At 41.4% G+C, this 144,179-nt stretch overlaps 4 protein-coding genes across 10 annotated transcripts in view; 1 reads left to right on the forward strand and 3 right to left on the reverse strand.

Annotated features, from left to right (window-relative positions):
• The window catches only part of LOC141748522 (transmembrane protein 182-like), a 17,196-nt gene extending 15,123 nt beyond the window's left edge, over positions 1-2,073 (reverse strand). For 3 of the 5 annotated variants that reach the window (XR_012589011.1, XM_074600748.1, XM_074600745.1), the window contains exon 1: positions 1,750-2,030. Coding sequence is in view for 4 of the 5 variants with exons in the window: in XM_074600748.1 (XP_074456849.1) it covers positions 1,750-1,902 (153 nt within the window). In the remaining variant the exon portion in view is untranslated. Of the gene's footprint in view, positions 1-1,749 lie in introns of all 5 variants that reach the window. The other 2 variants (XM_074600747.1, XM_074600746.1) reach the window with 2 other exon arrangements.
• Positions 2,074-9,961: 7,888 nt separating this feature from the next.
• On the reverse strand, positions 9,962-38,808 carry LOC141749075 (sodium/hydrogen exchanger 2-like). The gene is made up of 12 exons (XM_074602148.1): positions 38,532-38,808; positions 36,584-37,047; positions 35,971-36,221; positions 30,893-31,110; positions 28,142-28,338; positions 23,433-23,522; positions 21,985-22,055; positions 20,650-20,814; positions 19,841-19,955; positions 18,392-18,526; positions 13,941-14,007; positions 9,962-11,871 (listed from the first exon to the last, which is right to left on the reverse strand). The coding sequence occupies exons 1-12, from the start codon at positions 38,806-38,808 to the stop codon at positions 11,705-11,707; spliced, it is 2,217 nt and encodes a 738-aa protein (XP_074458249.1). The 3' UTR covers positions 9,962-11,704.
• Positions 38,809-50,606: 11,798 nt separating this feature from the next.
• Positions 50,607-64,400, forward strand: UPRT (uracil phosphoribosyltransferase homolog). 2 transcript variants are annotated; one of them, XM_074599696.1, is made up of 7 exons: positions 50,607-51,248; positions 57,733-57,775; positions 60,484-60,553; positions 61,249-61,311; positions 62,053-62,214; positions 62,988-63,086; positions 63,984-64,400. In XM_074599696.1, the coding sequence occupies exons 1-7, from the start codon at positions 50,965-50,967 to the stop codon at positions 64,088-64,090; spliced, it is 828 nt and encodes a 275-aa protein (XP_074455797.1). In that variant the 5' UTR covers positions 50,607-50,964; the 3' UTR covers positions 64,091-64,400. The 2 variants fall into 2 exon arrangements, with proteins under 2 accessions (XP_074455797.1, XP_074455798.1); XM_074599697.1 differs by having other exon boundaries at positions 50,859-51,248; positions 64,351-64,400.
• Positions 64,401-73,193: 8,793 nt separating this feature from the next.
• ZDHHC15 (zDHHC palmitoyltransferase 15) lies at positions 73,194-93,593 on the reverse strand. 2 transcript variants are annotated; one of them, XM_074599695.1, is made up of 13 exons: positions 93,440-93,454; positions 88,846-88,872; positions 88,181-88,282; positions 86,350-86,444; positions 84,300-84,420; positions 83,385-83,454; positions 82,704-82,736; positions 81,484-81,604; positions 80,059-80,191; positions 78,786-78,912; positions 77,123-77,232; positions 74,630-74,712; positions 73,275-73,412 (listed from the first exon to the last, which is right to left on the reverse strand). In XM_074599695.1, exons 3-12 carry the CDS (start codon positions 88,251-88,253, stop codon positions 74,669-74,671), a joined length of 927 nt encoding a protein of 308 aa, XP_074455796.1. In that variant the 5' UTR covers positions 88,254-88,282; positions 88,846-88,872; positions 93,440-93,454; the 3' UTR covers positions 73,275-73,412; positions 74,630-74,668. The 2 variants fall into 2 exon arrangements, with proteins under 2 accessions (XP_074455795.1, XP_074455796.1); XM_074599694.1 differs by lacking the exon at positions 88,181-88,282 and having other exon boundaries at positions 73,194-73,412; positions 93,440-93,593.
• Positions 93,594-144,179: the final 50,586 nt, after the last annotated feature.

Raw genomic sequence — 144,179 nt, forward strand, 5'->3', positions numbered from 1 at the left:
ACATGACTGTTATACAATTACATTTTGTGGAGGATGGAGAAACTCCATACAGGGCTGGACCCTGTGAAGTGGAGAAAGGAGACGGGACTCAACAGGGAGGTGCTAGAAGATACTTCTCTCACCTCGAGGTTTGTACGCATCAAGTTATGACCACTTCCAGAGCTCTGACCTGAACCTCCTTTTACTTTCAGGATAAAATACTAACTATGACAATGGTAACATGCAGCCCTCAAACTTCATCAGTTGGATGGCTGCTGACTTGAGTGCATCTACAGCACATTTAATTGCTGTTTGGCAGATACTCGAGACTATCCTTATCTGTAAGGGACAGGATTTGCCAGTTTAAGAAAAGGCAGAGAAGGTAAAACCAGCCTGTTGTACACAACTGGTAACTGAAATAGAAATAATAGAAACAGTGTCTGAAATAGAAATAAAATAGCTCAGAGGAAAGAGTAAGAGCAGTTCCTATTTCTGCCTGGTGCTTTTGAAGTCGTTTTGCTTAGGTGACAGGCACACTAACACTTGGCCAAGAGCGTATCTGACATGTTTGAGATGCTTATTCATGTCGTGCAGTGCAACGTTTCTAGTCTCTCCACTTTAAAAGACAACAGCACAAACAAAAATCTGAAACAATTAACATTGTCATTTCCCAAGTGCATAAAAACTGAGCAGCACTCCTCTGTCCATGACTCTCTGCCATCTCCGGGGCTTCACTGTGCTGCTTTAAACAGTAAAGACAGTGTCCTCTGCCAGGCAGTTTTTCTATCACAATTTTTTTTTTCAACAAAGTAATTTGGAAACATCACTCAAGCGAACAGTGTCCTACATTTGATTATGGGATTCTGAAATGAAAGAAAGTATTTCTTGCTGGCATCATGATGCTTACCCAGTGTGACTCACCACACCGGAAAAAAAAAATCAAACATAATTGGATTGAACTTTGAAGTAACAAAAAGTCTGCACACAACAAGGATCTTCCTGTCATTTTGTAATTGAAACCATACATTGATCGGCACAAAAACATTTTTGAAGAGTGGGTGGCTCAGGGAACTGATCTGGTTGTTATTTCATTGAAGAGTTAGACAACAGCAAGGGCAGCTAAAATCAAACTTTCGAAAGGATCTATAAACAAGTGATAGCAGCAGTTAGCACTAAAATACCAAATTGTCCTTTGAAAATTACATTTCCTGCTAACTAAAATCCTATATAAATCTTAATTTAAAAATATATAGGCCGCCTCTTGTTAGACGAGCAGGAATTCTTGTCTACTCTGTTCTGCGTCTGATGTTCGCTTTTGTTTTCTGTCTGTGCTGTAGTCATATCACTTCAGATGTAAATGATTGCCAAGTCCTACACTTTAAAATATGAACTATTTTTAAATGAAGAAACTACAGAGGAAGAAATCTTTTAATGGCAAATATCAGGAGATATCTTTTGTCTTTAGAGGCAAATGCTGTCAACAAGTAAAGCTCTTACATTTTTGCCTTTCATTCCCTAATGTTCGTATCTGCCAGATTACAGAGGTGCTGTCTTAATGTTGCCTAGATGCACTTTACTTCAGTCAAAATGCTAGATACTGTGGAAACGCTGGTTTGGATTTTAAAGTTACCTCAGACTGGTACTTTACGTTAGCAGGTCACTTTCAATGAGCATAAATATTATCACAGATTTAAAAATTTTAAAATATAAAATTTTAAATTATTTAAATGAGTCCTTTCTTCCAAAGTGAGACAAGATTTCAGAGTTTACCTCCCCAGCCTGCAGAGTGCTATTCCCACGCTCGAAGATGCCACAGGTCTCCGTAGCCAGAAGCCAGTAATCCGTCCCAAACGCGATGAGGAAGAGCAACACGCCGGTGCCGCCGAGGATCCCGGCTGCGAGAGCCGCTACTCCGGCCTTCATGGGGCAGCAGGTAGGCAGCAGAACTGGAAATCGGAAAAGAAGAAAAACACTGAAATTTCCAGTGTCACTGGAAAAGGGGGACGAGAGAAGTGCTATTTTCAGACACAGATAAGAATCTTCTCCTGGCTGGTGTGAGTTTCAGTGGGTGGTGGGAACAGAACTAATAAAAGCAGATGACCTGGCGTAACCAAACAGCTGTGGCATTAAGGAACATGACAAATAGCTATTGAGACAGAGCGGGAAGATTTCCAAATAAACACATGGCTGTTTATTTCAGAAGAGCACTGCAGAGAGCCCTTAACCTTGGCTGGTCAGGCAGCGTCCGTAGGTCATGAGTGGTTACAACACAGAACTGCCCAGGACACTGGAGAGTTTTTAAAACCCCATTTGGGCATGAGATAAGCAGAAAGGCTGTGCACGGCTTGAGCAGATCTGAACTCAAAGATTTTTACCACATCATGGCGTCCGCAGCCATTGCTGTGAGATACCTTCAGCCATGTCCTCGCAAGAGCAGTATAGAAGCGGCACTTCTGGAATATGTGTCTCCTTCAGCTCCTGCTTGCTCTGAACAAAACACTAAAGCAGCTTTCACACAAAGTAGCCCCAGAGATGTGATGCAATCAACCCCTGCAAACACATTTAAATTGGGTCGATCCACGTCTAGCTAGACAAGGAGCGTTAAAATTGGGCGTACATACCAATATACCTTGAGCGTCTTGCTATGCAGTTGTAGAAGGATGTTCCCTCTCCTGCCACAGAAGAGCAGACTATATAGCGTCCATGCCTCTCCCACTGCCCAAGTCTGCTGTGGAAGAAGTGTCTTATGGGGACAAGGACACTCCTGCATGGAATTTTGCTGCTATTTAGTTCCTAATGTTTTATTTTTCTGCTGGAGCATCTGCTGTAGATGACTGCCAGGAATGGGATGCCAGACTAGGAAAATTATAATTTATGTAGGGCAATAACTGCATTTCTGTGACATGCCAGTAGTCTGGAGGAAGAAATATAAATTACAGTGAAAATTCCAGTTCTGGTTTTCTAACCTTAGCCTAAGTCATGACCTGTTCTAACAAGCGGGATAGATGAAGACATCGACTTCCTTATCCTACAGGATTGTGGGTGGCCAAATTAATTTCCAAATTAATTTAATAGGTAAAGTTAACTGCGAACATATGGGCATCCCAGAGAAATTCACACTAGTTAGGGAAACTGGAGAGGGCTGGGTAAAATTTTGACTACACTTCTAGCCAACTGTTGAGGCATATCGGCTGATGAATGTGCTCGTTCTTCTTCTATGAGCACAATAGACTTTAAATTACAATAATTTATTCTATCCTCTGCATTGTTCTTTCTTAAATATTGCAGGCTAGGATAGCTTTTAAATAATACATTAGACCTCTCATCCTCACTGTCACAGCGGCAGAGCTGCTGTTTGCTTAACCCGACCACGAGCACGTGAGGCATCGGATAGGATCCAGGAAAAAGGTCCCTGCACAGAGGAGTCCCTGCACTGACACATGGAGAAAGGAAAGGAAGGACAGGTTGCAGACTTACTGTCATGCAAGGTCGAAACTCAGCCACAGTCCCCACAGCCCATTAGTCAGAGCTAGAGTGGGGCTGCAAGGGGCCAGAGCCCAAGGAGGGCAGAAGATGTTGTTGCATCTGGCATGGTGGGGCAGGTGGTGGGTGAGCAAGACAGCAGGGAGCTGCAGGACATGACCTGTGGGTTGTCTCAAAGGTTTACACCTTGGTTCGTCGCTAAAATGCAAGAATGCCTTCTGATGTTTGTATAATGGGATGAAAGTCCTAACGGCAGGGCTGAAAGCTGCACTTGGCAGGTAGAAACATCATTGCGTAGCCTTCAGACAGGGAGCAGTAGATGTGCTCATGGGAGAGCTGCAATACAAAGGCCATTTTCAGGGAAGTGAAAATATACATCATGTTTCTGGCCTGCTTAACCATCCCTTTTTTTCCAAGCAAACTATTTAGTCAGCTAAGGGAGAGATCATTCTGAATGATACAGCCTCCCACCAAAGCCCTTGGCGAGCCTGTGGGGGACAGCAAGCAGCTCCGCTCCTCCTGTGCTCTCGTGGCAGTGCCGCCTGGGAAACGAGCCCTCCTCAGCCCTGTAATTTGGCATGGATAAACACACACCGTCCCTCCACGGCTACTTACTCGCCCTCCCGCGTGTAGCTGCCATCTCTGCTGGAAGCAATCCCTGCTACTGCGATGGGTTTGCACATAGGTGCTTCTGGCCAATCCTCCCCACCTTCTCTCGTCCCATACCTACACATATTAGCCCTCTCCCAGCCCATCCCTGGGCATCCCAATATATCCACTCTTTTTCCATAGTTTTGAACGGCAATAACATACCCATCTCACAGTCATCTGGTTACTTCACAGGCAACGATTGCTGCAATAAGATGACCTCTTTATATTGAACATAATATGGTTGATTAAATAAAAAGTGCAATATATCTATCACCTAATTAATCTTCAATAAGCATAATTTCAATCAGTTGCCATTTAACTAATATGTAATACTGGTTAAACCTGTCTGAAGTGACAATGAAAATTGGTTGCCATCTATTCTTGTGATCTATATCTCAAAGCTGAACACAACTGGTGGGGGAGCTTTGGCAATGCTTGAAGGAGCTTGGTGAAGACAAGGGTTTGCACACTAGAAGTGAGGACTTTTTTTTTTTTTTGCAGATTGCATTGCAACTGCATAAAATTAAAATGCAAAGTGGGCACTCATGTATTTTTAAAAAAAGGGATTAATGCACACTTCCACATTTATGTGTATGGTTTTTAGTCAGCCGTATTTGGCATTGCTGTATTTATGCTAATGCGCATTCACAAGTTAGCGCTGTTTGCCATTTGGAAGGTGTCCTTAGCAATTCTCGGTCCCATTGGCAGAAAAACCCCTGGGCGGCTGCAGCAGAGCAGTGCTGGTGCCCAGCCTTGGCTGCTCACGGGCTGTTATGTCTCCAGCCAAACATTTTCCAAATTCTTAGGCTGTGGAGTAGGAATTGAGTTTGCAAGGTCAAAACAACTCTCCATGCAATGAGCTTTCCCTTCTTCTTGGCACACCCCCATGCACGTGCTTGCAACCATTAGGATCTGAAAAATTCCTGTACATGATGGACAATGAGACCGTGCCTGGGGCACTGGCAGCTGCAGCGTGGGGACAGGGACAGGGCAGCTGCTCCAGCAGCACCTGGTGGGAGCGCCCAGGCTTGCCGGGCATGGGTAACGCACGCGAGGGGCTACAGCCCTCTTATGTTTCCTTCCGTTCACCTTGATTATTTTTTTTAATTAGGCATCAACCCCATTGCATCCAGCCAGCCCAGAAGGTGAAGCACCTCATGCCAGCAGGCTGTAGGAGCTACCAGAGGAGCAAATTCCTTCAGCCCCACTTAGTCCTCTGTAACCCCCATGCTTCTCTATTTCCCCATTGCTCGGGGAAAGAATTGGATAAAATTAAAGTTCTTATAATAGGAATGCTTTTTCATAAGACTTTTTAGTCTTACAAACCAGACTAATAGGAAAATAGTTCCTTTACTCTTCAGAAATAACATCTTTATTAAATATAAGATTCTGACCCATTCTGGTTTCAAAGTGTAAATTAGCTATCTGGTTTCCTTCTGTGCAAGCATTTTGTTCATATAGATTTTATACAATACCATAGACAGCCTTGTTAATAGACTGGACTCACACATACTAGAAGAAAAAAGGGGGAAAAAGAAAGAAGAAATGGCAAGAAAGCCACCAATAAATCATTCCAGCCCCTTCCTCTGCAGTTAGAAAGTGATGGGAATTTTCTGATGAACTAATCAGAAAATGCAGGGTTTAAAAAACAAATCATTTTTGAGGAAGGGCTAGGGTGAGTGAGTGCCTCTGGAAAAATTTTAAGAATGGTGTTTCTTAATTTTGAATGTTTCATTTCTACATTTTCAAAGAAAAAGTTTTATTCTGGAGATCAAAACGCCTTTTGATATCCATCAAAGAAATGAAAACATTTATTAAATATCAAAATTGATGTAAAATTTTTAATACAGGATTTTTTAAAATCATGATCAACTAATCCATATGTTTTCATCTTATTGTTCCCTGGGCTGGCTTATGACATTGCCTTTGCATCTGAACTCTGTGTGGAAACCTTGCCCCTGTGTAAGATGCTGTAGAGCGTGCTGGGGCGCAGACTGCAGAGCTGGGGCCACACTACTGACATCCAACATCCAGCACTTGCTATTGGGAGGCCCATAAAGAACACACATTGGGGCCATAAGGATGAAAACCATATGGGGACAAAACAGCAATAAAAGTCCTTTAATTATGCAAAAATACTGTGGGATAAATCCTGAAACTGATAGTAGATTTGCAATTTCCCTAACATAATGGGATTTCACCCTCCAGCTCTCAGCCTCACCAAGGGCTCAAGGAGCCCTGATTTTACTTTTCCAGCAGAGGTGGAATTTAGAGAAGGAAAGAAACAATTTCCCAGCCAGGAACAGCAAGTCCTGGTACCAATGCTCACCCCACTGGCCCCAGGTCCCACAGATGCTCTGCCCAGTCCCTCCCACCCCTCAGCACGAGGTCCAAGAGGCACCTCCAGAAGGCGATGCAGCTCTTGGCTGGCCTGAATGACCGTTAGGACCACACATTTTTCCTCCTACAAAGCAAGTCTCCGCATATCGAATAGGCTACCTTACACACGGGTGCTGGACAGACCAGGAGCTCCTCTGCCTGCTACACCAGCCTGAAGGCAGGTGTTTGAGTGGGGGAGCCCTGGATGGGAGGGGAGCCGTCATCCCTAACTAGTCTACAGCATCCTCTCATGACTAGCTGGTGCCTCAGTTAATGTAACACCCCTGGAGCACTATAGCGACATGCTTAGGACCCCCATCCTAAAAAAAAAAAAAAAAAATCACAAAAAAGTAACATCCTGCCACACTTTCTAAACCTATAGAAACTTGTAATGACATTGATTGTCCTTTGGGGCTTGCATTAGGATCTCTGGAGTGCTACACCAAAGACAGGCAGGTGTATTAAGTGAGCATCACCATGATCTGTGCAATAGTCAGACACACATACCATTTAATTACCAAGGAAAACAATCCTCCCTTACCTTTTCTGGCGCCAGCGGGAAGCTGCCTTCAGGTTCCTCTTAACCAGAGAGGCTGAACGAGGGTGCCACCACTTACAGCACTAGGACCTAGGTGTAAGGAAAGGGAGGTCGTATCCTGGGTGTTTTAGTGACCTTTAATTACTAATTGACCCTGATGATTTTTTGCCCTTAAGCTTTTAAACTGAAATTGTGAATCTCCAAAATAGACATAATCTAGCAAGGAGCTGGGGCTAATCAGCTCAGATTTTTCCCAGAATCAGGGTTTTACCTTTTGCTTGATCAAAGACCCCATCAGCATAGTCTGAGATACCATTATTTTTTGAGTTTTGATCCACGCTTGCTGAAAAATTACATATTATATAGCCAGATCAACATATTTTCACTCTCTCATGCTGAAAGCAGAGGGGTTTTTTCCTATTTTATAAACAGATGTGATTTCAGGTCTGCTTTCAGTGACTTCCCCAAGTCCCTTTGGAGATCTGCATACCTTTCTGCAGTAGAGCTTACCCTGATGATCTGTCATGCTCCAAAAGATGTTCCACGTAGTGTTTCCTTAGGTAGATGGGGTGAATACCTCTCATGGCTCTCTTGTGTCCACAAACCTCAGAATAAGAAGAAACCAAGGCCAGCAAAGCCATCCGGATCACGACAAGCACTACCAACTTTGCCTTGGAAATGCCACCAACATCCCTAGACCGTTTTGCAAAGAGCAACCGCCCAGTATGAGCTGCACGGGAAGGGAGAGGAATAGATATCCATATTGACATTTGCCCCTCTAATTCTGCATTAAAATTATAATCACTCACTCATCTCCATCACATGCTCCTTTTTCATCTCTACCATCTACATGACTCTTGAAAGAAGCACATAAGCCTGGATGTTGAAAGATGCTTAATGTTTCTTATGAGTTTGAATACCCCCAGCACTTGATGTCGGGAGAGAAAAAAGCTCAATTTGCCTCACCTGCTTCTTAAGTGTTGCCAGTACTTTCCAGTATTAAGCCATTATAATCTCCTTAAGCAGTCATGAAATGAAATAAACAGAAGCATGATTCTCCAGTCAAAATAAAAATAGTCCATGTGCTGAACACAAATGCTTTTTGGAGTTGCAAGTGCAAGGGAGATTTAGAGCCTGTGTTGTAAATGCTGCTGCTTGATCTACGTGCCCAGATTTTTCTGATGTAGTTTTTGGGCTCTCACTTTGCCATTGAGCAACTCACCATCACTAGCAACTTTTGCCCATTTTAACCTTAACTTTCAAAAGACTCCTGTAAACTTCCAGAGTAAGCACAGAGCAATAATTCTCTGAACTGCTAAAGGAATCAAACTGATGCAATTTATTTCCACAGAACCATGCAATATTCAATGACACACTGAATCCATGTTTTTAACACTTTTTAAAGGACTAAAACCCTGCAAAGAATTAATTAGGCATGCTCTGAAGCCTGAGCATTTAGCAGTTTTCCACTCAGTTGTAGAATCTGAAGACCAGCAACACTGGATACTGGCAAAGATTATCAAAGGTATTCTGGCCTGAAATACATAGTAGTCAGAGAGCTTGGCCACTAAGTAACTGGAAAATACTTCATGAAAGGTTTAGCTGTGCTTTTGTATTTTGTGAAGAAACTTTAAAAAAAAAAAAACATAGTACCTAGAAGGTTAAATTTAGGGCAGAGTGACTCATTGGGAAAGTATGTACTGCACAGAATATTGTCTTCTCTGCAGATCAAGCAAATTGTTAATAGAGCAGAGAGGTATTTATGGTCCTGGCACTGCAAAGCAGGGTTGAAAGGGATTACCGGGCTGGGATCTGTGCAGGATCAGGCCAGTGCATGTGCACAGGCAGGCAGGGCTGGCTGGAGCAGCCTCTGCAGCCACGAGCCACTGGACGCACACCTGGAGCCGAGCAACATCTGGAATTGCTAGAAGCTGGGAGATCCTGATATCGAAACGTCTCTTCTTGTGCTAAAGTGAGATGAAACTGTACATTTTCAAAAAAAAAAATGCAAGAAAAAAATATTTTTTCTTTTTTTCCACATCAGATAAGATTTCAGTTCCATTTTCTGGAAGTGTCCTGATTTTTCCAACCATTTCTGTTGTCTATTACAGTATTACAAAGAAATCTACTCATGCCAAAACAGCCACCATTTGATAAGGTCCTTGGCAGCCCACAAAAATATTGCAGAGAACTCACTTTACACGATGGGAAACTCAAACAGAAAATTACCATTATTTAAGTACCCAAAGCCCAGAAGTACGATGGATGCTGTACAAGCCAAAGATGGTAGAGACATGCAGATATTTCGGACAAAACCAAGACAGTGCAGAAGCCCAAAAAAAAAAAAATCCCACAAAAAAAAAAAAAAACAAACCAAACCAACCAACCAAACAAAAAAACAAGCAAGAATTGGCCAAGGGATTCACAAAGTTTCTATCCTTGATTAAAAAAAAAAATAAAATTAAAAACTCCCTAGCAAGCCACTGGATTTTTTTTCCTTTTTGCTCTCCAGCTACAGAATACAAAGGACCCATCTTAGTAAATCTTTCTATAGCTATTTACTTGCAGAACTTAAGGAGAAATTTTAAACACTGTGGATGTTAAACTGCAGGTAAACAGCGGACATTCCAACCCCAGATAGCCAAGGACCTTCAGATTCGGTATTTTTTTTCCTCTCGCTTGTATGCAATTGCTTACGCCAATAAACAGACGATTTTCTCTCGCCTTACAATCACTTGCCTTGCTTGTGATCTTGTGATCACTGACCAAGGGTTGCACGGGGCAGAGCTGAATGCATCGCTGTTCAAAGTGGATCTGCCGGGCTTGCTGTGCCGGACCGATGACACCCAGAGAGGCACCCCGCGTGTCACCACCTACCGCTGACATCATCGCGAGCGTGTTGCAGATGCAAGGAGGTAATAACCCTTAGATGATCTCACGACACAGCATATTTAATTGAGATAGAAACGCAGTACATGTATATTACATCTTCAAAGACAGGCAGTTCTCTACACAAAGTGCAGACAAATCCACATGACTCCCGTGCAAAGTGCATTAAACTAAGAAACAAACCAAAATTTCAATAAAGCAACTGAAGACAACAATGGATCTATACTAAAATCAGTAAATATGTACATATATGTATATAAACACACAAATTACACATATAAGGATACAAAGTCTAATTTTCATTTGCAGTGTGGCAAACTTCCAGTGATGGGGCAGTGAAGAGTGGCCTTCAAGTCAAAATGAAATACATCAGCTTGTGTCAGAATGTTGTAAAGGAGTTTTTTCAAATGAAAATGAGACCTCCATGTCATTGTAAAGCAAATATACACCATTTTGTGTCTTTAATTTAAAACCAAATTCCTGGTGTACCAGGCAGTGGTCTTCTAATGCAGTATTTCTGCACACAGGAGAGTGGCTCTGGAAGTCCAAAAATATCATGAAGGGGAGTGTGCAAATTCTTACAGTGCCTTTTATTTTCAATTCAGAAAATTCAGTCTGGCTACTTGTTTAGATTAAACGTTCTTGGATCTTTCAATGCAGAGGAGGGGGAAAAGAAAGAAAAGTGTTGCTGTTTGCAATGCTGAAACAGCCTATTGGGTTCAGCTAAGGACAAAAATTCGAAGGCTTGAACACTTACCTGGAGTTCCAAAGAAAATTACCCAAATGTGGAGATATCTGTCTTCTTCAGGCACTCTCCCTGGAGTTTATCTGCATCTGCTCTGCAAAGGGGATTGCACCTTTCCTGGCAGAAATGCTCCACAGCAGCAAGGTTTTGGGTCCCTCTCTCTGCTGCATCTTCTAAGGAAAAGCATTCAAATCTCTGACCCTGCAGCTCTCGGCTACGGCAGCAGAGATCTTTTTGGGGAGCCTTTGCAGGCTTGCTGCAAACAACCAGCAACAGCACAAGACCTGCCCATCTGTTTAACGGCTGGTACACTCTTCTCCTGGTATCACCACTGGATTTGGAGCTTCCCCATTTCATTTTTTGAGGTGAACCACTTCTTAAATAAATTTTAAAAAATCAGTAAAAATATATTTTCCCCTTCTAACGCAGCTGTAATAAGTTTTCATTAAAAGAACTGTGTCTAGGTGTGGGACAGTCCCTCTGGTAAGACACAACACCTTATTTAACTGAAGTCCAAAGATTTAACTTTGGATTTCATGTGATTAATGTTCATAGCCAGGACTCACCAGCTCTTGAGGAGTAGAGGAGATCTTTCACTGTTTCTGCCGTCTTTCCTGGTGGCATGCTCCATCACCTAACAAAACTCCTTGAGGTTATAAAGTTTTTCCTAACATATAACCTAAATGCTCCCTGCTGTTTAGTCTGTCCCTGATGACTAATGAGAAGACCTGATATCTCCCCTTATTAAAACATCATTTCTTGCAGTTTCAGACATTTTCAGCAATTTTCACGTACTGAACAGACTAATTTTTCCTAGACATTCCTTAGAAATTCTCTCAGACATCACCTTGCATTGCTAGTACCCAGCTGTGCATCTTTTCCCTTGGTTCCCGGTAAAAAGCCATCACTGAGCAATAAGAGCACGTTTCGATGCAAACCACTCGGGATATTTTGGCCTGTCCATGCTGTCCTTTTCAATATGCATTTTATTTACATTATCTATATGTATAGTAGCCATCCATGAAACAGAGTCAGATCCCTCACGGGAAGGTAGCAGCAGCACTTGTGCTTTTCATCTCCAAAGTCGGCTCTTTCTCCATTTCTTTCTTCTTACCACAGGCCGTACCGCTGCCCTGCAGCGGTGGGATGACACACACCGACTTCGACCGGTTCTGTTTCGCTTCCTGAACCTTTTCTGCATTCCTCACTGCAGGAAGAGAAAAACACCAACTTGTATGAGAAATGTTCTCCTTTGTGGGTCAACAGGAATGAAGAAATACCAAGAGCTACTGAGGTGGCTATTTGCTCACTGGGGATGAGCTATTCCACTGCAAGGATTACTTTTTAATTATAAAACAGAAGACAAAGATTAGTGTTTAGATCGGGGGGGGGGGGAGGGGGAAGGGGGGCAATTTAAACCCTATTTTGTAGTTTGAAATATGTTACATATCTGGATCAATATAATCATTCTTTTGTCAGTCCCCACCAGCAACTTTGCAGAACAACAATTCCTATCAGTCACTACCTCAAAATAGCTTTTCAAGGTGCAGGTGTCCTGCCAGAGCACCTAAAATTTCACATAGACAGATTAAGTGATTGTTTTTTGCAATCACAATGGAAGGGTTACAGCCTCCTTCAGCCCTGTCACCAGGGTATGTTGGGGGATGCTGCACTCATATTTTCCCCGGGGCAAAAAAAAGCCCACCCAGAAACACTGCTTTTCATGACTTTGCTCCGCTTATACTCATAGTTTTCTTCACGAAGAACATAGTTTAACAAAAACATTTATAATAAACTGCAGAATAAAATAGCTACCTCCCCAGCAGATGTCCATATTATGAACACACAAATGCCACGCAATTGTGTTTCTTCCATCTACTCTTGCAAACCTGTACGTTTGTGCAGATAAAGTGCCAGCTATTCTGCTGCTCTTTATTTAGCAAGTTTGTAGTTAATTGTTTAAAGAAAATTACAAAGGAAGAAAACATTAGAAATAGGACACAAAAAGATTGAAAGGAAACTATGACACTTACTTGCTTCTTAAATATTTTTCCAGTACGTATGTAATGAAGAAATATTCTGTATGTTAATGTTATACCCAGCCTGCTAATGTAACTCAGACCATACTTGGAGGCAATAGTACTTTCAGGATGAACAAACACTGAGTCTTTTCAATCATTACTTTTACAGACATGATTGTGCTAAAAGGTGTTGTGCCAAGTATCGTAAAAATTCAGTGCTTGGTTTCCCACTGAACATCTCATTGTGGTTCAGAGGCTAAAAGGACTCTGTCCTCTGCATTTTGAAAGTTTTTACAGTTTTGATGAGCTATATGTTGTGTGAGGCTTCATTGATATTAAACCACTTTTTTAAAGTATGAAAACTGAGCTTTCAGTTACCTAAAAACTGAGCTTGGTCTTACAAATACATGAGGTCTTGAGCCACTGATCTTTTTGTAACAGATATTCAAAATAGACAGTGCTGCTAATGGGACACTCAAAATGCATTTTAATAATACTTAGCAAGCAAAAAAAAATAGATCTCAATTTTTTGAAAGCATTTGGGCATGAACTTCATGTCTCAAAGTATCATTCATTTTTATAAGGTTTTAGTTTATGCATTAGCTTCACCATAGGCAGAACGATCTGCAATTACTGTCAAACATCTTAGTGGTCTGGTGGAATATGAAGAACAGTACCAGTTTCTAATGCTTGCCTGGCTGGACATGGGAGACAACAAAATTCTGCCTAAATTCACGCACCCCCTTGCGGCACACAAGTAACAAGGAGGACAAACACCTGGGCTGGGACACAGTTCTCACTGCTGTGGTTCCCAGCACCTCTGCCTGCCCCCGAGCAGGTGCCTGGAGCACCTTCACAGCCAGCTGTGCATCGCAGCACACGCTGAATCTTGTCTCAGGTGGGGCTGAGATGGAGCACTGGGTCTGAGAAGGCTCTCAGCTCTGCTTGCTCACTGATGATGCTCATGTAAGGAGCCCCACTTTATCCCCCAGGCTGGAGTGATGCCCTGCCGCCCTGCCTGCAGCCACCAGCCTGCAACGTACAGTCCAGGTCTTCCTGCTGCTGCCTGCAGCGAGGTAGGGAGGGGACAGGAGGCTTTGCCTTGGCTGTATCCCAAATACCAGCCCTGCAACAGACACGCCATGGACCTCAGCACGTCCTCCCTGTCACCTGCTGGACGATCCCATGGGGATGGGGCAGGGTGAGCAGGGGAGGCAGGAAATCACCGCCAGCACCCACCAGCCCCCCAGCTTACCAGTAAAGGAGCGGCACAGCTTGGGCTGCGTGCTGGAGTCGCCCTGCGCTGAATAGGAGTCATCCTTCTGTGATTAAGGAAGAAAAGTACTTTAATGCATTTATGAAGATTGCTAGCAAGTCTGTTAATGACACTCCTGCTTCATAAACAAGCCATTTGCAATCCCCAAGGACTCTGTTTCCATTTGTTTTACTTTTGCCAAGAAAAACAAAAAGAACTATTGCTAAAAATAGACCAAATAGATGGCAGGAAATATTTACAGACACTGATTTGTTTCAAGTTGGTGGAAGAGGTCTGAGCTCTCCAGGATTGAATCATCAGACAGGATGGGAAGGAGCAGCCCTGGGGCAGGGAGGATGGGGCCGGCGAGTGCGGGAGGCAAAGCACATCCCCAGGACATGGTTTCTCACCTTGGCTGCTCCCCACCTTGGCTGCAGGCCAAAGAGGCAGGTAATGAGCTTGCCCTAATGAGTTCCCTGTCCTTTCACTCCAGTGCTAATCTCCACCCTTCAGGAAAAAAAAAATATAAATCAGGTAGCACAATTCTGCCTGAATTGTTCAGTGCTTCTGTAAACTGGGAATAAGTCTCTTACGCAGCTGTGATTTGGCATCTCGGTCCAGAAACCCAGACTGCCAAAATAACTCTGGACACCTCCCAGACTGGTTTTCTGTTTTGTTTCGGTTCATTCTCCTCCCTCCCCTAACGAGGACCGATGCCCTCCATCCCTTGTTCGCACTTTTTTGACCATTTTAATAACAATGCCTTCCCAGCTCCAGCAGCAGCGCCTGGTTCCCTGGAAAGCCATTCCCAGGGGCATTTAACGATTCTCAGAGCATGCTCCATGAAAGGGCTCCGACATAATTACCAAAGGCAGTATGTCATTTACGCACATGGCTTACAGGCAGCTCCAAATAAGCTCCTTCTGGGGGAGTGTACTCGTGTTTTGGCAGAAGAAAAGAGGACGAAGTTGCCTGGCTACAGGTGCAAGGATTTTCTGGGTGCTCAGTGGTAAATAAAAGCTATCCAGGGTCTCAGAAACCACCCTGCCAGCGTACTCTGCGTTGGATCCTTGCCTAAAATAAGGCAAGCCCAAAATCCAGACAGCGTTCCGAGCCAGCGTGATGCACAGCTTCAGGAAGCAGCAGCCTTCGGAAGGAATTTTGTCCTTAGGCGGAGGAAGGTGAACTTTCTGCTGGAAATAGATAGTCTTGGAATTAATCCTCTGGGCTACGATTCAGATCTGAAGTCACCTCGTAGTCCTGCCAAGGGTTTTGTGCCTCGTGTAAATCATTTAACCTGCGCCGTTGGCTCGAGAGGGATGAAGGTTGTTCTTTTCTTACTTCTTTTCTCTACCTTCCCTGTTCACTCTGCAACCCCTCCTTGGCACGGGATTCTAACGCAGCACTACTCTAAAAGCGAAGGCAGACACCTAAAGTGCAATAGACCCCCCAGGCACCCAAAGCACCCAGGTTAGAGAGAAGAGGTGATTTGCCCTGGCTGAAGCCAGGTGTTGGCCATGGACCAGTGCCTGTCCTGGTGAAGGCATTGGTTTCTCTGCACCAACTGAAGATTGTCCATCAGGTGAGATGAACCCCACTCTTGGCTCCTCCCCAACCTGGTGGTGCCACACACCTACAGAAAGATGTTCTTCCTTACATACCTTATTTTGTGGCAACTGATAGAGCGGGAAAAGACCAACCAGCACCTAATAAATTATGAGATGAATCTAACTGAGCTACAACAGCTTCATATTTTCATAGCAAAGGACTAACCAACTTCACTAAAAAAGAAAAATATATATACGCAGACAGACAGCAAGCAGAAAAAGCTGTGTTTCTACTGAACAAAAGGGATTTTTTAATTATTCACTCAGCTAATAACACCTAACTGATTGAATGTATTGGCAAAGATTTTTTCAAATAGACCGGCAATAGAAGACGTGAGGCATTTCACCAGCACCACAGGGTTTTCAGTGGCCCTTTGCTTGAAGTTTGTTTCGCAGTTCCTTGATTTCCAGTTGGGTTTGCAAACACAGTTGTAATGCTTCCATCTCGTGGTGAAACGCAGAATAGAAAAATGTGTGGCATGAGAGCATCTAGTTTTTTCTTGCTGACTCAAAACCTAGGCGGCCAAACCCTTCCCTTTGGGACTACAGAAGATGGAGTATCTGACAATTAGAAAAATCTCAAACACTAACTAGCTGTATTTTTCATTCATCTCTCTTTTAAACAGGAAAATGCCACTTGCTTGTCAACTTGGCATGAAACTAAATCTGAGTGGCTTAATTTATTCCCAGAAAGTTAAAATATTGAGCTGCTTTTAATGGGCTGAAATCTACTTTTTAGCACAGTGTTTCTTCTTTTTGCTGACAAATTCTGCAATCTGTCCTCCTACAGCGTGTAACAGCGTTCACCCACCCTCCCACCTCGTGTTAATATTCCAGGGCTCTTTTAGAACATTATATCATCACTTTTGGGTATTGTCTTATTTCTATCCACAGTAAAATGAGGCAGCTATTCTAGAACATCAGTAGATAAGCTGCTGATCACATAAAACATGCCTGACTTTTCCTTCTGGGTGCAGAGGGATACTTCTTGGACTTAGAATCACCTTTACAGATGTCACTGGAATCAGCTCTCAGTATTTATATCTGCTTCACTTAGACTGGCACAAAGCAAAGGTAGCTGCCGTAGAGGTGTAATGAGCACCAACAAATTACTCCTGTGAGACAGCAGTATTCAGCATCAAATTGGCATTTTGCATAATCCATAGGAGCACTCGCCACCATCCATGAATCAGTATAGAGACAGAGCAAATTCAATTGCTTTTGCAATTCCTCTCAAAATATTCTGTCCTCTAAAAGGCCAGCCATAAGCATTCAATGTAAGAAGAGAATCGGTCTTCCCAAAGGTGCTGAATTTCCTACCAAATGCACCGCAGTACCTCGTGGGAGCAGCAGAGAAGAGGAAAGCAGGAGCGCAAGGGTTAACAATCAAATGTCCTTAAAGCATGTAACGTTGTGCTCAAAATCAGCCCTAGTTTGATGTTGTTCTTTTGAAGTTTAATTATACCAAATGTTCTACAGGAACATGCCATGTTCTTGCCTATCTATTTTGAATTGTAAGTACCAATCAGCATGTAAATGATCAAATTAAATCTTTTAAGTTGTTTGCAAGAGCTGGAACACCTTTCTGTGAATGGAGGGCTGAGAAGCAGCAGCATTTGGTGTGTTACTGCCGTTCTCGGTGAGCTCTTCAATGACTGGCATTTGAACAAAGAAATCAGAGTGGAAGAAAGCCTGCGGCAGTCCCAAGTCCTCGTGCTGTCGTGGAAAATTACTATCTAAATAAAGAAAGATAAAATATTTCTTTTTAAAAGGTCATTCTGTTTCTCCTTAGTGATGGAGCCTTGCTGCCCAGGTTATAGAGCACAGTTTGCACTTGGACAGTGCTCTAGCTCAAGCCATCAAAACCTAAGATTTGGAGAAGCAGGGGAAATTTAAGGAAGGCTCAGCAATTACTGCTGCTGACCTGGGGGTTTGAGAGCAAAATATGATGGGGGTTAACTGCTTTTCCGCTTGAGCAAGAGTTACAAAGGATGGGAGGAACTGAAAAGACCAAGCCCGCTCCTTGTGCACCATTCCTGGACCATTTCATCTTTCCACGGGGAAATGTTGGCTCAGCTTCTCTCCCTGATTTCCAAAGAAGTCAGCAAAAGTCTTCACCAGCCACAGACACTGTATTTACCTTGTTTCTCCTCTAATTCAGAACATGAACCAATATGGAGCTGTGCCAGCAGTAAATTTGGATTCAAAGTGGTTCTCCCAGGAATCTGGTATGCAACACTTCCCTCTGTTTTACTTTCTTCAAGTCTGCCCAGAACCATAGCTGCTTTTAAAAACAAAAAACTCACTTCCAGAATAAATAAGAAAGCTCACAATAATGCTTCTGTCTTTCAAAAGAGTTGGGGGGGAAAAAACACCAAATATTTTCAAATATTTACAATCCATCTGGACCACTGACAATGGGTGAAGCAAATTCCCGCCTTTGAAGAAATCTCCCAGAAAAGAAAACATGGGAAAAACTGACTTCTGAATCTACAGACTGAAGTCCAATTAATAACATTTGCTCGGTAAATAACCTTCCTAGCATGGATGGAAGGCTATGTTCACAAAGCACTGAATGGTGATGCACCCAAGATGGCTCGTTTGTTTGCCAGGACTTGGGTTGATTTTTTTTTTCCTTTGTATTTCCTACTCACTGGAATGCAATTTAGGATTGAGAGACACTTTTTTGTTTTTTTTTTTTAAATTTAAGGCAGCAGGATTTGTCTTTAAAAGGAAACACCACTAGCAATAAACTGCACTGTTCCTAGTGCTTGTTACACCTGCACAGGGAAAGCAGCCTGTGCGTGGTCTCTGCAGGTCCAAGCCTTCCCCACTCCCTCTTACCTCCTTGCTGGAACTGGATGTGTTGCCTCCACTCACTTTCACCCGCAGGCTTTTGTGCCGGAGGATCAGGATCTCCTTGGCATGCTCCACAGGCTCCGTCTCTCCAGGAAGGGTGTGCCTGTTGTATGCTGGCCCCTGCATGTGGCACCACATAGACCGCTGTTGGAGGTGGGACCATCCATCCCTCTCTCCACAGCAGCATCCCTTCACTAGTGCCTGCATCTCCCAAGGTCCTTTGCTCCCCGTAACCATCCTGCCTAGTTATGGGGATAAACTGGTCAATGCAAGTATGAGAGGTGGGGATGGAGGGAAAAAGCCAAAGAAGGAAGATGGGACTCCAAACTCTGCTTCTTTATGCAAAATTGCCCAAGCAATCATGGCACGAGAAGACTGAGATGCGTCTCTATTGGTCCAGGTGACACACCAACCTAGTGCAGCTACTCTGTCCAAGATGTCTTCAGCCTCAGTGCCTTTGCCAGCCCTCCAATATTTTACATCAGCCCCATCTTCATACATAAATCACGCAATCAACAGGAACCACAAACCCTGCTCCAAAAGCCATAAACCAACCAAAGTTAAATCTCCTACTAACATCAGTGGGAGTTGGGATAATTCTGTCACTACAAGGGGTGAGGCTGGATTTAGGCAGGAGTAAGTGCCAACAGGAGGTATGCCTTCATCTTCATCCCATTCCCCATTTCTATAGGTTTGCTCCCAGCCTTATCTAGTTGCTTCTCTCAGCTCAGCAAAGAGACAGGAGGGGGTGGTTGATCCCTCTGTGCTGAGCTGCCCACACCAGCCGCATCCCCAAGGACTCAGTATTTCATGCATAATCCATAAAACAAAGGCTTAGGTGGATTTTAAGGATAAGGCTCCATGTATCACTATGTGAACAGCAATTACAACGCACAGTCCTAGGTGCTGTGTAAAACCTCAGGCAGATTATTCATGAGTTTTTCTGTAAATAGCAAGTGTTTTCTATGCTATTTACCAGTTGTACCAGTTTCATGGCAAAACTGCCAAGCAGTTTTAAAACCTCTGCAGATTAGTTCTCACTCACAGCTCACTGACTGTGCTCTCTTCTATGGGAAAAATGCAATGAGAGGATAACCCCAGGAGTTGTTGCAACTGCTGGATCTGCTAACCTGATGCCTGAAGATCCATGTGCTCCTCCTTCTTCCTTTCTGGTTCTGAGTACTGATGCCTAAAATACTTCATGAAATTATAGGCTGACTGGGTGAACCTTTCAAAAGCTGTCATGCTGCAAACAGAAATGTGCCACTGACTTGGAAACTGGATCTGGCTTCACACAGCCAACTATTCTCTGCTCACAAAGAGACATCATCAGTAATTATGTAAATATTCATAACATCTGCTCAGGCTGTTAGGATAACTGAGATAACTTTTGTTATTGGACATCTAAAATACAGATCGAGGGAAGAGTTATACCGTTCTCCTTATTCGGTACAGGTTCCTTGCCAATATTTCCTGTATATTCTCCAGGACGTCCGGATTCAGAGTATCTTCCAATTTTTTGTCCATTATGACAGTCCTGTCGTTGTTGCTGCAAAGAAAAACAGAACACCTTAATTTGGAAGGTGCACAACAGCACAACCTGTGCATCCCCGAAGCCCAGTGTTCACAGCAGCCCCTTCGGAGCCCACCACCAGTGGACATGACCAACAGCTAATCCTTGCAGATGGAGCTCACTGCGGAAAGGGACATTTGGTATTTGCATCAGAGCTGTGCCATCCATGTGCTCCCTGGTAGATAAAAGAGCTGCGGGGAGCTGTGGCAGAGCAGAACCATCTGTGAGAGATGAGATGGCCATTCTGACATGCAAATATTTGACCCTGCTGTCTCAGCCAATGCTAATTCTCGCTGTTGGTTCCTTCAGTACATGTAATAGTGCAAAGCCATCAAAAAATGGTGCAAGAGCCTCTTCCTCAGAGCACCATTTCTGTGTAACTCGGGAGGCGGGGGGGATACAGGTGAGCCTCCATGTACAAGATCAGAAACTGTGTTAATCAATGCCAGTAGATTGCTCATCCACCTGACCATTTTTAATACCCACCCACTAATTTTTAAATAGTGTTTACTTGCATTTGCCCAAGCTATGTTGGTCCTTCCCATGGGAGAGCCCAGCAGGGAAGAGCAGAGGAGGCAGAGAAGTTTGCAAAAGCTTTTCATAACTGTTCCCTCCGGTGGGAGGGTTGTGAGGAGCAACAGACAGGGGATGACTGCAGGGGAGCACTTACAGCAAGGACGGGTGAGACGGCGCATGACCCAGCTGCCCGGCTTCTGCCAGCTCGATGGCATGTTTCCGCTCCAGCTTTTCGTAGAGAAGCACAATACTTGATTTTGGCTGATCGTATTCTCGAAGCAGGATCTTCTGCAGGTATTTGCTATTGAAATATTCTAATCTGTTTGAGAACAAAAAAAGATGTTCTTAGCCTCCTCCCATGACGCCCCAGCAGCTAAATGGACCTGAGCAAGCCAGCATAGTCCATACTGCCCCATATTCCATTACATTCCATTACCTTCTTTCCAGAAACCAATAGTCCTAGAGGCCAGTTCCGAATTATTTTTGCACTACAGTATATGAGCTAAGATATTAAAACTTTGCCAAATACCATAAAAACTCCCCAAAGGGACAGATTTATCATGAACTTTGCTATAAGTGCTACAAGTACATGCAGTAGCCCCAAGGGATGCAACAGATTTAAATGCTTCCAGATTCCCTCTTGAGCCATTTCCTCTCACTTTCTGCCCAAACGCAGCACAACCTTTGGGAAAGATTTAGCCAGTATCAAATACTGGCACTCAAGTTTGGCTGTTGTTAGCTGCTCACAAACCTGCTCGCAGGGAGCCTGGACATTCCTCAGCAGCAACGATTCCCATACCCTCTAGCGGCACTTCCAAACACTGGCATTCCTAAGAAAATCCCTGCCAGCTGCATTAATCAGACCTTACCATGAAGTTAGCTGCATCTGTGTCTGCAAAGCCAAGGAATTAAATCTGGTAGACTGCTATTAGTATATTTTATGTTGTCTTTTTTTTTAAAAAGCAAACTCTCATGTGTAAAATCTATATAATTTTTCTTAATGAAAATTGATCACTTTGCTAGAGAAATCTGTAGATATCCTCTACAGATAGCCCCTCAAAGTGCTGCAGGCTCATATTTGTACTGTTAATTGTGCACACACTGGGTTGGGCTCCTCAGTCCCTGCATGGCCAGACAGACAGGTCACAGGCAACGCCACTGCAGGCAGGGACAGGCTGAAGCCACACAAGCTGTGTGTTGTGCTGGCATGGCGCTCTCATTTCCATCAGATTTCTTTGGACAAGAAGGGACAAACACAATAGGAGAGGAGAAAGGAGTCTTTTTAGGGTGAAGTATAATAAGTGACCTGCAAGCAGGGAAGCACCCCGACGACCTGTTCTCACCTTGGACAAGCTAAAACTGCCCCTCTGTCACCTGGGTTGTGACACAAGGATGAACAAGGCTCAGCTGCCCACAGTGGAAACAGGGAATAGAAACCAGCCTCATTTTTTCTACACGTGTACACAGTTATATATTGGCAAATCCTTACTTGTCTTTCCAGTAATACTGTCCCCAGTGTCCAGATATATCTTCAATGCCAGCCAGCAAATGATCCAAGAACTAAACAGAAGAGAGGATTTTGCTATACACCGGTTGCATGTATTGCATACTTGATGAACTCAGACAGCAAATATCAAAAGCCAGCAGACAAAACAGGAGTTGCTTTTAGCTTGGTACACAGCGCTGGTAAACAAGAAGAGGGGATGCTGGGCTAATTTCCCACCCAGACATCCACGTGTAGCCCTCAGTTCTGGAGTACAGTAAGTGGTTTGGCTGCTTGCTTTCAGGTCTGTGTGAGCAAAGAACAATCGCAGCGAGGCATGGATCTGCTCCTTATGGTATGTACAGGATGGCTGATGGCTTGCACATCCTGCATATTGGGCCTTGATAAGCAGGAAATGCTCATATTGAGGTTTTTGAGGACAATTTGTCTCAGGAGATCAGTATCTTCAGGATACAGATGTAGATAACATACAAATGACGCTTTGACTTGAATAAGAAATACTGCCTTCCCCCAGACACTCACACTAAATTAAATCATTGGCCATATCATGCCTTATACAAAAACATTATTATTGTTTAAAATTATATTAAAAATACCAGACAGGTTGATTTTTCCACCTAGAAGTTAAGTATCTCTAATTTCACAACTTGTTTTCCCTCCTACAGGCATCTCTAAATTGGGAGAGGGCTCTGCTCTACTGCGGGTCAATGCCCCTCCACACCCAGGTACTGATGTCCCTAGAGCTTCTTCCAGGTCTAATTTAAAAATAAAAAAATATTTTTTGTGGGGTCAGAGACAGAAAATCTTCAAAGCAGTTCACTCAGCCCTGCAGCATGGTACAGGTTAGAGTCCTCACAGAGTCCTAATAGCAGCCGTATGATCTGAGGACTGACAAATCACACCTACACCCCCTCCCCGCCCTCCACTGACCATCGCTCTTGAGAGCAAGAATTTTACATTGGATGCAGATGCAAATGCAAAGCCTCAGCTGGGCGTGCAGAATACCCTGCTTTCTTATGAAGTTGACCCGCTCTCTGAAGAAGTCCTCTATAACTAGAAAGGCCAACATTTGGATGACAAGAGCAAGGTGAACTTTCACTCTTTTACTCCTTCCAGAGAAGCAAAACAGATAGAGTTAGGTTCAAGTATAAACTTTCGGGTGAGTGATTATCTTTTTCTGTCATGTTTGTGCACCACTAATGCAACTCCAGCCTGACTGAGTAGGTGGCTGCTATTCCAATGCAAATAATAACCCATAGTTAGGAAGCTGCATAGGACTTCAAACCCAGAAAGGGACTGACCTTCAGAGGATTCGGGTAAAATTGCAGACCTGTAGAGTCCCTGGAGGCACACCACATTACAGAAGGACCATATTGCTATCAGCAAAGGATATTGGAAAGCTCTGGCCATGTGTTGATGGATGCATCACTTACCCGAATATGGATCTGCTCTCCCACTGTGGGAGCACTCTCTCTTTTCCTCTTGACAGCCAACAAGTCAACGAGAGGACGGATGGTCATTCCCTGCAGCATAACCACAAACACAAAAACCATCCTTTCTTCACATCAAGTGTTCTTAGTGTCAACAGGAGCTCACATACAGGCAGAGAGGAGAAATGCTCCACTCTCCATATCTGGCATCTCAAGACCACAAAAAGTCAACCAATAACTTCAGGGTCAAGCCTGTGGTTTGCTATTGCTTGTAGCCTAGCAGATGGAAAGGGGCTGGGAACGTTCTAAGTTCAAATGCCTGAAACTATGGTAGTCCTTGAGACTTCACAGCACGCAGCCTCCACCAGCATTTTTCTGCTAACTTTTTGAGTATTTATGTGTCACAGATCATTACTCCAACAATCTCGGATGGCTAGCCAGTGGCAAAGTTTACTAATCAAAGTATCCACCTGATGGGAAGGGTCAAGGGAAGAGTTTTAATGTCCTTTAAGCCTCATGAGAGAATTCCTAAAATGCTGCTGTGGTGTGTTTCTTAGTCTGGCTTCAGTATGAAATGACTTTTCTAGGACATGTTTACAGCAAAAATGATGGAGTAGTTGATGTTTATGACTTCTGAATGTCACAATTGCTGGCACGGAGGAGAGTTGAACACATTTTTAATTGCAGAAACAATTAATGTGTCATTTTAATAGCTAATAGCAATAAAAAATGCATAGCTATTCAGAGTAAATAAAATAAAACTCACAAATTTAGAAATAACAGATACTACAAAAAATAAGTAGAGACTATGTAATTTGCTCTCTTGCCTTCACTGGATAATCAGCTGCATTTGTTTTCATTTTAAAGTGACATTTTGGAGTTTTGTGACCAGGACTCCCAAATGTATAAACACCTGAATTCCTTTGGCCTTTCCTGACCTTGAGAGCATTATGGGAATCCCACTTGTCATTTTCAGGCCACATGTCATTTCACAACACACCTGTAGGTCCCCTGTGGTGCTCCTCCACCCAGCAGAAACAACTCATCTGAAGTGCATCACCTGATGCTGATGGCTCTATCACAGCTCACAAAGTTTTTCTACTCCTTGCAAACCAGTAGCTAGTGGGTCTGTGTAGGCGGCAAATGAAAGAAAACCCCAACTCTTCACCATTATATTTGCTAACAGTTTCATGGAAGAGGTCAGAGGCCAATAGGCTGAGAGAGTGAACTTCAAATGGAGAACGTGGTATTTCTTTTCTAAACCGCACTGAAAGGCAGAACAATAAAGGCTTTTTGTGACATTCCAGACAAGCCCACAGCTCCTTGGAGGACTTTCTGGTCTGTGTGGCACATATCCAGGCCAGCTTGGAAGCACTGAGGACTTGACAATTGCTCAATCAACCTTCTCAAAATTATTAAGCAGGCTTGTTGTGGGAAGAGCCTTATGCAACTAAGGCCAAAATAGATGAGTTTCCTGGGTTGTGTAATGCACAGACCCGTGTACGGACAATCCCAACTGCTTACATGTTGGTCATTAGTCTGTGTAGCACAAAGCTTTTCAGACAGTGTGGTCAGGATTTTCAAGAAAACTAAAAGGATTTGTGCTCCAACAAGATGACTTGCTGGCCTTCTCCAGCTTGAAAGGGCCAAAATCATCTCTCCCCTAGTTTCTTTCCTATCTCAACACAGACACCTCTGCCAAGATTATATTGATATCACTGAGAATATAAAGAAAACATATTGCACAAAATAACAAAAATAAACAAAAAAGTCCACTAGCCACAGAAGTTGTTTTGTAGCCAATACTTCACTTGTCCTTTCCACCCAAAGTGACATGCACCCTGAAAGATGCTGGGATATTAAAGATATTCACTCTTCAATCCTGCATCCATCGATGTGGCTGGCAGCAGTGCCATGGACTTCAGAAGCTGTAGGACTCATTGGCATACCGAGGTTTCAGAAGGTTCATCTTAATACCTGCTTCTTTTATATTTACCTATGTTTTCTGTGCTGAGCTACAGCAATATCTTTCTGGTTCAGCTTTTAAGCAAGTTTACTTCCCAGCCCCACTGCCACCCCCCCCATTCTCGTGGTGGCCCCAGCTACACAATACTGCAGGTATCTGGAGCCTGAGCAAAGTCTGTCTTTATAGATGCTATGTTCCTGCTGAAAGGCTGAAGGTCAAGGGGTCACCCCGCTGACACATACCCACGGGGGACCCTGTTTAACTCTCACCCTTTAGCATAAAGATGACATCACCAGTTGAGCTTTGAGGTTACACAAAAGCCCTTTTCCTGGTCCTGGGAAGGATTTTCCGAAGCCTCAGCAGAATGGAGCTGCTGCCTTAGAACAACCTTTGTCTGAGACTCAAGAGCGTCTCTGCATGAGCGGACGTGCCTAGTGACCGTATCTTTTCAATTTCTGACCCACATTTGCATCTTAAAACTTGTCAACCTCCACCTAACTATGGTCCCCCCACCCCTGGCCCCTGCTCTCTCCTTTCAGTCTGAAATGTGTGCCTGGTCCAGCTGCCCTGCAGGACTCAGCTCCCAGCCCATCAGCATGTCAGACTTGACCACTTTTTCAGCTCATGGTGTGAATTAGGTGGATGTGGGGAAGTACAGTCAACCCCAATTCTCCGCATTGCCCAAGACCCACGCTTAAGGGGTTCAGGGAGGCCAAACGGAAGGAATTTGCTCTCATGGGGTGATGCTCAGCTGTGGGGCTGCTGTTGTCGTGACCCACCATCTCCCAAAGCCCCAGCAGCTGCTCTGCTCCTTCCATCCGAGGGCAGGAGGAGGGCAGCCCTGGGTCAGCAGCTCTGCATGAACCTCGTGCACTTAAGCAGAGGAGCTCCCAGGGAGCTTTTCTGCACAGCATTGTTCCCAGACGCCCACCCCACTTGCTTCAGGCCTATGGAGACACACTCTTAACTTTTTGTGACAGAGCACACCAGGTAGACATCAACCTTCCTCACTTCAGGACCACACGACCCCAGTTTTTCCACCACATCCTCCTTCAAACATGACAGCCTTTGCCAGGTGAATGAAAAGGTGAAATCCCCAAAAGGAACCTCGCCCTTGCAGACTTGCTGCTGGGCAGAGAAGAGCAGGGAGACACATCCAAAATCCTCATCCCACAGAAGGCTGCAGAAATGCTGTTACCACTAGATGTCACAGCAATGCCGAGAGCGGCTGATCGTCCCGAGCAGGGCTTCACCCCGCCCTGAAGCACAGGAACTCCTTACAACTTCCTAAGGGAGAGAAAACCTTTCTCCACCGTACACCTGGAGGGGTATTAATTAAGAATCCGTGAAAAATAAAAGTATATTAGTAAGGAGAGCAATACCAGCACCAAGTTCTGCCCCTGCCCCAGCTACAGGCTGACCAGCCCGGGTCCTTGCCCACTATACAACTGCAGGCAGGGGGCAGATGTGACACCTCCCACATGCTCCCCAAGAGCAGGCCAACCTGCAGGTGCCCCTTCAGCCTTTCTACAGAATTGGGCTTTGCAAAAACACCCACAGCAGAAATCAATCTTTAAAAAGAAGAAAAAAAAATAGTACATTTGTGCATCAAACAATAAACCCAATACCTCAGAGCAACCAGTGCTGTGAGGATCCACCTCCCTCTCCTACCATAGCAGTGGGGAGGTGACGTGTCCACGGCCACCCCGTGATGTGGGCAGGCTGCACACACTTGCAGAAGCTTTACCACTGGGTAGGAAACAACCCAAGAATCACTAGGGCAGAAAGAGAAAGCAAAAAGCAACAGGGCTTAGGGATCAGTTATAAAAGAAAAATTAGAGGCAAATAAATCAAAAGTCCTGTGACTTTTTTTAGTTGCTTCTGATTTTCCTTGCTTTTATCACAAGTAACATACACAACATTTTTTTTCCAGTGGAAGAGTTAATGACTGCAGCTGCTTTGCTGCATGAATGTGAAAATGTCTCAGACACCCATACAAAATATTTTGATAAAGAACTAATGACTGTTGTTGCTTTAGCTGTTGGATGCCCCAATAAAATGGAATTCATTGTCAGAAAATGTTAAGAAGCCACTCCTTCAAAATTTGGTCCTTTAAATTGTCCTCCTTGTGAACTACCAAAACTGAGACAACCAAATCATAAACCTCTTTTTAAATTCTTGCTGTCCATGTTCAGAGGGTTTGGAGTATCCCCAGTATCCTCCTGATCCTTTGGGATCAAGAAAACCAAACTTCGTTACTGCATGGCTCAGGCAGCATTTCATTTCATGACAAGGCCTACAATAATAAGTGGTTCTTACCTTGCTCAAACAGCAAATTATTTGTAGACTTTGATTCAGGTTGGTTTTGCTCTCACAAGAAACGTGTATAAGCACTGCTTTAGAGAGGAAAACTATGCCAGTATCATTCTTCCCAATTTTCACCACAGCTACCCCAATAAGGATGGACCAGATCAAAGATGGGACAAGTTATCATTAAAAATGCTACAGCACATGTTGTAAATCAACAACTGCTAGTGAACCTCATGGACGTGTGACACATTCTCACACCTTCTGCCTCTTTCGGTAATAATTTTAAATTTTTAAATGCCTAATGGCTTGATGGAGGGAAACTTTTAATGACTGGTAAATCATTGTGTTCATCCAATGTTTTAGTACTTGTTATTTGTCTGAGGAAAAAATCATGCTCATTCTTTACATCTGCTGGTGACATCGAGATTGTTTTTACCTGTATGAACACGGTGAAGAGGATGACAACAGTTGTTGCTGCAATGAAAAGCTTCTTTCTGTGAAAGTCAGGAAGCAGGAAAACCAAAGAGAAACAAATGGCTCCTCGGAGACCCCCGTATGCTATAATGAATTGGTCTTTGCTGGTGATGGTGTTCACGTGAAATCTGTTCACAAAGAAAGTCAGCACAAGAACCCCTGAAAAGCAGGAAAGAAGATGGGAGTGGGTCAAACAAAAAGAGCAATCAGATAAAACTCACAATCTTATTTTACAGTAAAACATTACTGAACTCGTAAACACCAATCAAGAGGAACTGGCCAGGGCCCAAGGTTGTGTATTCCTGATACGCCATTTTTCTTCCAGCCTGATGTAACAGGTTTGCATTAGATTCGGCCAGAAAAAAATTAATCCCCAACACATTTCTGATTTGGGAGATTACAAATGCCATTGACCCGCCACAGTTTTGGGGACTTGATACAACTATCCAATTTTAGATAACTCATCTTGTAGCAAATCTTCTTGGTTTTTAACTCAGCCTTGTGCATATCACAGTCCAGCTGGGAAACCAAAGGTCGCTGAACTCTGCAGGAAATTTCAGTGCTATCCCACTCCCATGACTGCGGATCGCCAGAACATACCAATTACCTGGTGACTTGGTGTTAAGCATCAGCTAAATACTGAACAAACAGTAATTACTGGCAACACATGATGTATTAGCACATTCATTTTGATTTTAGTTAATTAACGTTTTGAGTGCTATTCTATGGTCATGTGCCATCTGAAACTTTACTTGTATCGTGATATAGAGCCAGATGCCGAGAACTGAATTGAAATATTAATTGATTTTGCTAATTGGTGATAACAGGTGATTGAATTGCTTGGATTATAAATGCTCTCAAGGCAAACCATCAGCAACAATTTAGCCACAAGTTACCTTCCAATTTCCAAAAGTTTCAAAGCAGTAGCTTGGATAAGTAGCTATATCCTGCCTATGTTAATGTTGTTTCTTCACAAATCTTTCACTCAAAGATTTATACTGTATGAATTTAAGGCAGCAATTGATGTAATTTATAGTCATTTGCAAATACATACACAGATGCAGAAAAGTACAAAGAGTCAGGCCTTAAATCAGTAAGCTATGATCTTGATACCAACAGATATGATAAACATCTTATTTTCTGAAGATTAATGGCCATTTTGAGAACTGATGACACAGACTGTCACTGGCTTTTGCTAGGAATTAGCTGGATCCACATCACTATTGCTTTTCTAAGAGGTGCTTGTAAAAGAAAAAAAATTCAAAAATAGTGCACTTGTAATGTACATATCAGACATCTTCCCACACACGTACAACTAAAAATATCCGAAGTTTGATTGCATATCAGACTGGTTTGAAGAAAATAAAAAAGCTGGGATGTTCAAGAACAGGGAACTCCATTAACTGAACCTTACAACACCTTCCCCGTCTCTGGAGCTCCGTGGAGCTGGTGCCTTCAGTTTCAAGGTTCTTTGTAACGTAAAAATAAATAAATAAATAAATAAATAAATAAATAAAAGGGATACCTCAGATCACATCTGCAGCTACTGTAAAGCCCAGGCAGTGCCAATGATTTAAAGGAACAAAGTTTACTTGAGCCCTTTGCTTAATTTAATCCTTCCTCTTAAATTATTATTAGAATTCCTTAAACTAATTGAAGGCCATTTTGCCCCAACAGATGACAATCAATCACTTTGAGCAGAATATATTTTCTTCTGGAGATATACCTTGAGAAAGAGCAGAAGGAAATCTCCCTACTGCTTGGGTAACAGTAGAGTACTAGTGCTGTCATGCAATAAATATATTTTGCTTTTTCGATTCTCTCTCTCATATCAAAGTAATTCCAGTCCCCAGGCTTCAGCAGAATCATTTCTCATTTAAGAGCACTGGGAAGGTCCAATAAAGGCCTAGAACACAGCTTGCACACTAATGCCAGCACTGTCAGCCCAAAAGTCCCCAGTTCCTGCAAGGAAACTCCGTGGGCGCCTCCCATTTCTGCATCAGTGCCTTGAGCATGTCCAGAGCTGCTGGACGGGTCTGAGCAGGTCTGGGGCTAATCTCCACCACCGCCTCCGCAGCAGGGGTTCCCCAGCCCAGCTTCGTGCACCACCCTGCCCAGCTCACGTCCTCCCAGCACACCTACGGCTCTCCGGCAAGGTGCTGCAGAAAAGGGACACCCTATTCAGCATCAGATGTGTGAGATGATTTTCTGGTTTGCATGTTCTCATTTAATGCAAAGGGGATTTTGAATGGAAAGAGGGGTTTCTTTCCTGGCTGCAGTGCTGAGCCCTTCTTTAATAACATGCTGCATAATATGAGAATGCAATCAGAAGAGCTGTGTTTAGAGAGACAGGATTTTTGGTGTGCAATGAAGAATTTTTGAACTAAAAAAAGTCAAACTCACTCAGAGCTTCTTTTCATTTGAGCAAATGATTTATGAGAAAACCACTTAATTGTAATAAAACATAGGAAACATTAGGAAATTGCAGTAAAATGCAAGGCTTGCTATTGAGCAAGTGATGGAGAAGGAGGGAAGCATCGGCTGGGGTGTCCCACTTCAGTCCTGGCATTCGCATCTGGGATAATCACATACAGTGCGAGCAGGAAAGGATGATGGTGCGGGCAGAAGCATTCTCCCATTTAACGGAATCACATTTTTCACTCCCATAAATAATAATACATATAAAAAAATAAAATGTATAATTTCACCATACCTAGTGCTCTCCAAACGAGACAGAAAATGACAGTGAAGCAAATGTATGGCCAGTTCCACTCATGATTTTCTCCAATGGTGGAAACTCCAAGAAAGATGAAGATGAGGGTGTCACTCACACTGCTCCACATCTTCATGAAGTATTTGACTGTGGTGTGAGACTTCAGAGAGATGTTGGCCTCCACGTAACGTTTCATGCCCATGGCACAAGCGATGATACTGAGAAAATGAAACAACAAATTTTTCTACTTAAGCACACAAAATTGACACATTGTCATTTATAAAAAATAAACATCAAGTCTTAGATGTTTGCAAACATCTCACTGGGTAGTGATTCACTTCCTGAATCAGTCCAATAACATCGGTAGGACAAACAGGACAATAAGATACTATATAGGTTGACCAGACTGTCTGAATCTGGTTTTTTAACAGATTAACAACTCACCATCTATTGCACTTATCACAGATACACAGCAATACCTACAATTAACTACACCCAAATCTTCCCGTCACAATACACTGTTTTCAGTTCTTTAACTTTGCCAAACTCTAACTGTCTTGGCTGAAGAATTTCATGCTTAGGAGCCCACATTACCTATTTTGCCTGAATGAGAAAAAGACATTTGAGGGAACGGGAGACTTGTTTCTCAGCATGAGAAATGTGTAAATAGGACTCCTGTGAGTTTGTCTGATATCTGGTTACTACAGCAGATTCCTGTAGGACTCAGAATTGGTGCAGTTTAAGAGCAGCCCGAATGCTGTACTCCTTCATCCAAGGGACCAAAGCTAATCTAAGTTGGAGAAACTCAAGCATACGATGTACCTCACACTGTATATTTCTAAGCCTGACTGGACTTGCACTGTATATTATTTGGGCACAGCTAGGAAGCCATTGACTCCGTGCAACCAAGAGACAATAAAATGCTGAAGCACACTCACAAGGCTGCACGAAGAGCCAAGAAATGCTGTTGCTATAGTCGGAACATCTGACCTCAGGTACTGCATATCCAAGGGCACTTCAGAAGTGGGCAGCACCAATTAAAATTTCTGCCTTGCAGTTTTTCATGGATAACTGGTTCTTCAAGTTACAGGGTACATATGGTTAGCCTAATTCATCAGCTTTTCAAATCAACACATTTTCAGGCCAGCAATCTTAGAAGGTCAAAACAATTGAGTGCTCAAAGATTCGAAGCTCCATTTTTTATAATTTAACCTGCACAGAAGCATTTTATTCTAAATATTGTACCAGCAATAACAAAACGGCTTTACGTTTCTGAGATCTGATTTCCATTGGTGTCTGGTAAGGCCAGCCACATGGAGTTTTATTGCATTAAAAATTCCTTTCACAGGGGACATCATGGTGACTCTCTTTACATTATATCACATGCAGACAAGCCCACCAAGAAGTAGATCCTCAGCTTGCAGAAGTGTGCCTGGGTCTGGCAGACTGACTTTAAACACCAGCTGTGACCAGGACAGGTAAGTGACCCATATATATGCAAACAGGTGTTAAGATAGTTGGTGGCCTCCACAGCACATTATCCATAAAGCATCCTCTCAGCTAAGAATTATTCAGAAAACAGCCATGCAAGTACTGCTTTGCAGTGAAAACATCACATTTAACCCCAGAATTTCACAAAGGAGATTCTTTGCATTATTTGGGCATTGATGGAAAAAAACAGGGTTGCCACCTGGCACCAATAAACAGGACAGTTTGCAAATGGGTGGAGCTGACTGTGCTGTGGTTGAGGTTTTACAACCTGTGTGAAACCAACGACAACAATTTTCTCCTCCACAGCTATTTATTTATTTCAGGAAGACACTGTGGGCCACTGCATTGCTGCTCCTAATCTGCACTGCTGCTAACAAAAGCAGACTAAGGATCACTTTCCTTCTGGCTCATCAGTGAATCATCACTGACCTTCACTGCCACAACTCAGCCTCTATTGTTGGACCAAGACCAAGGAAAGGACAACAACTATATTCATTTCTGCTCTACTTAAAGCACTACGAAAATCAGCAATGTTATTATGGGAAAATACTTATCAGATATTTGGCTGGAACAACAAATAACAAATTAGAAGAAAAAAATTTTTTTTTCAAATGAAGATGTACTTTCACCCACTGTGAGCTACTGATTACCGGAATTTGCATTCAAACAAAAAAAACCCAACTCACACACATACGCTTCTATTTCTTTAATTTAAAAATAGTTTTTACTGGTTTTCCTCTTTGCCATGAAAAAAAAACATACTTTTTTTGAAGGAGAAAGAAACAATTGGGTTTGTCTGAAATTAAAACAGGTCTTCAGGGAGAGGACTTGTAGTAAAAGTACAGGATACGAAAGGTCACACTCAGAAAAGCCACGATACTCTTACTGGGGAAAGAGATCCCATTTTATCCAGCAGCATGAGACCAATTCAAATCCCTTTTTTCATCTAGTGCTGTTTGAGTTCACACCTTTCATCTCCTAAGGAAATGTACCAATACTTTAAAATATTCTGAAATAACTCTTTTTTGATTTATCCTTTTTAGATTGACCCACTTTGCATAAAGCATTGAGCCAGAAAAAGTAACAGGGACTGCATCACAGGCTAAAAAGAAAATAATAAATTCTTCTGCTTCTGTATCTGCCTTAATAAATAGTGGATAAAATAGTTGCAGCTAGGAATTAAGAAATCAAACAAGTATTTATGGGCAAGTGACTTCCAGAGCCATGGTCTGGGAATACTTCTTGGGAAAAAGATATGGGTTCACATCAGATTCACAAGGAATAAACCTGACCTGTTCCGTCAACTTCAAAGAAGGGCACTGCCACCAGGGCAAGGGTAAAAAAAAAAGAAAAAAAGAAACTGAAACTAAAAAGCATTTGTAGAACTGGTTAGCAGATTGGGTTGCATTCACAGACTACTTTTTTTTTGGACTATGTAGAATTGACTGTTTTGGCAATCAAGTTATTTTTCAAAGAAACAAACTGCCAAGATCTGCTTCTTATAATACAGTATTCCCTGATCACAAACGAATGAATTGTGTGAAATCAAGATATATAAAAGAGGCATTTATAATTTGGCAATTATAAGACCAGCAGTGCAGGAATCAGCTGCCTTTGCAATTGTTTTGCTTTAGAAACAATGCATTATTCAAAAGAATAGAAAATGGGTTCCATAATGGGTACAGCAGATTGTGATTGATAGAAGGAGACACCATTAGGATTGAACGTTTTCTGCTCCATGATGATTATGCAGCGTATTTGTTTCACTGTTCTGTCTTACACTCCTATAAATAGGCTTTCTCTTAACCTATTCCCAAAGCTAGGATTGTTTTCAGAATGCTAGAATGTTGCTCCTATTAACCATTCAAGGAAACAAAATCTGCAAGATATAGGAATGGTTTCTATCCAAAAAGTACCACTAGTTTTAAAATAGATCTCCCTGATACTCCTGTTTCTAGCTGGTACCTGACTTAACTTTTTTAGTTTCTTTTTATCTTCATTATTATCAGATTTACAGTTGCTTACACTGTAGCTATCAATGCAGCAGAAGTGCACTTTATAGTCTTCAGGGAAATATGAAAGTTGGTTGTGATCCTCGGCACCAGCTGACTGAGTTTAGGCAGGAAAACCAAATGCAACAGATACCAGCCCACAGAAACCAGAAAGACTGACTCACTCTGTTTTTCATCTGTCTCTGCTTTGACTATTAGGATTATTATATCTACTTTTTTCTCAGCACCTGCTCTGCAAGAGAAAAGCATGAGATAAGCCAAAGCTCAGCTACCTGTTTAAAACTGAAGGATCTGGCCCAAAATTATTATTTTATTGAAACACCTACCCAGTAGAAAGAAAAAAAAATTAACTGTATTATCTATAAATTACAGTTTGTGAAATGCTGAATTTACAGAAGCAAATTGTTTTGCTTCACCGATCCAAAAAGTTGCATTGAAATACATGAGGTAGTATCTGATACAGCGTGGGACTCAGCTGTAGGACACCAGCAGTCCTTGTTTGCCCCACGTTGCTGTAACCTGGTTGTACAAAAGCTTCAGAGTGAAGTGCTCTAAAGCGTTTTTTAGATTGAAGACTGTATAGGACTGACTGTGCTGTAGTAAACTGCAAGCAGTTTGGGTTTAGTACCTTTGAAACCTTGTTCTCTGACAACTTTGGCTGAAATTGGTCAGCAGGTTTCAAACATTACTGGAGATAGAGATGATAGATGACACCCTCACACTCAGGAGACCAGAAAAACTCATGAGCTGTGTCTGAACTTCTTCTGGCAGTAAGTCTGAATCTCCAGAGATTTCCATCAGAGCCCTCAACTCCCCAACAGTAGGAATATTTCCAGGCTTCAGCTCTGTAGAGGATACACAATGCCTGCCCCATCACTCACTTTGCTCTGTCACCATAAGGTCTGCCTCAGCACGCCTCTGGGTCCATCACCCAAAGGTAGCTGGTAGGCAGGGCAGCAGATCAGGACGAGGGTGCTAGAAGAGATGTCTGTAAACTCAGACCAAACCTTTATGAGGATTTGATTAAATATTCCTTGCAGCTCTTCAAATCATAGAATCATTTAGGTTGGAAAAGACCCTTGGGATCATCGAGTCCAACCATCAACTCCACTCTACAAAGTTCTCCCTTACACCATATCACTGAACACCACATCTAAGTGTTAGTTTTGACTGGGCCATGCATGGAAAATAACAAAATATGCCAAGAAGGCCCCTTCTGGCTCTGCCAAACCCACTAAACATCTCACTGCTTGAACATTCAGGGTTTCCAAACAAGAAACATGGAGCTCGAATAAATATTCCTCAATCACCTGCACAAACCAATCAGCTGTCTGAAGCCTGCCCTGCAGTAGTCATCTGGATTGCTCGTGACTTGCAGCTATTACCATTGATGTGTAATTGTGTAATGTGTGAAATGGGGTTACAACTCTCAGCTCTTCCACAGGCTTTTATATACATTGCTGCCATACCCAGATTTCCAACTACGCAAATTTATGTTAAAACATTTTATGATACTTCTCAGTAAATATAGCCAAAAAGCTTTCCTGGACAGATCAGATGCTGGAATATACTTACGCCACAATCCCCGAAAGGTGAAACATTTCAGCGGTGAGGTACGAAAGATAGCTGTACAGGAAGACAAAGAGCGGTTCAATGACACGGATATCCTTGGTGAATCGCGTGGTAAAGGCGGCGGTCATCCCAAAAGTTAGACCTACTAAAACTCCTCCTAGCCCAACCACAAAGAATTTTCCAACTCCAGCAAAAATATCCACGGTTTTGATGGTTGGCATTTCACAGAAAGATCGAAATAGCTTGTAGAGCACCTGGATGAAAAATTAAAGAGGAAAAACACCCATTAACAAGATATTCATCAGACATGGCCATATGTAGCAATGACATTAAAATACATTGCTGGGATTTCTGCCAGTGCAGGGTCAGCATCCTTCTCTGGAGGTCAGGCTCCTACCAGGGGAGCGCTGTGGCACTCACATGCATTTCTGTCTCCAGACATACAATAGAAGAGATGTTCACCTGAAAGCTTCTGAGGGCCTCAGGTCAGAGAAGAGGACCAGGAGTCCTGTGCTAGAAGAGGCTGTTGATGCCTTTTTCCTCTGCAGGGAAACTCTCAGCACCAGAGCATCCTTCCTCTGAACATTAAAAACTCAAAATAAAGGCTAGTCCTTACCACCGTCACTGCATCGTTCAGGAGCGATTCACCGAAGACCAAAATGTGTAGCTTTTCATTGACGTGTATCTCTTCAAAGACTGCCAGCACTGCCACGGGATCCACGGCGGCGATCAGGCTGCCAAACAGTAGGTTGTGGAGCAACGACACGTCCTGCAGGCGAAAGGCTTTCACCTGGCAGATCCCATACAGGGAAAAGCCGATCCCAAACACATTCCATATTGTCCCCACAACTGCGTAGAGGAGGATAGTGCCGATGTTCTCAAAAAAGGGACGGCTGGGCATGAAGTACCCTGCATCAAGGACAATGGGTGGCAGCAGGTAGAGGAAAAAGATGTCACTGTCCATAACAGGTGGTGACTTGTCGTTCAAGCCGTAGATGATTCCCCCCATGATGAGTCCTACAAATATCAGTAAACAGCTTTCGGGAACAACAGAAGGCAGCTTGTTATATAGATGAAACCCTGTAATGGGATAAATAGAAAAAAAAAAAAGTATTATCTCATCAGCCCAAACTGGCTGAAGAGCACCAACCAGGTCCTTGTTAGGGCGAGGAAGCTCCCCCTGCTCAGTCCTTCAGCAGGCTTTGGAGTAGTAGTAATAAATGCACACAATGAAGATGAAGTTGCTCAATCAGAAATTGGCTAGAAAATCTGAAAGATTACTGGAAATACCAAACTTTCTAATATTACTGTTGGTTCTACTGCTTGTTGAGACTGCTTTTCATCATAGCATAAGGTTAAAGATACATTTTTAGGTAATACAAAAATAGAAAAACTAAATAATCTGCATAAATAAAAAAGCGTTTAGATGTAATGCAGTGAACAGGCCATCTTCAACACTAATGTAAATAGCAATTGCTAATTTTAAAAACAATACAGATTCTATGCATCAAAAAAAATGTCAGAAAGTATTGTCTTTAATTATAAATGGTGCCACTTTTAATATTATTTAATAATTAACAACTAAAGCTAAAGGCAACATTGAAAAAAGTTCAATCAAGCCAGCCTTGTGCAATGCCCAACATTAGAAATGCTGACAACCACCACAAGTACTCAAGGTGGGTTATTAAAAGAAAGAAATTGAAACAGACCCAACTGGAATAGGAATAATAAGAAAAAAAAATCTGTGATCATTATTATTTCTTCATGCATGTTAATAGAGTTGAGATCTCATCATATAATATGCAGAATAGCCAAACGAAAAGACCATTTCCATCTGAAAGAAATTCTGATCTAAATGAATCTCAGAGACTTCTCCCTTCTGAGGAAAAAAATAAAAGAAAAAATGCTATAAAATAACTTTTATTGCAGTAATTTAACAGAAGTGATCACAATTCCTGGAGAATAAAAACAAAAGAATATATAATTTCCACTTTTCTATGCCCAGTTTTGCAGGGGAAAAAAAAAGATAGGTCCAAGTTATACAAAATGTAATTTCTTAGGCGTCATTACACAGATAATCTCCTTGAATGCAGAGAGATTTTATTTTAGGCTGTATAACACCCCACACATGGACTGAATTATTCCTTGTAGCTGGCCAGATGCAGCACCCTTTTTTAAGTCCAAGGAGTCTTCATTTTAAGATGAAGATGTCAGTGGACAACCTGCACGTAGTTTAGCTGGCAAGCTAATCAAGATGAATACACACCTTGGTGTATACTGCAGTTAAATAAAATTCCTGGAAACCCCGGCAGTTTTCCTACTAATAGCAACACCATGCACAGGTGTAAACTTCTAGATGGAAAACCATAATTTCCAAACTAAAATGCAACTGGGTAGTTATTTTCCGTACGTGCAGTATGTCTGGCACACAATACGTGCATCCTTAGGACTTGGCATCTTATCTCAGGCTCCAAGATTGGAAAAGAGGTGAAGCAAAGGCCACCCCTCTCCACACCATCACCAAGACGACTCCCATCCTTCCTCACCCTCTCAAGATGCCTTACCTATTTTGGCCAAGGATGCAAGCATGATCCAGAGTGTGATTTCAAAGGGGACTTGAACATGCTGATAATCCGGAGAGAAAAACGCGTGCTCTGAGGATTCATTGCCCTGGGCTTCCTCAGCAGCCCAGCTGATGTTCTCCGGGATCACGTCTCCCAGCAGCGGCATCACTGGGGAGCCCTGCAGGGCTCTCACCCTGGTGGCTTGGAGGATGGAGGAGAGCAAGGACCCAGCTAGGACAGCAGCTGCAGCTTTGGATCCTGGTTTCTGCCCCTCCATTTGCCCTGGAAGCCGTCTGCCACGGGGATTTGGTTGCTCCCACTCTCACTGCTGAAGGCGAGTGGTTGGTAGCACTGCTGGAGACAGCGGAGCTCAGCTCACCCTCATTGCTGCAAAGAGAGGAGCAACCGCTCCACCTCACTCTGACTCTCCTCCCTGGTCCATTAGTTTCCAGCTGGGAGACTCTGCTGAAGAATCGCACCCTTTGGCACCATGTGCCCAAACAGGCAGAGGCTCCTCCTGCAGATGCTTCCCTGAAGAAATGTTATTTGCACCAGTATCAGATGTATTAATAATATAGGAAAAAAAACATATTGGGCCAAATTCCTCCACTGTGGAGTTTCGTTTAAGTTGATGATGTTTCAACAGGGATGAATTTGGTCCAAAGAACACATGTAATTAAAATATGGAGGCCCCAGGCTGTTGCTAGACTGATCGATGGCCTACTTGTTTCTCTTCAGCTGCCTAAACGACACCAAAATTAAGCTGCCAATAACAAGCTGTCGACCCACTTTGCTGCTGCAAAGTCAGAATTCAACATCATGCAGACACAGATCCTGGGTTTCTGTTGCGTGAAAAGGGGCCAAGCAGTTTTGGCAGAAGATAAACCCCCTTGCTTTCTAACACTCCTCACCGAGGTGGGAGGCTAGGTGCGGCTGGGTTTAAATTCTGAGTGATGCCCAATTCAGCACTATCAGTCCAATCGCGTTTAACATGTATTAAACTATTACGATTTGGATACACTAATAGTGGACTGCACCTTCAGTCTAGTCGTGCTCCTGAACTAGCACGGTCGCTCTCAAGTCTTTGGTCGCGTTCAGTGAGAAACCAAAATGACTAGCTACTTAAAAACAAAGTGCAGTTTATTTAAACAACAGATATACAGGTTCTTCGGATTGCTGGTGATAAATACACTGTCCACAAAGCACATGCAAATAAAGATATTGTTAAGTATACAAAATGCACGACAAAGTTATAAACAATACAGCCTGGCTATAAATATAGGATAGAGATTCTCTAGAGAAATTTCTAAGTTCCCCGAGGAAACACTTGGTATCATCTAAGTCTTACCCAAAGGCGCCCCTATGGGGGGGAAGAAAGGCTCAGCCCCTCGACTGATCCCAGAAATCAGTGATGTAATTCTTTGCGATGGTGTCTTCCCTGGGTATCCCCCATCTCTCGGGCTATTTTTATACTATTTATTTGTAATCTTCAAGGTGAAGTTTGAGTGACTTTAGTCATACATACTTTTATTACGATTGGTGTAAAATTCTCTCATTTCACAATTAAAGGTATAGTTTACGAGAAATTCAGGGCGCAGACTCAAGAAGGACTGGTCACACCTTGGAGGCGGGTAGCTTTCGGGATGGAGGTGTGTTTTGGTATTATAATGACATTATAATGAGCAAAGTTTGCACAAAGGACAGCATTTCATCAAAATGTGATGAAATGTTGGCTCAGGTAGCGTGTAGGCTGCTTATCTGTTCTGTGGTACCATCTCGTTCCCATATCTGCTATTCGTCACAAGGGAAGGCCACGGAACGAGCGTGTTCCGTTCCATCCCTTGTGTAGTTTCCCAAACAACCTTATACAGGGAATCGCAGACGTTGCATTCTTCGTGTGCCAGCTGCAGCTGTATTCTACCTCAGAAGCCTCTTGATTTTATGACTTTCCTTAATGTGTGAACAATGCTGTACTTTTGTATTCTTGGCCAATTTAGTAATTATTCCACAGTTTCTCGCTACCACATGAGCAGAAGGAGGATAAACTTCAGTAGACAGGAGAGACGCAGTGATACACTCTAGGAGTGACTTCTTTGTATTTTACCATGGTTAATTTGAATTTACACTGTGCCTTTACCACGCTTGCTGACTTTAAAGCAAAGCAATGCTCCTTTCATTAGAGTGGTCTTCTAGCAAACTAAGCTTTTTAAACTTGGTGACACTTTTCCCTTTGTATATTTAAAAAATAAACAAAACAGCAGGACAGATACTTGGAAGACAGATATCCCACAAGGGTTTCTCCATCTTTATTCCATAGTTCAATTCTACAGGGTCTGGGATGGGGAGGACAGGAAGAGGTGAGGAGGTAGGATCCCTTGTTACTGTGAAGAAGGGAGAATACAGTGCTCTTAACTGCAATTAAGTAGTAATTAAGAAACCACTCAGCCATAACTAAGTGCAGTGGAAGCAGTTCTGAGCCTGTGCTTGCATGACAAACCATCACATTCACTCTTTCTGCTGAAATATTTGGGGCTGAACTTGGGAGTTTGAAGACTTGTTCCATGTGGTGACATAGAAAAGGAGGTTTTTGCCAACCTCCCATTCCCCTCCACCACCATACATTTTGATTTTTGCTATTTTCAGGAGACAGGTGAGAAAGTTAGTATTCATTTGCATTTACCTTAAGCCAAAAATGAAACATTTGTCTTGGACGGAAAAAAAGACCTGCAACATTGAGCTCAATAGCACTGTCTGGAAAATGTTTTTGTGTGTAGAATCAATATCTATTTGATAATGGAACCAGAAATAAACAGCAGAGTTGGGACAGCATCTGAGGAAGGTCAACGGAGAGGATAACATTAAAATATGCTCCATTTTTTGAAGAAAGTTAACTTATAAAATCAAGACCTTAAGGACTAAGCAACAGCTAAAAGGTGAAGTGAAAAGACAATGCATCATACTTATTTACCTTAACTGCTCACCAAACCTCTGTCTGAACAGAGCATAACTGCGGTTCTTAAGGAAAACAAATGTTAACAGAGGGGAAAAGAGCCTGATCCAGTACCTTGCGCAGAGTTTTTAATGACCATGCTTCACTTGCTTCTCTGCTCCTTTCCATATTGATGGTTGCAACCCTTCAACAAGCTCTGTGCAGACGGATCAGTGCAGCCTCTCTCTGCAAAGTGCCTTTGATCCTGCAAAGCTTCGAGCATCTCCTTAAAAGCTGGATTGCCCTTCTTGGCCCAATTATCAGCTCGCTGTACCTAGACTTGTGCAAGGATAACAAAAGGCTCTTTGCAAATACTTTGGACATCATATTTCATCACAGTGAGAACCTCGAGGTTGCTTTTAGGATTTTGAAACTCCTCATTTTTCTGTTTTGCATAGTTTTACCCTAAAGTTCTATGTAAATAAGCTTGCTCCTCCCCTTAAATTCTTACATGTATCATTATATATTAGTTATGAGTTATATATTAGATATATATATTAGTTATAAATAAATGAAAAGCCAAAGACAAAATGTTTTCCCAAAGTTCTATGACAACACAACACATGTTGTTCCTCTTGTAATGGCTATTGATGTTATCGAGCCACTTTTTAATGTGAGTTCCATTTGATCGTACATTTATTGACATGCTTTCATTTTTTTCTAATGTAATGTGCTTTCCCACATTTTTAGGTTTCCAGGCTAGAATCTGATCCCTATAACTGTATTAACGGGTACCTTGGTCCTGCTGGAATGAAAAGGACTACGAGAAGAACAAAGTATTGTGTGATACAATAACAGTGACCACAATTCAGGCTCCTGCAATGAAAACGTTATATTAAATTAATTGCTTTAACTCCTTATACTCCTTAGTCAATGGCAACAAATTATTTTTCTTTACTTACTTTGAGAGGGAAAGATGTGAAATCTTTCTTCTTACCTTCCTGACATGTAATTACTTCTAAGTATACTCCTCCTTTTCACTATGAATATATGTATCATTTAAAAAACATAAATATTGTAAATTAAATCTCAGTTTCCATCACCTCCTGAAATTCATAGATCAACCACTGAAATTTATGAAAGAAACTCTGAACAAGCTCATGCCTTATATGAGGGGAAAGAAAAATAATTTGCAGTGCACCTTTTAGCTACAGTACCGCAAAAACTTTCCAAATTATCTGGGCCTCATATCAAGAAATCATTTAAGAATTTACTCAATTATAATCACTCAAGGTTTCATAGCTTACAGTTAATAACACATGAAAATCCTGTGTTGGATTGGGGCCTCCCAAAAATACCCAGCCCAGAGAACCACATAATATAATCCTCCCAAAAAAATTTGCCAAGCTCAAAACTCATCGGAGGTTTTCCTCTCACTGCAAAGGGATTGCAAGATTTCCCACCACTGGGACTCCCACCAATTTCCACTCCTCAGTGTAATTCAGGTAATCCTAGCAGAATTCTTTCTTTCATAGAAGAAAACGCCAGATGCGTGGCATCCGAAGAAAGCACAAACCCCAGGGCCAGCAGCCCCCGCAGGGACAGGGCTACCTTTGGCCACAGCAGTTCTACCTGTGGTTTCCTGATCTGTGTCAAGAATAAAGAGATTTTCAAATAAATACTTGTCTTGTTTACTGACCTCAGAAAGGCTAAAGCTTCTTTCTCTATTTCTATACTATGAAAGCTTAATATTTCCTGAAACTATTTAGATGCAGAGACATCGTGTCCATTCTCAGCATGTTTTTGTTTTCTCTTAAAGGAGAGGATGCCTTTTGATTGTGCATAGTGCCCTAAATAGGTAATTTGATTTTGGAAAATAGCCCATTCTTGTCTCTGTTAACTTTCAAACTTTGCCTCTGTAGGCACCGTGAATGCTCCTCTGCATTCCTCCTAGCTATTCACCCATCACCCAAACACGAGCAGCACTGCTCACCCCGCAGCAACAGAGCCACGGCTGCCGGCAGCACAGCAGGGATGCTCTCCCCTACACTAGTAATCCTTCAAACATAAACTGCCCTTCTGTGCCTTCTTTCCAAAAATTATTTTGGCTCTCACTGCGTTACCACTTCTGGCCGACCTAGAACAAGTCTAGTTCTGTAAATCCCCACTCTTCAAAAACCATGAGTAGATCTAATCCCTTACCAACATCCATTTCCAAGACTTTTTGACTTTGATACTATAGGCAGGATATAGCAATCAGTTTTTCACCTCATGTAGTTCTCAGAAGACAAATGATTTCTGCATCTTTCCCCCGGGGGAACACTTACCTTCTGACCACAGGGAGTCCCAGAAGTAATACAGTGGATTACTTCTGCAGGAGCTCTTGACTTCCTCTGAGGAAACTCTTTGGTGTGCCATGCTGAACCCCAGGAATTTTGTTTAGAGATAATCCAGATGATTTTTGGGATCACCCAGATGACGTTTTAGTGTTATCACCTTTTTTTTACCCCCTCTTTTCCAAGTTTACCCTTCTTCTGCTTACCCTAAAAAAATCTTCCTTTTTGCACAAAGCAGCCAACGGAGTTCATTAAAAGCATCCTGCTCCACAAGCAAATTAATATCCAGGAGCCTCTCCAAAAAAGATAAACCAGAATGGCAGTTTGGTTCCCTCTCCACCCCTCACGCCAAAAAAATTCAGATATACGTCCTCATTTGAGCTGGTTCTACACTGTAACTGATACAGCTCTCCAACAAAAGCTGTGGGACACACATAGAAAAGCTCCTAAAAAGTTACCAGTACACTGCATGTAATCAGCTTGTTGTGAAAAGATAAAATATTAAGTGTTAATGATATCTACCTTTGGTATGTAAATATGATATTGCCCACTAACATCAGAACAGCCATTTATTTACATGCATTATCTAAAATTTGAAGGAGAAAGCCATTCTCATTTACAAATGTGCAAAATCTCTTTTCCCCCATCAGAATGGAAAGTGCTTATATTTTCACATATAATCACCTTATTTTTCAGTTTCTCCTCCTCACTGCCTGCATTTTCCATTACATTTTAATAGGCCAAGTGAAGTCTGTGCATAAAACACTGATCTTCTTTCTGAAGAAGCCAGGACAGAAGAGTACGTATTTCCATGCATATGCAATCCTGCAAGCAAACACAGAAAACACGTAAAGCAGACAGGCAGCTTAGCAAGAAGATTTAATTGGAACTGAAATTAAGACCAGGCCCCTCATCACACTTCCCTTGGTGGGAAGGACTGCACTCACAGCTATTCTGAACAGCAGGAATGGAAAAGCCCCTAAAATTCAAAGCCATGGTGTGAGTTTTTCCTCAGTATATCACAGGCCACGAATATATTGAGAAACTAACTTTGTGTTGCACTGAGCTGGATGAATTTTGTGCTGCTTAACTCATAGGCACCCCACAGAGCCCAGGTAAGAATGGATTTTTAATTTAACATCAGGGACTTCATTCAAAAATCTAGTTTTAACAAGAATTTGAACAAAATTACAGTAAGGAAATTCAATATTAATAAGAAAAATTCAATATTGATAAGAAATGAGTAAAGAAGAATAAATCAAAATAAGACATTCTCTGTACCCACACTCTCATCATCAGGAAGTTGCAGAGAATGTATACAAGCTATATTTTGTGCTTCATTGCTTAACATTTCACCAACTTGAAAATCACAGATTTATCGCTAATACCTTGCCTAAATGGAGACAGTTTGGCAAATACTCCCTCCCACATCAATATTAGGAACATCCAAAAGATCCACATTGTCCTTGCCTTGCACCTACACTTTTTCCATACAGCTTCCATATAGTTTCCATACTGCTCTCATTGCAAACACAGCAACCTGGTTACGCTCCCCCGCAACGCAGGATTCAGGCAGCAGAGTTGCACCAGACTGCACTATAGCTTTACATTTAAAAACTGCCTAATACTCATGGTCTTAAAGAATTCCTATAGGGCAATTCCAGGCTGAGTACCACTTTAAGCATTTTGGCACCAACTTCTGTTTGGATACTGCTTTTGTCAGTAACAGCTTGAACACTTTGAGCAATTGCTTAAATGACTTGTAAACTAAACGGCCTTTAATATTTTTCTTCATCGTTATAACTGGAGAAGCCTGTAACTGTGGCTTCAATAAAACAATTAATACTTGTCCTTCTTGGTAATCTAAAAACTATTTTTCTGATTTAAACTCCAAATTTTTAATTCCCAGAGACACATCCAGAACTCCCACAATTGCAAATCAGATTCACACTCATGACGAGATTTCTTCCATGAAATAATACTCTTAATACTCATTACTTTTTAGGTGATCAAATTAGAGTGAAATCCTTAAATCTGTGCAGAAAATCTCCAGGTTATGGTGCTGTACAGTGGGGTCAGTCTAAGAAATTCAGAGGCTAAGTCCAACCAGAGGAAGTCTCCTTGAATCAACCATGACATGGAAGTTGTTTCTCATTAATTAGGAGCCCAAACCAATAGGACTTCCAAGGAGCTTTCAAACCTTCCTCGTGAGACCACAGCTGAAGATTTTTCCTGCTCTAAGCATTACATATAACAATACTGGAAGGTACTTCACAGTGGGAGGAACAAACTCCTGCAGAGACCTGCCCTAGAAGGATGAGCATGGTCACGCCCATGGGTCACCTCAACATTTTTGCAAACCTCCATCCTTTCCTCAGCTGTGGTCTGACTGCTGGGAAGGTTGAGTGGTATCAGCTGCCTCCTCTCCTTTGCTGCTCTTGGTGCTTGCCTTCATGCTCACACACAGCCTCAGCTGTGCGGGAGGATGGAAGAAACTAATTTCATTCACCATTTTCTGCTTGTTTACTCAACTCTCCCAGTCCCCTGACCAAACGGCTACCCACCCACTGGGAAATTACACAAGCCTGGACAAACCAAATGCTGAATATTACTGTTGTCATGATAGTTCTGTAATCCCCAAATAAAGCAAAAGACAAAGAGGAAAGTGAATCAGTGTGATTACAGCAAGCAAACTGCAGTGCCACCTGCATTAAAACTTAGGACTGTAAATGTCTTGTAATAAAGCTGTAGCAGACCCAATACACACAAGCACAATAATTCTTCACCTCAGACAGAGGTGTGAGCACATCCTGTCTCCTGAAGATTGTATAATTTCTAGTGATATCAGGGATATTTTAATTCAGGGATTTCAACACAGTGTGGCGATCAGTCCTCATATATTGGCTTACAGAGAACCACACTGCGCTCTCTGGACGCCCACATGCTAGTCCCATGCACTGCGATGTGCTCCAAGGGAGGCTGGAGGTGCCCCATTAAATATCTACTTTCTCTGAAGTCCTTTATCTGCCGAATACAGGCTTTGGTTTCTTCTTGTGGAATAAACATAAGCAGGTGGATACTTCCTAGGTTGCATTTGTTATATAAAAATATTCAATAAATCTGTCCAAAAGCCATTTTAATGCAATGGCATTGCCTGTGATCAGTGACCTGTACTATATGTTTAATAGCTGGGCTCGCGCGGTGAATGGTTAGCAAAGGGAAGCAGAATTTTGTTGGCTTCCCTTCTGAACATTCAAACACCACCAGTGCAAATAGCCAGGCATAACATTTTAAGTTTAACTTGCACAATTTTTGTATATGCAACATTAAAACTTCCATTTTCTGTTCCAGGAAAGGTTTTTTGTAACTCAACTCACACGAAAGAAGAATAAGAATAAACAGAATCTGTTAATTTATTTACTTCAAGATGAGACTTTTTGGATATTAGTTTGCAGTTATGTTCCCTGTTCCATTAAGTTCACAAATACTATTCATTTGAAACAAAGCAGTAATAAAGTTTATGTACACAAAAAGAATGAGAGCAGGTGTGAGTCTGAGCTTTCTCCCACTCTTCTTTGTTAACTTTTGTTACATCTCAGAGTAGTAATTAATTATTGAAACACCAGCTTTATATGGTTGAGCAATGGACAGAGCAAGTAAATGGTCAGAGCAAGTAAATGGTCAGCATGTCTTTCGAATTTGGCACTGGAAAGCAGAAGCGTGTAGTCACTACAGATGGGAAATGAGAACAAAAAATAGCAACACAGAGTATTAACAAGTTATATCATTGCACAAAACAAGAAATTTATTGAGGATGGTCAAGGAACCCTAAACAGTAAGTCAGAGCTTACACATCAGCAATATTCTGTGGGTGCATTTCCATCACAGGAAACTCTAAGCATATGCTTTGCCTTACAACTCCTGAAACCTGAATGGGGCTTCCTACAGCTGGGTATAGTAAGGCCTGAGAGTTTGCAGAACAGCCTAATACATGAAAAGCATGAAAAGTCAATTAGAGCTATACCACTTGCCTTAATATAAAGTGAAGAACTTCAGCTTTGATGAATAAAACTCCACATTCATAGCAAAACAAGGGTTTCCAGTCTCACATAAACAGCAGAGGGAAATTAAAGCTTGCAGCCCTCTTTGGGGTTAATTCAGCTGCAGTGATGCTACCAAAATAAACATATAAGCCAGCATCGGCTAACTTGCCAGCACAGCTCACAGACGGAGCAGTTTTACTGAGTCCAGAGCTGCATATTTCAATTTTACATAGCTGGAACTATATTTAGGAAAGATGCTGTTTCCACTTACCCTCAAGGAGAAGCAACATCAATGAGACACGAAAAAGCCCTGTGAGTCTTACTGCTTCTTCTGTGGTTGTTTTAAAGACACAGCTCTTCTGGTCTCCTGCAGTTATCATTCACCAGGTGAAGTTCCACAGCCCCTTGCTCACCTGCCTTTCAGTGCTTAAACAAACATCAATAAATAAAGTCTCAGGAAAAGCGTCAAGATGCCAGACTGTTTCCAAGATACGGCAATTTAACGAGATTGTAACAAGTGCCATATTTTTTCTCCCTGAAAGAGACCCCCAAATAAGCATCCCAAGCAAAATAAAGTCCTGATAGACACAGTCCACAAAAGAGTCCCAGCACATTTTGTGCAAATTCCAGTAATTCAGCGCCGGACAGCCCTGCTGCTGATTGATGCACAAACCCCCCCTGGCTTGTTCCACTGCATGAGACATTCCTCCAGCCTTTTTGCCTTCCCCAGAGCACAGCCCTCAAGCGAACAGAGGATATCTGCAATCCCAACGTGGGACAGGATGGAAGAAAGGCCTTTGGCCTCTTGGGATTCACAGGTCAATACTAAACACTTTCATTTCCACTTAGAAGCCCGCAGGCAGCCAGGACGTAGTACATGGTAGCGGCAGAGTTTGTTAGCAGCTGGGCACTCATTTACCAAGTGGCTGCTGACCCACACAGCTGATTTATATTCCCAATAGACTGATGGGGTTATCACAAATAAATTAACTTAAAAGAGATGCAGGCAGGAATTAAGTGGTGAGATTCTTCTGGTAAAGAAAAATAGGTTAATTAAAATCAAACAGCTAAATTTTGGAAATCTATATGTAAAACAGGAGCAAAGCAGAGAAAAATAATCAAAATTGCAATTTCATTTATAAACTAGTGGAGAGAAAGCTGGATTTCACTTTTCTAGATTTTAACCAGCAGGATATAAGAGCATGAATTGATGGAAGCCATTATTCTGCACACCTGGGCATCCTTTTTCTGGGAAATAATCCTCCCTCCAAAGAGAGGTGGACTTCGAAATTTATTTGCAAAAATGGTTTTAAATGTCTGGAAATCCTGAAGTAAAAGGTACTACAGGAAACCACCACTAGATACCATCATTTAACTATTTAATAGATATTAAAAAAAATTGTTAATGTTGATCTGGCATATAAAAATCCCTATTACACACCCAGGTAGATTAAGTCACCTTCTATAGGGGCTTATTTCCCACCACTGACAAAAGAGAGCAGGCTGGGGAATGACGTGCTAACTATAGGTCTCGGTTAATTGGGTAGATTTAACTAAAGAGACCAGCTTACTCCAGGGTCCTGGTCCCAGTACCTGATGAGTGTTTCTCTGTGGGAACATGGAATGAGAACTGGATATGAAAGCAAAAATTCCCTGCCAGTGTTCCTCCTCAAATTTCAGATTTTCTGGCATGTGGATAAATGTTAACTGCCAGCCAGAATTTGGCCTTATGTGTATGACCCATAAAATACAGCACTGCTTTCATTTGTAATAAAATACATCTGCTGTTCCTCAGCAGTCTGGAAAAAGCACACCTTTTAAGTGATATTTCTTATGTAATTTGAGTTCACTGAGCCATTTTTCCTGCCAGTGAAAATAGGCACAGCTCCAGCGCAACTGATGGAGTTCTAACTCAAATTCAGAATGGGACTTGGTACCTTTCAAATATAAACAAATCCAAAGCATGTCATGGATTGAAACATGTCAAATAAAACAAAATTGAACTAAAAATAGTATCTAAGCGAATAACAAATATTTGTCTCATCTTTCCATAAGTCACCAGGTTTTGCCCCTAAAATGTATTCTGTAGCAACACCGCAGATATCTTTCTTCCTACAGAGCAGTGAATTTTGAGAAGTTACTTAAATTTTGTATTAAGCCAGAGTAACAAATGCTGGGTGGAAAAAAGTATGCACATGATACTTTTCCATGGGCAAAACTGCATAGCATCAGTAACAAAATATAGTCTGTGATGCTTTACAGTAACAATGTGCACTTATCTACATCTTCATTTGCACTGCTAAAACATGTATTGCTGTCCTAAGCAGCTACTGCATGAAAATTAATTTTCCCCTTTCCTTCCTCCAAATTGTGCTTTAATTTAAATTCTAAAAACTAAGTCACCTCATGTTTTTCTATTAGAAAAACGAAACCCTAAAGCATGCCTGCGATAAAGTCATGTATTATCCGTGCAGGTGCTGGACCCACCCTGGCTTCACCTGCATCCATCACACGGCTGGCTTCAGCACAGCCGCTACCCTGAACTAAACAATGCGCTCCTCGCGCCGCCACCAGGTTGCGATACAGGGCAGAATTTTAATAAAGGCGACAGATAACAAGATCTTTCTCGTAACGCTTCCCTTGAGTCCTACCTCCTCTTCTCTGAACCTGCACTGCTCTTACGTCTATTACAGTTTCCGGTATCTTGGATGATTCCCCAAAACCAACCCAAAATCCAACCCCCAAAAGCAGACGGGCCCCCGCCGTTGTGCCAGCCGGCGGGACGGCACTCAGCCCCTCGCCGGCTGGGCGCCTCACAGGGAGATCTCCGGGGGCACCCTGCCGGGCAGAGGGCTGCGGCGGGGGGGGGGTGGGCGGACCCCCACAGGTCGACGGCTCCCCTCAGCCCGGCTGCGGCCACCGCCCTGAGGCGCCAAGAGCGGGAAATCGACAGCAACACGACGTCACCGCACCGGCAGCAACGCCCCGCCTCCCGTGCCTGCGCTCCCGCCGCCGCCTTGAGTGACGGCGCGGGCAGCCAATAGAGAGCGGGCGGGCCGACCGGCACGCTCCCCCCCACAACGGCGGCAGAGCCGGCGCGGAGGAGCGGGGCCGCGCCCCGGTGCATGGAGGCGATGCCCTGCCAGAACCAGCGGCTCGGCCCGCGGCCGCAGGACGAGGAGGCGACGGCGACAGCGACAGGAGGCGGCGGTGGCTCCCGGCTGATCCGTTTCGCGGAGCCCAGCGAGGACAGCGGCTGCCCCAGCCCGGATAGCAGCAGCAGCAGCAGCAACGGGGTGGTGGCGGCGGCGGCGGTGGTAACGCCGATCCCCGCAGGGATCGGGCCTCAGCTGAAGCTGCTGCCCATGAACGACCAGCTCCGGGAGCTCCAGACGATCATCAGGGACAAGTGAGCTGGGGGAGGGGGCGGGGGGAGGCCGCGCGGCAGCGGGAAGCGTGGCCTGAGGAGGAGCCGGGGCGGGGCGGGAGTCTGAGGGGACATCGCGGCCCCCCCTTGTCCCCTCAGGGAGCCGCGGGTCCGCCAAGCACCGCTGTGAGCCGGCCTCCAGCGTCGGCTACCGTGCTCGGCGCAGCACGGTAGCCGGCGCTGGAGGCCGGGATGCGGCGTCTGCCCTCTGGGTGCAGCCATTTCTGGTGACGCGAGGCCGGCGGGAAGGGGAGGGGAAGGTGGCGGCCGCCGCCTCGCCTCAGCGACGTGGGGAGGTGGCGGGGGGGTTCGATATCCGGCTCCTCCTCAGGGCCCGACCGTGATAAAGACGCTAGTTCGGCGGCTTGTAAAACCCCTTAGAGGTTTTTGCGCTCCCCTGGTGTGAGGTGAGGTGGATTTTTTTGCGTACCTCCGCATCACGGACGGGTCGGAGTTTGATTGCCATATCATCACAGGATCGTCTAGGTTGGAAGGGACCTTTAAGGTCCAGCCATCAACCTAACGCTGCCAAGTCCACGACTAAACCGTGTTCCTCAGCACCACATATACACGTCTTTTAAATACCTCCAGGGATGGTGATTCCACCACTGCCACCCGTTCCAATGCTTGACAACACTTTTTGTGAAGAAATTTTTCCTAATATCCATCCAAAACGTCCCCTGACACAACTTCAGGCCATTTCCTCTTGTCCTATCCCCTGTTACTTGGGAGAAAAGACTGACCCCCACCCGGCTACACCCTCGTTTCAGGGAGTTGTAGAGAGCGGTAAGGTCTCCCCTTGTCATCATTGTGCAAAGGAGTATAAAAGCCTTGAGAAAGGAACCTGTAAGTTTATTGTCACACCACTGTGCCCCAGGTCTCAGTACCACTGTCTGGATATCGTATACCAGAATACTGTATACAGGATGGGGTGGATTGAGACAACACGGGTATAGGAGCACAGACTGGATTTAAAGGTTGGCAAAGGACAGGTGGTAGGTTTGGGAATAAATGGCAGGGAAATCACACGAGTTTGCTGAAGATTGGGAGTACCATGTTAAGGAAAATGTAAGAGCCGAGTCTTTGTGCTCTGTATTAGTGTGTGGGGGTTGTTAAGGATTTTGGGACAAGGACGACCAGAAGAAAACAAGATCACAAGGGCAACCCGAGAGAGCTAGAAATAAGAAAAAGATTGTAGAAAAGTGGGACAAGTTGAAATGAAAGTGAACTGGAATTAGATGTTTGAGGAACAGGGACTGGAACAAATTAGGCAAAAAGAATAGTTTTGGAACAAAAAGTTGGGGATAGCATAGAGATTAGACCATGGTGGTGGCTGGGAGGAATGGGAGAGAGTATTAAGGAGGGAGGCAGACAAGGAAAGAACAGTTTGTTTACTTAGGGCACATTACCTGAAAGGATATTGCCTTTTTTGAAGGCTTTATTTTCCATTGTTTTCACTTTATGTCACATAAGTGTCCTTGTGAGACATTAAGGTGTTATTCCAGTTTTACAAATCTTAAGCCAAAGTGCAGAAATCCATGCAAAATTGTGCCCCACTGCTGAACATCCAATGTGAGATACTTAAGGCTGAATGTTTTATTATGCCTTACATAGCACCTCACATGTTGAAAGCATACCTCCCACTGATCACATTTGTAGCTTTAATTGTTCAGCACTTGGAAGGTGATATTATAAGGTATTAAATTTATCACGCAACATAATGATGTAAATAAGTAGCAGCCATCTATTAAAAGTACAGTTTGCCTACTGTGATGCAAGAACCACCAGCAGACCCAGAGGTGTGAAATCGTTTATCGCTAGTGTGATCAGGTTCTGAATAAAACCTCTTACTGCGATGCATTGGCTTTCTAACATCTGTAATAGCTAACATGTAGCACAGGCAGTTCTTCCCCTTGTTTCATATCTGTCCATCTGTGTAGTCTATGTTTTAGTATTTCCTAGTTCTTGAGTGCTTAACTTTTAGCTAATAACGCTGATATATTTTTATGCAAAACTAATGAGAGTTTCTCAAAGACAATACCTGTATTAATTTTATTAGCTTACATGAGCCTTGTTACCTTAAACTAGGGGTGTTGTTTTAATCTTCAAAACATCATGGAGGAACATTATCTCATTGCATGCAGGAGCACACAGAGATAATGCAGCCTCGATGTAAGGAGGGCAATTGTGGCAAGACCACACAAAAGACCTCTGCAGGTGAGAGTGCACGCCTGGCAGTTTGCCTGTGAGGGGAAGGGAATTTGTAAGCGGGCTAAGCAGAGAGAGAGAGAGGAAATCAAAACTAGGCTTAGTGATGGCCTATAAAAGGTTTTGAGGTTAGTGAAAAGGAAATAGTATATAATTTTGATATCAAAGTGAATATTCGCAATGTGGTTACTGTACCCAGCTAGGTTTTATTATTATTATTTTGTTGTAAGTAGGTTTTGAACTCTTGCAAATATGTTTAATAAGTTTCTGGTTATAGTGAACTTATCCAGAAAACTGCAGCTGATATTTTAACTTTGAAGAGATTTTTTTTAGAGTTGCATCAGATTCATTGCACAAGACTTTGGTAAGGGGAAGTGCAGAATAAGACTTGTAAATAATGAATTACTCATAACAGCTGCAGTGATAGCAAACTGTGCTTTATTCTGAGCATGAGACAGCGCTGGCAGTGGAGGTGTAACGCCAAGCTCCCTTCCTAACCAGTGAGGAAGACTAGACAACAGCCTGCTCAGAAAGGAAGGTGTAGGCTCTGTATGTAAGGACAGTAGGGAAACATTTTTATGTTCTGTCCCAGAAAGTCAGCTGCATCTCAGTAAATAAGAGACCTCAGACTGGCGTATTTTTGTGCCTGTCATTCAGAAAGGTGTGAAAACGTGCTCAACTGCAAGGGTGAGAGGATTTCTTATGCACTGGTTAGAAACTGTTGCAGTAATCTTTCCCAGGGCAGGTAGAATCTGCCTTAAGAGACTCCATGACCACTGTAGCATTCAAACCAAGTGCTAGAAGAAACTCCTGAGAAGAAGGATTGTATTCATGAATAAGGATCTATATGGCTAAGAGGAGCTACTAGTCAAAAAATCCGATTTAAACTGACAAAATGCTATGTTCACATACACTGCTTGGGGAAAAGGGAAAAGCTGTGTCATCTACAGAGCAATTAGATACCTATCACTTAATCTTTCTTCCTGGATTAAAACAAGAACAGGTAGCACCAGAGCTGCCTTAACTCAAGGAGGATATTTGGATGACTTAATGCTGCAGAAGATGCATGTTCCGGGTACAGCAATCAACTGAAAAGGTTGTGAAAAGGGCAGATATTAAAAGGCAAGCTACTGGGGGGAAAGAAACAGAAGAAAAGTAGGGAAAACCCAGTCAATTTAGGATTATTACTATGAAGTAAGGAAGGGATAGATACTCCCAGTGCAATGCAAGTTAGAATCAGGCATGCTTACCTGGAGCTAAGAATGGTCAGGCCAGATGCAGGAGACCTCAGGGACTCTATTTTTGTCCGCAGTGTGAGCTGCTCAGAAAAGTGGAAAGCGCTTTCCTTGTTCCTGAGAGGATTCAGAGAAAGAAATCACGACCTTTCAATTGGAATAACAGTCTGGTTTAGAAAAAAAAAACCACCTTCGTATGGCTGGTCATCGTGTCCTGTGGTGGGTTTCAGAGACAGCTGGCTGAATCAGTAGTGGCCATCTGATAGACTAAAATGACCACGTATTTCTTTTGCTTCATTAAAGTTAACAAGAACTAGGCCTGTGTGCCAGAACTGGGGAGATGGATAGATCTCAACTTGACTGTGCGTGGGTTTGCTTGTTTTTCCTCAGGCTTGTTCACTTTTCCATCTAGCGAATGCTTAATGGGTGGGCAGATGCCTTTTACACTGTGTGTTGGATATGAATTTTGAGTCCTCTAATGGGATCTGAACTGATGTGTTTTAAGTATTGAACATTTGGGAACAAACCCAAAGCCTCTTTCTAAGGAGGTTATCATGTCAACGTCATTTCTGGCCTGCACAGATTAGAACCAGGGATCTGGAAGCTGAAATGAGTAGTGCAGCAATTTGTAATGTAGAGCTCTGGTTTCAGTAGAAGCAAAGTCATTAGCTCAGATTGGTAGTTTGGTTTTAACTCCTGATTTAACAATAGATATGATTTAAGTGTAGGTATTTAAAGGTTATTGTGTCTGTTACATGAGATGATCATTCTATTGGATTCTGCTAAGGCTTCTTATTCCCTAGGGAACTGGGTGAACAATATAGAAATGAAGACAGTAAAGTGGTAGGACACGCAGTCCCGACTGCTGTACAGAGCAGGACGATTCAGGAGTGTGTAACTCGCCTGTGATGAGTGAAGGTGACCGCTGCAGGCAGAAGGGTGAGACACCTTTTGCATACCACCTCCCTAGCCCAGGCACTGAAAAAAATTAAGTACTGAAGTGCTGCAGGTAGAACATGGCCTTGTTTCCCAGCAGCATCATCTCCCCCAAGTGGCAGCAGTTTGTCCAGTGCCTTAAGTTTTCTTACAAAGGCCTTTTACAAATTCTTTTTAGGGAAGCGGCCTTTTTTCAATCTTGCCTTCACAGTACCCTGGGTGTCTCTCAAGAAGTTCTTCTGTAAGGTAACTAGAGAAACGGGAATTACTAAAGCGTGTCAGACCATGACCCGCATAACCTACAGCTGTATCAGTGGTTGTAACTAGTACCAAGCTGGAAGAAACCCTGCAGTTAGCTTGTATTACAGTACATTCCCAAAAAACATTTCTTCTCACCTCTTAAGACACGCACATGACTTTAATTGTACATCAGCCATGCTTCCACGCCTTCAGAAGCAAAATGAAACTGATTTATATTGCTTAACACAATATTCATGTTGTTAGCCGTGTGCTACAAGTCAGGTTTTAATGCCTCACTTTTTTAGATGTTGTCTTGTTACGTGATTAAAAAGGTGAAAAACTTTCTAATCTGCCATTGATCATTACTTTCTATACTTCTGTCTGGTATTTAAGGTGAACAGTTACAGTGTTTTCACATAAGCCTTTTTTTCTGGCCCCTAGCAATTCTCATATGATGTGGGGCTTGAAATCTGGTCACAGCTTTCCAGCTGCCGGTGTACAAGAGGTCTGTCATTTTCAGTATTATTATTATTTATCTCTCATTTTTATGCACCATTGTTTTCTGTTGTCCTCCTCCCCACAAAAAACAGGCATAACTGACTAAGGGTGTTCAGTGAACTGTGCATAAAAACATCTGTGTCTCTCTGCAAGGACAGAGTACTTAATTTAAAGCCTAGTAATCTGTATTCATAACTCGCAGTATTCACTCTAAGCACGTATTGCTTTGCAGTTCAAACCACAGTCTTGACTTTGTTGGATTTGTCTTACCACCCATTCATGAAATACGGCTAAATTTTCTGAAAGGCCATAGTCTGGTCTGGAAGAACCTGGATGTGCCACTTACACAATTTGCTACCTCCCTTTTTAAAAAATATTTATACACACCACAGATGGAAATACGAATTCCTTCAAAAATCTTAACAAAATCAATTTGTATGATTGTAGGGTTTTGGGCGTTGTTTTTTGCAGTTTTGTGATTGGGGTTTTTTTTTGAGCGTTGCCTTTCTGCTTAATGTCAAAGTAGCAGAAAGTTACGAATATCCTGTCATTACCAAAAGAAGGAAGAAATAAAAAGTGTTTTTATTGTATTATTAGCACAAGGAAAGAAATTATATTAGGCTGACACTCTTTTTTAAAATTCAGGCTTTTAACATGGCATACTTACACAGTACGTAGCAGGAGGAAGCGAGCTTGTTCCATCTTCTGGGTGGGCGAAATGCCACACAGTCACACAAAAAGAAGTTACACCCAAGCTAATAAAACAACAGAGAGGTGTCTTTATAGGAGTACTCATTAATCCCTGCTCATTTTGGTCTTAAATTCACTAATGGAGTCACACTATGAATGATAAGATAGGCTATATATCCTGCTTATCAGGTGTGTTAACTCAGTCTTAGGGCTTGGGATCTGCATTGTCATTTTTCCATGGTTTCTGATTGACTTAAGTACAGGCAGAGAAAGCTCTCTTGCTTAGAGCTGTAGGGAATGTAGCAGGTTGGTGCGCATCTGAGCTTGTGAGGTGTTTCGTAGCTGAGCTGGAATGGTAGTACAATGGAGAACCTACAGAATATCACCCTTATGTTTTCATGCTTTAATTGCTACTGGTACAGCACAGCAATGTTGCCAGTAGTAAGAAGCAAACCCGTGTGTTAGTTCACTGCATCTCTATCTTTGCCACCAAGCAGGAAACCTGTGAAACAGAATCTCTATGTCATAAATTTTGTATATGGTAGGAGACTTTTCTCTGAACTGCCTTTAGAATATATTGTCCTTGAATTAATATTATATTTAAGCAGTGTTCCTAAAATTATTCCCCAATTTAAAATATAAATTATTACCTTTTTCAGGAAATCCAGTAGAGGAGACTTCGTATTCTCTGCTGATCGTTTGGTAGGTGAAGAATTTCTTCTTCTTGGTATTGTACTTTGCAACCCTTCCATAAAATGGGTCTTTCAGGCTAGAATAATGGTGGTGTGAGAGCAACTTTTCTACACAAAGGAAATTGCTGTTCGACAGCAACCATCTGTATCGGGACATACGTGCTCTGTTACAGACTGCTTTCATCTCAAAGAGTTACGGAAACTATGTCATTATCAAACACAACTACTTCAGGACAGAGAGTAGTATTAATAAGAGAATACTGTTCAAAAACAGATACACAGAGGCTAGAGATAATTCCATTTTACTTTGAAACAGTACTTTTGATCTTGTGAACAGAGCTGTACAATTTCTTACAGTCTAGTTGTTAACAATTGCTTGCATGCAAAGTGCCTCCTGGCACTTGTTGTGTATTAGATTAGTAGCTCTGGGTGCATCCACACTGGGAGCTTGGTTTTAGCCATACTTGAAGTTTTCACACATTTTAGTAAGTCATAACAAAGGCTGTTGGAAATGCAACATTTATCTCATTTAAATTACATGCTTAAAGAAAACCACAGCACTCGCACCCACACATATACTTCCTTGTATTCATGAGGGTATTTGCTGTTTGCAAATCCACATTCATTTACACGGAATTCAATTACCAGCACCATTTGCTAGAGCAGGCAGGTTTCCTGTGATAAAACCAATCTTAATCCCTGCCTGATCCAGGCTTGCTCAGGGCTTAGATATGACCACAACCTAAGATTGTGATTGCAGTGCTTTTTATCTTTGCAGCTTTTCCACTTTCCCGCTTCTTTTCCCTTCTTGAGGATGTTTCTTGCATTCTCATTCACCAGGAACTGTCCATGCCCAAGCCAACAAATCCCATCACTTGTGGATGAAGTGACTGACTGGAGTGCCTTCTTTCCCAATAGTACTTCATAACAGACAGGCAGAAAGTTGCAGCCCCAACTTCATTCTGTGCCAGCAGTTCTCAGCAGATACCATTTAAATAGACACGTCCTTTACAGTTCATTGGATGAGTAGGAGCAGCCCAGGAAACATCCACCACTTGTGAAAGAAAAGCTCAACTACATGTCATCCTTCCTGGGTTTTGTGGTTTCACATTCTTCACATGCTTAAATGTGCAAATAAGATTCAGGAAGCCAACAAAGGTCAATGCCACAATCCCACACATTTACAGGGTAAATGCAGTCCAGGGGTCAGGCCCCCTCCCCACCAGTACTCCTTTCACAGGAAGGGTTTCTGGTTAACATTCTCATTTACCTTGCATTAGGTTCCCATCATATTGCACTCTTTAAGGAGCATTCATTCTTGGCAACTTCTTTGAATTAAAAAGAAACATTATATTCCTAATCTTTATTTTAAAAAAGTGATAAACAATGGCTATTCTAATACGGACAGGAAAACTCTTAGCAGTCTTGACTGTACTTTATTATCATTAATTAGTGTGAAGGACCTCTCCCACCTACCTACTTGGAGGTCCTCCGCCATTCTGTGGGAAGCACTGATTTTTTCTTCCTCGTTGTTAGAAACTGCAGCTTCCAGGCAGTGGGTTAAGTTCAGGCGCTTGTACCAGCATTAAAATGACTAAAAATATCTTCAAAGAGGGTTTGTAAATTTAAGGGACTGTTTCTAATTCCTAGTAGAGGGTGCCTGTGTGCCAGGAACTAGGGCAGAACGGAAGAACAGGAAAAAATCTTCCAGTCTGCTCTGCCCTGTTTCTGGAATAAGAAATGTCTGAAGCGAGCAGTATACTTGTTCAGTCCCAGGAGCAATCACCTCATTTCTGCCATCATATAGTGACTTTTGGTTAATGGGTTTCATCTTTGGCTTGGCAGCAGCCTTCCCTGAACAGTTCTGGCCTGTGAATCTTTGGCTGACTAGCAGAGAGAATTTTTACATCTTTAATTACCCAGAGCATCTTTCACGGGCAATCATTCTGGGTTCAGATGAATATGTTTCGGTAACTTTGCCTGGGGTACAGCTGCAGGGCCAGCACCAGGGGAGAGCTGGACGTTTTCTGGCCACTGGAGGCTGGAGGGATGCGTGGCCTACTAGCTGCCCCTCCAGTGGAGATGTCCCTGCTGGACTGGGCCATCTGTACCGTGGGAAAGCGCAGGTGCTTGGCAGAGCATCCCACCGTCACCACAGCTAGCAGGTGCCAGAAGAAGAAAGCGATAAAGAGATTTCTAGGTCTGATGAGTTGTCTTTGGGCACTCGGTGGTGCATTTACATTGCTGCAGCTCCTGTGGCTCTTCTGGCAGCCCCGCTGCAGTTTAGTCACAGAAATACGGATGTGAAAACAGACCTCAGAGCCTAGCTGATGAGGAACTGAGAGAGGGTGAATTTACCCTTTTTCTCACTAGTATTTTCTGTCAGCAAAATAAAGTTGCGTTGATGCTTCACTCATTTGTTGAGAAGAATTTGTCTGTGACGCCTATGCCTGCCAGATACAAATAAAGTCAGTTTTATGATTGCTGATGAACCCTTCCGCTTCCCCTAATTTTTTTTTGGTAATGCCTTCATTTGATTTGTGGACAAAACAGGCATCACCCCCAAAACGTCTCTAAAGTCAGCCCCTAAAGTGACCCTTTTAGACCTTTCAGGCTGTTAAGTGTGCACCTAGTGCTTGTAAAAAAACCTAACATTTAGTATCTTATCTCCGTAGATAACAGATCCCTTTAAGCTGACTGATCTCTTTCATTCTACAGATCAGACTTGTGGTTGAAGAGGGACTGAATCAACTACCATACACAGAATGTACCGTGACCACTCCAACAGGTATATGGGAAATCACTCCCTCCCTAGGTAGGACTGGAAGTGGAGCTTAACTAATATAAAAAAAAAATACAAGAATCACAGAATATCTGAAGTTGCAAGGAGCCCGTAAGGATGATTGAGTCCAACTCCCTGTTCCTCACAGGACTACTTAAAATTGAATCATGTGACTAAGCTCACAGTACCAATGATCCTATCGCTCTCATACACATACCATTGCCCACTTTTTTCTTTCAGTAATCAAGACCACAATGACAGTAGCATTGTAGCGTCGTATTTCAGTTCTATCTCTTCCACCTGCAGCACTGGACTGCATTTCCCTGGCTTCTTAGGGGACATACTGTTTAACTATATTTTGCATAACGTCCTTTGTTTAAACTAGTCACAGAATACCTGAGTTATAAAACACGTACTTGGAAAGGATCACTTCTGTGCCACTTTTCTGACACAACTCGTAAAAAAAAAAAAAAAAAAGCACAAGTTCTTTACCAATTACGGTTGTGGCCCTGTTCCCATTGCTTGTTTGAGGGCTGCAGGAGATGTTGTGCAGATTGGTTCTTGCCACCTGTTGAGAGACATGGAGCTCTTGGTTCCATTCACACCAAGGTCACTTAAAATAGCGTCCCCCAAAGGGGCATTAAGGAGGGGCAGAAGGGCGCAATCACTGCCACTGACATCTGGTTTCTTTCCTCCCACAGGACACAAGTATGAAGGAGTCAGATTTGAAAAGGGCAACTGCGGAGTCAGCATAATGAGAAGTGGTAGGCAGTTTCTGGTTGTTAAATGAGCACCAATTAAACGGTTTGGAAATGTGTAACCAACTTCCTTTCAAAAAAGTGCAACCACACTTCTCTACAGCAAAGATTAACCCAAACCTGCCAGTTTTTGTTCTTCCTGAGGTGGCCTTCATCACAGAATGTCAATAGCTTTCATTAACTTTTTAGGAGACAAACAGCTGCAGCACATTTAATCTCGCCTCTTCTCTAGTGGTGGTTAACTGTGAGCAGTCAGGCCAACTGGCCTTGTTTGCCGCTGAGGACGGGTCTTCAAACAAACCTTGCTTGGTGGTGGTAGAGTCTGTGTTATTTTGCCCAATGCTGCAGAACCCTTTGTATCTGCGATGTAAAATCCAGTAGCTCCACAGCCTCCTGCACTGCTTCTGCACTGGGGCGTCTCTGGGCAGAGCTCAAAGATGGGCTCCAAACCCCACACATTTGTCTTGACGTTTCCAGCTCTCGCCTTTGAGAGCTGTGTGGGAACAGTCATAACCTGTGAGCTAAGTAACACCGAGTAGACTCGTTTTTCTGTCTAAACAGAGAAAAAAGGAAAATAGCTTCAAGTGGTTTTAACACTTAGAACTGAGAAAAAAAAAAAAATCTCCCTTTTAGAACTCTTCACCAACACAGTATTGGGACTGGCTATTTAATTGTAGCATCTTGCAGTTGTGCTGTTTCTTAGCGTGTAACAATTTGTTGTTGATGTTTTTTGCTGCTCTTTTTGAGGAGAGGCAATGGAACAAGGTTTACGAGACTGCTGTAGATCAATCCGCATAGGAAAAATCCTGATACAGAGCGACGAGGAGACTCAAAGAGCAAAAGTGTACTATGCAAAGTTTCCACCAGACATTTACAGGAGAAAAGTTCTTCTCATGTACCCAATACTAAGTAAGTGTCTTTCATCATTATTACAGTTAGACTCCGCTGAACAGTGAGTGCGCTGCCTTTAAAGGAAAATTTCCAAATTTCAGGGGCTTTGATTAGGTGTTTTGCTTGGTTTAGGTGACAGAGTAGGGAATTTATTAGGGTGTGCCAGAATACACATTAGTCAGCCTGCACCAGTGTGAATGCAGAGCAAATCATTTGTGTATGCCTGCGTTTGTGAGAAAGGTTGAAGCATTAAAGCTTGATAGAAATTTAATTTTTTAAATTTTGCCATGAGAAAAGATTCAAACAGTAACATGCTATTAAAAGACATTTTTGGATTAATATTATAAATCCTAGAAGTAAATTATTTCTAAATACTATTCATACTACAGCCCCAAAAAAATCTGGTAAGTGTGGTAAGGAGTTTGTCAGGACGAAGTAACTTTTCCAGTCTAAGATTTAATTCTGGGTCTACACATGGAGCTCCTAATTGCCATTTTACTATTTCAGATGAGCTTGCTTGCCTCAGGGCTTCAATAAAATCCACTGACTTCAGGGCTTAAAACCTGGCAGAATTGGCTGTTTCAGAGTAGAGAGGATGTTCCTTCATTGGGAAACAAAAGTTTTCTGCAATTAATACGTGCAGAGGTGAGAGTTTTCCAGGGGAAAAGGACAGCCTCATCATTCAGCCCCCTACCAACGTCAACACAGATACCCTCAGATGGCCTAGGAAAAGTTCTTCTACCAGAGGGAGGAAAAAAATTAAACAAACATCTCACTTTTTCCCCTTTTAGGTACTGGTAATACTGTCATTGAGGCTGTCAAAGTCCTTGTGGAACATGGCGTACAACCAAGTGTCATTATCCTGCTGAGCCTCTTCTCTACACCTCATGGTAAGTTGGGGGGGTGCGAGGGGGCAGAAGAGTGACCCTGGTTACGTTCAGTGGGTCAGAGTTACATTAGTCACATGCTTCGGACAGCAGTGAAGAGCCGTTCCTTTGCAAATAACGACAGCAGCATTGCTTTGCTCAGAAGAGATGGATTTTCTTTTTTTTTTTTTTTTGGCTGAATGGTAAAAGTGAGAGTGAAGAGCAACGTGTTTGGTGTGGGCAGTGGAGTGGGATAGCAGAAAGGAAAAGGCCTGTTACACCTAATGGCAAAACTGCTGCAAATGGTAAAGAAATCCTAAAAGCAGGAATTTGCAGCGCTGGCAGGTACACAGAATGCGCCAGTGGCTGACAAAGCAATGCCAGGCCGGCTGTTGCTCTGGACGGCAGCCCAGGGATGGTGTTGAGTTGTTCCGCCACCAAAAGTATGCCAGTTCTGTAAGGAGTGTGAGGTAAACTAAGCTACAGAACTGTCCTGGCTGCAGGTTAAAGATCTTAACTTATAAAAGGGGAGCCAAAAAAGGGACATCTGTTTGTGTGAAGTCGGAAAATGGATCTTGTACATTGTTTGAAAAATTGGCTGTGGCAGAAATCACTATTAAAAAAGTCAACTGAACTGCATAGAGTTATTCCCAGCGGTCTGTAACTGCTTTTGTGATTAGATGGCGAGTATACAAGTATGGTAGAGAAAAGAAAAATCCAAATAAGAAAACTCAAAAAAGGAATCCACTGAATTCAGGAAGTTATTCCTCACAGACAGTCAGCTAAGGCAGAAATGTGAAGCGGAGGTGGAAGAACAGAGCCTGACTTACCTATGGAATTCTGCTAATCATGATTTAACATGTGGTGCTGAAATACAGCCGCAGTGCTGTAGTCATTGTTGCCTTTGCCCTCTCTCAAAAGGTGCCAAATCCATCATCCAGGAATTCCCAGAGATCACAATTTTAACTACAGAAGTTCATCCTGTTGCACCAACACACTTTGGACAGAAGTATTTTGGAACAGACTGACACACTTGGAACAAACAGAAATGACTATATGATATTACAAGAGGGTTTTTTTTCTACTTTTTATTATTGTTGGTTGAGGGCATGTTTATAAATCTTTTTGGCCAAAGGGGGAAATACTTGACTTAGATTAGTTCTGGGCAGTTACTGCCTGAGCACTGAATCAGGTACAGTAACAGCACGCTCATTACAGAGTCAGGCATCTCAGTGTTGGGGTTGTACAAATTGCTGCACTTTCTGCTTTAACTTATTTATTCTTCTAGGGCCTGTCTTGTGGCTGCTTGTGAGAGCAAAATAAAACAACTAAATCAGAGGTGTGTACTTCATTTCTAGCGGTAAAGTTCACATCACCCCAGGTCAGCTGGTACAGACACTCCTAATGCCTCCAACCCAATGGGCACACGGGGAACTGGATGTCTTCTTAGCAGCCACAGTGAATTTTTGGAAGAATTTTCACTCTTTGGATGGTGGCCAAGAACTAAAGATACAACTCTCTGATTTTTGCTCTGTATTGATTATTTTTTCAAAGAGTAAAACATCCACGGTTGTCTTGCTCAGTGGTACTGAATAAAGAAGCTTCCTATCGCAGTGCCCGTACCCTGGTGAAGAGGGTGGGAGCAGCACGGGCTGCAGAAATTCTACATATACAGTACCTAAGTTTTGTCTCTTAAAACTTGGATTGGCATTGCTAACCCTTTTAAAGAAAGGAAAGCTGTGGCAAAAAGCTGAACTCAATTTCTAGCTCTGTCCACAGAGCAACAGGCCTTAAAGTTAAAAGACAAAATATGGCCCTCGTGGCTCAGCACCCTTCCAAAATGCTCACCACAGGAACTGCATCCATCAGATTAAACCTAAATCTGCTGCCAAAGTCTTCCTTGGGCTTTAAATCCATCCCCTGGCACCAAGTACACAACATCCAACACTTAAATTAGCTAGTATCTTACCTTACTATACTTAGGGAAAATTTATACATAAAGACAATATAGTCCATTATTATTTTTTAAACATATACCCATGTTGCAAAAAGTGCAGGATTACCACAGCACCGTCACAAGCAGAGAGCTTCACACCTCTCCACAGAGGAGTGGGATGCAAAGGCCTGGGCTGCCCCAAGCAATACCTTGTAAGACATGGGGCAGCGTTTTGTGAGTCCTTTTTTTGACACAGAAGAGAACCTTCCCCACTCCAACCAGTAATTCCAATTAATTAAAGTTATATAGGGCTTCCACAAGAGAGAATGTTCAGCCTGACCATAGGCTGTTGTAGGAAATAACCATTCACAAGTGTAGTAAATTAGCCAAAAATGGTTTTAATGCGAACCTTGCCTGCAGCACAGTATAACCCGCGCAGGCTCTCTAGTATAAACCATAATAGAAAATGACAAAGCAGAAGGTACAGGATATTCAGCTGTAGAAACTATACAAACACTTGGAAAATGTTAGTGAAACATACACAAAGCATTCATAATAAAGACAGAATGTTTGTCCGACAGTAAAAACGAGTATCCAAAGCTTTTGTAAAAACCCATTTGATATCAAAGGTCTCAATGCTGGCAGCAGCATTAAACTGAACCCGACTAAACATCCCAGATGTTGTCAGCAGACCCTTCGTGACATTCACTGGAAAATACTTCCTATTAAATTAAGGGGTGACGAATCAGTATTAAACAACACAGCTCTGAGTGGCACGTCCTTAACTGAACCGGACAGCGTTGATTGTACGCAAGATACTTACAAGTACCAATCTATCTAAAAAGCAGCTGAATGTAATAACAAATCACTACAATGAAATTTGCATTACTGTTTCGGATGATTTAGCAATTATTGGCACAGCTCACAAAGCCAGCCTTCCTTGATAGGAAAAGGGCATTCCACTGCGGCGGGGAGTTCTGACCCAGTGGAAGAGGTAGTATGTTGGTTCCCAAACAGAGCCGTCCGATTCCAGAACGGCTCTGGCAGTTAATGTTCTACTCGGCACGAGTTTCCCTGCCTACTCAAAACATCAGGGAGTGAAACCTGCTTCGAAACAAGGTAAAAACCTCCTAATGCTGAATTCTAACATACTGCCATTACCTGATCCTGAGATTTAAAGGAACCCGTTTTCACAACAAACATAAAGAAGTCACTTTCAGATGAAAAACAGCCGGACAGATAAGAGTAATTTATAAAATAACGTGATTTTTCTATTTTGTATGTTACTAGTGAAAGGGAAGCTGTTAGAAGTTCCCTGCTCCAACAGTGCAGTTGGGAACGACTCTGGAATAGCTTAGCCTGTTGGGGAGTACAGCAGGAAGCTACGCGCTCATGTAATGGCTGCAGAAGAAGAATGCCCGCACACGGAGTTGATTCCGAACAGCACAACAGGTTCCACCTACCTCCTCACACAAGCTCTCCGTCATGAAACCCCCTGCCTCCTCCTCAGGGGAAGCCACCTCTGTACCAGCCCAGGCCGTTCATGACAGCAGGCTACCAGGTGCTGCTAGGAGGAATTTCTCTCTCCTACACATCCTGGAGCCCCCGTAAAAAGGCAGGAAAAAAATATATTACACCAACACTTTCAAGAATCCCCAAGGTTTTTGTTTCTCTCACAAAGGGAAGTGCTGATCTGCGATGGTGCAGCACACCCCTTCCCCAGTTCAGCAAGGAGACGGGGAGCCAGGCTGGCTGGTTCGTTTCCAGGCTTCCCGTAGGATTTAGCCCCAGATTTAGCTCAAGAAAAGTTCAAGTCTAGTAAGTATGGGAACAGCAGGAATGCCTTCAGGTAAAGTACCCGCATGTTTTATGAGCTGTTCGGTACTAGCCTTTGATGCAAGCAGGCATTTCTTCTTAAGCACGATCGGAGTAAGAAGCAAAGACAATCCCCTTTGTCCTTTTTCTTGGCTTTTTTTGGTTGGGTTTTTTCTTTTCCCCTCCTTAACATCACTCGTCTGCCTTTTTTTTTTTTTTTTTCCCTTAAAACAGTGGCTGTTACCCACTGAAGTTTTACAAAAGCTACCGTAAATCTTAAAACCTCATACACAAAAAAATATTTTAAGCAGCATGAAAGCATTACCAACTTATAGGCTTATCTGAAATGTAAACATTTTATTTCACAAGGTTTACATTCCAAACTGAAGCCAGGAAATGAAGAAATAAGATTTTTAGGAAAGAGAGAAATGCAGTAAGTTGCATCCCATTGCTGCAAGCAAAGCAAGCTGAGCCTGAGTGATGAGAATCACAAACCGATACCTGACAAACACTAAGATTAGTTACAAATAAAACGTGGCACAACTGCTTAAAAAGACACCTACTCACCTCAATAGTATCCAAAAACTCCAGTACGGACAGCTGAAAGCTGATCATATTTCAATTATATATTCAGGAGGAGGAAGAACAACTCTCAAAGGGAGACAGAAAAAGGACAAGAATGAACCTGCGTAACAGCAGCTCTGATCTCAATGCTAATTGGCAGGAAAGGAAAGAAAGCATTGAGCAGGAGCAGTACGTGGCGATGCCAGAGCCTTGCAATGCTGGTGGCTGCCGAGCTGTGGGACAGACCATTACTTTTCACAAAAAAAGCCACTCAACCATGCAAATGCTTCAGCTGATGGTTTCAGAATGAGTTTATTTTTGCAAGTGTTCCGTAGCAAAACAGAAGCTGATAGAATTGGAAAAATATCAGTAAAAGCTATTTTCAAGTACTATGGATCAATTTTAAAAATTTGTACCACAGGAGTCACTGAAATGAAAATGTGACCCTTTGAGTTAATTAATTCTGGCTTAATAAACAAGGTCAACAGTACCTCCTTAGCCTGCTAATTCAACGCTTTCGTGAATGAGCCAGCTACGCAAACAGCAGATCCGTTCTGCTGGCATGATGGCTGTGCGGGACGCAGCGGGTCCGTCTTCGCACATCACTCCTTAGATCCGCCTTCGGGAAAGAAAAGGCAAATTCTTTTTTTTCCCCTGACACTTTACATTCATATTATGTTACAGACTTTATGCGTCAGGTTTGGTAACTAATACTAAGTTGTGCTTTGAGTCCACACCAGCATACAAAACTAAAAAACCTACAGCTAGTATAGATTTTGCTGAATCACATTTCTGGTTTGTTCCAGGAAGCAAACATTCGTGGCTCTAGGGCTCTGAGGAAGCTTCCCGGTTCCCGTCAATGACAGTACACCACACGCATGAGGTACAGCCTACTAAAAACATACAGTACTGCTTCCTGTTTAAAGGAATACAATCTTATTCTAGCCCAAAAGATACTGTAACAATTCAGCAAGAGACAACACAAAATTTCAGTGCAGTGAGGCTTACCAGAAGCCCTAATTCCTCAGACAGGACTTGCTGGCCAAGGACAGGACTTGCCACAACGCTATCCATGGAAACATCAATGTGATGTTTTCTCTATTCATTTATATATTTTTTTTTTTAAGAGTACAGTGTACCTGAATGTAAAAGGGAGAGAAGGGGGAGCACGTGCGGCGGTGGGTGTCGGTTGCTGTGGAGCATTAACCCAGGAGTACAGGGATGAGACAGAGTCGGGGCAGGTATCATGGCAAAATCCAGCAAGAGCGTTCCTCTTTCACATGACAACATCCACTTGGAAAAGTTGTTTACAGCAAAGAAAGTCCCCACTCACGTGAAGGATGTGAAATACATTTCTAAAATGCTGAAATACAAACAACAAACAGGCCAAAGGCAAGGTAGGACACGCTGTACCTGGGTGGAACTCACACTTCTGTGCCCTGATTCAAGCTAACAAAATGGTGTCTGTGTTCAACACTTCCAGAGGTGCTCCTGGTGAGTCTCTGACACCTGCAACGCTGGCTGTCACTTAAGCTACGTGCATTAATACCTGATGACTGTTGCTAAAATTACAGACAGCATCCGGTGGTCCCTATTCCAGCTTCCACGGTCTCATCGGAATAACCTAGTCTGCACTACCGAGCAGCCTTGTGGCCGTGTGAAGAGCGCTCTCCCGCCGGCAGCCAGACCCACCTCCCCTGGCTACTTTAAGCTAAGCCAACAAAGTTATTCTTCTCTAAATACAGGTGCCCCTACATCTGCAGCTCTGCTGGCAGTACGAGATCCACTAAGGACAAAAGCTGTTTCTGACCCTGAGCTGAAAAGCACTTTTCTGCTTTATTCTGTAGCGTAGATCTGATGCTAACCCAGAGAACACAGCCCCCAGGATGGGGTTGAGACAGTTGCCCTGCTGCTTCCACATTGCCCCAGCCTGCAGTTACACAGCTTAATGAGCACTACAGTCACACAACTTAAATCGGCATCAGAACTGAGAGTCAAACCTTAGTTCACCAAATTTTTTGGGTGCAACTGGATTTACAGCACCTAACTAGGTAGAAACAGTAAACCTCACAAGGTGGCAATCCTAGTGGGACCACTGACACTGCTCCTGGGCGCACGGAGGGCTCAGGAGCGCATCTGAAACACCTGTACCACAAGGCAGACAGTACGAGAAACAAATGGGATGCACTGGATGCATTGGTCAGCTCCAAGAGCTACGACACCACTGGTATTAGTGAGAGCTGGTGGAACGAGTCCCACAGCTGGAGCGCTGGGATGGAGGGCTACAGTTGGCTCCGGAGGGACAGGCAGGGCAGGAGAGGTGGTGTCGTGCTACAGGTAAGGGAGAGGTTTGACTGCACAGCCCTTACAGCTAGTGATGATGGGGAGAGCCTCTGGGTGAGGATTAGAGGGATGTAAAACACGGGAGATGTAATGGGTGTACCCCTTAAAGAACTATTTGCGTGTTTAAAAAAAAAATAAAAAAAAAATCTATCATGCACTTGGCCGAATACTTTCTCTCTTTTGTTACCTTGTGGCAGTGACTACAGGCAGCCTGAGGAATTTCTATTTTCCAGTGTATTTACCTAGCATATTCAACAGACTTTACGCATCCTGCATTTATCACATTCTTTATATGCAACTTTCTTTCAGAAGCTAGGGAAAAAATAAAATCAATTTAAAAAGAGCAGCCCAGCTTTAAAACTAAAGGTAGCAGGGGGTGCACTCAAAATTACTGCTTTTACGCTGCCCAGATCTCCAGTTAACAGCCTTTTTAAAAGAGAAAAATACTAATTGGAAAAACCGTATTCTCCTTAGTAGGCCACCTGCGATCATGTCTGCAGCATCAGCTACAATAATGCACTGAGCAAAAACATCTCAGCATCAGTGTTTTGTGAAACACTAAGTTGCCCCATAGGGACCCGACTGTTCATTTACGTGCTGCCTTGAAGAGCCCAGACACATGATGTCTTCAGCAAATGCCAGGCTGGTGCCGTGTCCCCGGACACCCACCTCCCGGGGCAGCTTCTGTGCCCAGCTTGAGCCATGGGATGCTGAGGAACTGCCCGACTGTGCTGTGGCACTGGGACGCAGCAGAAACACAACCAGTGCCAGGCACAGCCTAAGGATATCGCCTTTAAGGAAGCAGAAGAGAACAAAATGGACTCTGTTCAGTCACTCAGGCACATGTTTTTTCCATATTTTGTTCTGCCTCATTTTTACACAACTTTTCTATTTGTTTCATGTTTCATTCTGAACCTTTCAAAAAATTGGACGCGACTACATTGATTTGAAGTGGTTCCGAAGCTACCAAACTATTTATGGTTTCTACCTGGACAAGAGTTTGTTATAACCAAGGGAGGCCGAGCTGCTTGGAAGGAATGGGAAAAATCGGCCATAACAAATTACAAGAAAAGTTACTGAATAAGAGTCAGTTACTTGGAAACCCTTAAAACTGTTTCTAAACCTGAGCTGGATAGCTGCGTTATCACAGACAGCTGTTTTAATAATAATTAGAAGACAAAACTTGCTTTCATACAGTACCTAATGAACAGTGTACAGCTAGACAGCCGGCAGGGATACAGACTGCAGATCCTGTTGGTCACTCGGCTGCTGCTGGGCAGAGAAGCGACACTGAAAGAACGACACGGCTATAAACAGAACCAAATCCAGACAGGATACAAGAACCTGCTCCGAAAACTCCTGGAAATCCATACGGCTTCAGAGACAGCTCTGATACTCCCATCTTAAATACACTTCAGTTGACAGAATGGAACAGAAAGTCACCAACTCATCTTCCTGGGTTTCTATACAAGGAATTTAGAGTTTTAAAAGGCACAAACAGCACCTCTGTTGGTGCTAAATTCCCATAGGTTTCCTATCGTGTTTAGCTGCCATATTCCTCCCAAGAGCCCCCTCCAGAACACATTTTGCTAGAAACAAGGTGATTAATTCTACTGCCATCTTTCACCAAACACAGCTTAAGGTCCCCCACGAGACTGACACTAGAAATGCAGGTTTCGATTGACAGGAAAAATAAGTTTCAGCACTCACCAGCCGTTAGGTGACAGAACCCCCCGATGGACGTGGTGAGGGTGGCTGAAGCAGTAAGATTCAGGGTGTTCAGTTCCGCTCTGAGGAGAAGAGCGAGTGACACACACTGAGCCTGGGAGAGCCCACCCTGACTCCTAACTACTGAACTTCAGCAATAAGACATTTTACAGAGGTTGCTGCCTGCTCCACACCGAGCTACGGAGGCTGACGTATAAAATACCTGTCTGCAGGGCACTGCTTATACCGGGCAGATAAACATCTACTCTTACAGACAGAAAATCACTGCAAGACTCTCTTCCGTCTCACAAACACATTTCCACTGGTAGCAACAGCAGAGCAAACAGAGGAAAAAAGAGTTTAGTACGTAGGCAAGGCCTTTGTCACCAAACAGATACTTCCCAGGTAATTTCTCATGACATGCACAACTGCTTCTGTAGTCACTGTCAACACAAATGGGCTGAAAAACACAAAAATGCGATAGAAAATGGTAACAAATGATCTTAAAGACAGTATACTAATGCTTTAAGCACACACCTAATCCAAACATGAGTGATGGAGTCGCCAGGTCTGAACCATGCAGATTAAAAAAGACTCAGGTCTAGAAAAATGCGTATAATCCTGCCAGCAAACTCTCAGTTCCATTCCACAGAATAAAAACAGTGATATGTTCCTTTGACTGCAAATGGAGCAAAATGAAGAAAAATTCTGATCACCTCTTAGTGCTGAAAAACCTTTAAACCACCAGTCATTACATTTACTTAGGAACAAGTTTGAAAAAATTCAATACGTGAATCATCTTCTCAGCATTATGGGACTAAAACCACCTTTGTGGAACATAAACTCCAAACACTACTGTTGGAGCTAAACTTTCAGTGCACATTTCCAACTCGCGTGTTTTGAATTTACATCTTCCTTTCTGACTCCATAAACACATAAATTTCCATCAAACCTGACCCAGGAATGAGTTGTAGCCTTAGGAATTAATGCAAAGTGTCTAAAGTTCCCTTTTGCATTTTAGGTGCCTGCAAGTAGGATTGGGCTTAAAGGGACCTATAACTCAAACTCTAAGACAGTTACACCCTCCTAAAAAAATGTAAAAAAAAAAATAAAAATCTATGGCCACAATATTCTTGAATCTTGACAGTGCCAATGTGAGTATATTATTTTTGCACACAGCTGCACGTGTATATATGCATCTTCAGCACTTTTTCTTTCAACACACTTATATCCAAATATCAATTTAGTGCCAAATTTAAGAGGGTCTGTCTCTCATTGAGTTGAACTGACTCAGACAGAACTTTAAACACATTAGAAAATGTTACTTGTCAGAGTAGGTGGAGAATCAGTCTCAAAATAAATACCATCCCCAAGAATATTATGGCTTGGAAGAATTTCAACAGCTTGAGTCCCTGATGTTTGCAAAATTAAAAGGCCTTTGGAAATCCCTTCGTGTCCTGGTTCTGGCGGGGACAGGGTTAATATTCACAAGGAACTGGGACAGGACAGAGCCCAGCAGCTGACCCTAACCAGTCAAGTGGTCACCATGCCCAGTACATAGCTTCCTCCCATTCTCCCCCCACCCCGCCACTGGGCAGGAGGCGGGAGGGGTGGGGGGGGCAGGCAGGGAGAGTGAGCAAAAGACCTCGTGGTTCTTTGTTGCCAGCTGGGGCTAAACCACAACACCTTGCATCAATACTTTTTACCTATTTTGAATAAAAAATATATATTATTTATAAAATAAAGAGAGCAGGCCAAAGAAGATTGGCCAGAATCACTCTATAGAACTGTTCTGTTCACTCTGTAACTTAAACTTATAAAGCCCTGAAACATCCGGATAGCGTGATTTCTGGAGAAGCACTCTAGAATGCAGATTCCAATCAGACGATACTTCATGTTTTCTCATCTTGAAGATCCACTTGTTTTCTGCCCCTCAAAACTGAAGTCCATGCCAAGAGAAGGGATGTTGACGCCTGAGAGGAAAGCTGAAATTTAAATAAAGAAAAACATGCAACTATAAGCACTGATGTGATGAGCCGTAGAGGGCTGTCTAATCTTGACTTTGAGCACCGTTTTAAAGCCATGCAGTACAACAGGGAAAATGCTGTTTTTTCACTCCCTCAGTAGAATGGCAGCATGCCGTCCTCACTGACTACTGACAGAAAAAATACTTTGGGGTTTTTCTTCTCAGTGGAAGAAAATGGAATTGCAACTACAATATACAAGAAGCCCATTTATAAAAATCTCGAGTTGCCTTTTTCATGTGCAGAACTAGGCAGTGGATTACAGTGCTTTGCCATACAATGCAGTTATTCAACACCCACAGGAAATGGAAGGGCAAATTCTGCTTGACTATTCCACCTCCAGCAAGTGGGACAGCAGAGGATACTCCTTGAATCTGGGTCAATTACACTCCACTCCGAGAAATGGTTCATGGAGGCTGCAGAGGACACAGCCTGCAGCTGCTGCAACAGTACCTGTGCGGGATAGCTCCTCGCTGTTATCTAGTCAGAACAGATTACAGACCAGTGAACGTTCTGGTAGCAGCACCTTCCCCAGACTGTATCATCTGTTGTTACACCCAAGTTTCTCCAGGGTGCAAAAAAAAGTAGATAAGAGAACAGTAGCTGATGTGGGCATTACAAGTTACTTCCATTTATTCTTAGCTGCAACTTGGCTATTCTCAACTTCAGTTTCTTTTAAGACTGCATCTGCACCTTCTCATCTTTCATGAATCACTCTAACTGTACAAGTTAATGGCAAGAGTCGTTCCTGCCAGAGGAGCTGCAGGGTTTGTATCCTCCCCCTACAAACGGTGTTTTCGGCTCTTGTGTTAACTGCATCAACATCCAGCCCAGGGCTACTGGGTAGCCACTGTTTTATTTTAGGTTCTCTTAAACAATAGATTTCTGGACAAGATGGAGAAGTGTCAGTGAAATACTACCGTGCATTAACACAATACTCTGGTGAGAGGGTCTGTGCCCTTCAGAGATCTCAGAGGCCTAGATGGCATGCCCCCATCACAGCTGCACCCCTCCAAAGCCAGCGTGAAGGTCTGCGCTCTGCAGCCCTCAGTACGTTCGATGCCGCTGCCTGAGAGCTGTGGGGGATGCTGCTGTTAAAGTCAAAACCTGCCCAACAGTAGCTACCGATTTCCCTGCAGAGCGTCTGTTTTGAAGGTAATGAAGAAAGAAATACTGACCTTTCTGAACAAGCTTTATACTGCTGCATTTTCAAACTGCTATGTCTCCCTTTCTATGGCAAGGGATGAAGCTTCACCGGAATCTACAGAAAGAAAAACAAAGTAGTTAGAGGTAAGTAAATCTGTTTTTCTCCCTGAGAATACATTTTTCACTAAGTGTGAGAGTGTGATTTTAAGAATCATTCCAAATAAAAATAGACAACCTCTTGGCAGAGCCAACTAAACAGTAGTTTTTAAACTGAGATTACTCTGTTATTGGCTTTATCTATAACTGTGTCACAAGCTTTAATGCCAGAAAGACAAATAAAGACCTTTCAGTTTTACTGGAACATTACTGGCCTTTCTGGTTCGAAAATTATACTGCTTTAATTCTATTATGTAAGACGGAATCCGAAAACTCTAAGCTCAGAGCACTTCATTTGCTGATGCCTTATAAAAAAGAAATGCAGTGGTGAGAAAACAAGGAAGAGCAAAACGTTATTTGTGCCTACAACGCAGTCTCCTAAAACCCTTCTGTCAGATGGGAGTGAAGGTACCAAAGCTTAATGAACCAGGAGATCATGTTCTCTGAATAGCACTGGGTTGATATAGCCGTGGTAGAAATACACGGTAATACATTTCATACACTCACAGTAAGTTTATTCCTAAACGTTCTCAACTGCAAAATAAAAACATCATTTTTCTATCAGGTTTCAGACCAAATCTTGGAAAACTGAATGCTGTGGAGGTTAGACTTAAGCCATACATAAGCTGCACAGAAACATCTACTTTAAACCTATGTTTAACCTAAACCTATTCTGGGGTCTGATCTGGCCAAAAATCATCTCACCGTCAAACATTTTCATACTTAAGAATTAATTTTTTATTCCGAGAACTTATAATTTATAAAAGTTGGAAGAAGTTCTGACTCATTCCTAAAGGAGCTATTTTAAACATCACAAACAATACAGAGAGATGCCGTATTTTGTTATTTTTAAAGCCAATTTATGTTACCTTGTAACTGCCAAAATGTACAGAACAAAACAGGAAGAACAGGTAGTTTTCTAACACACAAATACGAACTAATTAATGCAGTTAATCTAAAAAAAAAACGCCAAAATGAGCCTCCTCAGTCCTATTGACAAAATCCTGGACAGTCTATTGTCCCAGCAGTATGCAAAGTGTGCCTTGGAAATACACAGACTGTTTATTTTGCAGTGGAATAACTTGAATAAACAGCTGCAGGAAAGACCTAACCAGAGACTGAACAGCAAACACTGTGCTGTTAGGATTTACGAGCTCATTGCACAGGACGTTGCACATGTATAAACATGTTCACATGAAAAGTTTCTGTTGCCCGCTTTAACCAAGACTATAGTCTTCCTCACAGGTTCCCAAACATTCATTGTACAAATATGACTGAAATGTATACCCCGAACGGGAACGTTATCAGCAAAGCTTCTGAAAACTATTCTGAGGCAATAAGGAGTGCAACTGTGGAAATCATGTCTCTGAATAATAAGGCAGTGATATTTGGTTCTCCAAGTATACTTGCTTGATCCACTAATTGTAGTAACCTGAGAATTAATTAACACTTTCACCATTCCTTAAAGGGAAAAGAAGAGTGAGATTATCATATTTCTTTTAAAGGGAACCTGTGAACGAAATCCTTCCCGCACAGGAAAAAATATGAGTCCTTGTTTAACCTACTGGCAGGATTTCTGAACCCTCAAACATGGTAACTGGGGTCTCTGACAAAGTTTAAACAAATGTTACACTACAGAGTCATTCAACTAATTTTGGATGCATCCAACAAAAATTGTCAAAGAATGGATATACATATAAAGTCTTTTTTCTAATAGGACATCCATAGCATAAAAGGTATGTTCACATTTCAGAAACTGATCAAATCTGTTGTACAAACATGCCAGTTCACCTAGAATTGCTTACAGCACGTATATGTCTTCTATGGAGATTAGCACATAGCTAAGCAAGCGTCAAAACCAAGTGAACTTCTTTACTCTTTTAAGAAAGCTGAACAAAGGAAGTATAAAGCGGCTTCCTAAATGTATCACTGCAGTCAGGTGTTTGCATGTGTTTTCACAAACTCTTAGAGGACAAATGCACTTTTAAAAAAAATCTTAGTCTTTTCATTTTTACAGACACAACTTTATGTCTCCAGTAACTGTGCTACATGGAGCAACATTTACATATAAATACACTCAGTTTCTGGAAGTTTCAATTTCTTTCTGCAACTTGTAACAAACTCTCAGTTCATTTACTCACAAGTAGAAAGCTACTAAAAAAAGTGACGGGAAAAAAAAAAAAAAAAAAGAGTTGACTCCAAAGGAGGGCTTATTTTTAGTCTGTGTTCATTAGTCAAGTCAGAGCTGCCCAGTGACTCAGCCAACACTATTTTTTTATTTGATTAGCTCTAATAATTCATTCATTAATCACTGTAGGTCAAGACACAGTAGGTCAAGACACAACTAATTTCCTTTAGCGTTACCTTACCATGAGGCTCTTCGTCTATTCCATCATCTTCCCACTGTTCTTCGTTTGCTAGGAGAGGATTCTGAGCTTCACACAAAGCTCTCATCGGGAAAAAGTGTCCATCGCCTTGGCTGCAAGGAAAAAAAGCACAGAAAGACACTGTAAAAAGCAGCAAGTGATGCTGAAGGATGCCAATTTCTACACACTCTATCTGCAAACAAATTCTTCCATTGCCTGCATTTCCAATGTTTACTTATCATTATTTTTAAGTTTTGAAAAATACTGTGCTTATTTTTCATGGCAGCTCAGATACCAAGTTTTACTAGCGAGTAGTTTTGGTCCTCAATTCCTTCAAGTTCTCTGGAGAATAGAAGTTTAAACCTGTAACCTGGAATTAAGTCATTTTTAGCAGAACTTAACGTGCCTAACTTGATCAAGTCATTTGGATATAGGAAAAAAAACCAAACAGGAATCAAATTAACTTGAGGACAGCTAGAAGTGAGGGGGAGAGTAGGAAAGCATTTATGTAGAAGGAGCAACTTATTCCATAGGTATAAATTTTATCAATTTATATCATAGATTCTTTGGAGTAGAAATTACACTTCTGTGTTTGAATGACACCCAATAGAAAATGGCCCCAATCTTTGTTAGATGTTACTGAAAGACAAATAAAAGACCCACTTTCCTGTGAGTTAAGCCTGTACACAAAATGGAAAAAATAAATAAAATAAAAACATTCTGCAAAGATTTAAAATTGCAAAAGCTTTTTTTGCTATACTACTGCCCAAATAGTAAATACTACTGCTCTAGGTGATCCTGCTTTGGCAGCGGGGTTGGACTAGATGATCTCCGAAGGCCCCTTCCAAAACCTACAATTCCGTGATTCTGTGAAATGCGTATCTGGATATCAAACAAGAGTTTGACAGAACGTTTAAATTCATGTAATGTAAACTAACAAAGTTAAAAACTAGATGTTGTAGCTTGGTCTGCACCATACTGCATTCCCAAACATCCAGCAGCATAGACAGAGAAAGTGTAAACTAGCTGAAGTGCCTTTTTCTTCTGATGATTTCTCTACGAAAGGAAAAGAACATGAGTGTTCTCCCTGTGATGACTATGCACACTGCTAACGCACCTCTGACTGGCACTTCGATGCTGCCTTTCATTAACGGAAAGGCTTTCTGGGCTAATCTTTTCCCTTTAACTGTACTTATCAGTAGAAAACAGATGGCAGTGGGGATGCAATTGGGACTTTTACATTGCTACTTGAGAAAGTTGTGAATTGCTATGCCAGGAAGTTATTTTAAATTGTGCCCAGCTACAAAAGGAATTAAATTCCCATGTACTTTACTACTGGCCTACTAAGTGCCAAAACAACATCTTCCCCTACATTAAGAAACAGACGAAGAAAACAGCATCTTTGAAGCGAACACTCACCCGCACACGTGCCACAGGAGTCCAGGAAGAGTACAAACACCTTGTGCCACACATTTAGCCCTCAAAAACCTTTCCCTTCCAGACTTGTGGTGAAGGGGATTAACACAGATGATGGCTGTTGCTGCACTTACAATGATGCATACCAGTCGTCTGCCAAGCCATACTATAATAGGTGTAACACACGAGGCTGCAGCAGACATTTAGAAGTCAGTCCCTTCAGTTAATTGTATCAGTTTTTGGCTCTTACCTAGAGGCAACAGGTAGTAACCAGAGCTTTTTTTCCTCTCCAAACACTTGCTGAAGATTCTTTACAAAGCCAAGATTGAATCCGTTTTTATCTGGGCCATTTTGAAACACTGGAGCTGAGAAAGCCTCTATGTACAGATGCAATTTCAGTGAAAAAAAAAAAAAAAAAAAGAAAGTGAAAGTCAATGCCAAACACTCTGAAACAGGATTGTGCATGTTGTAGCCATCTAAAGACAACACGATTTAACAGATTATGAACTAACATGACAAAGTTTGAAAATAATAGTTTTTTCATTTTGCAAGCCTGTAAATACTTCCAAACCAAAGGTAGGAATTTGGTCTTGCAGCTGAACCATATGGAACAGTCAAACCAAGCTACAAACAATTTGGTTAATCTAGAGCATAGTTAAAAATCTTTGCACAACACTTGTTGAAATTCAGTGTGTAGAAATTTCCAAGTAAAAAAATCTGCAGAACTAAGTAGGTTGGTCTTCAATGCATATTTCAGAAGTGACACTGGAGATATAAATTGCCATTCATTAATGATATAATGAACAAGCATTAAGAACAAGCATATGCAAATAGACCCTGTGTTATGGAGAGTCATAAAATTAAGAAAAAGAGAGGGGAGGAGAACCTAGAGTGCACTAAAAACAATTTTATCTACCTTCTAAGCTGCTGCAGAGGTCTTGAAATGAGTTAATAACTATACAAAATCTGAGCATTTGCTCAAACTCCTGATAGTGTGTGTTTTGTTATAAAACTTTATCCAAAAAGCTTTAAAATTTGAACAACTATCTGAGCAAAGACAAAGAAATCACTTGACAAAATCACACTGTTTCAGGTTTGCATTTCATTGGTTTTACAGTTGTAACTTCTTTGCCTTTGTCCATGAAGATGGACGCCGTTTTTGCCACCCTTACTAAGCTGTTTGAGGATGCACTCCAGCATATGAGCATATAGAACCATTATTCCTGAAAAGTTGCACTCATTTCACAGCAAGTGTAGTTACACACATGCACAACATTTTTATAATTGGACTTTTACATTTTAAGGCTCTCATTTCCCTTACAAAGTTTTTGTCATAATAAATAAATTGCAGCTCATTTGAAGTGACAAATTTCTGCAGCATTGTGCCAAGATCTTACACCTTCCTCCCCTCATAAGCCAGTGGAAATGTACAGAAGTAGAACACAGATGCCTTTTGCTTTTTTGTTTTTCTTCTTAAGGCACTTTTGGTATGTTTTACTTGAAGTAAGATACGAGAGCCTTACCTAAAGTAGATCTGTTTCTACTAACGAGCCAACAATGGTAGCCAAACAGAAACATAAGGCTTACGAAGAACATGATTGCCACAAAGAGAAGGAAAAGGACATGAAATTTGGAACGCCCATTTGTCAGTTCACCCTGGAAAGAAAAGCAACACAAAACAAGTGATAAGAACAAATAAAAGCTGAAAATTCTTTATTCCTAGAAAGATATCCTCTAAATCTCCTATTTGGAGTTCTCACACCTTACTATAAAAAGCAAGAAGAGACAAAGAAATGATCTGCTTCATTTCCCCTCCTGCAATCAAAGCAGAAAGAGTGGGTGTTTACTACTAACTTTTTATACATAACAGAGCCAGTACAACCACAGCTTCCCACCTGGGCACAAGAAACACGCCCTGTGCCCACTGGGAAATAAGCAGGTACAAGCTCTTGAAGCCTTGTTTGCATTCTGCTGGGTTTCCTATGCATCTATTAAAATTCTGCACCTACTGCAATATAAGGCATGCCAAGAAAACCTGGCCTCCATAGCTACAGCAACCAGGTAGTGTTAGAACTAAGCAGAGATGGTTTGGAAGAGTTTAAAAGGCAAGCAGGATCTTACAAGCAGAAGAAACACTTCTTTCCTTCTACATCAGAAGAGTCAAGTGCCAGAGATCCTCATAAGCATAGATCTACAGAAAGGCTGTGGGGACCTCCAAGGGAAAAAATTCCTTCTCAGCCTTTGGACATTCCATATATGCAGCCACAGAGCTCAAGCCTCCGTGCTTTTCTTAGCATAAGAAACAATTCCTGCTTGTGTCCCATGAGCATCTCAGGAGGCATTTTATGTAAGTGATTAGCCATTAAAACAACAGAAATGTAATAAATTAATGCACAGCAAAGGTAAGTTACTTAAACACAGCCACACAGAGTTAGCAGCAGAGGGGACATAAAAAAACTGGAGACAAAAGACCGGTCTTTTACTGGAACTGTCAGTTGGCATTGCTTGCATATAAATGATAATTGATAACTGAATAACAAGCACACTTTATTTCAGTCAACTTTTAAATTGAGAAAGGAGTCATATGGGGATTAGAAAATGAACACTTTTTTTATATTGTTCAGTAAATATGTACAGATCAGTGCAGGATGTGATACTTTGATACTAGAGATTCTGAGATACATACGCGCAAACACAGGAACAGGAAGGGGATATAACTTCTTTGCCAGAAGCTAACTCTACAATTAGAAATTCCTGAAGTCTATTTGCTTCTTGCTTTGTGTGTTTCAGACATGTAACGGGAGTTATAATCAAAAAAAAGGGCTCAGGAAAATACCTTATGGAAGAAATGGAGACCCTCCATTGACTGAAAGCAAAAAAGTAACAGGAGTGACCAAACCCCACCAGACTCACAGGGTATGAAAAAGGAACCAGATTTCACAACTTACTGTCCAATACTTAATGAAATACTTGAAGACTGTTGCAGCAATATACAAGCAATACAACAAAGAATAGGCTAAGAACAGTAGAAAGAATTTGTAGTTAGAAAATCCAATGCAGTTATTCACCCTAGAGAACAAAAGCAAAGTTGAAATCAGGATATGTACAGCGCACAGTTGTAACACAATGAGTACTACAATTTTTTTTGGTTTTATTATAACAAAGCCTCTTGATTAGACAACACAGCTGCGTCAATAAATAGCTCCCCTCAGTGGTTAAAGTGAAATACAACAAAAGTCTTTTTGCTTTTCACCAGAAGACTTCTTGCTATGCCAAGTGAAAGGACAGTTCATATTTTTGGAATCTGTTTTAGGTTGGTACCACTGGTAAATTTGTCCCAGAGGCAGGCTCTAATTACTCATGTCTATTTCTTGGCTGGTACTCAGATCTGGGATTTCTGTGTTACTTCATTCATCTGCAAAACTCAGGAGCCAGATTCACCACTGCTTGTTTGTTTACATACAAAAAAAATAAACCCAAATTTGCTTATAATCCTCCATGCACAGAACAACTCTAAAAAGGAACAAGGGAATACAGAAAAAAATAGCAGGTATTTGTCTCAAAACTATGGTTTGAAAAATCCTCTACAATTTAGGATTACCAGGGAGGTTCAGGTGGGGAAATGTTTGTGTGGCTTCTGATTTCTGAGATCTTCCTTTTTTTTTTTAAAAAAAAAAGGAGTTTAAGAAATTTAGTGGCAGCAATTCTCAGAAAGTATAAAGCTTAATTAATGCATGCACCATCTACACAAACTGTCTCTGACCATGCACAGGTGGCAGGCATCCTTTCAGAAACAATCTGCATGCAAATATTAATATTGAAAGCAACATCAACTACATGCTGAAACAATTAGATACACAAAATTAAAGGTTAAGCTGAAGTCCCTTTAAAATTTTAATAATAGTCAAAGATTGAATTAGCAGTTGGGTTTTAAATTATATCAATAAAACAGCTTTTTTACACATAACTTCTGGAACAAACATGAACGGTGTCTTTCAAAATATCAAACATTTCAGGCAATTTCAAAGCGTGATTATTTTCTAAATTTCCCAACATAACATGATGCATGGTCTAAACTGAAAGAGGCACACGGACATGATTCTGTGGAAGAAATATATTTACACAGCCTCTCCTTTCAGAAAACTACAAAGCAATATCTGAGACATACCACGGACAGTGATGATCCATTTTTAGCACACATCTGCAAAAGGACAAAAAAGAAAAATTGAAAATGTTTATTTGGTACATATTCGCCAACTGCAGATCAATAGGAAAAGCCTCTGTTTTTTAACAAAAATCTAACAGATTTCTACATGGCACAAACTGAAGATTATGCTGTCTCTTTGATTTTTTTCATTTAGATATAATTTTAAGAGGGAACATTTATTACTTTTTCCAAGATCAATGTCCCTGATACTCTGCAAGATGAAAAGGAACTAAGGAACTAAAATGATTTCTGCACTAGAGGGCCCAACAGTTTTGCAAAACAACACAGGTAAAGGCCAGGGATTTAAAAAAAAAAAAAAAAAAAAAACCACAAACTAAAAAAAGTCCAAATGTCCAAATCATACTTTATTTTAACCTGCTTAGGTTAATCCGTTAATTTTCACTAGATGGCATGCTACCTAGCAACTTAACGCTGATACACTTGGAGGTGTGGGAACTGCAAACGCTCCAGGGCCACAAATAGCAGGGATGCAACTGCTAACGCTGTCCCACAGGAACACACCCTGGCAGCTGCAGCTGGCACAGAGGTACTGGGTGCCCTTATCTGTAAAAGGACACGTGAAGGACCAGCCCATCAGTGGTGACTGTATTCACCTCAGTGAAAAACAATCCAGGAACTTACATAGCACAAACGGAACAATGGTGACAACGATCAGGTTTTATTAGCTGGCATCTATCACAGAATCGAATACCTGAAATTAAAGAGATGTTAATACCAAATAATAGAAGAGAGTGTTCTTTTTTCAACATGCTACTTAATATTCTGCTCATTTCCTAACTATTTGTATTCTTTATCCTATCCCTTCAAAAGATGAGGGCATTTGCAGCTGATTTGCACTGCCAGGTCATAATCAGATAAGCAAGGCTCATCATTCTTCTGGACACTTGCAGAAGCGGGGAACAATCCTCACTGCAAAGCCTACAACCAGCTTAAAAGCAATAACACACAATTGTACACTTCCCTCTGGCTTCCGCATTTACTCAGCCTGTACATACATTCTGTTTTGATCATTGCCTGTAGAGCAGTTCTTGACTTCAGAATTCTTTGGCTGATCTGACAGAAATGAAGGGGTCAAAGCCTCCAATATGCACACGTATTTTGTTAACCTCTGAAAGGAGTGCAGTAAGCATTTAATCACAGAACAAGGGCCAGAAATCTGCTCACAGAATTATGGCCTGCATCTCTAAGTGAGACTCCATTTTAAGTAAAAACGAGTACCAATTTTATCATTCTATTACTAAATGCAGACAACGCGAGTAGGCTTTTGAACAAAAAATACAAAGGGTAACATGTAGCTTCTCAAAGGCAGCACCTGATACTCTGCTGAAGATGAACAGAAGCGTTCAAGGCTATTTTGTTTTCCTAAACATAAAACCTGAGAGAAAAGCATTAGCATTATTCACACAGGAGTTACTCAATGCGTGCAGCGGCATTAGGAACGCCCCATCAGCTGACAGTACCAGCTGGATTGCCAGCACACGCCACTTCAGCGTGCTTGATTAGATTTAGAGAAACACAGTGCTCTGCTCAGCTGACCTCCATTCCCCGTTCGCGTGTACACTGGCAACTTCCTTGCCATTTCAGCGAGAATTTGCCTCTGCACCTCCGGCCTTTCTTCATTTTCGTAGCGTTCTTTGTCAGCATAGGACATATGATACTAGAAGCAGAAGTCATGAGAGGAGCAGTTACCCATGGGGAGCAGAGATAATATTTAAAATACGGGCAAGTTTGGAAACATTTTTACCTCCCACTCCTTCTAATGAGATTAATCTAATGTGAAAATGCATTTGTTAAACAGACAAAGAGAGATACACAAACATCATGCTCATTCTATGGCTCCAAACATAGTGTTTTATTAGTATTTCATAAAGAGGTAAAACAAAATGCAAAAAAAATAAAATAAAAATCCACCAATCCCAGCAACATGAAAAAGTAAGTATTTGGTAGAAAAAGAATTGAAACACGTCTGCCTCTGACTGTCTTGTGCTCCAACTACTAAATCATACTCTTGTCCTAAAATAAACCACCTATGTTAAAAAACCAATATCAAACCCTTCACTGAAGTATTATTCATGAAACAATCTACTTCAGTCACTACTTTAGTGAACCCCAGTTTCTCTTTACTGTAGTATATTGTTACATTTATCTTTCATGGTGCTGCTGACCAGGGAATCACAGAATGGTTGTGGTTGGAAGGGACCTTAAAAATCATCCGGTTCCAACTAGACCAGGTTGTTCAAAGCCCCATCCAACCTGACCTTGAACACCTCCAGGGATGGGGCAGCCACAGCTTCTCTGGGCAACCTGGGCCAGTGTCTCACCACCCTCACAGTGAAGAATTTCTTCCTGATATCTAATCTAAATCTACCCTCTTTCAGTTTAAAACTGTTACCTCTTACCCTGTCACTACACTCCCTGATAAAGAGCCTTTCCTGCAGCCCCTTTAGGTACTGCAAGGCCACTATAAGGTCTCCCCGGAGCGTTCTCTTCTCCAGGCTGAAGAACCCCGACTCTCTCAGCCTGTCTTCATAGCAGAGGTGCTCCAGCATCTGATCATCTTCGTGGCCTCCTCTGGACTCGCTCTAACAGGTCTATGTTCTTCTTATGTTGGGGCCCCAGAGCTGGACGCAGTACTCCAGGTGGGGTCTCCACAGGAGTGGAATAGAGGGGCAGAATCACCTCTCTCGACCTGCTGGCCACGCTGCTTTTGATGCAGCCCAGGATACAGTTAGATTTCTGGGCTGCAGGCACACATTGTCAGCTCATGTTGAGCTTCTCATCAACCAACATCCCCAAGGAAGTACAAGGACTGGAGCTACGCGTATACCTAGGACCAAATTAAAAGCCATACACTATGCACATAGCCACAGTCCTCACTGCCACAGACATGCAACATCACAATCTCAGCATGTTTAAAATGGAAATGATTCTTCTGTCGCTCACTATCACAAAAAAGGAGTCTGACAAATGAAGCAAACTTAACCACTACAAAGAGGCCTGCTCCAGCTGGCAAAGGGCTCCCAGCAGAGCGGGCAATGCTGGACTGTGGTGGGACACTGAATGTTCACATACACACCATGACAATCTGGCTCAAGAGATCAAGAAACCCCACTGCCATTACAAACGCAGCCGTTTCCACTTGCACTGTAACATCTTCCATGAAGAGTGAAAACCAAAACTGAAGGTCCTTAACCAGGAGACTCCAGCAAAGCTAGGTTAAGGAAGGTCCCCAGGATTTGGCTTGCAACTTGTTAAATGCTTAGAGATCAACGACACTATAAATATGGAAGTTAATAATCATCAATCCTATTACTCTCAACATGAAAAATCCTATTAGCTTCTGGAACACCTGTAAAAGCAGCTTTAAAAGTTAACACCATCTCTGATTTAAACCCCACTCTTTGGGGAGTCAAAGTATACTCAGAATGGTAAATTACTCCGGTTTTATGAACAACTCTAAGTCACTTTCCATCTCTTTAGGAAATACAATCAGTTGTCCAGATCAACTAGACTGAAGGATTTTTTAGTTCGCTTTAGCATCCCTGCTTTTGTTCTGCAATGAATGAAAAAGTGCTTGGACTCTTACCTTTTTGCCTGGCTGCACCGGGAGTGTAAAAATAGACTTCCAGTATGTCCACACAAAGAGTACAAAGAGAATATGGAATATTATAAGATAGGCCACTAAAAAACAAAACATAACAAAAAACAGAAGCAGAACAATGACTTCTTAAGCAAAAGTTTCATTCACGATGGGCATAATTCCAATCTTTCACAATAATGACAAAAAAGTAAAGGAAAAAGAAAGATTTACAGTACCAACCAGTATTACAATACAGCTAAACCTTATGGTCAAAGTGTCAGTAGAATTTCAGAGATCTGTGGCTGCAGGCAGGGGTTACCTATCTCAAAAGCCTCCCCTTCCCCACCCGATCTGATTCCGTGGGTGAGGAAGACACAGCTATAAGAAACTTCAGCCAGGGGGCAGGTGACAACCCTGTATCACTGGGAATGACAGGATTCCTGCCTCCTCGCCACGTCCTAAGCATAGGCAAAGTAGAACTCGCTGGTGCTGAGCAGCGTAAGTGTTAATACTGCGATACTCCAGCACCTCCAAATTTTGTGTTCAGTTGCTACTAAATGCACTTAAAATCACAGCACCATATTATCAGTGTACTGTCCACCCATGCATGCAATGTGTTCTTTACCAATTATGAGAGTTGAAGAGAAATAACATGCTCTAGCAGAACTTTACATCATCAGAAAAAAAAAAATCTAATCTCTTATTAAACATCTTTTAGATTTGCCGCAGTTGATCCAATAAAACAGATCGGGAAAATATCCCTCAAATTAAGCAAAACAGGTCTTGTGATTACTGAGGAAGAACTGTAATCCACTAGACCAAACATTATCACATGAAATCCAGTATGCATAAAAGTAATCTTACTTCAATATGCAAACTTTATTTCAAAGACTTTGGGCATAAGCAGACATACTGTGATTCAAAAAGCCAAATGGCAGTTATTCTTCAGCTACACAAGCTATTTGATTGTTATTTCTTTAATACTTGACTCACTAAGACATTATCAAACAGTTACAAGACAGTTTTATTTAAACACACCATTTAATCATAATAATAAACTCATTTTCTCCGTTTCATTTAAGCCTCAAATTCTAGCAAATTAAGATTAAAGTAACTACTCCTACTGGAAAGAAAAGTCTAAAATCCAAACACTTCCTAACTTCTTATGCAAGACTGACTGTATGAAAATGCAATTGGTAAAGAGGCCAAACAACTTTGAGACTTTCTAATGAGATGGCAAATGATCTGATACACCTCACAAAAATGTGACAGATTGTGTGACTGATCTGTGAATCAACAATAACTCATTATTATGCTGTTTGTTTGAGAGGTTATCCTTATGCTTCATGCAGGTAGAGCTCAGTCATTTTTAAATTAACATGTAAGGAAATAAATCTTGCAACAGGTTTAGTGTTGTTGATAAAGCAATACAGCAGCATGTTAGAGGAAGCTGACCTGGAGATGCACTAATAGATTAGGCAACTAATAACTTTTTCTGCTGAATAATCACTAGCATCATGCTTTCTATAAGTAACAGTTTCTCTGTAACAATTGTAAATACTAGGACAGCTCTCCAGTGGAAAGAAAATTTACTTGACGCAGCAATCTGGAGGATCTGTAAAGTATCAGCTGGCATTGTTCTTCATGGGACATTTTGCCAGCTGAAAACCACTACACCTACTTTATCCTTCATAACCCTGGAAGAAGAAATGAAGGTAAGAGGCCGTCCATATTAGCCAAATGCTGCCAAAGCACCTCCAGGAAAGAAGAGAAGGAATACTAAACCGGCAACTAATCCCTTGTTCTTAGAACATGAGTGTGGCCTCCAACAACATACCAGTGGAAAAAGTCTCATCAAGTGATCCCGCTGCTCTGCCCAACTCGTTCTGCACCTGGGTCGTGAAAAACATGTCTGCCAACCCGGACTACCAAATGAATCCTAGAAGTGTTCAAGACATGTAATAATGAGACAGAAACCTTTGCTCTAACTCATCTGTGGCAGTAACTGAAAGTTACTGTGTTACCACTCAATAGATGGTTAGTGGTCAACAGAACCAAGCGAAACATCTGCAAAAGCCTCTCTACAAAAAACATTACAAAAAGCTTTCACTTTTAGCAGGCCACCGAACAGAACTAGTCTTTGCTGTTTGGCTTGTAAAATCAGCTCTGAAACCATAAAACACATGGGGACAAAAGGGGCATGGGTACATACACATAGATATACATAGTTTTTTCTAAAAGTGTAAAAGGGATCAAAGCCTTTTCATGTTCTTCTGCTTATACTGCAACTAAACAGAGGTATTTCCCAATACATCCGTAACTTATAGTGTGTCTAACAATGCATGCTGTATACTTCATGAATGCGTAATTACAGGAAGGCAACACTGAAAAGTATGTAAGTTTAAAGAAATTGACAGAAAGTATTTTTAATATTTTAACTAGAACATTTGCGCATCTTTTACACAAGGACTGAATGTCAAATAGTAAACTGAATGCACATACCTTTTTCCACAGGGTTGCTCAGTGTCACTGAAAAAGAAAAAACATGTGTCTACAGAGCAAATAGGATTCCCAGAAAAGTTTGTGACAAATAATGTTTCTATTTGAAATAGAGCCATGTCTTTCATACTGGTTGAAAGACAGAGCTCAGAGGGTAGTGATTAGGGGCACAGAGTCTAGTTGGAGGTCAGTGACGAGTGGTGTTCCCCAGGGGTCAGTACTGGGTCCAGTCCTCTTCAAATATATTAATCAATGACCTGGACAAGGGGATAGAGTGCGCCCTCAGGAAGTTTGCTGATGACACAAAGCTGGGGGGGGTGGTTGACACACCGGAAGGCTGTGCCACCATACAGAGAGACCTGGACAGGCTGGAGATCTGGGCAGAGAGGAACCTTATGAAATTCAACAAGGGCAAGTGTAGGGTGCTGCACCTGGGGAGGAATAACCCCATGCACCAGTACAGGTCGGGGGCTGACCTGCTGGAGAGCAGCTCTGTGGAAAGAGACCTGGGAGTCCTGATGGACAACAGGATGACCATGAGCCAGCAATGGGCCCTTGTGGCCAAGAAGGCCAATGGCATCCTGGGGTGCATCAAGAGGAGTGTGTCCAGCAGGTCGAGGGAGGTCATCCTCCCCCTCTACTCTGCCTTGGTGAGGCCGCATCTGGAGTGCTGTGTCCAGTTCTGGGCTCCCTGGTTCAAGAAGGACAGGGAACTGCTGGAGAGGGTGCAGCAAAGGGCTACCCAGATGATTAGGGGACTCAAACACCTCTCTTATGAAGAAAGACTGAGGGATTTCAGTCTCTTCAGTCTGGAAAAAAGAAGACTGAGGGGGGACCTTATCAACACTTATAAATACTTAAAGGGTGGGTGTCAGGAGGATGGGGCCAGGCTCTTTCCAGCGGTGCCCGGGGACAGGACAAGAGGTAATGGGCACAAACTTGAGCATAGGAAGTTCCACCTAAACATGAGGAGGAACTTCTTTACTTTGAGGGTGGCAGAGCACTGGAACAGGCTGCCCAGAGAGGTGGTGGAGTCTCCAACTCTGGAGACATTCAAAACCCGCCTGGACACGTTCCTGTGCAACCTGCTCTAGGTGACCCTGCTCTGGCAGGGGGTTGGACTAGATGATCTCCAGAGGTCACTTCCAATCCTACAGTTCTGTGATTTTAGGAAAAAAGTTGAAATTCAATAGCCAAAAAGAGCCCACAGTTTAGCATCAAATCAAAAGCATCCTAAACAATTCCTTGTTTACTCACGCAAATTACACCCACAACAAGATGTTCAAGAATTGCTGCTTATGCTTTATTTTCCCTTGTTATGAAATATATTTTGTTTACTTGTACCTTAGAAATATGAAAAGAATAATCCTCTGGTGACAGTGATGTCTGTCATCAGGGCTCCTCTAGCAACTGTCCAAGCAACATCTCTATGCACGTATTTATAAGCACATACTTGTAGCCTGCTTTGTACTAGTCTCTAGGTGGTCTTGACCCTCCACAGTAAGCCATGCCCAAATGCATTTCTGCATCAGCAAAAATTAAAAATTACAAATTGTCTTGGCTTTGGTATAGTCAGCAACAAAGGATATACTGTAATGACTCAATTATTTTTACACTTCCTACTAGCGGAGTTTTTACAACCCCTCCTTACTTTACCATAATCATAGGAAGAGTCCCTGCTAACAGAACCACTTTGAGCAACCAGCAAAGGGTACATTGCTCAATGTCTACTTCTACTGATTATTTTAAAATCCATCCATTATTTTAAAAGTCATCATCCAAGTTTAACAGAAAACGTAAGGACATCTTTCTTTAACTGAAAACAGAGCAGTTTTGTGATCTCTTCACAGAATACTGCTTGGAAGACAAAGATCTTTCATGGGATGGGAGCCCCTTATATCAAGTCTATAGCCTTGAATCTAAAGGTTGCAACCAAAATATGTTGCTCCCTGGAGGAACAGAGGAATGAAAGGAAACTAGTGGCCATGGATCATCTCCCACAGACACCGTAATCTTACAAAAATAAGATCATACTGTTGGAAGACTCAAAGATTTAAGAGGTTATACATACAAGCAGTGACCCCTTCAGTAATTCTGTTAGACTATACAGAAAAATAAGTGATTGAGGAATTGGAGCCCTTTACTCCTAGCCTACAGCCAGTGCCTGGAAAGAAACTCTATTTTTCAAGACTCACTCTATCATCTTACTTGTATAATAAACTTGGAAAATGTAAATCAGAGTAGGAACCAAGAGGTCTTGCTTTAACTAATGAAAGTAGCTTTTCTTAAAACCATGCTAACAAACAATTTTGATCTACACAAGAATGTAGATGAAAAAAGAGACCAAATATTTGCTGTGTCTCTGCACACTCAATTTCAGATGAACAAGACAGTTAGGAAACCTTTAGTTTTCCCTTTGGCTTCCTGCAGATCAAACTATGAAGAGCACTATTTTCACAAATAGTGCTTCATTTCCCCCTGAAGTACGTCGCACTTGCAGCATGGCCTTTCTAAGGATTTTACTTGAGGAAAGAGCACACTCCTAAATAAAGATTATATAAAAGATTTTATCGCAGGACACTGGGTCATTGTTCTCACTGTGGCAGCAACCACCAACCACACATGACACCAAGGCCTCCTCCGGAGTATTGACTTGTGGCCATACCAGTCATTGAAAGTTTAAAACCCAGTATCATGAGATACCTCTAGGACATCACTCCCACACTACTTTCAATCCTCAGCAGTCGTCACAACTAAAGATGAAAATCAAGAATCCAGACAGAGCATCTACTATTTACATGCTTGCAACAGCTGAAATGGCAATACACAACGGAAACCTGAAAAAAAAAAAAAAAGCTAACACTATAGCCTTGCTATGTTAGAAATCTGGAAGAGTCCTGAGAGCTGGTTTGCAAGTAACTGCACATGCCAACAGTTAATGTTCAAATCCTAAAATAATTAATTTAGTCATTTCAACTTCTGTATAGATAACCTCCTCCACACACAAATAAAATGCATGAGAGAGAAAGATGGAGCAAAAAAAAATAGACGAGTGTGGGCAAAGGAGTGATTTTAAACTGTGATTCTAGGTAGTGGGATGAGCTCCTGCCAGCTTAACCAGCATTTGCAGAATAACACAGGCCCAAACCAAACCCCACTTAAATCAGCAGAGTCTTTCCTAATAGCTGCACTAAGACTTGAAATTAACCAGTGTTAAATATCACTGAATTTGCACAGCACTGCAAACAAAGCATATTTCAAGAGACTGACAACATTTCAGAAAAAAACTCTAAATTTTTTGTCACTCGGTCTAATCCACAGTTACGTGCACCTTGGAGATACTGTTTCATGTGAATTCTAGAAAGAAACAGCCCACCATCTCAGAGATGGAATAAAATGTCATGAAGTATTTAAGGGTTTTGCCTAGCTGCCGATTAAAACAGATCAAAGAAGCTGCATTTCATTTTTGTCCCTGTTGAGAAAAAACAGGTCTTACCGCATTGGCAACCCTAACAAAAATCTGATTTAAGTTTGCTGTGCAGTACCTAAAGGCAGCTCTTTTTACAGAAAGGTCTCAAACTACCGTTCTGAAAACTGTGGCTTCCTTCATCCAGTTTACCTTGTTCTGAAAAGAAAGAGCCACGTGCTTCTCCTCACAATTTCAGAAGTCCAAGCTACCAGCTTTTCCCTTCACCTCCAGCAGACCTAGCACACATTTCTTTGCCTAATGGGGTTTTGCACAGGCACTAAACCAGAACATAGTAAACACAAGAAACATTGTAACTTATATAGTCACATTGCTACATTAAACTATACAATTATCAGCCAGTGCCAAACATTTCCTTTCTAAAATTTACTGTTTTCCATGCTAATGTAACAAGTTGACTCATGTTATTTAATCATAGAATCGACCAGGTTGGAAGGGACCTTTAAGATCATCAAGTCCATCCATTAACCTAACGCTGCCAAGTCCACCACTAAACCACGTCCCTCAGCACCACGTCTACGCGTCTTTTAAATACCTCCAGGGATGGTGACTCCACCACTTCCTGGGGCAGCCTGTTCCAATGCTTAATAACCCTTTTGGTGAAGAAATTTTTCCTAATATCCAATCTAAACCTCCCCTGGCACAACTTGAGGCTGTTTCCTCCTGTCCCATCACCTGTTATGTGGGAGAAGAGACCAACCCCCACCTGGCTACAGCCTCCTCTCGGGTAGTTGTAGAGAACCCCCAGTTCCCTCAGCCGTTCCTCATGAGACTTGTGACCCCTCACCAGCTTCCTTGTTTTGTAATGTAACCTGTTTTTTTCCTCTTCAGAACGTGAAAAAAGGACTGCAACGCAGGACATAGACTGATCTTTGTCACCGCTTAAACCAGAAATCACACCTGAACTTTATCACGCGGCGACAACATGGACTTCCGCTGTGGGTACACATCTCCCTCTCCTCACAAACGCCACTTCCCCGGGCTGACGTGAGGACACACAACGCACGGACTCAGGACTAAGGTCAAGTGCCCACAGCCCCACAGCCGCCCCCACAGCGGCCCACCACCGCCTCAGCCACCCTCCCGGCCCGCCGCCCCCGCGGCGCTCACCCAAGCACAGCTCACAGACGTAGGCGTAGTAGGACCAGAGGACGACGAGGGCGATGATGAGGACGGGCAGCCAGGCGAAGGCCCGCTGACAGCACCGGAGCCCCCGCGACAGAGCCATCCCTCACCTCAGCCCCGGCCCGCATCGGGCATCGGCTGAGCGGCGGGGCGGGGCGGGGCCGGGCCGGGCTCGGCGCTCGGCTGAGCGGCCTGGCGAGCAGCGGGGGTTGGTTGCGGCGCCCCCTGGCGGGGCGGGCGCGGGCAGCCTGGGTCCCGGCGGGAGGCACCACCCACCGCACCGCGTTAATTGCGCTAATTTAAATTCAGCCGCGGCGCTCAAACGGTGGCACCTGTCCCTGGCACACGCGTACTCAGCTGTCTCTGCTAGAAGCGCCCCACGGAGAGCCTTGTCTCCGGCGGTAGTTTAATGTCTTTCCCCTGCGCTCTCTCCGACTGATGAATCTTTATGCTAAAAGCCCTTTTTATTATTAATCCTACAATTTTGTGCTTTGTTCTACTAAGAATCTTCTTTTTCGTGTAGGACCATCCTGTCCTCTGCACTGACACTACCAGCCTTGTATTGCTCCCAAATTTCCTATGCACAAATCAAGGGTATAAGCGAATATATATGGGAAAATCAGATTCAGGACAATCTGCGGAACAAAAGGAGCATCCCCTCCAACAACCTCATAACATGGCATTCAATGTGGAAAAAAAAAAAAAAAAAAAAGGAAGAAAGAGCACCCCACTCCCTGAGTCTGCTCCACAACCCCCTTTGAATTCCTGTTGGAATTCCCCTCATTTCCACATGCAGTAATGTGTTTTCAGTTAAAGCTTCGATTAATTAAATCCACTACATTGCCCCTGTTAAGGAAATTAGTTCTCTCATCAAGAGAGCGATTTATCTAACAGAATGTACTTCTGAGACAACCCTGGTGTAATTTACCACACTTTCCAGTCACCTCTTTGCTCTTCATTTTTTCCCTCAGAATTTGTTCTAAAACTTTCCCTATTGCTGGTATCAAACTTGCAGGTCCGCACTGCTTCTATCAGCTTTTCTCTCTTTTTGAGTATAGGTACCACATTTGCCATTCTGCTGCCCAAATCCCTGAAAATTTAGGCATCAGCTACAAATCCTTAGACCACACGCGTAATTCCATATTTAGTTTTCAGTATTTTAAGATAGAAATGATGACCTACAACCTCTGATTTTCTCAAAGAATTTGTACAGTAACAAGGTGACAGCTGTCTTAACCTCTCCTCTACCCACTCACAGTCTATACCATCACTGTTCTTTTCTTCTTCAGGCTAGTAAACTATTTTAGTACAAATCCTGAACTTTTTGGCACTTGTTTTAATTTTCTGTGTGTGGTCCAGCTGAACCAAGAGTTTGGATAGCCCGTGCTGGAGCAAAAGTGCTTTGCAGATACCATAACATACGTTGGCCTGAGCTGCACGGAACCTTAAACATGAAATCTCAGACATCTGACTTAGATTGTGAAATCCAGAATCTATGTTTTATATATATAGTTGATGGAAAGAGCAATGCCCCCTTCCGCAGCATTTCAGGAGGGGATTGGAGACACATACACTCCTTGTTTTGAGGATTTGGGAGAGGAAGATGTGAATGCCTGCTTGCTTTCTCCTCCTTTCCCACACTGTGTAGAGACGATAAGCCAACATTTTTGCCAGCAATACATTTTACAAACAGTAAGATTTAAAAACCTTTCTTGTGAGCTAAATTGCTACCTGAAGCAACTCACAGAATCTCCTCTCCTACAATCTCAAAACTCCCACCATACAGATGGGAGGCACAGCACATCCATGACACACTTTTCCTGTGCGTGGGTATATAAAGCAGGAAGGCACCTCTCCGACAGACAGCAATGGAACACTGTAAAAGTGAGCAGACATTTTCAGATAATGCCTCTGTAAATAAAGTTAAGACTATTTTTTTTGTTCAACAGCCAGTTTTTCTGTGTTCTAAGATGCACATGGATTATCTTCAAAATCCTTTTGTTTCATGGGCTTCCAGGGGACACTTAGTCATATAAACATGAGCTCATCTGAGGTAACGGATTCCCAAATACGGCTCTTTAAAACAAAAATAATCATGCGACCTCTTGTGATTCTTACAATGTATTTTTGCACTGGTGGTTCAAGTGGTAGCTCCCCATTTGAAAGTGCCAGCTGGAGTCAGATAGAACTAGTTGTGCCCTTTTCAGAAATCAACACTACAGATGTTATTTGAAACCAATGTTGAATCTGAAATTGAGCTCCAGCCAATTTTACAAAGTAAAGCAAGCCCTCTCTGGACGTGCAGCCTCACCCGGCTCCACAGCAGCTACAACAGTTGCAAGCAGCCCAACTTAAGAGAGTGGCTTAGGAAGATGTGGGATAATCCTCAGTAATATCTATATCTTTAAGCTTCATTCTGGCCATTAGCAGTTTCCTGCTAATACACATCACACACAGCCCTTCAAACAGAGAAGCAAGGTTCTGCAGAGTTCAGAAAACTGATTTCACCCACATGTGTAACTAGACTGTTTCAAACTACTGCTGAAGCACTAAGGAAGGCAGATAAGAAAATCAAGTACTAGCAGCTGTAGGGTAATTTAAATAAGGTTCATTATCATTGGCTTTTTCTTGAAAAACATAACTTTCTGGGTGCTCAGAGAAAGGAAGGTGGTGGTGACTCACCAGTGCCATGGAGACTCTGGGGATTCATTACAAAGAGCTGTAGTCTGAAGACTAGAGTAAGAGTGACACCAGCTAAGATGGCACTGGCTTTGTCATTGGTCCAAAAAAAAAATAGCTAAAAAACATCAGGAGACAGTATAAACTTAGGAAACAAATGCCAGATTTTACAACAATTTACCTACTGCAGAAAAACCCAAAGGATCACATGTACCAATTTCACCAAAATGCTGTCTGTCATATGAGAAAAAGCTCTTTAAAAATTACACATGGTAGAAAACTCTTAATTCTATTGTTCTTTAAAAAAAACATGACTGGAAAACGCAGCTTATATTTCCAGTGTTGAACGTGAAACTGTGCACAGACTACAAGTATGCATTTTGAAATTATATTCTAATCCAGAAAATCAAAGTTGCACGAGTTACTTCCCCCACCGTTCATTTCAAAATCTTGCTTAAGCTTGTAATATATGCAAGCCCTGAAGGTATGTGGAAAGATAGCTACCAAGCAGTTGTAAACAGTAATGAGCTAAACCTTGTGAAGATCTAACTTTTCAAACTACTTTTAACTTAGCGATTGTAAAATAAAGGTGTGACTTATTTTTTTATTGTCAGACATATTTATATCTGGGTAGGTTACACATGGTTTTGCTTATCTGTGACAGAGATATCTAAGAAGATGTGATAATCCATGACCTGAAAAGGGAACCAACCCCAACAGGCAGCTGAGCGCCCCAGCTTCTGACCTCCCTGGCAATCTGAAAAAGGCTTGTGAGCCTAAAGGCTGGCCTGTTTTGTTGTGTATTGTAGGAAAACACAGCAACCCTCCCTCCCTTGATCGTATCTTGGACTGTCACATACCGTACTTGTAGGTAAGTAGATAAATCTTACAACACGTGCTAAATCTAATCATATCAGATTTGGGCTCTGTATCAAAAATGCTGCACCCCAGTACACGCAGGGGAGTTAGACCAAGCTTTTTCAGAAAAATGGAAATTAAACAGCTGATTGCAGAGGGGAAAAAAGAGAGCTGCTCCGGAGATTGGCCGTGCAGAGCTCCGTAACTACCGATTAATATCCTGGCTGTCACCCAGAGCATTGTGTGTAGTCACTGCAGCACGAACCGCAGCTTATACAGTTTTTAATGGCAGTGGCAGTTTTTGCTGTAGTTGGAGGTTTTCGGTAGCCTTCACAGTTCGTTTCAAACAGGCCAGAATACAGCAAATTTCTTTAGTTGCTGTCATATCAGAAAGTTCAAAGGACTAATAAGCCAAAGAATTAGGATGTCCCTGCCCATGGCAGGGGGGTTGGAACTAGATGATCTTTAAGGTCCCTTCCAACCCAAACCATTCTATGATTCTGTGGTTCTATGCAACTGATCATCTTTAGACTTCCCAAGAGATCCTATTATTTTTACTGGGGACTTCTCAGAGAGAGTCACATTTTATAAAAGCTTTCCCTTCTCTTCACCATCTTTCCGGCTGAGTACTGGGAGATGGTGAAAGTGTAATGCGGGTTGACTGGTACTAACCTATGAGAAAGCTGTATTTTTGCTATATTCAGTAAGAACTCTCCACTACATGTGACAAGCTGCCACATTTACACGTGAACACCTTCCCAGAAACCCCAGGAAAACCTACTTTTCGTTACTTTCTGCAGGACTTTGCCGCTCTGTACTGGGACCCCTGCATTTTACATGAGTTTGTGCACACATAAAATGGTCCTTTTCCGTACTTTTATCCACATAATCTGTATACAACATCATGATACTATCTCGCCGTGGATAAAGTAAATTAAGGAAACCACTAGAACACACTCACTTGATAGAAATCAGCAGAGCTCTAACAAAGTGACTAGAGCTGTGTCTGTACACACCACTTTTAAGATCTCTCTCTACATCTCTGGGGCAAAAGTTAAATTTAGAAAATTATCCTACCACTAATATTGAAACTAATTGTGGATTGACATTTCCCCCCACAGGCTTCCCAGCTCTCTCTGTCCTATATGGCAGTACCTGCCTTGCCTTTGACTAAGCTGCGTGCGTGGTGTCTTGCTCTTAGGCATCACCTGCTTCCCACTCACCCAGATTTCTCAGTCGTCCCATCCCCCACTGTAAAATTTTATCATAACTTAATGTGGAAATATGGGCAGGGTATAGGGAGGTCTGTCAGCACAGATTGCAAGTAAAGCTGTTTAAAAGATTACAAAACTTTTAATTGCCACCGAGTGAAAAAGTGGCCATTTGCAGCAAAATTTGTCTCATTATTACAAATGCAGCCATTTGTTTATGTGTATAGGAACATACGGCGAGCAAGTGGCTGCACCATTAGAGGGTGCTGGAGTCCACACAATACGAACCTGCAGCCAAGTCCATCCGGCTCAAGAGCTGATCATTCTCCACGGGGACAGGAGACAGACCTCGGCGAGTCTCAATGCTGGTGACTACAGAAAAAAAACCACCTCCGGGGATGAAAAATCATCATCTTGGTTTGTCACATTTGTAGCCTTGCCCAAATATTGTTCTAAATACTTCTCCACAATTACTGTCTTCATGTACTCCAGAGAGACTGGAACTCTGATTAAATGCACTTATAGTACAGATTTAGGTAAAAAGTCACACGAAATACCATAAATGTGATATTTTCTATTTTAGTTCTTCATTTTGCACCCTAAAACCCATCCTTTTAATTAGACAGTTGATCTATATGTTTCCATATCTTTAAAGGCAAAACATTAAAACAAATTTCATTCTATATACCCACAGCAAACCTGTCTTCCCCATCCCTCTTTCTCTCCTGCAATTATCAAGTGAATCCTAAACTTTTACAGACATTTGCTATTTGACACTGGACTTACTACATTAGTTGGCAGTAACTAAGTCTACTAACCCAACAGACAGGCCTTTTTCTCTTGCCCATGCCAAGCAGAGCAGGGCCTTCCTCATGTAGCGCCCTTACAGAAGAATAGATAGGGAGAGAAACATGCTACGTCCAGCAAGATGCTTCTGTGACATCATAAATCTCTGTATCTTTTCAGCAAATGGAGCCCTTGTCCCATGTGGGACCCTCAAAAGAGGGGATGTGGTAACCCTGGGCAAGAACCTGTTGCCACAGTGGTTAAAGCAATCCCACGTGCAGCGTGTGCTGCTGCTTCTTTGGGGCTACACAAACCTCCGTCACCGAAATGTTCACGTACATAATAGTTGCAGCACAGAAAACTTCACCAGGGGAATACAAATAAGAGAAAACGCTGCTTTTCAGTCATTTAAATCATCTGTCAGTGCAGTTCTCTAAAACAAAACAGAAGCATTTCTCAAGCCAAAAGACTTCATCAGCCCAGAGCCCTGCTGCAAACAATGAAGATGCTCAGAAGGATTCACAAGAGCATCCCATGGCCTCTTCTACCGGACTGGCCCCGTGGTTCTGCTAGCAGCCCTGCACATCCAAGCCCAGTTCTGTCCTCTGACATCCAGACAGAAGTGGGAACAATGTCTGATAGAACAGATCTCTGATGGAAGTATGGTCTTTCTGATCCCTGGTTCTTACGCGGATCCAGTTCTTACGCTTATGTGAGTGCTGTAGCAGTACATACAGAGTTTCTGGTTTCTAAAATAGCTGTACTCTGATTACTTTTTAAAAAAAAATTTATGTCATTTTCAATCAATCTCCAGTATCGTTTTTCCCTCACACTACTGAACTTCGAAACCAGATAAACACACTTCTAGCCAATTCATTATTTCCTTATCTTTTAAAACAACATATTGTGGAGCTTTGAGTCCCTCTGACCATGGTGAAGCTCCAGCAAAACTCAGGTTTTTTAAGTCTAAGCCCTCTTTTGAGATGTACACAATTTTGTGATTCTGTAAAAATAAGCATGTAGTCTCAGAGATGCACAGAAGAGAATTAAATTTTTGTAATCTCACCAGATTTTGCAAATTGATTTTTTGCAACTCAATTTACTTGACTTCCTTTGTACCTGGTGGACATGATTTCAGAGCTGAACGGCAGTCCTGAGTGTAGGCAGGCAGCATATGCCATGTGTAATTTTTTAATTTCCTGGTCGCATCAATTCTTACAGGCACAATAGCAGGTTTGTTTATTTTTTGTTCTTCATCAGACCTTTTATTAACATTCTGGTAGATCTCTTGACTGCACCTGGTTTGTTAGTGACTGAGTATAATGGCATCTTTGCCCTGGGCTCTTGGAGACGGTGCATATGGATGGGGAAGGCAACAGATAATATGGATGCAAATTTCAGATTACTGGTTTCATCCCCGAGGCACTTAAAGAAGACAAATCTCAAGGAAATGGGGAGAACAGTATGACTGTGCTTTTAGTTCCTACCGAAGGTATAGACTTGAAAACACTGTTCATGCTCCTTGCAGTATTTTCTGTTGCAAAATAACAGAACATAAACTTATTCCAGTCAGGAGTACCTGTACGCTCTTGCTGAAGGCTTTGCCCAGCGGCAGATCACCAAGAGCGCTATATTTACCAGCCAGTGCTTGAAGAAGAGCCTGTCCCTTGCACAAGATCAAGATACCATAAATCCAACATGATGGTCTTTCTGATGTCCACCCCTTAACGATCAGAATACACACTGATTTGGACTAATCACTGCAAGGAGCAGTCTTTAACGAACTGAGTTCATTATTGAATGAACATTTTCAACATTCGAGTCAATGTTTCCCTGCCTACAGAACCACTCATATGGAAAAAGCAACTGTCTTATCTATGTAATTTTGCCTATCTTAGTAGAGGTTTGGGGGTTTTTTCTTTTCTTTTTTTTTTTTCCTTTTAAATGGTTTCATACTGATAAAACCCCTACATATCCCACAGAACAGATCTGGTGTGACCCCAGCAGGGCCATGGTATTCAGCCTCTGAAAGTAAAACACAAATTGAACCTTCTGAGCTGGAAAGATTTATCGGGTTTTGCACTTCTTAAGACAGGGAGTCATCTTGAGCAGCAGTGTACATACTTCTGTAGCTAACTGCCTCAAATCTTCCACTGCATTCAACTACATGATAAATACCAGTGCTGTAGAAATCTCTCAAACATATGGCTACCTCCTCCACAAACTGCCAAGAGCGGGTTTGTAAGAAAAATGAGCTTCATTTTTAGGTATTTTTTAAACCAGTGCCATAATTACTGACCTGATGTATTTTCTTACTCTTTCCTCCACTGATACATACCCATCTCCTGGACGATGCTGCAGTCTCAGTTACATTTGATGTTTCTACCAAACTTCAGAACCTGTGTCAGTCTGGTAACTAGTTTGAAGACAGAATTAATTAAATTGGATTACTAGAATGAATTCCATAATACCCTGGGAAGTCTGATATTTGTAATCAGCTATGTAACTGTTGCTAGGATACCGGTATTGTTTATTTTTTGGAAGAAAGATCTATTAAAATATTTGCCTTTCTAAAGCTACAAATCCAAGATATACAAAAGTTTAGTTGGTCCTATGAACAGTTTTTTGGTACATTCATATGTAAGTAATATACTAACTCTTCACTCAGAAAACCTGTGGAAAAACCCACAAGAATCTACTAATATATCTATCAGATATATTCCTAAAAAGAAGCATGTTATAGCCGATGAATGTTTACTTCCGTGATCTTTTTCCTCTGATTGATAGCCTATCTATCTGAGCTGCATATAGACAGAAAGCATTGCACACACAGAAGACAATAAACGTCTATTAAGTATCTTAGATTTAGTTTGTACGTCTGTCAGTAACAGATCATCCTCTACAGCATAAAAGTATATATAACATTGAAATATAAAGGACTTGGTGATGAAGCTCGTACCGCCTTAACTAGAATGCCTGGACTAGATTTCAGTTTTTACCCTCAGGTTCTTTTTCTCGGTTGCCTACCTGGGGCCCCATAAAAAAAAAACTGAATAGATCTGCTCTCTCTCCAGGGCTCAGCTTCAGTTACTTTTAGAAGGTTTTCTCATCCTTAACTGTCATTTATCCAAATTATAATTATTTAATCCTTTAATCTCTTCTCAAAAGTCAATCATGAGCTTTTCCCTACTGTTTTTCTTTTCACAATGTTCAACCACCTCAGCAGTGACAGCCAGACTCCAGCATAATTGTGACACATGTCAGGAATCATTTTCTAGTGGTAATCATCTAGAGATGTGCCTTCTCAACTGTCCTTAACAGACTCCTTCAGTTCCCTGCATTGCTTTCTATGCCGTATTCCAATGGATAAAACTGTTAATTTTACTACGTTTTAGAGATAATGTCCATTTTCTTCATTATTATTTTGCCTTCAATTCCAGTGTACGTTTCCTTCGCTTTCATTATCTGATAGAGACTTTGGGGCAGAGAAGCTGTGGGTATAGAGAAGTCTGTAACTGATGAGATGTAATTAAAGCAATCAGAAGAAAAGACCATGTTACCCACACGGCTTTATTCCTAACTTATTTTCATCTGCTAAAATGTTGGTGAAAGTTTGGTTGCACTGAAATCGATTTACAAAATCATGATTTAATTCTTCACCTCTGTTTCTCCAATTTTTTTTCCTGTTGATATTCCATTAATCAGATAACAAAGAAGATTTGGTGGGTATTGTGTAATTCGAATTGCTCTCTATTCCTAGGAGGGTCTCTTCCCCTCTTCTAATCTGGCACGTAATCTGTTTTAGCTTCAGCATATTCTATTCACTGGGATACGGCTGAGTCGATCAGTGATGAATGCTCTGTTCACATTGTTATGAATCTCCAATAAATCCATTTCATATAAAACTAGGACACTTTAAAATACCTGCAGTTGTCGCTCTGAGTCTTCAACATACAAAAAACCAAAAAAGTGTAGGGACTGCTGCTGGTTAAACCCACCTTTGACAGTCCACGGCCGTTTTCTCTTGCCTTATACAAGCCTCAGCTAGTCTAGATTCTGACTGCTGAGGATGTAATGGGTGTTGTGAATTATAGCTGATGACCCTGAGAAAAATGAAATTTATTGTCAATTGTCCATTATAATCTGTGGGAAAAACAAAATACTTTTCTTGAAATGCTGTGTGAAAAACAAGTCTTGGCCCCAAATTTTCGGAACATAATATAACCACTAGATTCACTCTTCTCTTGTAATGCCGATGAGCCCCAAGAGTACTCATAAATATTGGCAGACTGAAGTAGGTAGTATTTTGCCAGTTTTTTTCCTGCTAAATTGTAGTTAGTGTTTTTAACATAGTGATACATAACAACGCCCTTAATGCTATTCCTTGGAACTTTGTCCTGAAATTCTGTTTCAACTCACTTACGTCCTAGGACATGTAGATCAGCTAACAATATTGCTGCCAAAAAATAGTTAACGAATTTGCTGATAGACCCCAAGAAGGGGAGGGGGTCTGCACTGCAAACAGCTGCATCTCAACTGTGGCAGGAGGAAAAAACCTAATTTTTGTACTTCCAAGTTTGATTCACTTTTGTTCCACGTATATCAGTGAGACTTTTGTTTAAATGTAGCGTTCAAAGTATCCTATTTGTAAAATTCTTATGAAACCAGTTTTTGCGTCTGTACCAAACTCTATTCATGCTGAGATGTATGTGGAAGAAGACAGCAGAAACACAGTGTGGACATATCCTCCTAAGACTTCACATGAGGATAGGAGCCTGTTGCTTTCTGTCAATAATTAGTTCATAGACAGTTCATTATTAAGTTGAGATCTAAAATATCATTTTGACTCCATTGGTATTTGCCTTTCTATCTGGACACTCTCTAGATTAACGCTGTCACATTATTTCAACAGAAGTCTTGTGAATGAAGAAATGAAATGGACGTGGGGATGTATAACTCATTTATCACCATGGCTATGTTACTTACAACTTCTGGTCTGCTGTTTTCCCAGTAATGCAGTTTTATTTCTCAAGTCTGTTCCTGACATTTGTATCAGTGGACAGTTTGCTTCTTTACAGTTTCTGCTAGGATACCAACATATTTCTGAGTACTTGTAGGGAACTGTATACAGAGTCAGTGGCTACACCGCATCAGGGGTGACAGATCTGTTATTAGCGCATTGAGCGTAATAAAGTTCGTGAGATGCTAGCTACTGTGGAAATGGCACGAGATCACAGCTGAGACTTGGGCACCAAGCACAGACCTGTCTGGATCCTTAGTACGTTGAATCACAAGTTGAATGTTTAAAGTATTGGACTTCTCACGGTTGCTGTTTTGTTCAGGACAACAGCCCACACGTGGAACATTATCCTGTTTTTCAACCTTGTAGTTTGGTTGAAGTTTTCGCTCCTAACAAAACCTTTTCATCCCAAATTGAAACCATGGCTAGCGGAGCCTTCTGAACTGCTAATGAGATGTGGCTGTGGGAATCCTCAAGACCAGTAAGTTTGAATCTTAAAAGATATTTGTGTTTATGTAGTGGAAATATGAGAAAGCATATTTTGACTAATGGTATCACCCTAGAGAGAAACATACTTGTTATAAATATGTTCCATTGCAATTGCTGGAAATCTAACAAAATTGCCATAAACAGGACTTACATCAATGTTTCTGCTTGACCTTTCTGGGAGAATAAAAGTACCTTCTGGGAATGCAAAACAAATGAATTTTTTGGAAACAAAATGAGTAACACAGCCCTTCTGCTTTATAAAATGGAGCCCCGATATAGCTGCTGCTGCTTAGTAACAGTTCCTCAAAACGATTCATAAAAGCACCAGATGTAAAGGTGCACACGTGTGTTTCTTAACTCCAGGCTCTGATGCAAAACTCAGAAACACTCATGCTGTGGGTATAAGAATTTGAGATTTTAGACAAATAGCATTTTCAAAATGAAAACCATATCCTTCTAGACATGGATAAGCTACGCACTCAGCTCCCCTGACATTCTTGCTGCTGCCAGTTGATGTGTTGTTGGAGCTACGAGAGCTGTTGCATACCAGTTCCTGGGGCTTCCCAACAACACCTAGCTCTCTTCTACGTTTTTGCCTTAGGAGAAAGATATCCTGTCTAGCACAGAAAACCTGCTAGAAATAATGTGATAAAACCCACAATTTTTGAGAACTTGGTTAACCTACAAAATACTATCAGCACCACTAAAGTTGAGTATATTTTATAGGACCAGAAGGCTACCAAGACACTTAGCACAAATAATAGCCAGTGTTTCTGCCCATAACTAAATATTCTAGATAAATGTAAATGCAGAACTGAACTAGCACTAAGAAAATTGCATTATTCCCTTCAGACATTATTCCAAACGACCCGTTAATTTGGATTAGTTATGACAATCCAAGTTAAAGTATTTTATAACATCTTACACAAATAGCTAAAAAGACTAGTACTGCTACTAAACCCCATTTTTTCATACATTCCTAGTAGCAGGTGCAGTATATTCACACAAGGAATACTATTAGCCTAAAAGTAAAGCATAACAAAGCTCCTAGAAACATCCTAATCTCTTGCAGCCAGTGACTGCTGAAGCAGTTTGATCCCTTACCCAGCTCCTCAAGTCGGTGAAGTAAGAAACATGAATCCCTCATTGCAACATACAGTTCCCTCATACAGTTTCTGTTAAAGAGGGGAAATAATTTAAAGCCAATTAAAATTTCTGATGCATTTATTACACAACAATCACACCAAAAAAAAAAAAAAAATCACCATGTTTGTCTTGCAGAGCCTGATAAAGCAAAGGGAGCGACTCCCCACCCAACTCCCAAACCATCCGAAGAACTCTGCTTTGGCAAGGCAGGTTTAAAACCAGCCAGGAGTCTTGCCAGCAAAAGCACAGAACCAGTGCATTTCTAGATTGGCTCTTCTTCTGCGGCTCCTGCCAACTGGCTCTAATCAACGTGGCAGAGCAGACACTGAGCTCCTTTGCTTAACCCTCTGCTACAACCAGGCAGAGAAGAAAGGCTGACTCCCACCGTCTTGATAGGAAAATCTCATCTTTCATAAAGAGTCATGGGCTGGAGAGTGTGGGTTGCACAGCAGCATTCATGCAATCGTTAGCAAATACACGCTGTGCAGACTTTCGAAAGACAACAGTAGATAGAGTTATTCCTGCTCACCCCATCCTACAACTCTCCTCTCCTTCCTCTCTCTTCACACACCCACATGTTAAAATTAAGTGGGTCTTAACAGATCCCTAAGTGGGATATACCCAAGTGTTTCTAATTTACCCTCAGTGAACTTGAATGAAAAACACTTGAAAATGAAATTCTGGGTGAAATCTTACAGCATTGCTACAGCATATGGAGCTAATTTCAAATAGCACTTTGATAATGTCATGATCTGTTAGAAAGTGTTCACCTTATACCGATGATATTATAAACTCAGTTGCCTCACTCGATATATGTTCATCTTACGATCCATAAGAAAGCTATTTAGTGGACTGTGAAATACAAACTTTGGCCAAAGCTAATTTAGAAAGATCATTATACTATGGATGGTGCAGCTTGTTTCTTCTGTGAGTTTCATATTATTCAACTGTTCACAGCCAGTAAATTCACATCTAATAAGCTGCAAAAGTTATCAGATGAAACACAGCCCATTGTAATCCCCACATGAAGTAAATAACTGATGAAAAATTAGTTCGAGCATGTGTAACAAATATTTTTGCAAACAGAATCTGATAAAGGAATTGGCTTTATTAACAACTAACTTATTCACACAATGGAGAAAATGCAAAAATCTGTTCTATCTCTACAGGCCACAGCGTTTCTCACATGCTTACCAGGAAAGAAAAAGACTTAACTGGAAACAAAAGCACATATAGACCACATCTCCTGGCAGGCACGTAACTTGGCACTGGGAATGCAGTGGGAGAAATATGTTGAAGTAGACGGGATTTGCAGGATGTGAAACACAGGCGAAAAGGCACTTGTGCTAATGAAAGCCTGGTTGTAGGGCTGCTTAAGATGCACTGACAACACCAAGGAGGCCATGTTATAAATTCAAACAAAGTATTCGTTGCTCTGCATTTAAGGTCGAAGAGAGTAGTAAATTTACACCACACTTCTTGAGACAAAAGTTTCAAGGGGCCAGTGACTCCTACCATGAGTCCAACTAATTTCTGGTTCTCCTAAACCCAAACAGGCAGTAGTACCACCCAAAGGGCTCGTCCAGCAACCAGGGCAAATGAGTTTGTGCTGGTGTTGGGCCATTCCCTCTGCCACTGGCAGGAGGGCAGGTGGTGTGAAGCTAGCTATGACAGATTCACACTCCTCAGAAGATCCCCAATTCGTAGGCAGTTTTTAAGAGCCTCTTGACCCCATATGCAATACAGAGTAAAAGAGTCTAAAAGTCCTCGGCTTCTCTCAGGCACTATAAATTCTGTTTTCAGAAGCACTGCTTCAAATCTGGAGCACTCTGAGATCTATTTCTTTGCAAGGCACCAAAATGAAGTCCATTGCTGAATTTGTTTTAGAAGTCTGTTTGCTGTGTAATACTTGAGACATCGCCCAAGGTCCCCAATGTAACAGCAAGCCTACTGCGGTTTCCCTTCAGCAAGTTTCCAATAAACAATACACTAGCAAACAGTAACAACCAGGAGCTTACACAATGGTTCTCATATGATGCACCAGAAAGGATGCTCGAGAGCAGATTTGACAAAAATCAAACTATTCAGAAGAGCAGGAAGGTCAAGCGGCTGTTTGGGGCTAAAGGTGTTAGCCACAGAAATGTCCACCATACATAGCGATTGCTCCAAGCACTGAGTGGTTTAAGGGAAAAGCATCAGGTACGTATAGAAGCAGGTACATGTGCTGACATGAGAACGAGCACTGAACTAAAGAGAAATCTCATTTCACTAAGTGCTGAGTCCTAGGCACTTCACTCCTTTTTTTCTTGCTTTCACAAACCTCCACTGTTGTTAGAGACAGCTGGAATAAGAATTAAGAATGCTCTTTCAACATTTAACCCTCAGAAAATCAGTGCTAAGCATTGTACTAGGGACAACCTCATACACCAGAGAGGGTAGAAATTTTGTTCAGTTGCGACAGATTTTCTTCTCTCCCCTTCTTTAAGTCAGTCCCTTAGTCTGCAGCAATACTTCTCCCCAACATTGCAGAGGTTTCTCAGGTACTAGCAGGAACAGCCCCTTTCCGCTGCCCCATTTCTCCTTTACTCCTTCCGCCTCTGAAGTCTGTCATCTTTTCTTGCCAAAGAGAAAGGAATGACAAAAGCATTCAAAGAAAAAGAAAAACAGAGAAATCCCAAGCCTCATGTGTGACACAAAGAAAACAATTCACATGATCTTTATTTTTGTAACCCTCGTCCTCCTCTCACCCCCATGCCTGTTGTTATCACTCAGCATGTTATTGTTATTACTTGAAATTTGTTTTTAAAAGTGCCTATCCAGCGCTGGAGGTGCTTGAATACACATTGAAAATATACAAAACATATGTCTAACTTAGACCCTGTGCTCCCTGAGGAAGGGCTGGTATCCTCTGTAGTGCACTCAGCACACTTATGGCATGAACAAATTATAAACAATAATAATAAAGAATAACTTACGCCTATTTATCTGTTTGGTCTATGAAACTGATCTGTCAGTGACCCTGAAAACTCTCGGTGACACACACTGCGGTTGAGTTAAAACCAAGCTGCTCTTTCCATTATTTTTTTTCCGAATAGCTTGAGTCAAAATCCCAGGGTAGGTGACACACAGCGACCCTCCTGCTTTTGATGTGAATGGGAAAGGATTTGTCTTTTTATATCAAAGCTAGCTGGGAAGAGGAGGTGGGTGGCCATGAAAGGGAAAAGCCATGAAATTATCTCCATTGGTTTATAAGAAACAGCCATTCTATGGGATTTTGGGAGGGGGAAACCTTCTGAAAAATGTGCTCGTGTGATTCCTCTAGAGGCCAGCACATCTGAGCCAAGCGCTTGTATCAAGTGAGGGGGGGCACGAGAAGTTCTTCACTTAATTGAGAACACACTTGTTTGCAGAGTTCAATGTCGGGAACTCCAACATTGTTTTTAAAAGACAGAGTATTGTGTAGGTGTCGGAATTCAGAAGAGGCAAAACAAAAACGGATGGAAAAAGGCAGCTGTGATGATTTAAGTCTCCGAACACCTTTAGCCATTTCCCTTTCTGTGCCCCACCAACTGGATCTCGCTCTTCTCTCTTGGCTGCTGCTAAGAGGAGCAAGCCTGGCTCCTCTGACCTTCTCCCTGCTCACCTCTCTAGCGTGTTCTTCCTTCTAGCAGCCTCCTCCTGCCTACAGCCGGTTTGCTGCATCTAGCCCTTCTTCCCTCCTGCCTCCCACAGCCACTTCCCCGGCTGCTGTGCCAGGCCAAAGCAAAGCTGCCTGCGTGACACAGCCATATACCTCCTTGTGCTGGTCCAGGCTTCAGAGAGGAGGCAAGGATCAGCTGCACTGAAAGGGCTCATGCAGAACTCAGAGTCAGAAAAGGAGACGAATTTCTGGTGGGTGATATTAAGGTCAGCAGTGGCATGCTACCTGAGCAGGCAGGAGCCAGCCTTCCCCAGACAGCAATCTTTGGCACCTCCAGATACTTAAAATTTGTACAGTTCTCACGAGTTAACTTAGGAATTAGTTACGCTTCACACAGTCAAACCAAATGGTATCTTCTTGCTGCACAGAGCCTGTAGCCTACATCTCTGATGTTCTACCTTAGGGGTCTTCTCAACACAGAAGTAAAATGACACACTTCCACTGACTATCTCATCTGCCAGTTCTAACAGAATACAAAACCAAAAGAGACATCACTAAAACCCAAAAAATCCTTTACAAATCCTGATCATTTTTCATTACTAGGGCAAAGTTTCTGTATATTAGTGGAAGTCCTTTCAAAATACAGACAACCCGTAGAAAGAGGCTGAAGGAAATTAGCAGCCTCACATGTTTCAGAATTCAACTGCTGCTGGTCTGATGCAATGACAGTTTTGTATTCCTGCTTTTGAGATTGACAGATGAAGACAAGGCTGTTTTGCATCACTCAAATCAGGTCAAATTTACCTAACTATCACCCTTATCTGCTAGATGATGCCTTGGTCCTTTCAAATGCATTGCAAAACTGGAACAGAGTAAAACATTGTAAGGGATGAGTCTCTCAAAGGTTATAATAGTCCCAATAACTAATGGACCTATGTCAAGGTGATGAACTAGGGTCCATTTTAGTTGGAAAGAAGCCGTTGTTACTGAAAGCCACTTATAATGCCTAGGTATGGTTGAAACAACTGAACTAGTGTGGCAATCACCATATAATTCTGATCAAGATATTCTATGTAATATTTATTTTTCTAAAAAATGTCATTTTGCCTATTTAACAGTTATTTTGTCTTTACACAAAGAAAGCTCTTTTCCATCACAGCTGACCTGGCAGCAGAACAATGATATAGTACTTTTGACTTAAAAAAGATAAGAAGAGACAAGTGGGTACCAATGTGGTAAAGGAGTGAGAATAAAAGACGCAAGGCAGAAAGCCAGATTCAGGTTGATGTGATGTATTCTTCTGCGTGAGTCTTTTTATCTCACCCTTTATATCTTGGCTGCCTTTACGGTAACAAATGTGGCTCCTCCTTTCCATCATCATATAGTTTAAATTGATGTACTACTTCTATTTTATCAGAGGAATTTTGAAAACGTGAAGGAGAACATTCTGAATTTGAAGATAATTATTACAGTTTTACATAATAAATTAAATGACTAAAGCTTTTGAAAATCCCAGTTAAAAGGTGACCCAGCAGAATACTAAGTGCTCAGTGGCAGATAATTTTGCTTGCAATAGTACTGAAGGACAAGAATGTGTAAACCCCTCTGTGTTTTAGTCACACTACTTAAATCACAACAGGTAACTGCAGTTCTATCATGAACAAATACCTCTGGCATAAACACATTTTCTTATATAGTGCATATACTTCTTGCCAACGCAAGACAGGCAGGATATACTGCCACCAAAACCTGCTTTCATTTAATTATTATAACAATACTAATATGAATCTTACAATTCATGGGAAGAATAATTTTTTTTTAATCTTAAATGCTGATACGCAGGAAGGGGAAATACTGTGGTACCCCAAAGAGGTATGCTACAACTTGCTCTCACCTAATGTCATTGTGATATTTAGAACTAAAAAGCAGTATTACAAGTTTCTGACATAAATATTAATTGTTATGGAAATCCAAAGAGTGGGGATAAAAGGTTGGATTATTTAGTTTAATGCAGCTTCTGGTATTATCTTGTGGTTGGCTTGGTTTGGAACCAAATTAGTTTTTCAAACTAAAAAACCTCTAAGTTTCAGTCCAAAAGTTGACATGTTTGCCCATCTCTTGCAACCAGTAATTTATTTTTTATCAGTTTAAGGGCCAGAGAAGAAGCAAGTTCTATGATTTTCTTAGATTTCATTTAAAGGCAGGAAACATCTCACAATGTTTTTGTAGGCAGCTCAGTAATATTTAGCACAACTGCCAGTTTCAAACAATGCATTAAAATCATGGAAAAAAATAGGAAGAAATGCACTTATGTGTAGTCTGATTGCAAATGCTATTGTTGGGCGCAGGTACAACAATCAGGTATAGGTATTACCTTATTAACATTTTTTAAGAGATTATCATAACCAGACTATGGAGAGATGGGTTGAAATAAAAAACTTAATCCAAACTTGTGGTATTTCAGTTCTGAATTTTTCATCCCCTTAGGGGTGAGGCTGAAGGATATGGAATCTGGATCTAGTTCTTAATTTTGTGGCTTGGTCTCTTTTCCAGTTCCCACAGAAACATGTTCATCAAGATCTCCTGACATTTCTCTGCATTTTTTTATTTCTCTCAATGATAATTTGAAGCAAGTCCTGCCCTTTTCCCCATAACATTATGCTTTTTACACGACTGCAGCATGTAAACACTAAAAAATGCAAGCATAGCAACTCTGTGAGATACATAGAAACAAATGTTAACAGAACAGCCTTTTCCACATTATTAAAGGAATTCCATAGACCTGGGACTGAACCTGCAAACTAAAGCAGTTACAAATAAACCAGAGCGTTCCTGTCCTGGGTGAACACGCAGACTGTGACTCTATGGACTAAGATTAACGAATATGAGATTCAGTCCTGGACTGCATATGAATCATTTTGCAACAGTGGGTCTGTGTGTAATACTAAGTAATATGATTAGAGAAGGCAATGCCTTGGGAATGTAGGTGAAAGCTTCACAGAAATGGGTAGTTTGACTCTCTTAAAAGATTACCAGCGCTTTAAAAATTGCTCCAATAAATGGAAAATACGGACTAAAAAATAGGCTCACTTCCAAAAGATGAAATCGAAGCCCCGATACCTTTTATCATTGTTTCATTATAGCTAATAAAATTTCCATAATTATCTGAGGACACTGAAGCCTTTTATCTGTGATGAGTGACAAAGCATTGTGAGTCTTGTGTCAGAAAGGTAAATACAATACATGCCTGTGACAGCATCTCAAGAAACAAAAATAAACAGAGATCCAATTACAGATGAATACTAGCATAATCCTGAAATTGCTATTTCCCCTTCCACGCCATGCATTTTCCACACTGCCAAAGTAACTATTGGCCTGCTTGCTTTCGCGTGTGCTTTAATAGCTGTCCACACCAGCCCAAGCTTCTGCAGAAAGTGGCCCCCAGAATACCTTTTTGTGTTTAATCACTGAAAGTAGCCTCATCATTTAATCAAAAGCCTCTGCTTTAATCAGTGATCTCCTTCCACTCCAGGCTTACAAGGAACAGAGAGCATTCTTCTGTAACAAGCCTCTTTGCTCCTGAAAAATGAGGGATTGTGTAGACATTGAAGGCTGAAACTCTCCCAATTTGCCCCAAGGGATGCCAAGTGTAGCTCGGAGAAGTACAAAGGGAACCTGTTCTTGCTGCTTTTCAACTGTAGCCCTACTTAAATTGCCATGGGGGTTTCACATTTCATTCTCCTAAGGTTACCGTCTCAGGCTTTTCTGTAGAAAACATTAAGGACGTAGGCCTTGCTTTAAACCGACTTCCCTGGAAATAAGATTGAGCTCATAATCTTATAGTACCTAACGACTCACATGTTTGGTATTGTCTGTTTTTCATGCGTGAATCAACCAGCCAGATATTTAGAAAGAGCTCCTAATTTAATCTGTTGCTATATATACACACATAAACACATGTGCACACGTACACATAGAATGGAAAGAAGGTAAAAACCAAATAAAACCAGCACTCTATACTTCACAACGGCTTATTATCTGAAAACTTCAAGTTCTTTTTAGACATTGGATTAAAATTCTCACTACAGTCTTGAAGGCACAAGCCAGTAACACATATTATGCAGGAGGATCACTTGCTCTACTGTTGAAATGCTGCCACTTTAGAGTGGAACAGAGCATCTGTTTTACAGATTATAATAGTTTGGGACATGAAATGAAGGTTCTTATAACCACCTGAAGCTGTAAAGGAAAATGTAGGTAAAAGGAATTTTAATTAGCTGAATCACTACAGCAAGAGCCCTGGGAATGGCGATGAATAAAGCAGGTAAGATTCTATTGCTAATGTTTGGACTCTTCTGACAAGCCCCAAAATCATTTCATATTGCCTCTAAAAGATGTTCTCACTTGCCTCGGCTTAAATTAAGACCAAGTCTACTAAAGCTGTAGAATCATGCCAGATTTAAACTGGCATGCTGTTTGACAGCAAACAAACTGGCATGTTTAAATGGCAGCTATACTCTATCGGGCAACGGTGGCGTTTACCATCACTGTTAGTTGCATCCCAACCAGTTGGGGGACACCACGGCTGCACCGCACTCTCTGGCCCCCGGCACCGTGCAGAGCCAAAACAGAAAGACTATTCCCGCCCAGGGTAGCAGCAGTAATTTTTGAGTGTGTCCACACAGGAGAGGTCCTCTGTCCGCTCTCTGGGCTGGCAGCAGGCAACCCCGCTGCAGCCTCAGAACCCCAACAGCCCTGCTGGCACGCTGTCCCGTTATCGGGCTCGTCTCTCGCTGGGTCAAAGCACAGAGAGCAGAGCTCGTCTCTGCACCCAGCAGCACAGACCTGTTTTCAGCGCAGGTGCCCTGGTTGTTGACAGCAGTTAAGAACTGAAAAGGAAGGGTACTATTTACTGAATTACGTTAATTTACATTAATTGTGGTACTGAAGGAAGAGGGACTGAATGAAGCAGGAGGCCTTTTCTATTCTGTCTTTAAAAAAAAAAAAAGTGTTTGTGAGAGAGAAAAAAAGAGAGAAAACTGATTTTCAAGGGTAGGTAAAGTGCAGATACTCTTGTCTTCCCTTTCCTCCCTCCTCCACTTTTGACAGACCTCATCTTTCTCCCTCTGAATATAATGATCCCGTAACAGATCCCATAACTCCAACTGGAAAAGGCTGGTGTTTCCAGCATGTGAGAAGATGAAGAAAAAATTACACCACAGCCTGCTCTGTCACCGTGCAAAGACAATAAATCGTGGATGGGGCGATCTGAGACATTTAATATGGTTTCCAACAAATTCAGCTAGATCCCTGGGTTCTCATTGGCACTAGCAACTGCAATAGCCAAATAAACAGAATATTGCCAACACGTCCTCTCACCCAACAGATGTGCAGTTCTTGTTCTTATTGCTAGTGAAGATACAATATAATACATGTGCAGAAGATGACTACAATTTAATTTACACCAGTTGTAGTACAGAAATATAAGCCACCACACAGAGCTGAAATCATGGGGATGGTGCCATCTGTATGTAATTGTTAGGGTTACGTTTTCCATTACATTTTCTCGTGGAGGAAGGGGAGGATATACAACTGGGTAACAATCATAACAATCAGGCCTTACAAAATATCAGTCAGAAATCACACTTTCGTTTGCTATAGGGGTGATTTGCATTTCATTCTGACACATAAGAATGGTCTATTTCTAAACAATGTCACAGAAAATTAGATGAAATTAAATTTTTATTCCAAATATTGTAAAGCAATAGGCCAAACAGATGGACAGGTATGGCATTACTTCATCTGTGGCATGCTAGGCTTGGCTAAGGGCCTATGGAGCACAAATGTTTCAGCAGTCCTTAGGGGTTAACAGGCATTACATTCAGCGAGGCCCAGAAATTAAAAGATCTGGCAATTGTTGCTTTTTGTTTTAACCCTGGAAGAGGCTGCTAGACTGGGAAAACAGCTGGCTAGACTAATCAGCTTGTCATTTTTAAAGGAAAACTTAAGAAAATTTAATTGCAACACCTGAAAAACAGCCCAAAATACATTAAGCTTGAATTTAATTTACTTGTTATGTTGCATGTATTTTCTTGGAAAGCGAATACTTAAAGAGATCCTGAATACTCCTTACAGATCTATGAATATTATATAAATACTCTGCCAAGTCTGTAATCTGTTTGCGCCTTCCTGAAGAATTCACTGGTAGCTTACAGCTAGAAACTGAGGGTGCAGTTCCTTGAATATTTTCTGTAGTGGCACAGACACTTAAAAAAAGGCCCTGGTGCCCTCCACGCCATCCTGCCCCGTACAGCCTGCGTGTGCCCGTGTTCACAGTTCACCTCTGTCTCAGCAGCGCTGACAGAGCTGTCTGCAGGACTGATCCGCAAGCTCAAGCAGTGATCGGAGGGGATGGAGACTTGCACTAAACAGGAGGTTTGAGTGGAGATTACACTTGTGGAATGATACCCTGAAAACACCAAGTTCCCCGAGTGTCTGCTAAATACTAACCTGGAACAGACTATTTTCATTCCAGAATCCCTGACCAGCATCAGCTGCTGCAATGGAGCCCTAGACAGGGTTCTGTAGTAGGAGAGAGAAATAATTTTTATTTTAAATATACTTTTGCTGTGTATATTTATCTAACAGTTCCAAGTTATGCCAGTGGAGCCACTAATTTTCCAGTCCCCTCTAAATTGTGCCCGGGTTTTGTGAGGACAATTTTTTTTCCTGTGAGCGCTTTTCTGTAAAACCTCAGATTTGCATACACTATTTGCATTCGTAGCCAGAAAAGAGGAAAAAGGGATAGCTACCCAACTGCACAAACCGTGCACTACAAAATCTCTGTGCCGTTTCACATAAAGACTCTTAGATTGACCAAAACAGGGATTAATTTCTTTGAAACCCTGACCCCTGGCAATCCCCTATAGGTCTGGAAATACAAACACTTTAGGAGAGAAAAGTTCTGCAAAGCATTCACACCTCCACAACGACAATATACCTGTCGGCGTATGGCCATTCTCCAACATCTTTCAAGATAAGCATTGCAGCCAACGTGCTCTTATACCAAGAATTAGTTAGAAAAATCTACTTTAAATAGTTTTACCAATGTTTGCCCATCCATCATTCTTCGGAACAAAATCTCTGGCAAAACCGCTGCAGCCCAAGACTTTGATGGATAGGGACTAGATGCCCTTCCAGTGAAATCCAAGAACTTCAGCTTAATTGTTTTAACCGTTAAAAGTGGCTTTTTTAGCAAGTGATGCTTGTGAGATGGTATAGTAAAATAATTTTTGTTATGTTTAGGTTAACAAACTCTTAAAAACCCTTTTAGACTTGCGTATACATGGTAAAAAAAAATCAGGCCTGCAGAATGTAAGGGTTAAGCTTCTGTCCCCTTATGTTAAAGTGTTAAATGTTTCCAGAGAGCCTGGAACTGCAACTGGGCAGCACACACTTAAAGCTAACTGGCAAAGAAGTGTTGCTTTAGGCTTAGAAACACTGTCTTTTCACTTCGGGGCCTGGGTTTATTCCAGCTTAATCCAACTACAAATTGTTGTCTTGAAAAGCCTGCAGCTTCTTTTAAATGCTTCCCCCCTCTCTGTAGTGTATAATTACCCAGCAATTAACATTCTTGTTTACCAGTGGTGATTTCTGAATTGTGTCAGTATGTGTGTGTTTATGTAAGAGATGGAGCCTTTAATAAAAGCTAGATGAACTGACCCAATGCTCTTGGGAAGGATAAGACAAATTGGTGTGGAAAACTGAAAGATCTTAATGATCCAAAGGGGAGCTGAGTATTAAGACAAAGTACAAAAATAAAATATCTAATTTGGTTTTGCTTCATTTCTTTGAAAGACCTACCACAGAGTTGTTTCCCCTACCTGATGTAAATAATTGCTTCTGCAACGTTCAGTCATTCAGAGGCTGTTGTGTTAGAATAGTTGCAGGATGATAAAGTACTTTGGAGATAAGTTTACATAAAGAGAAATTAGACCTATCCTGCCAGAACAGTGACTCAGCCTAATGCGCTAGTTTATAGGCTGCCCCGGCCTTGAAAATTATGGTTCAACTCTTGGCAACAAGGACCAGGTGAACATTGTGTTCTTCACATGGAGCATCGAGTTTCTGGGGCTTTGGCTGTCTGGCACGTGCTTGGGGAGAGGTGCTACTGCACGGTCAATTAAACAGACTCACTGCCTTAAGCAGTAAACCCCATCTCCTGAGTTTCTGTGCAATTAGGTGCATTCAGCAGCAGAAAAGATCCTTCAGACCTTAACAAGATGCAGTATTTTCTAGGAGTATTTTGCTCGAGTCTGTAAAAGGACCTGAGAGTGTACGGGACGACTGCTGGATGGGATGCAGCGCAGGATGAGGCTGTCTCTAGCACATACCAAGGAAGATTACAAGAAGTGAGCTGGCTGGATGCGCAAAGGAGAACGCAAAGGAGATCGTGATGAGGGCGCTGGTGTGAATCTGAGAGGAACTGGCTGGCAGCTGATTCGCATCACGAGCACGCTGGGGAAGCCTGGTCATAGCCTCTTGCTGTGAACCAGTGAAACGTTAGCACAGGATGGCGCAAGATCAGGTGCTGCAGCGTGCAAAGCAGTTCTGTTGATGCTAGTGACACACTCTCAAACCTGTTTTCTTAGTGTGAGTGCTGGTTCATAGATTTTCTGTTGCCTAAGATATTAAAATGTGCCCTCTGCTCATACCTCAGCATCTACCGCACGCTTATAGGGCGACTTTCATGGCAAAAAGGCAAACAGGCAGCGACAGAAGGGAATTCCAAACGAATGAGTAGAAGAAGGTGAAAAACAAACACATATATTCTTTTCTGCTTTGTGACTTAATATCTGCCATATATTTAAACTCCTGATAGCACACTGTACGTTTTTCAAATAACAAACCAGAGGCCGATGAAACCATTTTAGGAGCGTGGCCATTGATTTCTGTAACAGTTTCTATGTTGAATTTTTTCCTTTCTGTAGAATCTCAGTACCTGACTGTGTTAACTGAGAAAAGAGGGAATAAAACCAGTAAAATGTAACTGAAGACAGTATGCATAGTACATGAAATCAGCGTCCAAACAGTTCCCCACTGTCCACTAATGGTCCAGGTACCTGGGAAAACATTCTGCAGCTCTCCCATGGAGTGGTATTATCCTTGTTGCATTTTCAATACGTAGCGTCACAGTGACCGTGTGTGGCAGCCTGAAAGAAATGGTGAGGTTTGACAACAGCCCACTCCTGCAACAAAAAGGTATCCCTGGTAAGAGTAAAGTAGAAGGAGCAATGACAGAAGAACTATTGCAGCTTGTTAGCCAGTTCAAAGGATTTGTTTAACTCTGATGACTGCTAACTGGCTTCAGCCAAATAAAAGCAACCCGATATCAACCTGCATTCTTCCCACTCACAGTTCCTCCCTTCTGTGCAGTTAACTTCACAAGTGTTGATGCGAATTAAATGTATGAGAGTATTTATCAGAAGAATATTTTCTTTGCTTAACTCCTGCTAGGTGCATTGGCTCACGGATAGTCACCTGTATCTTCCTTTGCCTGGCATCTAGTAGCTGTTCTGACTCTTTATTCCAAAAACATATGCAGTGGGCCTATAAAATGCAGCCAGTGTAATCTCACTTGTGCGTCACAACCAGCTACCAACAACTGCAGAATACCACAATTACATTGCAATGCTATAAAGACATGCAAGTTATTTTAGCTGTTTTATTTAAAAATAAATACAGGTCGCAAACTATGGGAAGCCATATTTAACAACTGTCCATTCCTGGGGGTGTGTGGAGACTGCCCCAGACAGAGGTAATGTGAGAACTCTGTTTCATCCATCTATCCATCCTCCCCCAGCCACTTCCCCTCCCCCCTGGCCTTGCTTTGTGCTCCCAGCTGCGTTCTTCCCCACCTGCCAAATTGTTGGTGGCAGCACTGTGATGCTCACACCCATCTGCAGCCATTGGCACTGCTCTGGCCTCAATCTATTCCTTTTTTTCCTTTTTGTCCCTTTAATTCCCCTCTTCTTAAAGGCCTAAGAAGCCCTCTTCAGTGCTGACCTGCCCCTACTTCTCCTGGAACAAAAATTAATAAATTGGACTTCAGTGAATTGAAGAAATACTTTCCTTAGAAACTCAATGAGAAACTTATTATTTCTCTAACATATTCATTCATGCTGATTTTCCTAGTTTCCTTGCTTTTCTTCTCACCTATCAGCTATGCGTAGGCCTGCTAGTACCAGTTATTTAAACTCATCTCAGCAAAATTCCACAAGCTGTAGAAAAGCAGAAGTTTGGGGTTGCTAGAAAATTTTGAATTAAGCTGGGCATTATGTCCACACCAAAGACTTACCATGGATTTACAAGTCCATGAGAATTCCTTTGCCCCTTATTATTTCTACTTGTCTTAAAGCATTATCAAAGCTGAGTTCTAGATAATGATAAAATGTTTATCTAAAGCTTGGTTTGGGATTTAAGCAGTAAGAGTGTCTGTTTTCAAGCATGGAGGCACAAAGAAGGTTCTAAAGAAAATACCTCATTTGCGTCATAAATTGAGATAATGTAACGGGCTTACAAATTTTGAGCTGCAATTTAAAGCTTAGAAGAATGTAGTTGTGAGGCATTCACTAAAATAATAACAGCAGTAACAATAATGAAAAAAAAAACCAAAAAAAACGAGAAAGACCTGCATTTCTACAAATTAGAATGCAAGTTTGCATGTAGGAAAACCTTACCAAGCCACGGAGTAGCAAACAAAAAATTTGAAACAGAAGAAGAAAAAAGCTCTAGATCTTTAGCAATATTTGGCAAGTAGAATTTGGCACTTTGGAATCAACATGCTTTTCTAGTTAAGAGTGCAAACTATACTACCAGCGAAGGATGAATCTTCTGGATGCAGCTGGAGGGAGTAAGAATCTCTGGAACAGCCATATGGATTTTCAAGTCTGCCTTGAAAAAAACCTTTTTCCTGTAGCTTAAATCATCTCATTGCCCCTCTCTCCTGCTCCTGCCCCTAGTTAATCAATCTTCCCTACTCTTATTTTTCTCTTGACTAAAGGAAAAACATTGGTGTACGTTAGAGATAACAGCTTACCAACAACAACAGTTGTTGTCACTAAGGACACTTAGCCATTCGTAGAGTGGCAGTGCCTTTCAGACACTCCTGTTTCAAAAGCACAGGCTGCTATTACCTCAGCTAATGGAGAAATGTTATCGGTAGCACAGCACCTTTCTCACCCAGACCATTAGCTCCTGCCCATCTTTCATAGGGCAGCATTGGATACATCCATGAAAGCATCCCACGTTCCAATTCTTAAATGCCCCAGAACTGTGGGTTTGGTTTTTGAGCATAATTGCATTAAAGGTTGTAAAGAGCTTTTTCAGCTGCGGGTGGAAGATGCAATAGAAGGTGAAATTATTATATTTTTCAAGTGTGGGGTGCAAGTGAATCCAATTACAAAGCAGAAAATTCAGCTGTGACTTAGTCATTACGAAACTCTATTGCAAATGCAGATGAGGGTACTCATCAGCGTTGTGGTGAAAGCACGAAACACCCCGAGAAACAAAACAGGGAACCGCTCCAATCATACAAAGGAAAAACTTAACAAGAATTTAATAAAATAACATAATCTCAGCAGCAAAATGACTGAGGTGTTTCATAGGCGAATGTAATGCTAAAACCACCCTTCCACAGCCTCAAGAAAAACTCTGCACTGCAGCGATGATGAGAACTTGATGCAGTGTATTTTCCAAAGCGCAAAGAGCCAAGAATAATATAACATCACCAAGCAGACTTCAAAGCTCAGTTCCTCCACTCACTCTTTGCTCCTGTGCATCCCTCCCATGCCAAAGCACACACGGATCGCAGGGCTCTGCTCAGCAGCTGCTCAGGATGTTTGACAGATTTCCCAAACTCTTACAGCACTTGTAAAAGAAGTTTCCAATAGAGGCAGCACTGTGACTGTAGCATTTGCAAGAACCAAAGATAAAAACAAAAAAGAAGCTTGTTTATTGATTGACTGACAGAATTTGCATCTGTTTCCTGGAAAAATGCATCACTGTAATTGTGCAGAATATTTTCCTGCGGGACTGCAGATGTTCACAGAAGTACACGGAAAGACTTACTGCTCTAGAAGGGAGTAAAATCATATTCGGAACCATCTACAGATAATGACAACAAGGACTTGTTAATTCAGTGCATTAATTACCTTACTCTATGAACTATCGTAAGTTGGCAAAACTGACAGCACCCAATTTTAAGAGCTACTGTATTTTCAGTGTCAATAAATTCATACTCCACCTACAAAGACTTTTTAAAAAGTGAGAACACTTGATGTCAGACTGTATAAGCAGCATATTGGCAGAATAAAGATTTACAAACAAAACTGAAAAACAAACATTCCGAAGTGTTAGCTGAAATCCTCACAACTACTGTGCTAGTCACGTAAGTAAGACATTTTCCTGAGGTTTAACGGTACGCTTCTGCTCTTGCACAGTGTGGGATACAGAGGGCTGGAGGAAGGGTGGAAGTGACCCTGCAGAACAGGCTGCAGAGCTCCGGGCTGCTGCCCCGGCGGTGGCAGACAGGATTTCAGAGTGAGATCACCAGCGGGAGCTCTGCAGACACACAAGTACGCGGGTTTTAATTTGCAGAGTTTTAATGAAGCCTGAAACCTAAAGCAGATATGAGTCAAGATCATAAATTTCCATATGGGTTGTTATTATTATTATTATTTATAATTTATTGAGTTTTAGGAGTGTGTCTGAAACTGTATGGAAAAAAAAGTGATAGGACCCCTGACGTGAAAAACAAACTGTGAGTACTACTAGAGCCAACTGGTTGTTTTGCTAGTTCCTGCGGCTGCCTAGTGAATTAGGGCTGAATTCACAATTGGTAGCAAATCTCAAAACCAGGTGACTGCCGTACAGTTTGGATGAACAAAACATTCATCCTCATCATCCTCGACACCCACCCCAAATATCCCATTTCACTGCCCACTCAGATAATTGGATGGGAAGTGGTTTCCATTAGTCTCAAGCTATTTTTTTTTCCAGTTTAATAAAAGGTAGCACCAAAAACTTGTTCTCACCCTCAAATGCCACACATAGCCAGCAGCATGATCTGGCAAGGATACTGAAGATTAGTTGTGCTCCCTACAAGGCAGCATTTCCAAATATTCCAGTAAGGCCATTAAGGTCAGGTCAGTCCCTATGTTCCCTGACAACAAAACTGGGGCAAGGTTTGATAGCCAAGACTGAACTTGGCTATCACTTTGCTTCGTTTTGGTTGCTTTGCCCGTTTTCGTAGGGGTTTATAACTTGGCCATAATCTTGTGAGCTCTGAGTTGCATGTAAAAGACTGAAGGCAGAAGGCACATTTGCTAAACATAAGTTCACCCCAGAAAATTTCTTTTAATATTAAAGCCAGTGATAAAAAAGTGAAAAGCAAGAAATAATAGAAGCCATATGAGCTGAGGGAAAGAACAGGGTACTTAAAGGTACCCTGACGTTCTATGCTCCAGAGTTTTCCTATCAGCTCTGCCACTGGTGTACTTTATTCATCAGTTTCCCTCAGATGTAAAACAGAGAAAGTGGTATTCATGCTATGAAACTGTTCTGTATTTAATAGGTTACTGTTTTTAAAATGCTTTAAGCACGTAAGCCATCTACATACACCACTGAGGCAGCTTCAGTTTTAAATAGACAATAACTGACACTAGTTTAGTGTGTGACAATTTATATTGGCGTTTTAGAAAAACCAAACCACTGAAGGCATCAAGCCTTGGAAAATAACAAAAAGCTTATAGCATAAAGCAGTATTATTAGGAATAGGCATCTGAGCTCTGCTACACTGTTAAAATAAAATTTTGAGAACAAATAGTTCTATTAAGCACAAGACAACCTAGTTGTGTGGCTAAAATGCATATAGATCCTTCAGCTTGCTCAGACAAATGACCATCCATGTCCTGTTTGCAGCTACTGCTTCTGAAAGACCTTTGAAGGACCTGCTCAAGTGCTAAAATATTTTCCATTCGCATCAAGAGGGCAACAGAAGAGGATCAGCTCCAGACAAGATGCTTTTGAACTTTAGAACAGGCCTTCAAAAAACACTGTACTTAAGATCATCCTTTCATATGACTGGGACCACAAGACTGCAACATGAGGGTGTCCCCACACAGTGACCCTGTTCTTTCCATGCTATCTGTAATCTCCTCCTCTCAACCCTCAAGTCCCAGAATAGCCATAACCTTCAACTTCTCTATTTTTTAAAACTAACCTCTTCTGCAGCATGCTTCTGATCAGATTCCTTCAGCATCTACACATTAGGGCTTTGTGTTTAGATAAATAACGATTTTACTTCAAACAGAAAATTCAGTCAGATTCAAAGCCTGGTACACTTGAGGTACAACTTGCTCTAAAATTAATTATCTACACATGTCCAGCTGGAATTTTACATTTTTTGACACAGTATATTTAAGCATGATAGACACCGTAACAATTATTTATACCACAGACTGGAATGGCTTGGGTAGAACAATGAGAATCTTTTAAAAAACATGTTTTTAAAGATAAAGCCAACTAGCTTTTCAGCTTCAAATTTAGGTTTTGCAATAAAAGACATTCTACAAAACATTATACCATTGGAAATGCTTTAAAGAAATAAATTGAATTTAGAAAGTTCATAGTTATTTTTGTGAAGGGAAATGTGGTGGGGAGTTTGGATTCGAGATCGCACGACATCATAAGTCTCGGAATACTTGGAATTCTTGTAAGACAGTGGAATTTCCAGAGGACTAAAAGAAAGCGGATGGTGTGCCAGTTTTCTAAAAAGGATAAGTTCGACAGCATGGCCAAATACAGCCTGGTCAGCCTCATTTCCTAGACAAGAAAGTATAGTGATAGTAGCAAGCACAGTGATTCAACCCATGGAACTCAACTAAAGAGCATTTATACTTAATCCACATCAATACAGGTTTACAGAAAACTGTTCTGGCTGAACTTCAGCAAGAGCTGTTCATTGAGAAGCCAGAAAGACACAAAATCAACATGGTAGATATTAAGATTTAAAATTAACTAAATGACAGTTCTCTGCATTTAAATGGGATGTCAGAAATATACTTGCCTACTGATAATCACAAACTGATTTTGAGACTACATTAAAATATTTCATGTCTGACTGGGAAGAAACGTAAAATCAGTATTGACCAAGGATGACAGTAAAAAAAAGCGTGGGAACAGAGCTTGGTCACTGATAAAGAGTGATCTGCATCACGTGGTAAGCTGGCCAACAATATCAACTTCTGTATAGCCAAATATAATGTCATATGTTTAGCCTACAGCCTTACTGTAGGGGTTTCGTCTGCTCAACAGCGACTCCAAATCCTTTTCAGAGATCACAGTGGATAAGCAGTTAAACAAGAACTCCCAAATGCAACAGCACAACCAAATGCGGAATATCCAATATCAAAAGTGTGATTACATCATCTCTGCGTATGGCACTGGTGCAGCTACTACCCCAACACTGTTACAGATCTGGCATTGACAAACTCTGACTTGATCTTAGTCAGTTTGGTTCAGGATTAATAATTAAATATGTTCTGGGTAAAGGTGTCTAGGAGCTACACTGGTTTAACTTATTAAGTAGAGGATTCCATGCTAACTTGGTAAGTAACTAAAAGAAGAAGAGAAATCTAAGACAACAAACATTTCAGTCTAGAGACAAGAATGCTTTCAAGTCTAGTAGGGCAAAAGGTACACAAATACAGACTAGGAGTTAAGGAACAAATTTAAGCACACTAAGCACACAACTGTTGGAATAAGTGAAGACAGACTGCGATGAATCAGTGGAAACTGTAAGATCAGAATTCTTCCAGGACAACAGAGATTAATCCTGTTAAAGAGATCCGTAACAGTTCTACATGACCATAGTAACCCACTTCTGGCTATAATCTTTATGATCCATAAATCACCGGAACGTATCACCTTCCCAAAATTAACAAATGGGAGAAATGCACAATCTAGCTACATCAGAGAAGCAGGGTAAACACAGCATAGGCAATCAAGGTTGGCATGGTTATATTGTATTTATTAATATGTAGTCTGGTTTGTGCTTCACTGTGTCTGCATGGCACTGTTCTGTGCCATTCAGGCATCTCCTATAGGAGGATCAAAGTGAACCCAGTCAGACCAGTTTTTGTTGTTAACATTTGAGCAAAATATAATTCAGTATTACCTTCAAGAGAAAATAACATTACATGATTTAAATATTCAGATTTTAATAATACAGAATGTTTTTATTACTAACACATGCAAAGAAAATATTGCAATGTGAGGTTTATGTGAATATCACATGCTTTTATAAACAGTGATCGAAGTTCTTATTTGTATTCATTCTTGTCTGTAGAACAAATCTGTGACCTTTCTGGGATGCAGACTATTTTAGACTAATTTTTTAAAAATTCATAGTTACCTAATAGCTTTGAGCTGGTATGAAGGCACGTGATGCAGAACATGGACTTTATAAATTTTTACAAAAGATCAAAAGAAAAGAGTAAAGCAGCCAGCATCAAACAGGCATGCACACAAAAACAAATAACAAGGATAAAACATTTGTGACCAATACTAAGCCAAGGGCCTGGATGTTGAACTCTTAGTCTGAGTGCCCAGAAAGGATGGAGTGAGGACCCTAAATTGGAATTTCCTGGCTGTCGTCAATTCTGTCACAACCGTAACGTGTTTCAACATGTTTTCAGCTTTTAAATTTTTTCCCTCCTCTTTAATATAGTCTAAACTAGACATAAAATGGAAAAAATGTACTATTTCCACTGAGCGCTGAGGCCTTTGACATCTGCTTCCAAGTGTTATTCATCACCACACAGTGTAACAATCTGAGAGCAAGGATAATGTACCTTTTGGAAAAAGTGAGTCTCTGTGATTGCTTCTCATAACAAAGCCTGCCCTTTCCCCTCATAATTAAAGCTCTATGTACATTCATAAAACTACAACAGCCCACCTACATGTCTTAGCAAGCAGCAGCATTTGCATTGTTTCTTTTTAGGGTCAAATACCCTGCCTCACAGACAGCAAAAGGGATGTCCCATACTCCCTTTTCTTCATGCATAGTTTCCAATCCTTTTTTTTTTTTTAATCTACTCCCATCCCACAGCATAATTTTATGCTCACGACAAATTTTACGTACAGAGTAAGGAAAGAACCAAACAGAATTTCTGAAAGTACAATGGTCCTGATGAGCTCCTATGTCATGGAGTGGGATAAACCAGATGGCCTTGGGAAGCCCACTTTGTGTTTCTGTGACAGGCAGCACCAGGATTGCAAATACCACAGAAGACAAAACGCAAATTCAACATCAAATGACAGAAAAAGGATCCAAAAATCAATGCATGAGATTCCACAAAGGTACGTTCACAGTAAACAAAGGTAAGTTCACAGTGATGACTGCAGGACAGAATAAATTCGTGTGTATACCTGCAAAGTGTGCTGGGATGCTAGTGATCATAAAATTATCATGATTCAAAGCCACGATTGCAAACAATGCACCCTAGAGTGGGATTGACTTTGGCAGCGTCATACATATGACATGGAAGGTCATTATTCTGCTCTATTTTGCACTGGTGAATCTTCAGCTGGGAGACTAAGTCCAGTTTTAGTCACTGTACGCAAAGATAAATAAATCTCAAAGAGAACAGAACTCAGGACAGACAAAAGATGATCCAAGAAAAAAATAAACAGGGTGGATCTCTTTAGAAAAAAAGAAGAGAGGGCATAGATGAAAATAGTTTTGTAGTACACAAAAGACTCTCCACTATCTGTCCAATAAGAGACTACCTGTTTAACTTGCACTGAAAACAATTCAGATTGGGTGTCAGAAAAATCTTTCTGTGACATGGATAGTGAAAAACTGAAACCAAATACCAAGGAAATAACCTAAAATTTCCTTTACTAGAGGTTTTTATGACCTGGTTAGATGAGCCTGTCAGGCTTCAGAAATCTCCCTTTTGGTTCTAGACTTCTACGCTTATGAGTTTGTTTTCCATATCTGTGGAACAGTGTTACCAATACATCCTTCTACAGCATCCAACTCTTCACATGGGAAGTAACAATGAAAATGCAAAAAGAAAAAAAACACTATGCGGGTGTTTTTAGCAGTCCTATTGGTACTACTGGTTACCAGCACCAATCAAGAAACTTGGTAATGCTGTTTATTAGAGATTTAAGTATCACAAATAATCTTTGTGGAAACACCTTGACTGCAAAATGCTACAGAAATCAAAGGATTTCTGTCACAAATTTGCTGCTAATGTCTCTGAAGAAATGACAGAGCATGTCTGCTGCAGTTTCATTTGCTATTGTTTTGTGATATCTCCTCATGGGTAAAAACTAAAACAAAACAAAAAAACCCAAAAACCAACAAAAACCCCCAAAACCAACCAACGAACCAAACAAAAAAACCCCAACACACCAAAAGACTGGCAGAATGAAACAGATCTAAAATGCTAGAAAAGTTTAAAGGTTTTTGACTAATTGCTAACATGTTCAGTTGGGCAATGTTCAGCTGTGCCTTTCCTCTGCAGCCTAGATACAAGCGATGACGGTACTGATTGCAGTAACTGATTCTCCGCCTTATTTTCATATATCACAAATGGCATTTTGCAATCAAAATATACATAACTGACAAGACAGTATCATTCCTCATTCTAAATACAGTATTATGCATAACACTCTCTGAAGTGTGCTCTGTTCACATAGAATACTGTTCACATTGCCTGTCAAGTCTAATCACTTAATTATAATCTAAAGTCTATTTAACTTAACAATGGGACGCTGTTCACAGTGACATCTGCGTTCAGCTCTTTTCAGAGAACCGCCGCAATTCCAAGCTTCAGTCTAGTCTAATTGTCCTTCCATCATTTAATGTATTAAAATTTAAAATGACTGTGTCCCCTACGTATTAGAGAATTTTCTTGACTGACTAATGTTAAAATGATTTTAAATTTCTCTTCTCCATATGTTTGCTAAACACATGGCTAGAAAGCAAACCTTCATTAAAAGTCCGTCCTCAGCTCTAACAGTTCTGAAGTCACATACCGGCATGCACAACAGGTGAAGAACAAACATCAAGTGCGTGCCTTCGACATTTGATATTTAAGCCTATCTTTTTACCCAAGGAAACCCAGATTGCACTTGGTCACAAATGAAATAAGTTGGTGAACGGAAACCAGACGAGCGTCAAGAATCTGAAATTTAAACGAATGAAAGGAACATTGAGAAGGCCACTAATGCACCTGTTTTATACAATGCAGTTAAGCGGAACAGAAACTTACCCCAAAACATGCTACAAATCTAGTAGATAATACCCTTTTTCTTCCAACTATTTTAACTTATAAACATCTTTTATCCTGAAGGTAGACTTGAAATAAAAGCATTTGATTTGACTTTTTTCTTCATCTGCCCAATTTTAGATAAAGTCACATTAGGTGTATGAGTGGACCCCTTCTTAGCAATTCAGGCTTCTGTCTGTGGTGAGTAATAATAATAATTCAGAATTTATATGTTTTGCCTAGATAAATCTGAAATAACCTGCAGCTGGAATTGGCTACAGCAGATATTGGTCTAGCATGGCTCCTTCAAGAAGTGCTTCAGCGAGAAGGAGGTGTGTATAGCTAGCACTATTCTCCCCTTGAAATCTCCTCAGTGTTTCCATACAAACTGAATTGTCCTCTGTTGAATGCAGGCAATTAAGGATGATTCATATAAAAAAGCAAGATCTGACTCTGCACAATTATATTCTCCTTTCAAGATAATACACGCATATTAATTCTAAGCATCATTTTAAGGACATAAATGACAAGAAAATTAAACTAAGCATACAGCAGTGATGTTTGTCATTGATTTTTACTCTCTGCACAGAATTGTCATTCAATTCATTACATGAAGTCTCTGGCTTCACGTGTTTGACAGCAAAAACAGAGAAGTGTGGGAGTAAATGTGGATCTCCTTTGTCATGTGTAGCACACTGAAAAGAATGAAGTTCCAGGTAAAGATTTTTGGTTTTGTTTTTTTTTTTTTTAAATACCAATTATCAGAAAGAAGTGATGGCAATTACCACTGGTAATTTAGTGGATTTTAACTTGCTGGTGTGTACAGCAGTAAAATAAATTCGGACGATTTCTGTGACTAGTTGTAAGTCAAAAAACAAAAATAGCTAGCTGCTATGATTTCTCATTGGTCTTGTATAGGACACTCACATGCATTGTGCTGCCAAGGTCTTAATACAGATCTTAGCCAGCGCCTACAGAAATCCAAAAAGTTATGCTCAATGTCACTCTTTTGAAAGCATCTGGGCTCTGACCTGGGGTCCAAATTAACTGCAGCCTACTCTTTACAAAGTGTTGACATGGAGACATTACTTAATTCTCGTACAGCAAGGGTGACTTGTATGGATCATTTAGGACTGTCAAAACAGACTGTTCTGTGACTAAGGACTTGCTCCACATGAGCTGTGCTTGCAGTATCGAATTCTTGGGGAAGAAACCATGAACCTATTGCTCATCTATTTGGGGGGCAGGTAAATTTAAAATCCTATAATGCAGAAATAATGTTCTTTTCAAGAAGAAAATATTTCATTGAAATATTACAAAAAAAAAAGGAAAAAAGAAAAGTGAGTCTGTAGTAAACCGAAAACAAAAGAACAACAACTAGTTACGCCAGTGCTTATTTTAGGTAATCATTTTCCTTTGCATTAATTTTGAAATTAAGCAGTTCATTTATCCATATTTGGACTCCACCCAGGAATAACAACCCTCTATGCTGGTAAATCCAAGTATATTCCATTAGTTCTGATGCTATTGTAAAAGCTACTGGCAGAGTGACTAAATTCAGAACAAGATGTAGGGAGTGGACAGGTACTTAAGAGCAAATATTAGAGTCAAGACTGAAAACTTTTATACTTGTTAAAGGGCAGGAAAAGGATAATTTAATTGTTTGCAGTTTGTTTATGAGAGGAAAATAGCTGCAAAGAAATAGCTTAATATACGTAAATGTGTCTTATAAAAGAGGAGGCTCTGCCGTCACCATTCCCTGTAGCTGGTCAGTTCTCAGTGTCAGAAACTGCAAGGCACAGGTAGGAAGCTGTTCTCCTCTCCTGCGGCGAACACACAACTCTCCTGCTAACAGTTTCCAGGCAAACACATATGAGCAAAGGATCATTTTGAAGTATAGATAGAATACTTTTGCTTGAAGAGCTTACCAGATTTTAATATAAGAAAGAAGATGCTTGGCAAAGTGACTAAAAGTGGCAGCTCACAGAACAGCCTGGAAATTAGCATGTTTACTGAATATCAGCAAAAATTTTGATAAGTCAAGATTTTAACCAAAAAAAAAAAAAGGGGGGTGGGGGGGAAGGAAGGGGGCTATAAATTCAGATTAACGCTGAATGCCAGCATGTAAATAAGCAGATAATTTCAGAAGAGGTCAGGTCCAAAAGCAGTGGCAATGTGAGACCTAACATGAACGTAGAAGACAGATATAGTAAGGCTACCAATGAAACATAGTAAAAGTGACCTAGTGAAGATGTCTGCTTTAACAGAGGAATCTTTCTTTCAAGGAAAATCTGCTGGAGAAGTACCTTTTAGAATGCTCCACTGTTAAACCATATATCAAATACGGCCCATGATCACAAACCAACACAGCCTTGGGATGTGTAATATTCGAACACAGTTTTCTCATAGAAGTTCCCTACCTAAAGAAGAGAGTAATTCTGGGAGAAAACTTAGCCCGCTAAGGAGTATGAAGGGATAGTTACACATTCAGAACACCACATGAAATCAGTTTAGTCATCTTGATAGCTTCTGCCCTTCATAGCCATGGTGTCTGTGAAGAGGAAAAACAGCAGGTAAACTTCTTGACTAAAGGAAAAAAAAGCCATAGAAACACAAGACTCTGGTAATTTTGCTGACTTTGATACCAGGGAGCCTGTTACACCTGCACAACTGTCAGGGAGGAGAGGTCAACGATTGAAGCATTTCTGCTGGGATTTATTGACTTTGGAGAGAACAATCTGCCAGACTAGCTGGTTGATGTGATATTTTGGGTTTCCTTCCAGAAGATCCAGGCTGTTGATGATGCTTTAACAGTGGAGTTAACTGAACTCAAACACAACTCTGCATTAAATTCTCCAAACAAGAAATCTAAGTGGCTTGAAATGCCACTTGGCACACATGTATTCATCATACCCTGTGAAAGTCTTCAAAGGTCAAAATTCCCTCTAGGTATACTCAAAGAGTATACAGACATTTGCTAGAAACAATTTCATTTTGCTTACTAATTCAGATGTTTTGTTGTTTTTGTTATCCTTAAGATATCCACTCCTGTTGCACAGTTTAAATTACACAGATTAGTGACATGGGTCAATACTTCCTTATGGATACAGCACAGATCTAATCATAGTCTTTGTTTCCTGTTGTAAGACAAAATGAACATCATTTTTCTATGTGTTTTGGAGTATTAAGTTGCCTATAAAGCACAGCTGGTGGAAATGAAAACTTTCTTCATGTTGCCTTTTAATGGAAATTTGATGTTTCATTTCTAAACAGACATAGTATACAGACTACATAAAATGGAGCTAACAACAAGCTAGATGTGAAGTTCAAACAGCTCTATCTACATAATTTTGACAGGTGTTTATCCCAACTGTATTTTGCAATCTACGATGATAGAGATTCTCCTTAAGTACTCTATTCCAGTGAATAATGATCAGCATTTTATGAAGTCTTAAAAATTGCTAAAGCTGGAATTCTATGTTGTTTCTTGCTCTGTTTGCTTAGAGCAGTACATTCACTGCCTTCCTTTTATAAACATTTACACAGGTATTGTCTCCCCTCAGGCATCACTTCTCCACACTAGACATCGCACCATACTTCAGTAGTTCCTCATAGGTCAGTGATTTCCAGATTTCTAATCTGTATTCTTCTCAGGACTCTAGTTTGTCCCTGTTTTTTGTGGTAGATCTCTCTCAATTTTGGACACAGTACTCTGTCAAAGAGCAGTATCAAATACAGCAGTAAAATATCTTGCATGGGTATTAGATGACTTTCCTGTTGATGAATGCCCTGTTTAACATGCTTCTTTCTTGCAATAGGCTGAGGATCATTTGATTTGCATAGATCAGTGTCTTACTACCATTCTTTCTGTCTTTGGTTCTTGCTTTGTTAGGGAACCGCAAGTTCTCCACCAGTCACTGTCTTCCTTAAATTTGTTGCTCTGGAAGCTTAGCTATTCAAATCCAGTTAATAAAATTCTGAGGGTTTGAGCTCTACTCTCTTAAGGTTTGCTTTCTTACTCTTCTATCTATCATAAAATCTCTTCACAATAACCCTTTTCTTCTCTCCATCTTCAGTCTCTGTCAGTTCTTCCTAACACATCACAGTCAAATCAAGAACTGCAAATCAACTCTAAGTTTCAAGTCCGCACAAGTACTGAATATTTCTCTTGTTGCTCACAAATGGCCACATTTATCCACTCTCTGTGTTAGTGGTTAACGCCTCAACAGGCTGCATCCCTGCTGTCCCTCTTCCTCCCCTTTTATTGTCTTCAGCTAACGTACCTGCCTCTGATCTAGACCTCAGAGCGAGTTAGCTCTGTATCTCTTGATACCTCAACATTGATTTCAACACCTGCCAGTTTCAGAAGTAGCATCAAGCCAGGGAGCTGCCTGGAAATCATTCAGTCCAGAGGAGCTGCCCAGCTAATCACCCATTCTCCAAACTGCATCTTCTTTTCATTCTTGAATACGGTATTGAAAAGAGCACTAGGACCAAACCTGACCATTACACCTCATCCCCACAGTCCCAATCACGTGCAGCAGGTCTCCACAGACCTAAACATGAACAGGTGTCTATTTTTCGTGCAGCTAATTCTGCTAGTCTCTTATTTGTGGCTCCAAAATGGTGCTCCATAAAAACTTTAGGATGTCTGTGAACTATGATGCCAAGGACTGAGTTTCTTTGCTTTTGAAAAGACCTGTGAAATTAACAGGACAACTACTATTTAGTTTAGCCATCTAAACTATTTCCAAAGTTTTCCAAAGAGTGTTGTTCTATCTTTAAATAGGGGGGGAAGAAAAAAAGAAGAAGAAAGAATTTCACTGTTCCTTTGCCTACCTACATAGTGTGAGTGTTGTACTTCTGACCCCTTCCCCTGGAGTAGACACAGCAACGTCCAGAGATGCAAAAAGGGAAAACCAAGCATGTGATTTCAGCTGTACCTATCCACTGCTGCTAGATACCAAAAAATCCTCTGTTGAGAGAGAGAAGTAGAGGTTCTGTTTGGCATGGCATTAGAGGGATAAACAAAAGGCAAAACATCCCAAAGTGCAGCTGAACAGCTCTTTTAAACTCATGGTGTAGCCATTTAATCAGAAAACAGCTGGGATGGAAAATCTGATATTTCTTGGCAGCCTGTGTAACATTTTCTTCTCACTGGTGAAAACTATGATCCCGAGGGTTTATAATTAGGCAATAATTAATCAGGCATACAAGCACCTCAGCAAATGACACAAAGCTTCAACATCTCTGAACATTCCTTCACTACTTTCTGCTTTTTCCAAAGTACACTGTGAAAATCAAACTCCAAAAGTTAAAGACTGAGAGGCTGCCAGGTGGGACGAGGAAGTTCATAGCACCAGTCAACAATAGCATTGAAACGTGTGCGCATTTCTGCTCTACAGCTAATCCCAAAGGGGAAGATACACACACACTATGGCTTAGTAAGATTTTGCAGTTTGAAGGAGGATATGACAAGGACACACACAAAGAGAGGCACTCCAGTGACTAAGTTCAAGTCCAGATTCAAATGGGACAACTTACTTCAAGATTCAATTTAATTTACCATGAAGGGAGAGCTACCTGCCAGTCTGCACCCAAACCTTTCCAGAGATCAAAAGGGCCCAGAAGTTGACTTTTAGTTACAGTTCTTGGAATGAGCTACAGTACATTGCATTGTGCTTGTGTCAGGAGATAAAGTTCAAAAGCTAAGTGGCAGTAATGGCTTTTCTGTAGTTGCCTCTTCTGTCCCATTTTCAGTACTTTCTCAGCACTCAAAAGACCACCACAAATGTAATGGTTGACACTGCCCACGCTCCATCAGCCTGCATAAAAGAAATATTTTCTTTTAAGCTTGCACCAGTAAAAAATATGCCTGTCAAATCAGCTCCAAAGTACAAAAGAGGATGAAGGGACAGATCGCAACTGCCACTGAAGATAATGACGAAAGATCAAAAAATGAAAATTCATCTTTTGACTTAGAGGATAACCGTTGTTGGGATGACAAAATATTCAAACTATTCAAAAACCCTTCTCCCTTTGCTGGAGTAGTATCTCCATTCCACTTAGAGCTCTGGGCAGATGGAACTTTTTTGTAACGTTGTCTTTTCTACCGTTTTTTATAACATTTTAATGTTACCTTTTACATGACACAGACAGAAGAGGAGGGTGCCGATGGGATTAAAACCTCCATAGCTGTGCTGTACAGGTCATTTCCATTACCTCTAACTTCCATTGATCTGCAGTAAAACTGACCCAGCATGATGGGAACGGGCAGGCTGGCAGCCAGAGAGGTGGCCTAGGGTTACGCTGCTTTCAAGTACAAAGTCAAGAAGGAGGCTTTGAAGATCTTTTTTAGCAATTGCTGTTTCTAACCATTAACTGGCTTTTGCCACTTCTCAGAAGTTTTGGTGGTATCTTCTGGTGACAGGCAGGTGCCCTTTGATTTGCTTATAATTTTGGTGCTTTATTTTAGGGGGTGAGGACACGTAGCCTGAAAAAAACTGATTTCATTATTGAGTCCTTAGGAGATTTGAAATCACAGAAAGATGGATAATGATTTGGATTTCAGCCTTTGCTAGGAAATTCTGCATTGCCATTTGCATCCCAAGGGAAGCAGCTGGGAAACAGAAGTGACAGAGATTGTGCTTGCTCTGATAACTATATTTTTTGGCTCCAACACAGCCTGAAAGCAGGCTCTTAAATTAGTTGGCATCCAGCGAAAATGGTTTAAGATTTTCTACCTTGATGGCAGTTTATCAGTGAAATGTTGACAGTTACAGACCTTCATCTACAAGCTTTATGTCTGTAACTACTCATCCTTAATAATCAACTCTAACGCTACTTTGCTGTCACTCCTTCATTCACAGTAACAAGAAAAGAGAACACGGTCAGCACAGCTGTCCCCATTACATGCGAGATGCAGTGCAAAGGCAGTAGCAGAGACACCCCAGTGAAAGCTGTGACTACAAAAACCATTTAATGAAAAATCTTTTGGATCACGTTCATGTGATAAGTACCAAAGTGCACTGGAAAACAACTCTGGAGGCAGAAATACCTACTTTAAAATACTGTGCTGTAAAATACAATAGAACAGGTACAGCATAGGTCACTGATAACCAGCTTCCCTTTTCGGCCTCTTGGACTATCATGTTTAAAAGCAGACACAGAAATATCAGCTGTTGGGATTGTCAGTTAAAACTGAGATGTTCAAAAATGAAATTCTTCCCTCATCTACAGGTATTACAGAGCAATTCAGCCAAAACAAAGGAGACTAGGCAAGATCTCTTGTAATGTCTTGATAAGCCCCCTCCCAACTCAAATAAACACACCACACTATTTCCTCACTAGTACTGCTGTTAGCAAGAAAAGGTGTGTAACACACAAAGCTTTCTACAGACTGCATTAGAAACAATTGCTGTACAATATTTAATGAAAATGCCTTCATCTTTATCTAAGTCTGGTGGCATGAGAGTAGCTTTGCTAAAACTCAGATTGTCTTTGTCAAAACAGATACAAAAATTGTAGTTCCACACAGTCAAAACCCAGCACAGTGGTTGCTTCATGTTCCTGAAACGTTATGAGCTACAGAGGCATATAAAATGCCTTTGCATTTACCATGAGTGAGCGTGAACTTGCAATAACCATACTCCCAAACAAGTAGATGACTAATTTGACTGGTGTCAAAATCTTGTTTTTATACCACGCACTTCATTCCAACACTCACAAATGACTTTGGTGCCACTGAAACAGAACCACTTTTGTGGCAGACAGTGGCAACTAAAAACACATCATACAACATTTGAGGGAAATAAAATGTTGGCAAAGATAATGTTGTCAAAGCTCTACTTCTGTGAAAATTGCTCTGGGAACTTTCAAGTGCATTTCAAGTACGTGCAAGTATTTGCAATTTATGTAGTTTCAACTACATAAAGCAGAGACAAGACCTCAAGATGGTATTTTCAATTTTCTTCTTCACTCATCCTAACAAACCACTCTTTCCTTAGAATAAACTGAATAATACTTAGTTTGTACTTTGTCGTCCCCAATTCACTGTTAGGACCAGCTGCTCTACATAAAGCTGAGGAGGAACTAAAAGTATTTTCTAAACATTTGCTTAACTTCAGGGTGGCTTTGACCCAGAGCGAGGTGGAAATAACAAAGTTGTTCCTCGTTCACTGATGTGAATATATATGGCAGGAGTGCTGAAACAGTTGTGCGCAACCTCCATTTTGGACCAAGCTCTGACATAAGTCAGTAGAAATTGCACACTCAAGTGCATACAGAAATGAAAATATAATCTTGCCATCTGAAAATTAATCAAAGCAGACAGTTATTCTATAACCTGAATCTGGAAAGAGATTTAGAAGCAAATAGTAAATTGGCTGAAAGATGCATCTTTAAAGGAAAGGAGGAGTGTCAGGATAACAAAATAAAGTATTTTGACTTTTTATTGTCAAACATACTTTTGCTTTGACATGACATAAAAAGGACACTTAAGAATATAGCAAAATTTATTGCAAGTTTATTGCAAAACAACTGGAGATGACCAACAATTCTTCAATTCTTCTATTTGATCATTCCACCCACTGCACTCAGTGAAGACAAATCTGGTTATCAAAGAGCACATCTGTGGCTAATACTTAGTGAATAAATCTTTTTAGCTAGAAAAAAAACTGCCGACAAAGCCTTTTGGAGAATATGGAAAAAAGGAATGAATACTCACCAAGTAAAAATCTTAAGTTCTTTCTAAATCACAGTCTGTTGGAACAAGTAATGTTGAATAATTATATCTACTTGGTCACAAAAAAGCATAAACAAAAACCGACAGACTCCAGGAAACAAGATCACTAGTTTTCCATACGCTATATGTGTTGGTATTGTACTTGAGCTGCTTCTTTTTACAGCTGCTAACACTTTGCAGAAGGGCTGTGACTTCTCACTCTGAGCTATTGTCTTCCTGCTCTGAACACACGGGCTCCACGGTGATTAGGCCTGGACAGGACAGCAGACTATGTGCACAAACGTTTCTTTGGGGAAACTGGTATCTGGTGAAGATATCAAATATAAACAACATTTCAAGCCGTGACAATGTCCCTCTTGGATCTCCAGTGTTATCCAGTTTCACCAAGTTGCCAAGAAATGCTATTAAAATTTGGCAGAAGCGTGAAGAAGCACTATAGTGCCATGTCTTGTGTTCGTGACAGTTTTAGAATGCAACAGGCCTCCTTCTGATGTTGCTTATGATGACAGAAAACCAGTAACATCAGAGGAATTCTTCCTGCTTTGCACCCATCTAAACAAGTCAAAACAGGCTTAACTTGACACTACAAGATATGCTTAAAGTTATTTCACCACTTTCTAGGGTGGGATCACCCCTTCTGAAATTTTGTTGATTACCTCAAAGAACTGTTAGAACTGGAAAACTCAAGTCCCTTAATGCAAAATGGAGTGCTACCAGCAGTCTTATGTGCGGAGTTGTTGTTGTGGGCGTTTTTTTTATAAAATTAAATATATTTTATAATTTTGAACGGTACATGTGCAGGTAACAGCAGACACTCAGAGACCTGACAATAATGAGAAGCATGTTCCCACACTCATTCGCAGGCTTTCTAATGACCAGGCTATGGTCAAGGATTTTGACAAGAGCCCAGATGGAAGCTAACAACAACAATGAAGGTGACGGTTATGGAGTAAACAGAAATTTGTGTCTAAAAACCCAGAGAGAAAATTCTATCTAAATACATTTTCTAAGCAGTTCAATATTTAATTATAGATACACTAGACTAGGAATTAAACACTACTGGCTAAAAGGTGTGTTTTCTATTGTTAAAATCAAGAAGCTTCCAATATAAATCAAGGTATTTGCAGGAAATAACTCCTACAAAGCAAAATGTAAGAACTGCAATGTAGCAAGTTGACACAATAGAACCACAGAACTACAGGAATACAGATGATAGCAATAGATATATAGATTCAGCTCAAAATAATGAAAAAGTAACCATAAAGCACCCAACATGTAATAAGAGATGCAATCAGAAGTGGTCTGGGGAGAAAAAAAAAAAAAAAAAAAAAGAAGAGATGAAGAATTTATAAGATTTAAAAATCTTGGTATTAGAAGTAAAAAAACCTGCAAAAACACACCTGAAAGTTGGTAATTTGGAAGGGAAAAAATATTCCTCATGATCTAATATCTATCTGGTGATTTACTTGTATGATGGAAGCTTAGTTAAAAGATAAGTAAATTCATGTCAACTATACATATGCATTTTTCTGGATTTATATAATGTTATTATTAAACTAGGTAGACTTCATTAAAAATGTAAAAGTTAAAATACTATAAGTAATACAATCTATTTCTCCTGCTGAATTTCTCTGCTCTCCCTCCCAGGAGTTAATTGTTTCTGTGACTAGTCGAACAGGAAGTAACATGTCCTATAAATACATATATTTATACGTAAATGTTAGCCAATTGCTGAGTCTTATATAAATGAACTTATGGTATCTTGAAAATTGTTTTATGCCTTAATAAGGAATAAATTGATACGAGAATAAATCCAGACAAAATGCTCAGAAAAGGTGAAAGAGATGTTTTAAAGGCTGAATAAGGGTACGACCTCAGAAACAAACGTATGATACAAGCACCAGAAATTTCCCTAGAAATAATGATTTAAAACCTAATAAATAAAACACCAGACTATTTCCTTTCTCACCACTTCTGCTGGTGGGATTATCAGTCCTCTACTACCCTCCACCACCAATTTCTTTCTTTATGCTTCTATTTACTTCAGTAACTTAAGCAGAGAAACACTGAGGATTCCTGTACAATTTTATGAGCCAGTTGGGCATACAATCATACGCATCAGCAAAATTAACAGCAACATCTCCATTGGACAGAATAATTTATAAAAGGTGTGTGAAGACTGTGGTGCTCATGCTTACCCCTGTCTATGTTCTTAACCAGAAAACAGGGATCTACTAGATAAGAATATGAAGCTCACTATAATTCTAAACTTTGTCTAAGTTGGTCATACCTATGAGAGACCTACAACAATAACTGAGAAGCAGTACAATCCATGAGCTGAAACATCAGTTCCAAGGCCTTTCGGTAAGCATGTTTTTCTGGAATATCCCCTTAGAAATGTTTTCTTTAAGTTTGTTAAAACAAGTGAGGCCTGCCCACCCTCTTATGTCTTGTTTGATTGGTTTCTTTCCAAGTATGACATGATCCCAGTCCATATGGTTTAAATTAGGGTGAGGCGCTTTGCAATGCTGTGACAAAAAAAAGAGTAAGTCATAACAAAGCCAACCAACTGCATTAACTTGTTTAGCAAGACCACAGTTATGATTGCTTAATTCTACAGACTGGAGCCATGTGAAACACTGCCACAGATCAGACACAGCAATGGCTAATGCAAGTTTTTCCTCCCCCATCTCAGCACCGTCCAGGATATTCCTTTGCCACCGTTGATGGCATCATTTGCCTCCCCAGTCATTTAAATGCCAAATTACACTCAGATTTGGTGAGGATCTTTGATGCTGCCTCTTAGTCAATGCAACACCAAATGGTCTGGCAAGCCCCAAAGATGTTTAAGCACTTCTGCACTGTAATTACCCTCCACACTACCTCAGCTTTCATGTCTTAAGGTCTGAAATCATTAAGTTAGTTAACTGATACCTTTTACAGATGACTCCAAGTTCATATAAACCAAAATTAAGCAGTGTTAAAACTTTGGCAGCTAGACCCTGTAGAGCAGCACAGAAATTAGTACATCCAATTAACTGAATGTTGTCTCAAGATACTAGCAATAGCAATTGCAGAATAATTTGAAAACTTGTTTATAATGGAATGAAAGAAACGCTCCCCCGTCAAGTATCCAGCTCCCCAAACACAACAGCCATGGGCTGAATTCTCTTGTAAACCTATGACAAACTTGAACTGCATGAGAACAGGAACGTTCTCCAAAAGCATAACTTCTCCAAGAATGGCTTCACAGAACAGCAGAAATTTCTCAGCAATATCTACACTGCCATCATGTCAATAAGTATCTGAGATGTACAGTAAATGGTCTTTATCGTAACTGAACACAGGCCACCAGCATTTGTGCTGTGAGAGGAGCTCTCAGGAAGTTAGCTGGTGTTGGATTCTGCCTGTGTACAACATGTCAACTACCAACTTCCCAGACAGTAAAGTACCTAATAAAATGAGGCCAGACTAAATAGGAGCTATAGGCTGATCAGTGGACTTGACTTCCTGTTTACTCCTTTATAATACAAATCTAGCAGTTATTTACTATTCAGCCTACCACATTAAGGTAGCTGGTCTCTGCTGGCTATTCTTCCGAACCTGGCTCTTGTCCTGCTTGCTTTCTGATCCAAGTATCGGATCAAACTTACACCAGTTTCCCTCCATGCGTTGTTCTGTCTGCTATACAGATTTCCTAATCTCTAGACAACCACTCACACTGTTCCTGAGAAATTGCAGTTTGGTGCAAACACCAGTATCTTTGGTTCCTAGGGGTTGCTCTCCTTCCTCAGGGTATGTGCCTCCCAGTCTGTCACCAGATGTCCTATCTTTCATTGCTTGCCTTTACAGAACATCATCAAGCATTTCCATGAAACTGTACTGCAACAGCAATGGCATTTATAGTGGTCTGAATGAGCACAACAGAGTAACTGAAAACACCATCGCTAGACAGCGCAGCAACTTGTCAATAGATTTAACCACATCACAGACCTAGAGTCTGTTTTTACACTGCCAGCAAAACTACGTGTGACTTTTCTAAGAGGCCAGATACAAGCACTGGAATGGATCTTTACAGCTTGGCATTGCTGCTGCCCTCTGAGGAAGAACAGTATGATGAGGTGGGAGAACAGCACCACAGCCTCTTTCGGTCTAATGGATAAAAAATGTAGGCAAACTATTTTTAGATGAAAGCATGAAAGCATTCTGCTTGAATTAAACTCAGAACCAACTTGAAAAAGCCAGAATAGATGCAAAAATACTTTTAGTAGAAAAATATGTTTAAAATTCTCAAACGAGAGTTTGGAAGATGCACTTCCTTGCAGACTTACAGAAAGTTTAAAAATGAACCAACAGCTACCGCTCTCTAACCTCCAAACACTCTTTGAGGCTGTCAGCGCTCCCACAGGAGTTTTGATAATGTTTCGAACAAGCACAGTGATGGCGTGAAGCAGCATCCAAGTAAACGAAGATAGCAACCAGACATTGGCAAACTGGAGTAAAACTGTGCAAAGAAGGGAGAGTCACAGCAAGAGGCTTTTCAAGAACGGTCATTTAAAAAAGCCCATCGTCCTTTTACGTTCTTTTAATATCCTTTGTCAGCTACAATCCTTTCTTTCTATATGTATTCCTAAGCTTTATTCAGGATAAAGGTCTTAAAACCTGAAGCTGGGCAGCAGAGCAGAGAGGGGAGGGCTGGAAGAAAGCCAGCCCTGATTTCTCCCCAAGGTTCTAGTCCAAACCAATTGGTTGTGCCAGAGACCACCCCTCCTGCCACGCTAGCTCTGTCCCAGTGCTTCAAACTGAGTTTCAGATTGACTTAATTTAGAGAGAAAACTTTTATTTAAAGAAAAAAAAAAAAGATGCCTACATTACACTCTGCAGAGACAAAGGCTGATGAACTGCACAATGTGATGTTTAAACTGCTAAATATTTGTTAGGGCTAGGTTACTTACCCATAGATACTTTGTTTAAATAAGGCTATTTTTTTAGATCAGAAAATGAAACAGTGCTACTATTGCATCCTATGCAAGATTCTTCTCATTAAAAATATGCTTGCGGACTGTTTTCAGGAGAAAAAAAAAAGAGTAGCAGTCTGAACATACTAGGTTCATCTCCAGGTTATTCAAAGTTACACTTACACAAGTACTAACACCAGGTCATGCACTACCACATCACCCAATAGCACAGTTTGATCCGGATCAGGTGTGGGCACGTGATTACATTTCTCTCAAATTAGCCAGAAGCCCCAAAGTGGAGTTTATGCCAGCTTTACATGGCTTCCTGCCAGCAGCAGGGCAACAAATATCAGACCCAGCATAAAAAGCACATGAGTACCATAGAGAAAACCTGAACCAGTACCAATTTAATCTACTTAGATATTCTGAACACCTCTCGGTGAATTTATACTAGGAGAACACTTCCTTCTTATCAGCTACTAGGAACCTTAAAAACAGACTTAACTGTATGTTTAAGCTACGGCGCAAGTGCAAAGTGGAAGGGCCAAACTGATAAACAACTCTTTTGGTGATTGGCACTAGATGGAAACAAAATCACAGCAGGAATGGAAATGCAGCTTGTCAGAGAAAGCAATTAGCAGAAAACTATAATAAAGCAGAGCTTCCCACCACAAAGCGCTGCTCCTCATATCCACATGATTCCTGGAAATAGGGCGATCTATTAAGCCAGAGGGAACTACGCTCAATGATGCCAGTTATACTTATTTATTTTACACCCTACCAAGTGTCTAAAATTTAGACTGAGTTAAGAAGTGTTAGTAGCAACATAGGTTGTCTGACAAATAAAGCAGATGCAGAAAACTCCCACTCAGGATAGGCTGCTGCAGCTAAATCAGGGGCTCTTTCTCTTCCCTCACCCTGGACTTTTCACTCACAACCTCATTTGCAATGGACCAGGAGCTTGTTACATAAAGGCATCGAACACTCATTGGGAAATTGAGAAAAATTATCCTTATTTTTAAAGCAAAAAGAATTTTTTTGGCAGCTGGAATTTAATCACAAAAGTACTGTGAGAGTATAATCAGAAGTACCATTTTTTTCTTACGTTCTTCCCTAGGCACTGCCTTTTGGCGCCTGGACATAGTGTCTGACATACTGAGGTTACTCTTGCATTCTAATGAAATATATATGTACTATATATATAGCCCCAGGATAAAAGTGACCGCATCTCTACAGGCAGGAATCTGGTTCACCTGTCCTGCAGAAAGGAATACCTTTCAATCACTTCAGTGTCACTCAGCCACATTTTGGAGTGCTGGCTTCTTACATGCTGGTGCTTTTATCTAAATGGAAGGCTGGTGTGTCACGATCAGGACTTAAGTTTACAGAAAGCAGCCTCATGCAGCAGGATGGACAGAAGTAGGCTATAGGCAGGAATAACATAAAGCTCTGAACTCTGGCCAGAGACCTCATGAAAATAGCCTGCATTTTCTTCTAGTGAGTTTTGAATTAAATTTTTGCTTTCTTTTTTCTTTCCTTAAATCTGTTTTCAATAACTATGGAGCTAAAAAATATGAAGATAATTATAGCTGTCTGTGCAAAACAGAAATGTCAGACCTCGCATTTCCCAGCTGACCTTTCATCAGATGAAAATTCCCACAGCAACCTTCTCCAATCACGGAGTTGGGAATTATGAAAATTTGCAAATCAGCATTCTGCCCAATAACCTTGTTCACATTGCAGATGCACAGGTGGGTGTTAGTATGATTTATGTAGGAGGAATAGCATTAAGGTAGTAAAAAAGTAATCAAACTTTAAAAGCTGTTCTATAAGAAAGCCTACTCCAAACAAT

The sequence above is a fragment of the Larus michahellis genome, chromosome 9, assembly GCF_964199755.1.
Source record: "Larus michahellis chromosome 9, bLarMic1.1, whole genome shotgun sequence".
Taxonomy (NCBI): Eukaryota; Metazoa; Chordata; class Aves; order Charadriiformes; family Laridae; genus Larus; species Larus michahellis.

Coding starts and splice junctions, on each gene's coding strand:
- LOC141749075 (XM_074602148.1), bottom strand. CDS start 38,808: ATGGAGGGGCAGAAACCAGGATCCAAAGCTGCAGCTGCTGTCCTAGCT. Junction 28,339..30,892: donor TCTCGTTTGGAGAGCACTAG/GTATGGTGAAAT, acceptor CCTGCTTTTCAG/GGGTTCTTGTGCTGACTTTC. Junction 18,527..19,840: donor TGTACCGAATAAGGAGAACG/GTATAACTCTTC, acceptor TGCCACATGCAG/GGGCCAGCATACAACAGGCA.
- UPRT (XM_074599696.1), top strand. CDS start 50,965: ATGGAGGCGATGCCCTGCCAGAACCAGCGGCTCGGCCCGCGGCCGCAG. Junction 51,249..57,732: donor CAGACGATCATCAGGGACAA/GTGAGCTGGGGG, acceptor TACCTTTTTCAG/GAAATCCAGTAGAGGAGACT. Junction 57,776..60,483: donor TATTCTCTGCTGATCGTTTG/GTAGGTGAAGAA, acceptor TTCATTCTACAG/ATCAGACTTGTGGTTGAAGA.
- ZDHHC15 (XM_074599694.1), bottom strand. CDS start 93,557: ATGGCTCTGTCGCGGGGGCTCCGGTGCTGTCAGCGGGCCTTCGCCTGG. Junction 88,873..93,439: donor CGTCTGTGAGCTGTGCTTGG/GTGAGCGCCGCG, acceptor TTTCTTTTTCAG/TGACACTGAGCAACCCTGTG. Junction 86,445..88,845: donor GAGCAACCCTGTGGAAAAAG/GTATGTGCATTC, acceptor TTTGTTTTTTAG/TGGCCTATCTTATAATATTC.